We start from the raw sequence: 125,247 nt of genomic DNA on the forward strand, positions 1-125,247 counted from the left end.
CATGCCATCGTATCACAATTGTGAAGATGGATGCTCTTGACGCCAATCACTGAATTGTCTGGTCCAGACTCGATTAGTTAACGACCATCATCATATAGCTGGAATATTGTTGAGGGCGGCCTTAAACAACGAACAAACAAATAAACAAAGAAACAAAAACGTTTCACCTTTTATCTAAATGTTACATACATTTACACATATCACATCAAGATTACAGGTTCAGGGGGTTATAGTTGATAGGTGTAGGAGTTCATAAGTTAAACTTCTGGTTTTGTGTTGTGTACACATTATACTGTTTACTGTGTGATATTTGTACACAGGAAGGTGAACACCTTTCACAGAGAAGACATGTTCAAGTCATGTAGGTCGTTCTGAGCAGTAAGTATCTGCTACAAATTCTGTGTGTTCATATCACGATCATTGTCACCATCCCGACAGTGCTTTGACAATCATTGTGATCATCACGACAGTGCCTTGACAATCATTGTCACCATCACGACAGCCCTTGTCAATCATTGTCACCATCACAACGACGACTTAACAATCATTGTCACCATCACGACAACGCCTTGTCAATCATTGTCACCATCACGACGGCGACTTAACAATCATTGTCACCATCACGACAACGCCTTGACAATCATTGTCACTATCACGACAGCGTCTTGACAATCATTGTCACCATCACGACAGCGCCCCAACAATCATTGCTTTCTTCTCCTCTGTCATGTTGATGTCGCTGCCCACTGCAAGTGTCATGCTGACATTACCCAGTGAGGGCATATACACCCCGAACATCGGCCACAGTGGCTGACTAGAGTCTACATTGTCTAACTTCGATATCACTTTGTTCTCCTTCACATCAATGAAGACAATCTTCTTCCTGGCGTCATCATAGACAACACCATAATGTAGTGTGTGTGATGCCCCTGCTGTGTTGGGGAGAGTGTCAGGCAGACACAGCACATACTTCCCCTCCTTCCATGTCCTTCTGCATATCCCGCCGTGTGTAGGACAGCGGACGACCTGCATGCCGCAGGTGCTGGGTTGTCTACCTATATGATGAGACACGTCCCTCTGCTCCTCCCTGCACACACCCACCTCCAGGATGAGGTTGCTCCCTGTGAGTGGTTCCTCCAGACTGACCCTGTTCACCGTCTCCCAGTACTGGGGACAGCCAGCCCGGGGGAGGGGGGCAGTGCTACATGTGCCATGGTACTTCTTCAGTCTCCCCTTCCCTGCAGGTCTGGTGTCCGACTTCCTGTTGACCAGGTCTCCTTCTGTGTTGATGTGGACTTTGTCGAGATTGACTCTGTCTTTGTCATACTTCAGATGTATACCTACAACATATGAATGTAGTTTACAAGTGAATAACACATGAGACAAACTGGGTTATTAAAGTTGTACACAAATATCTAATTGCAAGGAATGCACAGCTAAGTACAATGTGCTGACATACAAATGATGTAACATAATCACAGTGCAGTAGTATGAACATCAGACCTTCTGTGTATTACGTTTTGGTGTATGTATGCTGTAATCATTTAACCCGAATGTAAAATAAGTTAGTAACAGGTCTGGTGTAAAAGGCTCGTCACTGAAATATTTGCAGTGGAGATTCTGAATTACTAAAACAAAAGGATACACATCGCACAATAATCACGCAGAGCGCGAAAACTCGCGATCACAGTTGTTCACCGTCGTTTAACAGAAACACGAGTGAACGCGGTATAATGAGGAAGAAGCTTAAAATGAGGATGTTGAGATCACAGTGTCACGTGACCTGGTGACGTCACCCGGTAGTTGGTGGAGTATGGTGTTGCACGTTGGAGGACGCACAGGGGACTGGGTGCTTGGCGATGGGAGACAGGAGATGGGCAGCATTATCAGAACAGGACACAAACAGTCAGTAACACAATAAACAATAAGCGACATTAAATGTAGTGAACAAGTCATGTTTGAAATATTTCTGGAACATTCTGCTATTATATTATTTGGAGTAGATTATAGTGTTCTTCTGTAAACGAAAAAATGTTGAGACCAGACAGCAATTAAATCAATTGTAAACATACAAATATTTTTTTAAATGTCCTCGCGCTTTGCTGTCAGAATAAACGTCGTGCGACACGTGCGAAATAGACCAGCCGCCCGCCCAGAACGTGCAAATCATGTCGACACCGCTCCAGCCGAGGCGCGTGATATTTATTTGCTCTCAGTTTCAAAAGCAGATGCCAGCAGATGAACAATTGTTGTCAATTTCATTCTTATGATTTCTGAAAATTGGTTTCGAAAACATCACGACAAACATTTGGTTTTGTGAAATTAAGATCAAATACGCTCATGTCATTGCGTGGACAACATATAGGTTGATTTCTGTTATACCACAGAGAAGGAATGACTGAGTGGAAAGAGAACTTTCCCGTTAACTAATTGTGAACACGCCTGTTACTGTGAAAATTGACCAGTGACCAGCTGTCGACGAAAACCAATTATCACTTAGTCCTCGCTACAACGCACACGTGATCTCATCTCGTTTTACCTTTGCTCGGTTTCATTAGAAGAGATAAATATGTATCTACAAATGATAAACAAAAATTACTCCTGTGAATAAATATTAAAAAAACAAACATACTATATAATCACCTTGCTCAAATACAATAGAAGAGACACGCGGGTGGTGTCACGTGACTAACTGACGCGAAAACAAAAATCCAACAACACGATGATGCACTTTCAGTCCTGTCATAGCTTACTTTCTGTCTGTCATTTCTTCCACCAAAACAATTCTAAAACCTATTTTAGCTATTTTTCCAAATGTGAATAACCCTGTATATATCGCGAAATCCATAGTACATAGTGTGTGAAGCACATTGGTCTACGTCAGTTTGCAGACGACAATTGATAAAAGCATTTCTTATTAATTGTAACAAATATAAAAATAGCTTGCGATACCAGAGAAAATGAAAAATGTAATTTGTAAAACTGAAGCGGTGTGCTTTATCACGTGGCACGTGCTGTTTAGATGATGGCGATAACTGGTACAGTTTGTCGACCGAAAATTTCTTTTTCCACTGTTTTGACTCCCTGTTCTCGCATTGTAACAGAAAGTAAATGATTTTTTTTCCACTGACAGAAATACGCACATTTGCCCAGTTTCAAAGTTTATTGCACAGTTAACTTTGAACGTGGGATATTTCAGAAATAACATGAAAAATGGCGGTAACTGGTCGGTGACAAGTAGGGATAATTTTATTGATTATTATGAAATAAGAAATGTTTTTAAATAATTTTTGTCAATGGACGCAAACCCCGATTAGCAAAATATAACCTGTAAATACAAGTCAATAACGCTATTTGCTAGAGCTTCGCGAGTTTAAAGTCCGGGGTTCAATCCCCGGCCGCGTCATACCAAAACACGTTAAAAGATGATACTTGTTGTTACTCTGTCTGAGGCTGGACATTAAGGGGCTAAAACAAGGACTGGTCGGCTTGGAGTCAGTATACTGTGTCTGAGTGGGGTATTCATGTTAAACTGCCACATGGTATCTCAGTGAGCAAGCATATAAATCGGCATCGGTCCGGACTATTACAAGCAGCCACACACAAGTACAATAATCATGGACGCGACGTTAAACCCAATTTCACCTCACCTCACCCAAGACCTATGTCATATTTTACTCATCAGCACTAAGTGCATTTTGTATTTTGAATAATGCCTCATTGATGGTGTGATATTTCAATATTATTTGCTTCAGTTTTCTATGATTGTAACTACACCTATCGCCACGGTCTATGCTCTCCAAAACTGTACATGATGATGAGAAATGTTACGATCGGTCGTCAGAAGAAAACCGCGATTAGCTGTGCAGAGTTGCGTCCATTGGACACGCAAGAGTAATTGACAAGAATCGCGCAAATTGTCATTGGGAGATTGATTCGGACCTTGTCGAGCATAAACGAAAGTTTCACCAGACGTTGGGCATAACTCATTATTGATCAAGTCATCTCAAACGTTTATGTTTTTGACAACACACCAATGTCGCCTTTCTAGATTGTTTGTACCCTTACAATGCACCGCCAACATGTTCTGTTGATTGGTATGTTACACCTAGTCCTTCCTATGTCGCATCCATTCATTTCAATCACTCGATACGTCTTGGTATTGTTTTGTAATAATGCTACATACAATGTTTCAAACTCTATTTCGCCTTTAAAATATATTATCGCCAATAAATTGTCCGTTTCACAAGTGGCCGTCCATCCTGTACAAACAAAGGAAGTAATAATAAAAGTGTTAAGATATCGGCAGGTTTGGAGGCGGATGCAAGAACAATGACACGACATACATGCAGTGTCTTAAATCTTAACTTGTGAACCTTGATATCCACGTATTTCGAAACAAACAGTGTATAAAGAATGTTCAACGTGTTGCAATAGCAGTTTCATTACACTGGAACGATAATCTTCTTAACACATCACAACACACATTTGTATTCACGCAAGAGCAACACACAGGTTATCAAGAACCAAGTCTGTGAGACTATATTGTCAAGTTTCAGTAACACGGTGTCTTTACCGACACGAGAATATTGATGTACTTGAAGTTATTCACACACACACACACCACCATACACAACAGGGTTGATGGTAACAATATGACCCATTAAGCGGGTAAACAGTCCACTGTGCCTGCCTGTACATGGTACTCACAATTAACACTGACAACTTCATACTGGCTCGTTTGTTTATTTTCTTGAGGCTTATGTTTAAATGTTTCTGATATTAAATCTTAAAAGTAGAACGAACTTCGCAGATATTGCATGATATACAGAACATCCCGAGAGTGCATCAAACGTGTAAAAATGTCTGCCTGGCGTTACAGTGATTGCATCGTCCTTCTTCTCTCCAAGGTCCCCATTACATCGTCTGAGATGGCGGTCGGGTGGCCAAGGTGCTCGCAGTTTTTGTCTCCCATGTCCGTGGTCTGTGATTATTCTTTCAGTCTTTATTTTTCTGCTCATTTCCTCGATAAGTTACAGCTGCAGTGAGAAACACTGTTGGAAACCACTGTCACCACCCAACCCTCCCCCACCCCCCTCACTTCTTTCCTCACTCATTTCTTCACAGCGGGTGCTCAGACTCGCTGACATAGTTGATGCATGTCATCGTATCCCAATTTCGTGGTGGATCGATGCTCATATTATCAATAACTGGATTGTCTGATCCAGACTCGATCTCGAATATTTACAGACCGCTGTCATGTTGCTGGAATATTTCATTCGGTATTTTCCTGCTCATTTCCTCGATAGATTATAGCTGCAGTAGGAAACACTGTTGGAAACCACTGAAACCACTGTCACCCCCCATCTCGTAAATTGTAAGCAGTTAATTCCACCGAATGGCTTTCATGTCGGGGCTTTGGTGGCCAAGTCGCCTCTGGCTTCCCAATTTGCTGGCGAATTTCAGAAACCTATGCTCGTGGATTCCAATCCAAGATTCCCCCTGATCATGTTTGTCAGCACCTCATACATGACAACTGCCTAATGCCTGTATCACTTTGTCCGTTCCTCCCACACAAGCTGACATGTCGGTATATCACGGAAATACTTTTTAAAGAGGGGTTCAACCCAATTCGCGCATTCACTGGACTTTAGAATATACTATGTTTGTTTTACTTCTAACTTATTCGTTATAAAGAGGCGTGCCAGAATCGTGTGATCTTTGGTTTGATTTCAAAATTAGCCCAGAATATCATTTGTCAGCTCATGGGTTCTTCATCAGAAGGTTGAAGGTCTACGACCTGCATTACTTCGGGGTTTCACCTATGTTAAGCTGCTACCAAATCGTATAACAGAATTGATTTATAAAGTGGCGTTAATCACAATACACTCACTCACCCCTCTGGCTAATATTTTTCGTGATACCATAGGCGGGGGGAATGTCTACTTATGGCAACTGTCATTGGTTCACTTTAAGGTAAACATTTCCAAGACGATGATATGGTGGGTAAGATTTGTTATAGCGACCTTTGTCTGCATGAACAAAGGCGAATTACCCTGTAGCCAAAAAATATATATGTCTATTATCTTAATTGCAATTACTTAAAATATGCAAATCTCAATTGTATTGTACGTCGACTGTCAGCCATCCTGAACGAGGTGTGCAACTTTGTCACTCATTATTTACTGTTGTTTATATTTTTGACTTAATCCGTGTCTGTTGACCATGGATATGAAATCTTTGGACTTGTGAAAAAGAAATATAGCCGCACCCGCAGCCTAGCTAGGGGTAGGTTAGGCGGTCCGTGGCACCAACAGATTGTGCTGCCCTGGCACCTTGTGCTTCTTGTATATACATATATCTACCTGTCTAAAGCAATGTGTATATACTGCAAGCCTTCGACTCCATGTTGTCACTTCCTACAGAGAACCGTACACCGACCCCGTGCATATACGAGTATACAAATAATCATTAATAAAACAACGTCACACCTACGCGTTGTGAATGAATCATGTAGCAACATTAAGCTGTAATGACTGATGTTGTACATAGTTACCAACGTGTCCTGTAAGTAATTAACATGGGCCAGGTAAACAAGCCAATGACACACAAAGACTGCCATCGCCTGACCTTCATTCACCCAAGCATGAGCCAATTAGCTACTCTATGCCCCTAAATCGTAGTGGGTGACTAAATGTTCCATACGTGTTGACGTTTAATATTACTTGAACACGGTCTACATCAAAACCTATATCGAAGGAGATACATGATGAAATAATGTACTCACACTTCAGCACCATAGATCTGTCTACAACTCCTGACTTCAGCCGATGAACACCGCATTCTCTGGCCACACCTGTAACATCAACATATACATCACCATATATATTTCTGATGAGACATAGGGACTTCGTGTGTGGGTTTTGCTCTGGAGATGCATGTTTAGTTGTCAAACGTATCTGAGATTATGTGATTAAGGGAGGTTTAAAGACGAAGTTTGATACAAATTTACCAAGTAAGACATCCATGGTTTTTGAGGCTCTCTTCTCTGTGGTTTCCTTCTCCTCAATGCACTGAAAATATATCATAAGTATTATATAACAAAGCACGTGCCTGTGATGGCATCTCATTGGTCTAGGATTTCCAAGACATGTAATTAACGGTTGCAATCAATATCAAGAATTCATGACACTCTCACACAACATATTTGAATAAAATGATAGACGCTGACACGTCTAAAGGTGTGTACATGTTAGGTAATAAAAACAAACCGATTGCAAGCTTCTGATTTCGACATTGAGCTTGTCTGTAAGTGTTTTGAGGCTTTCAATTTGTTTCTCATCTGAAGCAATTTTCGTCTTCAGCTGTGTCAGGTCCTGCGAAAATACAAGCGTTAAATGGTCTGATGACAAAACATAGTTATGACGATTGAGGCAAATTTGCTTTGGATCAACCTGTAGTTGATCATTTTGTTGGTCAGTGTGCACGCAAGATTTCATGATATTCCACCACTGACTATACTCACCATTTTGTGTTTCATTTCCAAGTCTGCCATTAAGTCATCGTCAGTCTGAGTATCCTTGTCTGAAACAACAGACAAATAACTCCTGACGATTAACACCGGGAACATGTTATGTGCAGTCTACGAACATTAAATCTTCAGAAAAAGCATGAGTCTTAGATAGAGAAACACATGAAGAAAAAAGAGGGTCTGTAAACGAAATAGAATGTCACAAGAACTTTGTACCCATACAAAGAATGAATAAAACAACAATGATGTTCAATGTGAATACATTTTACAGATTCCTCATCCACTTCCCTAGGCAAAATGGCGCCAAACACTGATAGGGTTGATTTCAGTGTTGACAAGCTGTTGGTGTTGAAGACAGATGTAGGTACGACATGTGTTTGAGGTGCAGCAGTTTCTACGTAGGTCCGAGTTAGGTCTCCTACATAACTCTCCAGTTCCACGAGGTCTGACTTAGAGGCATAGAGGAGGACTTTGGCGATGTAGTCTAAAGCCCCAGTGCATGTCTTCCATTCTTCTTCACAGGTGTTTAGACGAGCATGTAGAGTTGCCTTGGTCTCCTTCGTCTGACTTTCAAGATCGATCAGAAGTTCCTTCTCTCTTTGGTCGAGTTGTGATCTCAGAGATTGGAATGTGTGACCAATAGTTCCTATCAAAGAGTTGTGTGTTCTGTCGGTGGATTCGGTTCCCTGTCTGATGCTCTGCATGTGTGATTGCTGGCGAGCCTGTAACGCTGATAGCTCATCCGTATGATGGTTCAACTGTTTTGTTACAGTATCAGCAACCATATCCACATACACAACTTCATGGTCTGCGTGGTCACCAAACCTACATTTCACACAGATTAACTTTTTGCAGCTTTTATCAAACAGATAAAGGAGATGGTGTTTATGGATACTGCAGAAGGCTGGAATATTCGAAGCAGTCGGTTCCATGTCACTGAAGTTTTGAAATACATGTTTCCTGGTAAGTTTGACGCTGCTGTGCATGTTCTGGCAATATTCACAGAGGAAGTCTTCACACTCCTGACACCAACACACAGCCTGGTTGCCGTCATCGTCATGTGTACAGAGGAGCTCTGTGGGGCGATGTTTGATTGTCAGGTGGAATATTTCCTTCTGTCTGACTGCATCCTTCTGGAGGCCTGTGTCTGTGAGGTTGACCTCCCTGTGACATGTAGAGCATGATATCACACCACCAGCTGCAGATGTCACGCACGTCTCACACACAGCGTGTAGACAGGGCAGTAAGTAGGGGGCTGGACCTTTCAGGGTAAACTGCTGCTGACAGACACAACACTTCGGGAAGGTGTCCATTCTGAAAGACAGAAAACTTAAATGAGCGTGGACGAAATATTTTCAAGAAACGAAGCGACACATATCAAACTACTGTGCACGTATCCAAGGCGGCACATTAAAATATGATATACAACAACATGTACACATGCACATATTCACCAAATGCATTGCAATATCAACGTTGCTCACTGTCAACCTGTGTCACATTTGGCACAATGACATTATAACACCCATCCATAAGTCAATCAGTCTGCTTCACTCGCACTACAAAACAGACACGTTGTTCATATCTGTACGTACGATGTAATGTATGTACTAAACAACAATATTACAAAAGTATGTATGATTGTTTACATGAATACAATTTAAACGTTTTCAATTTCCTACATGTTCACACTTTAAACTTAATTTTGTCAATCTGAACAGTCTTATCAAACACATATATGGGAGGTAGGACAGCAACAACTAACCTAATACCAACAACAATACAACAACAAAATGTAGTCAGCTGTTTAGTACTTTCTAGTTGCAGCACACAACGATGATACACAGACTCACTATGCACATACATTCGGATACTCTATTCACTATATACTGTTTTACACATTCCTGTTGTGTAAGTGAGTGAGTTGGGTTTCACGTAGCTTTCAGCAAACTTCCAGCTGTATTATGTGTCTCTCATATACTTACAGCCATGCTTAAGTACACAAACAGGTAAGTATCATTCGACGGTTCATTCATTGTTTCAGTCAACCATGAAAAGCAATGCGACTAGCGCTCAATAAGCAGGTAACTAAATTAAGTTTGAAAAGGTTGAATGCACCAAATTTAACGACGTTGCATACAATGTACACATGTGCACATATGTAGACAAAGATGCTCAATAAATATAACACATTTACATGCATACATATGCATAGCATTCCTGTGTTTTACTAATCATAGGTATGCCAAAATAAACAAGCGATCTAACCTACAGATTCTGATCTTGCTGCGACTTGGTATGTTTGGACTGAAGGTGCAACAATGTGCAGGTAGTCTGATGTATCAACATGAGGGACAACACAAGACAAAGAAATAAGAAAGACCATTACACAACACTACAATACAACCTGTCAGCCTTATGCCCCTGATGGACATGACACATGGCTACATATACATAAAGGGTAATGTTGATGTGTGATACTATTTGAGGTAAAACAACAAACAAGCATATATGCTTCTGTTATGGGATTATGTTGATGATGGTTTCGCCATTTTCTCCTGAATCACACAAACAACAGTAAAAGATCCCACAACAGCTTTATCTTAAAAAAGAAGCCATCAGCCGAGTATTTACAATAGCTTTGTGACGCCACAGCCATCGTCATAGTGCGATAAAGCGCGATAAGCATGGCTGCCCGAAAACTAATGATGTCCGGAAACTTATAACCCAACGATAGATCAGTAACCCTTACCCTTTCATATATATAATGTCCTTCCAACACATGCGGCCCTCATCGTGGTTTTATTTATTGTATATCAACAACAGCTGTTCATAGAAAGCACATATGGAAATTGGTATTCCAGTGTTGCATCCTACTTTTCTGCTGATGTCATTCCTACTCAACCCGAATATGTTTCTAGGTTTGTCAGCAGGGGGTGGGGTGGGTAATAATGATTGCCTGCACTTTGAGGCGTCTTCAACATACATATTTCAAATGATTGAGTCGTGATAGTAATTTGATAGCATTACAATTTTTACAACATTTGAACTATTTTGATAGATAGGGAAATAGATAACACGTAATGAATTATGTGCTTTACGTTCAAACATGAAATGGAGTTCAACCTCGATACATCTGCTATCACACAGTTTACCGATTCCACTTAATCGTACAAAGTCTTGCATTTGATATTACACCACAAAGGTAAAGCATATACTTGAAGAATACTAGTTGAACATAACAATGCTATAACACAAGGTGGCCAGGTCTGTCTTCCTGCCACGTCTAACTTTTTCATCAGTTAATAACACTGCGTCGGATAACGATCCTCAGGTCTTCTACATAATTTACAACAAAAAGCTACACCTTTCAATAATAATATATGTCTGTTCTCCCGCGTTCTGCTAAATAGCATTTCTTGAACATTACTTGAGTTGTTTACCAACTCCCAAAACATATTTGCAGAAGTTTGTGTGCAATCTATCTCCAACTTTTCTTTCTTGAAATCCCCTTACTTCAGCCCCAAATAATAACTTTAGCTTTGTCTGCATTTTTGAATTTAAATAATACATTTATAAACAAATTTGGAAAATTACTCCATATCTTTTAAATAACCAGAAGAGGCTTACTAGCTTTGTAAACAAGAGTAACTCTACACTTTGTCCAAGATAATCTTGTTGAAAATAGCTGCCGTAGGTAATTATTATATGGAGACGTCTTTAATGGTTTACCGACGATTATGACCAACTTTTCATATGATCGAAGAATGCCATTAATTTCATGTTTATATCCATGAGGCAATGCAACTGTATATATACAACATTATAACATGCAGTGTCTTTCCTGTTGAGAATAGGGAATAACACATTTAGAACAGTGCCTGCAACCATTTGTAGTGAAAGTGATGTCTTTAAACCTACTGGGATGTCGTTCATGAGAGAGGGGTACTGTACATCCGCATGATTCAACATAAGGTGGCGTCGCGGTAGATTTGAAGTGACCTGTGCTTATACGGTTAGTGATTGTAGTTCTCTAAATATATTCACTTTATGACTTATAATTATCTGAAGTATATACCTGACTGTTTTACTGACTATATTGCTTGATCTCGTCACTTTATGACATTAAAATATAACTCACTCACTATATAGACCCGTGAAGATCCGGGGTAGAATATGTCTTCAGCAACCCATGCTTGCTGTAAAAGGCGACTATGCTTGTCGTAAGAGGCAAAAAACAGGATAGGGTGGTCAGGCTTGCCGACTTGGTTGATGCATATTACCGATCCCAAATGCGTAGATCGATGCTCAAGATATTAATCACTGGATAGTCTGGTCCAGACTAAATTATTTACAGACCGCCGTCATAAAGCTGGAAAGGTGCTCAGTGCGGCGTTAAACAACAAACAAACCAACAACCAACACTCACTAGATATGACACATGGTTCCATCATTGGCACAACTACTCGGATAAAACTGTCCTATCTTTTGAAATAGAATACACAGGCACGACAAGGTAGCCAAATCTGATCTTCCTCTTTGTAGTGAGTGGGTTCTTTTAAACATTTAAATTGTATCAAGGTGCATCAGATCCATCACTTTGATCAACTCCAGGAACATGGGTTTGGTGCTAAAAGCCCAGTGATACTAATCATAATAATTCATGATAAGGCAGGACAAAAGGCAAGACATGAGTCACTTTATCAGCTGGGACAATATGTAAGGGAAACGTTGCATTACTAGCTAAGACAATATATTGGTATAAGGGAAAAGTTACTTCACCAGCTAAGGCAATGTTCGCACTAAGACAAGTTATAAAGGAAGAGTAGATTTTTGTAACACTGATATGGGCAGAGCCTCAGTCATATGTTGATCAAATGAACATTGCTAACAAGTCATTTGTCAAAATCTGGATCAAAAAGCATTACACGGGTATCATGTAATGGCTTTGGTATTTACATCTGCACTGTTAATTGTGGTGCCTTTGACAGTTGAGCCATTAATTTGGTTGGATCAAATAAAAGTATAACAGCCACAAGCATCAAATGGTATATACAATTCCACCATGATACTGAAAAATACTTGACTTTTATATTTGTCCATTCGACACATGAAAATCGAAATACCTTTCCGCACAAAGACCTGGCGTATGAAAACAGTGTTACATCAACAGCCTACAGCCTTTGTTGGCAGGTATCGCTATCAGGCTGCAATATTGCTGCTTTTATGTTAACATGATGCCAACAGTGACATTATGTGTCTCCTTTATTATCGGACGTCACCAAACATTATGTCAGGAATGTTGTTCGTACGGTAATCAAAAGTTATCTTTGCATTACTCCAGCATGTGCTTCGTATGGAATAATATCAACCCGCATATTTGGAACAAAGTATAATCGGGTATCCGATCGGAACAACCGTGCACACCAAAATAACAAACAAATAGCGTTCCAATATCTACAAGATCATGTTTGTTGTTTTGCATCGATGCTCAAGTAACAACATTATGACTTTAAATCGTAGCAGCGCAAAGTTTCTTAATTGAATAGTAAACTTTGGAACTGTAATTCATTCACGAAACATGTAAGGGGTTTTCCCACTCACCTTCAGTGCCTTAGAACTCTGATGATCATCACCGATAGATGTGCGTTGCTGCACACTCTGGAGTGTGGGACATATCTCACAACCATGAACAGAAACAAGGCTTTAAACAAGAGCAACCTTTGACTCGCCAATGGATAACCTGTAAGGTTATCAGCTCTGACTACACCAAAGTGCATGTCATGTATGAGCCAGATCGAAGCAACCAATATCAGTTAGTGAATATTAGAAATAATTAACCCCTCCCAATCCAATTTTAGTCAGCAGAGTATTATAACACACAGTTAGTTAGGATTACAGATTATTATTTTTGATCCATGAAATAAGATATATCTTGCAAACTGTGATTAAAATGGAATGGCAGGTTACTCCTCTGAACCCTGCACCTCAGTTTGAAACAGTAATTAAACACCACCAGGATCATTCAGTTTCGTTCTTTTAGACCTTGCCTCTCCGTTCAAATACTTGGTATTATATATTATGGAGAGGTAAATTGTCAGCGGAAGTATTATAACCATGTAAATGGTTATGCAACAGCGTGATTCATGTGAATAATACATGTTTATAAACAGTAGGTAATGATGTACATGTATATGATAGCAACAACACAACTTTCGTGATACAGTCATTTTAGTTCTTCAGGTATTGCCCGTGCTGAGGACCCGTGAAGATCCGGGATAGAACAGGTCTTCAGCAATCCATACTTGCCGTAACGTTAAACAACAAACAAGCAAGCAGGCAAGCGGGTGCTGGGATCACACAGAATACACGTACATGCATAGCTATTAGAAAACGCTAACTGTGGCGAGTCAGCACGTGAGTGAAGATGAGAACAGTTTAGGTCAAACTGACATTACTTTGGAGACAGATAATATGGCGAAAGGCAGATATAGTCACCACAATCACAGTATGACACATGCCCTCATTTGCTTTCCGTGTACAATATCACATGTTCAAATTTGTGTCATTTGAATATCAGGGAGCGGGGATTGTATGAAGATTTCTTTTCTGTTGAAAACATCATTCCATTGATTTAAGAAAAAAACAATACGGGTTGATGCAAGAATCAGATGTATGGAACATGCTGTGCCCATACCTATCACATATCCATGTGACGCCTGGGAACAATCTTCCAGATGGTGCAACCAGAATTGACATTTGGCGACAGAGAAACGTAGGAAACCTGATGTCTCAGTATGCATTGTATGCATAACTGTCCATGTTGGCAGGCATGCTTGGAGCAAAGAATCACAGCAATATGATCTGAGCACCTCGTCTGATCAATGTATGCTGAACGATGTGCTGTCTGTACGCATTTTGAATATCAAACAGTAGGTTGGTATAAGCAATACTCAGAGCTCAATCAAGGGTCAACTCGCGACACGTATTTAAAGTTTGATCTATTTGATAAAACGGTTCTTGTCATGCTGTTCTGTGCGTTATCAGGACCGACGGAGTTGAATGAAGACTAGCGATTCTCTGCAACAAACATATTGACACCTATTGTCAGTTAATGTTATGGCTCAGGAATGTCTTATTTCGAAGTATTAATCAATCATTGATTTCATATAATAATTATACTAGTTGTTGGTTACTGATCTAATGTATACCAACTGCAAGTACATGTGGTATAAAAGGGAAAATGTTTCAGACAAACGTGTTTTCGAGTCAAGTTTATCCATCTAGTTCAAGAGCTTGAGGCGTAATCACCAATATAGTTCAATGATAACAGCTATCGCCACGTGGACAAGAGATCACGCGCCTGGTGTACCAGTTTTGTCCAATCATAGGAGGTGTCTTTATGTCACCTTACATTAACGCATGCACTATCTGATAACACGACACGCGAACTATAAGTGATAGCAGTCAATTATCAGCTAAAGTATCATAACCATCTGAAGCATTTACTACATTATAATTTATGTGTTGATGAAAAGTAAGTAATGATACACATGTATATAATTTCATACTTTGAAGTTTACACTTTCACGCTGATTGGCTGAAGGGGTAGTCACGTGATCTGATATTTGGAGTTCACACACCTGTGAACGGACCAAAAAAGTTCACACGATGTGAATAATTGTTTGTGAAATTGATCGTGTGAACTTTTGACGGAACCATTTTCCAGGGTTTCCCCGAATTGTTTACGATCAACTCGTTTTTCTATTTTCTTTTTAACACCCGCATTTATCAGCAATATAAGTAATTTAGTATTTTTTACTGGTCTTGTGACATTTCATCTGACTTATAAATAAATAAATGCTTTGGTTCTGGTGATTGAAGACCTAGTGGTAGAGCGTCCGCCGGGAGAGAGGCAGGTCCGGGGTTCGATCCCCGGCCGCGTCATACCAAAAGATGTTAAAAGATGGTTGTTAACCAGTCTGGCGCTCGGCATTATGGGGCTAAAACAAGGACTGGTCGGCTCGGAGTCAGTATACTGTGTCTGAGTGGGATATTCATGTTAAACTGCAGCATGGTATCTCAGTGGGCTAGCACTATAAATCGGCATCAGTCTGGACTAGTACAAGCAGCCACACAAACACACACACGTACATGCACGTCGCTATATAAATGCAATAATCTTGGATGCAAAGTTAAACCCCAATTCACCTCACCTGACCTCTGGTGATTGATGTCGTCTAGCTGCTACATGAAACAAAATGGATTGTCCTTGCGGTGATTTGGATATGGATCATTCAATACTAATTACGCAAGTGAAGAAAATTAATTCTGTAAAATTACTGAGGTGAACGAAATTGATAAGCTATATTGGCTTTGATGCCTTGTTTTCGGAAAAGACATGAATCTAGCACCTATGAAAACAATTTCGTACCCTACTCAGATCATGGTTACAACACACAGTTAAACCTTCAAAACTTTTAGTGGAAGACATGTGGTGGACATTTACAAATGTGACGCACCCGTGACTTGCTGATCTATTTCCACCCGAATCTTCACGGATCAAAAGCTGAAGAGTAGATGCTTAGGCTGAAACATAACCTAGCGGTATATCTGTTTTATGCTGACTTTGATAATGCATTGAGTGATGAAATAGTGTATGCATCCCCAAATATACTCTTAAAAAAAGAAACGCGATACAATTCATTTTGGCAATAAAAGCAAAACTAGCGGACCAAGAGGTGCAAAACGAAGTGGTTTAATGTGTTATAGTGACAGTGACATATTTCCGGGATCAAAATGATCACATGAAAACAATTAGTCGGGAAACACGTACGATTCGGAAAAAACTGCACCCAGTACATTAACAAAAGTACCATGGAGTTGCACGTACTGCACTTGCAGCAACACTATAAGCGGTAGTAAAGTGCAAGATTTTGATTGCCTGGCATCTGCGTCAGTCGAACAGTGTCAGTTCAACAACACGCCAAGATTAACAGAAGTACAACGAAACAGCGTCAAAGGATGCTTGCAGGCAAGGAAATCCCGATGAGCTGTAGCCAGGGTTCTCAATGTAGCACCCAGCACCATCACAAGGCTATTGGATCAGTTTCAACAGCACAGGTCAACACGTGATCGGCCATGGTCGGGAGGACCAAGAGTAACTACCCCCAGCTCAAGATCGCTACATCCGAGTGCGCCATCTACGTGAAAGCACGACCACAGACACCTCAACCGCATCCCAAATACCCGGACTGCGCAGAATCTCCGACCAGACCGTACGACACCGTTTAAGAGCAGCAGGTCTACGAGCAAAATGTCCTGTTCCATGCGTCGAACATCGAAATCAATATTTCTCCACCACTGAGGGAGTGAAAGAGCATAGGTCTACAGACGTCGTGGAGAACGTTACGCGTACAGGAAGTGGACAGGTTTTGGTGGAGGTAGCGTTATGATGTGGGCGGCTATCTCTCATAATGGCAGGACAGGGTTGGTTGATATCTAGGGCAATCTTAAGGCTCAACGATACATTAACGAAATTCTCCTACCACACGTCCTCCCAATTGCAGCCAACGGCAACGGTGTATTCCAGCAGGACAACACTCAACTGCATACAGCACGGATCACAAGAGCCTGTATATACAACAACAAGGTTAATGTTCTCCCCTGGCCCTCCAGATCCCCGGATTTGAACCCGATAGAGCGAGCACCTATGGGATGAATTGGATAGACGGCTACGCAGACGTCAACCACAACCCCAGACTTTGCAGCTGTTGACTTTTGTGTTGCAGGCCGAGTTGACTATCATACCCCAGGATGTGATTCGCATAATCGTCTCTTCCATTGGCAGATGTCAGGCCGCTATCGATTCGAACGGACCTTCACCTTGGACTTTTCCTATGTACCGATAACTGAGATGACTACAATCACCAAGTGTTCTCCCCAAAACATTTTGGCTCCATACCTTGTACGGTTCCTCGTATAAATATATTTTCCTACCTAACACAAAACTGACTTAGCGTTTCTTTTTTTAAGAGTATATATAATCGATATTTCACTCGAGTAAAATAACATGTAGAAATAGCGCTTAATGCCCGAACAACTTTCATAATAAGCGGAACATTTTTAATTTTCTAGTCAACCACACAATGTTCATCTTATCTGCAAAGTTAAGTGTTAACTTGTGGCTGTTCCACTCGTGCAAATACCAGTCACATGATAAGATTAACACTTTCTAGATCTGACAAGACAAGACAACTGTCCTCTATTGATTTCCCTGTTATAACATTGAGCAGATGATGATGATGATGATGATGATATGTATGTGTGTTTGTGTGTATTTACACGCCACACTCAGCCATGTGCCAGCTATATCACTGCGGTCTGTAAATGTTTGAGTCAACCCAGTGTCTGGCTTCATCAGTAACATCCCGTCTCGTCGGGTGCAATGGCAAGCATTCAGGCAAGGCACTGATCATGAGCCTGTGACCACCCGATTCAATGTAGTTGCTTTCTACGACTAGCCGACGATGAGATTTATACCGACGACATAAAGACGATTTGATATCTCTCCAAGGTATGTAAGATTGATGGACAACGCTCAGAGGCGCCAATACCGAGATGACACGCTTCGACCAATGTCCGAAAACCACGTGTTGAGCCGATAACCGATTGAAAACGAGGTTCCGCGTCATACGATTGTTTTAGCGCCTGATCTGATTTTTTCGATAATTTTTCCTATATCTCAGCACACACACATTAGGAGAGCAATAGATATCCAATATCCCATATCAACACAGCATTCTCGGTTAAATTGTAGTCGTGCTATTTTACGAACGCTTCTCTCCGATGTCGAGGTACTGTCAACTCCATAACATTCTGTGATTACCCGAGATTGGAATCCAATGTGCTTTATAAGAAATAAGACGGACGTAGCTTGTCGTTCCACATAGTTGTTTACCGCCGAGGAGGACATTTGCCTGTTTTTGCAGGTGCCTATCAAACTATCAACACACACAGGACTAAGTTTCGTCCTTTTTGGTGTGAGAGGGAACATCAGAAGCAGATCTGTCCTTGCCGGACGTAGCAAGCAGTGGTAGTTCTGTCTCGGCTGTTGGTCCGGTTTCTATTCCAATCACGGTTTTGTAGGTACTGTCCTGCGTTACAGCCTTCTGAAAAATATATGTGGGTAATTTATTTAGGAAGCATGAAACAGCCTTTACATTTATCAAATTACCAGCCTTTACGAAATACATTTAGCAGCACAAACTGTAGGAATCAAGTAGCATTCACGCACGGAGACGTGTCTGAACGACATATGGGAAATTCATGTGAATACCTCATCTATCTTGGTCTTTTTCCAGCAGTTCAGCATATTTCTGAGGACGTCAGATAGAAATATGACATAGCGAGGATCGAGGCTCCCATCTCTGTTAAACCCTGTCATAAACAAAATAAATGCCAAAATTGAATGACATAAACATCCAATGTTCATAACATTTGGAGAGGGTGGACGTTATATCAAATTATTTACATACCCATTAGATCTGGTGGTGAAATAGGGTTTAACGTCGCGTCCAAGATTATTGCACTTATATAGCGACGTGCATGCACACACACATGTTTGTGTGTGTGTGTGTGTGTGTGTGTGTGTGTGTGTGTGTGTGGCTGCTTGTACTAGTCCGGACTGGTGCCGATTTATAGTGCTAGCTCACTGAGATACCATGCCGCAGTTTAACATGAATACCCCACTCAGACACAGTATACTGACTCCGAGCCGACCAGCCCCTTAATGCCGAGCGCCAGACAGGGTAACAACAAGTACCATCTTTTAACGTCTTTTGGTATGACACGGCCGGGGATCGAACCCCGGACCTTCCGCTCTCCGGGCGGACGCTCTATCACTAGACCACAGAGACGGTTCATTAGATATGAAGATTTATCAAGACCTTACAATAAGAATATAAAATCCATCCGAAGGCATGTTGCTTTCAGCTGTGTTGAATAAAACATATTAAACCTTAAATCTGTCGACTTTCTGTTCCGAATGGAAACATGATAACAATAACTTAATTTCCAAATTGACGCATCAGTGACAAAATTGATGTCCGATGCAGTCCCTATTTTGACTTGCTCCATATGTTCTCGTGTTATTTCAGGTGAACAATTATGTATATACATAATTTGGTCTGAGGTATTCCAAAAGATAAAATTGTTCACTGGAGATGGTAGTATCCTGAAATTGTGATTAAAATATTTTATTTGGTGCCTCCTTTCAGAGAAAGAGATTGTATGTTTTGAAGCAGTGACGGAAATAATATGTTGTCTCCAACAAAAATACCAGAATCCCTCACACGCGATTTTTAGGTGGTCTCTCCCCTAAGTACTCCCTACCTGTCGCCCAGCTGACGAAGAACCCCACGATCAGCACGAAAGCGATGCCAAGAACGCTCAGCCACAGATACGAGCGTAGTTGACTTGCCTTTGCATGTGTTTGTGACAGGTGCCACCGGATGGGCAGGATACGCTCATCTTTTGTCAGACACCTGGCATCAACCCTATTTCATAGTGATTCATAAACACATGTCTCTGATAGACTCGTAATCGTACAATGATTTCTTATGATAATGGTTACGGAAATCGTTATGTCGCCGTTATATCAATTACACGATTTACACTTACAATGACACTAAATGTAGATTTTAGTTTTTTGTTTTCAGGAAGCATTTTAGAAACGTTTGACCATGAGCAAATCTTTGACCCAAGCTGTTTCTTATCCCTTGAACTTGGAAAAAATGTATTTTTGTACATATCGATATCCTATCCCGTCCTTTCATATTAAAACGATGAAGAAACATTCGTTTTATGTTTTCGGGAAGCATTTGATAGAAAAAAATATTACCATGAGCAAGTCTTTGGCCCAAACTGTTTTTTTCTCTTGAAGTTGTAAATAATGTAATTTTTGTGTCAATATTCTGCCCCGTCGTTGTATGTATATAAAACGGTTTGTAAACATTCTTTTGTTCAACGTTACTGTCATTTACAGACACATGGCCAAAGTTAAATAACTTCCATCATAACAAGTGACTGGCAATGATGAATTCATTAAGAATAAATGTCAATAAAGGAATAATACATTTTCAGCACAAGTGAAACATCCTTTTGTTTTTCCTCTTTGCACAAGCCTATTATCTAAACGGTCGCCAAAATGATGCGAATCAGATATTTCAGCAATGAAAACATTACACACTTCCTGCGTGAGTTCCTCCAATGAGGAATATAAGAATAAAAACATTATACACCATCTGCGTGAGTATTCCTCCAATGAGGAATTGGAATGAAAACATTATACACCACCTGCGTGAGTATTCCTCCAATGAGGAATTGGAATGAAAACATTATACACCACCTGCGTGAGAGCACCTCCAATAAGGAATATAAGAATGAAAACATTATACACCACCTGCGTGAGTGTTCCTCCAATAAGGAATATAAGAATGAAAACATTATACACCACCTGCGTGAGAGCACCTCCAATGAGCAATATAAGAATAAAAACATTATACACCACCTGCGTGAGTATTCCTCCAATAAGGAATATCGGAATGAAAACATTATACACCACCTGCGTGAGAGCACCTCCAATGAGCAATATAAGAATAAAAACATTATACACCACCTGCGTGAGTGTTCCTCCAATTAGGAATATAAGAATGAAAACATTATACACCACCTGCGTGAGTGTTCCTCCAATAAGGAATATAAGAATGAAAACATTATACACCACCTGCGTGAGAGTTCCTCCAATAAGGAATATAAGAATGAAAACATTATACACCACCTGCGTGAGTGTTCCTCCAATGAGGAATAAAAGAATGAAAACATTATACACCACATGCGTGAGAGCTCCTCCAATTAGGAATATCGGAATGGAAACATTATACACCACCTGCGTGAATATTCCTCCAATGAGGAATATAAGAATAAAAACATTATACACCACCTGCGTGAGTGTTCCTCCAATGAGGGAAATGAGTATGGCCACTCCACAGGCTAAGAGACCGAACACAACCACTGAAAATAAAATGATCAGTGTAATACAATTTGCTTCTCTGAAAAGAGGGGGCACGGGTGGCCCAGTTGTCTAAGGCGCCGCAATTCGCTGTGCAGAGTTGCGTCCCTTGGGCACGCCCGAAATCTATGATTGTGGGTTCGAATCCCGGTTAGCCCCGATTATGTTTCTAGGTTTGTCATCACCATACCCGTGCTCGTGGGTTTCACCGAAGTGGTAAACGTCTGAGACCTGCATCACTTGGGGCTTTCCTCCCACATTAAGCTGACACGCCGTGATATAACTGGAATACTTTTAAAAGCGGCGTTAACCCCAACTCACTCACTCACTCTCTGAAAAGAGTAGCTTATGGTATGGCACATGTCACCCCGACACCACACACACGCCAACACGTCCACATGGTTGAGTTATATGAAGTCAAAACGTCGCCTAAACAATTATTGCACTTAAAAAGCGACGTACATGCACGTGTGTGTATGGCTGCTTTCACTAACCCGGAGCTACGCTTGCTTTATGTTGTACCAGCCCAATGAGATACCGCCCCTCTGCTCACAGTTTATCTTGAATACCCTGCTCAGTCACATTACACAGTGCCGACCAGTCCTTGTTTTTTGCTCTTTAAGTGCCAGGCATAATATAAACGAATATTATTTCAACACTGCCTCAAAACATACATTGTTTTACACAAAATACATTATTTTCAGAACATTTAGCGTGTCTCGTGGAAAATAATTATATTTCTTTGGGCTGATCTGAGGCCAAATCATTTTCCACATCATTTTCGGGATGCAATTATATTCAAAAATCGCTCAGCCCCTCGTCAGGTGCATGTGTCACCTATGCAAATGCTGTCCCACTAAATGATGCATTGTGAAAGTAGGACAGCCTCAATATGCATGAACTACGTGAAGCATAACATGTCACTAAACGTGAGGTAACATTCACCTGATACTTTAGCTATCACCGTTGCTGTCACGTCGGAAACGTTTGGTAGTCGAGGCTTGAGAATGTCCTCCCAGGTCATCGCTGACAGGCTGGAGAGTCCAGACGAAATTGTGCTGTTGAAAGAATACATGTGGTTCTCCCTTAAATGTTTTAGTTACATATATCGCGAATCAGTCCAGTATATGTTCTGTTCGTATTATGTAGATGGTAGGTTTTTGCATGAATAGGAGTGTTTGAGTGAGTATGGTTTTACGCTTTTAGCAATATTCCGCTATCAGGTTCATGGAAGGGGACGCCTGAAACATCATGATTAAGAAAGTAGACGATCTTCATATGGGGGGTAAATTTGATATTTCTTTTTTATTGAAAATTTGAAAATGATTTTTTTATTTCTATTTATTATTTCACTGTAGCATAGGATTTGAATGTTGCAAAATGATAAGACTTATTTATATTACATTAACAGTGGTTATGCATTCTGCTTAATGACGACGGTGAATCATACCTGAATCATAATAACTGTGAATTGGCCTTGTTTAAAGTAACGCATTGTCTTCTGGACATGTATTGTATAGGGTGAATGTACAGCGTCGCTCCACATGTCGGAAACAATGACATACAGAACCAAGCTCCCAACATACAGTGCAATTAAGTACGGGATTTAATGCTTCTCACCAAGTACTGAGTCAAGAGTCGTGTTTTATTCCAGAAATTTATTAAAAAGTTATAACAGTCGCCACACGTCCTAAAAAGCAAATAAGTTTATAATGGAAACATAAACACATCTTGCCTCGGGAAGATGATAAACGCTGCTCATGTGAAGATTTCCGAGACAATAAATACCCCACAGACACACTGAATAAGTCGGGCCGGGAGGGTCCAGTACACAACCTGCCTTAAAGATGCACTGAATATAGCGACCAGGAAGAGTCTAGGTATAAGCTACCGCAAAACGCCACTGAGAACATGGAGAGTCCAGTAGACTACCTACCTTAAAGGTGCATTGAATAACGCGACCAAGAAGATTCCAGGCAGAACTTACTATAAAAAACAACCTTGCATTACTTACATTAAATACGTGCCAGGAAGAATTCAGGCACAGCCTACCTTAAAGACACACTGGGACAAGGGAGAGTCCTGGAATGACCTACCTTAAAGACGCACTGAATAAAGCGGCCAGGAAGAGTCCAGGCATTCCGGGAAAGCCCCGGAAAATATCCATTACCATATATGGTATAATCTAAAAGAAACAAAAAAATTATGAAAAACAGGCAAGATGGAGTTGTCATGTGACAGAGTGTCTCCGTGAGAGAGTGTCTGGCTGGAGATGATTCATCCCTCGAAGGTATGACAGTGTATGGAGAGAGAGCGTCTGACAAGAGATCCTTGAGCCTCCGAAAGTATGACAGTGTATGGGTAAGAGAGTGTCTGACAAGAGATCCTTGAGCCCTCGAAGGTATGACAGTGTATGGTGAGAGTGTCTGACAAGAGATCCTTGAGCCCTCGAAGGTATGACAGTGTATGGGCGAGAGAGTGTCTGACAAGAGATCCTTGAACCCTCGAAGGAATGACAGTGTATGGGTGAAAGAGAGTGTCTGACAAGAGATCCTTGAGCCCTCGAAGGAATGACAGTGTATGGGTGAAAGAGAGTCTGACAAGAGTTCTTTGAGCCCTCGAAGGTATGACAGTGTATAGATAAGAGATCTATAGTGTCTGAGAAGAGATCCTTGAGCCCTCGAAGGAATGACAGTGTATGGGCGAGAGAGGGTCTAACAAGTGATCCTGCACCCCTCGAAGGAGTGACAGTTTATGAATGAGACAGTATAAGTATATAAGTGTATAAGTTCGAGAGCAGGAGGATCCTTGAGCCCTCGAAATAATGAGTGTTTGGGCGAGAGAGTGTCCGACAGGAGATCATTAAGCCCTCGAAGGAATGACAGTGTATGGGTTCGAGAGCAGGAGATCCTTGAGCCCTCGAAGTAATGAGTGTTTTGGTGAGAGAGCGTCTGACAGGAGATCATTCAGCCCTCGAAGGAATGACCGTGTATGGGTTCGAGAGCAGGAGATCCTTGAGTGCTCGAAGTAATGAGTGTTTGGGTGAGAGAGTGTCTGACAAGAGATCATTCAGCTCTCGAAGGTATTACAGAGTGTCCGTAAAGTATTTCTAACTGTGATGTTCCTCATAAGAGGCTTCCATTTTAGTGAAGAAAGTTGTTATGCCAAAAGAGTCTTGCAGTTGTTGTGTAATTGACTCCACTCAAAACAGTTTCATGCTTTGAGTTGTTTGCAATAAGTTAAAAGCAACCCTGTGGTTGCAGTGTTGGGTCGGCACAGTATAGGCTCGGTTTCGTGTCGAGCCCTCAGATCACTCCTTTCTCATATCCCCACTGTGGCATCCTTACTTACTCACTATGACAGCCTGGCATTCAGGATGAACACTCAACAGCTGTTTACACACAGAGGACTAAATACATGACAATTTTGTCAAAATAATAATTTTTATTCCTGTTGAACTCTTGCCACTATCTCAAGCTGGCCAACTTGATTGTACCAAGTAACATGCATATGATAAGCAGTGTCTGTTAAGGATATCAATATCTATCCAATATATCTTGTAATCAACCTAACTTTTGCTTTTTAAAATTGAGTTTTAAAAGTTAGTGTATGTGCTTGTGTGTGTTTCTGCTTGTACTAGTCCAGACTAATGCCGTTTTTAGAGTGCTAGCCAACTGAGATACCATGCCACAGTTTAACATGGATACCCCACTCAGTATTCTACCTCCAAGCCGACCAGTCCTTGTTGTAGCCCTTAATGCCGAGTGCTGGCATGGTTACAACAAGTACCATCTTTTAACGTGTTTTGGTATGACGCAGCAGGGGGTCGAACCCCGACCTTCCGCTCTCCGGGCCAACGCCCTACCACTAAGCCACGGAGGCAGTTTTACTTTATTCAAGTTCAGCGATTTTTTATAGGTTGTCATAATGTGTTTGGTTAATTAACATCAAAACACAATAACGACTCTGAAACATTCGTGGATCCAAAGGGCAAGGTTCCGCAATCATATCTTTTTCAGTCTCCTTACCATCATGTAAAATGCCATTTACCTCAATCAATTCGTAACATGTTTTCAACAAACACCAATTAATTGACAAAATCTGGCTAAATCAAACCCAAATTGTTGCCAGATCTATGTCAATGGATGGTTCTCTCACTTCTACTGTATCCACACTTGCGATGCTGCACTTGCTTAATGATCAAATAAACCAACAGACCTGGTTCGGATTGTGTATTTGTCCGGACTCCAAAGGGTCACATCTGACGTTCACGTAGTAGGCGTATGCGACGATGCCCTCGATCATGGCCACTGTCAGTGTTATCCAGAACGCAGGACTCACAATCAGCATCACTCTGAAGCACAGAGATATCATAGCAACGTTATACAGGTGTTCCAGTCGATGCCTGAATTCAGTTACCATTGAAAATGACAAACAATATCACTTGACAAAAATTGTCTTATTCACGCATTCACTTTACAAATTGCTTGTACATTTAAAACCTTTTTTTGCAAATTAACTGAGGAGCGTATTATTTTTATTGATTTGCTGAATCCAATTCTCCTTTGCTTGCAAAGAACAAAACAATTTGATGTCAATCCCTGGCATAAAATAACTGAAATAGGTAAAAACCATTTATTTGACAATGGCGTAGAGGCCCACTGAAGATTGTGGGCTTACAGTTTGTTCCCAGCAAGTCGAAAGAGGCGACTAAATGTTTGTTTATTTGTTGGTTTGTTGCTTAACGCCGCGACCCGTGAAGATTCCGGTGTAGAATAGGTCTTCAGCAACCCATGCTTGCCGTAAAAGGCGACTATGCTTGTCGTAAGAGGCGACTAATGGGATCGTGTGGTCAGGCTCGCTGACCTGGTTGATGCATGCCATCGATCCCAATTGCGTGGATCGATGCTCATGATATTAATCACTGGATTGTCTGGTCCAGAATCTATTATTTACAAAGAGCCGTCATATAGCTGGAATATTGCTGAGTGCTCACTCAATGAACGTTCATACTCCAGTGAACTCGCACAAAGTGAAGGTAGATTCTTATATGCTTATGATACAGTCAGAATCGTTCAGTTGACTCAATTGCTGTTGTCATCACTGATTTTTAGTGGTCCATTCACATCTTTTCCACAGCTGTTTGCCCTTTACGCCAAGTGGGGTCTGTTTGGGCAGAAAATTAAGGCTTGTTGTTCTTTTGTATTGACAGATTATATGTTATGAATATGGACTAGGTTATGGCGCTTTCATTAACTAATTGGTTATTGCCGATGGTGATTTACTAACCTACAAAAAGATTGCGACTATAAACACATGTGATAGTATTTATGTAACATTAAAACAATGATATCTATTTAATATTGTCTTTTTTAAGATAATTACAGGAAGTGCGAATAAAATACAGTAAACTACATTTATAAAGAACTCAACGGGACCACTAATGTTATTTCCGAACTTCGTTATAAACATATATACAGCAAATACCCGGTACCCAAAAACAGTTCGTTATATCCGGCAGTTGGTTAGTAGCATGTTCGTTATAAACGTAGTTTTCAGTTACTGCTGAGACTCACTTCTTGGCTGCTGCGAGGGTAGGCGTGGAACAGACCCTCTGTATAGTGGACTGGTTAAAGATCAGGCCGGAAGACCGAGCGAATGTCCCCAGAAACAGTCCCCAGAACGTGTGACGGACAGTCGGGTCCATGTCAAAACTGGGTGACAACATCATGGATTGTTAGACAACGTCCCGTGGAAAAAAGTAGTGTGTTGTTGATCAGTAATTTTAGGCTGAGTGAGTATTTCTCCTTCTACATTTCATGCTAACAAACGGACATGTACATTTTAACAGAAGTAGGGTCTTGAATTTGACTTGCAACTGAGTTGCAGCAACTTCATTGAGACAAGGAGCAGCGCTGTTGCCTCGTGGTAAAGTATTCGCTCATCACGCCAGCTTAGGCTCTGTACACTGCAGTGTGAGTCCCATTTCTGGTACCCCTCGCCGTGAAATTGCTGGAATATTTCACTTACTCACTCAACATAAATGATCACAATCACAATTTGTCTGATAGTTTTGCAAGGTTTTATTTCATAGGTCCACGTAATTGTGCATATCACCCTCAAAAGAGGCGGTTATGTTTGTCGAAAGAGACGACTAACGGGATCGGGTGGTCAAGCTCGCTCACTTGGTTGGTGCATGTCATCATATCCCATTTGCGTGCATAGATGCTCATAATATCGGTCACTGGATTATCTGGTTATTACATACTGCCGCTACATAGCTGGAATATTGATGAGTGTGGCATTAAACCCTAAACAAAACAGTTCAATCACAAATTGTGCATGTATCATATCTGAATATGTTGAAAATTTATTAAAAGAATAAGTATCATTTGAAGAAACTGTCAAATCTTACTTAAAGAAATTCAGGCGTCCTCCCTTAGCCGCAGTGGTCCACACAGCCTTGATTCCACATGCGTCTATTGTGCCCTGAAATACGATACACAGATTCTTTTAAAAAAGGCCAATATTTTTATCCCTACTGGAGACATTTTTATGCCGATTGGTCAAAATCGACTCCTTCGATGATAGTGTAAGTGACATATTATATTACAGGAATACAGGAAATAACACTTAAGCATTAACGTATATCTCGTGACTACCTTTCGTATCCCTATTTGAGGCGGTTGGGTAGCCTAGTGGTTAAAGCGTTCTCTCGTCACGCCGATGACCCGGGTTCGATTCCCGACATTGGTACAATGGGTGAAGCCCATTTCTGGTGTGCCCGCCTTGATATTGCAAGAATATTGCTAAAGGCGGCGTAAAACCATACTCACCCACTCAGTCACTCACCTATGTCCATCGCAGGTCTTTTTTTTCACATGAAGCCTTGTGTTCTGTGAGAAATACGAGGTGTGCCCCCCCCGCCCCCCACCCCACCCCATGCAGAACATGTACACATTATTAGGCAAACATGTATTTGCTGATACAATTGACATCCGACCTTAAGCCGAAGATCCGGGTTCGATTTCCAACGTAGTGTAAATTCTTATTTACCAACTCTCTTACTCATATGTTTGCACCGATAATCACGTTGAGCATTCATCGACACAGTTTGCTAACACAGGTACAAAAAAACCGTAAGGACAGCAACCTGTGCTTGTCGCAAGAGGTGACTAAATGGATCAAGGGTGGGACGAGGTGCATTGGTTAATTACTTGACATCATATCCACATTATGTGGATCCATCCAGGGTAGAATAGGTCTTGAGCAACCCATGCTTGCCGTAATAGGCGAGTAACGGGATCGGGTGGTCAGGCTCGCCGACTTGGTTGATGCATGTCATCGTATTCTAATTGCGTGGATCGATGCTCATGATGTCAATCACTGGATTGTCTGGTCCAGACTCGATTATTTACAGACTGACGTCATTCAGTTTGAATATTGCTGAGTGCGGCGTTAAACAACATTCAAACAAACAAACAGACAAATAAACAAACAAACAAACGTGGATCTTTGCTCATCACTGGATTGTTTGGTCCACAAAACAAAGGGACAATCCACTGTCGTTATTGAAGATGTGAAAAGAACCACGTTCGTTTTGCACCAGTTTTGAGAAGGCGCTGCAAACAGGACTTATAGTAACAGAATGCCCTTCAAAATGTTGGTAAACTTACAAGCCAGGCAATATCAACAATGCCCAGGGCGTTCCGGTGGAACGGTTAATAATTTTGATTAATCACGCCTCCTCGGTTTTGGCTGAAAAATGTAAAACATTTAGCTCGGGCTTTTCTCTCACTCCCGGTTTTACCTTTCAACCCAAACCGAGGAGGCGTGTTTTATCCTGTACTTACATCGCAGTTTCATGACATTCCCAGGAGGCCTACCTTGATGATGACGGAGAGCATGCCCGCAAACATCACGACAGCCTGAAAGACATCAGTCCAGATGACCGCTTTCAGTCCGCCCTGCAAACAATACACCCGTTCCAGTAACATTACTCGTAAGGATTGGGCCAATCCTGGTTCATACAATTTAAGATTAATGCTACTTCTCAGATATATTCAACTATTGTCAAATAACAATTATTTCTAAAGGTTGTTCCATGTTCTGGCGTTTATAACATTTCAATTTGACCCTTTTTTGGATAAAATACTTTAATGGACAGGTAAACCTTGATTTGCAAAGTATTGCTCTTGGTTCGTCAAAATAAACCGGTTGGGTTGAAAATTTTACCCACAAAATATAACATGTATGAATAAAATAGGATTGACGTATTGATAATTATTTTTGAGAATTAGTGGTCATTTCTCACCATGGCTGTGTATACAATAGCAGCAGCTGCAACCAGGAAGATGGACCCTGTCTGGGGAAATCCCGTCACTATAAATAGAGCAAGATTTTATTCCTTCAAGATTTTACAACTGTCCGATCAAGGTGCCGGCACGTTATTTTGGCGCGGACAACGTATGCTTGCTACCTTATCTTAGAGATGACAGGGGCGAAATATGCATTGTAGCAGAAAAGAAATTGTTTTACACATAAAAAGCACAATTTGTTTATAAGTACTAGTAAACCTCATATTTTCTATCTTTGCAGTGAATTATTCATTCATGATATTTATTGTCTAACATGAAAATCGGAATCTTTACGCACTTTCGGATTTTAGTGGTAGATGTTTTGTGACGTAAGCAAACCCTGCTCTCAAAATTATTCTAATTATAACGATAGATCGGCTCGCGTTAAAATATGAAAATATACATGACCATCACATACTGTAATAACACACATAAGTAATATTATCGATATATGTATGTGTGTATTACTCATAATTTTTTTTAACACATAAATAACTAATATTTGTTGCAGATAAAATCTCACATAAACGGACCCAAAGTGCAGGAAATAGCACTAAATATATATTTTTTAAATTCCGGGTGGCATGCCCCCAGACCTGGCCGCTTTGCGTCTTCATAACATTGGTTTTGCTTTCACTTAAAAATACCCTTGTTGCGCCCTTGGATGGAATGTGTTCTTGTATGAGGTCACTGATATATTTGGGTGCAATGAGTGCGTTATATTTCAGCAACATGACGTCATGTCGGCGCAATGTTGGAGGAAAGTCTGAACTGTCTGAATGCAGGTCTGAGATGTTTACAACTTTGCTGGAACCCATGAACACGGGTATGGCGTGGCGAGCACAATATAATCAGGACGAATCTTTATTCGGGGCCGCGATTCGCTGTGCAGAGTTACGTCACTTAGGCACGCCAGAAACCTATGATTGTGGGTTCGAATCCCGGTTCGCCCCGATTATGTTTCTAGGTTTGTGATCAGCACCATATCCGCGCTCGTGGGTTTCGCCGAAGTGGTAAACGTCTTAGACCTGACTCACTTCGGGCTTTCCTCCCACATTAAGTTGACACGCCGTGATATGACTGGAATACTGTTACAAGCGGCGTTAACCCCCCCCCCCCCCTCTCTCGCTCTCTCTCTCTCTCTCTCTCTCTCTCTCTCTCTCTCTCACACACACACTCATCTTTATTCGTCGCTAGCAGGGCGAGAATGATGGCTGGACAATTCGTTTCTTCCCTGTCATAGATTAATTAATAAACAACATTATAACCATAGCACTTTTGTTCAGATAATTTAATGTTTTCAAACATACACGTACCTGCCTCCAGTGCTATAGCTGGGCCAAACATCACCACGCCCATGTAGAAAACCTGGAATGGTATAATAGTTTGAACTTGGGTGAGATGTTTGATTTGATGTTTCTTGTTTAAGGACGGATTCAGAAATATTCGATCTATATAACGGCGGGGTGAGAACAATTGAGTCAGGACCTGACAAGCCAGTAATTGATAACATAAGCGACGACAAGCATCAACAAAGTCACCGAGCTTGACCACCCGATCCTGTTAGTCCCCTCTTACAATAGGTAAAATTACCTCTTACGGCAAGCATGGGCTGCTGATGATTGCACTTATTTTGCGACGTGCATGCACGTGCGTGTGTGGCTGCGTGCACTAGTCCGGATCAATGCATATTTGATAGTGCTAGCCCGCTGAGATACGATGGCGCAGTTTCACAAAAAATCTGCCTAGTCACAGTCTTGCGACTGCACCACTCCCCTCTAGTCACAGTCTAGTGACTGGACCGCTCCACTCTAGTCACAGTCTAGTGATGGCACCGCTCCACTCTAATCACAGTCTAGTGACTGCACTGCTCCCCTCTATTCACAGTCTAGTGACGGCACCGCTCCCCTCTAGTCACAGTCTAGTGACGGCACCGCTCCAAATCTAATCACAGTCTAGTGACGGCACCGCTTCCCTCTAGTCACTGTCTTGTGACTGTACGGCTCCCCTCTAGTCACTGTCTAGTGCCTGCACCGCTCCCCTCTAGTCACAATCTAGTGACGGCACAGCTCCACTCTAGTCACAGTCTAGTGACAGCACCTCTCCCCCCCCCCCCCCCCCCCCAATGACAAAATATAAACATAATTATTATGAGATTTAATTTTGAAATTGCATTATTGTAGTTTGTATATGTTGATAAGCTGCTACTATAACCCAGAAATTAGCGTATGGATCGTTCCTATACGTATCTGTCCGTGCTTACGTATGATAGAACGCCAAGGGTAGTTCCCAGTTGACGGATCGTACGTGATTTAAACCGCTCATCCAAATACTGAAAACATAAAATAAATATATTAGTGATTCAGCTGAAGTAAACCTTAATAAAATTTTAAGTACTCATTAAATACTCTTATATTCATATTGCTTTTCACTCTTTACGTACGTAATTGAGATGAGTGATTGAGTGATTACTGCACTGTCAAATCTGATTAAACATCACAAGTTTTACAGACCGCCTCCTTAGTGTAGTGGTAGAGCGTCCGCCTGGAGAGCGGAAGATCCGGGGTTCAATCCCAAAAGACGTTAAAAGATGGTACTTGTTGTTACCCTGTCTGGCGCTCGGCATTCAGTGGCTAAATAAGAACTGGTCGGCTCGGAATCAGTATACTGTGTCTGAGTTGGGTATTCATGTTAAACTGTGGCATGGTATCTCAGTGAGCTAGCACTATAAATCGGCATCAGTCCGGACTAGTACAAGCAGCCACACACACACACGTGTATGCACGTCGCTATATAAGTGCAATAATCTTGGACGCGACGTTAACCCCATTTCACCTCAACTCACATGTTTGATTCCAGTACGATAACTAATTACGTGATGATCTGACAACCCCTCCAAAGACGGTAGCTATAATGTGATCGCCCAGTCTAAATAAATGATACATGGGTTCTTGAGCAACAATGTAATGGTGCGGCTGTTATTATTTACATTCGGAACTGATGGTTTTACTTTCTTTGCGAGATACACAACGCAGGTCTCATACCGAGATTCGATGCTGATTGGCTGATTGGAAAGATTTCCTGACGCGTCTAAACTAGTTCCGCTGTATTAATCTGAACTTACCTCGTAAGCGCTTGTAAGTTTCAGGGGATGAATCAGTGGTATCATCAACACCCTGCATATCAGAAATGCCGCCATGAAACCAAAAAGAGCTATAAAAAGCTGAGCTCCATATACGTATACTTCTGCCGGATAGCCCAACATCATGATCGACGACTCAAACGACACCATGAGCGACACAGCGACGGGGAGAAACTTCATGGCACGTCCTCCGACCAGAAACTCGGATGTTGTTCGCTGACGTCCGCCAGACATGGCAAAGTAAAGTCCTATGCCGAGCGAGATGAGGATGGTGGCGCCGAACACCACGTAGTCAACGATGTGGAAGCTGTGTCTGCTGGCCATTTTAATTCGTTTCTCTTCCTATCGATCCAAGTGAGTCTTTGCAAGGGATGAGTCTTTTGATGCTTGGATGCGTTTGTGATGCGTTGGAAACTTTTGTGATGCTCAGAGAAATCTGGGGATGCCTGATAATCTCTTGGGACGGGTATGCCTGTCTTGGAATCCGTTGGGATGTATTGGGATGCGCTTAAAGGCCTTGAGAAAACAAGGTCTTGCGGTGTCTAGGAATGTCTTGGGGTTTTCGAAAATTCTTGAAGTATATGGAAAGGTCTTTGGATGCTAAGGTAAGAAGGCAATCTGAAGATTTGATACCATCGGCGTGGACTTCAATGTGTTGAGAACACTCTTGCCATCTCTGGACGATGTCGTTCCTCTCAAGATGGACTGGGCATTGGGAAACATTCTGTTGGGATTAAAACAAAAATATATAAGCATACGTGTACACAATGTACCTTTACCTACATCATACATCGTTTTCTATAAACTATGGAGAATTTAGGTGAGTATGGTTGAGTATGGATAAGTATTCGCAAATAAGATGACATCCAAAGTGGCAGTATATTCGTCTTTTAAATAATTAGACATGCATTGTCGGGCCTTAAAGCGGAGTACAGGAAGCTAAACACGCCAACCTCAGTTCTGCACCAAATGGCAATTGAAAATATTTATGGTAACGTTCAGGATTAGTAATGGTGCTAAATAAACAAGATTAATATTTCAAAAAAATATGGTCAGTTTTAATTATTGGGTGGATGTCGATTTTAAAAGAATCCATCAAAATCTCACACAGTATTATCAAATCATGGCGGCAATGTGTGCACTGCACCCTCCATGTTTAAAGCAGTTGCCGTCACAACTAATTGTAATGGACCATGTAGAAGCACGGTTGTCGGCGTGTAATCGCAACTTAGTCACACGGGTCTCGGAGCTTGGAGTAAAGCAGTACGTCGTACAAATAGCAAACTAAATGTTATAGATTGTAACAGTAAAATAAGTAGCCGTTACACATTCGTCAACCCGTGACGGCCCGGTGTAGAAAAGTTCTTCAGCAACCTTTGCTTGCCGTAAGAGGCGGGGCTGAATTATTTATCAACATATGCAGCAACAGAAGCTAAAAGGATTATTGTCTGGTGTACCCGTGAGTATGTAACAAATAAATCATTTAAAACATGCATTTCTTAAAGAAATAATAATGTTGTCTTCAATGAGAATAATAAAATAGCTTCAAATGCGATCTAGTTGATTTTATATAAAATAGTTTTCAATGTCAAAGTAAAAAAAAGAAATCCATTTAATATTTTTAGGTATTGAACCCCAAAATATCATATCCCTCCTGACAGAAGTAGAAATGCATATTCAGGAATAACCCCAAAATCACGGTCCTAAAAGTTGAAAATACAAATCATTATCTGATTATGTTATGCAAGACACAAACTAGATATAAAAACACATAAAAAGTATGCATTATAGAACCAAAGAAATATTAAACCACTTCGGACAGTAGGGACAAATGCATATTTTGAAATAGCCATCGGATGTGTCCGAAGGAAAAATGCATATTTTGGAATTACCAAATAAACCCCACTCTTGGAAGATTTAAATGAAATGTGTATCTTAATGAGCGTGAACATCTTTCAATATCAGAAGAAACATTTACAATATGTTAATTATAAGAAACCACAACTGTAAAGATTTAGTTGAATCATACAACAGAAACAGACGCATACTACCTCTGTCCAAATGAATGTTTCTTATGACCGGTGCCACACATCTGTGCCTCGGGAAATAACGCTTCTGTCTCGTCATAGTGATTTGAATGAAATATTTGCATATTTGAATGCATTAACTTGCTATAGCGGTCGCTGACGTGCCGATCAGATGACATAGGATATTGTTGTGGGAATTGCAAAGAATCACTAACGAGGAATTACCGATATTATATACATCTAAAAACAGTATAACACAGTTCATACTCAACTAGTAATATTCTGTTGTTTTACATCTCAACACCCGTCATTATTGCATGTTAAATCACACTCGCTGATTCCATGCTCATGAATTACCTGATACTCGTGACTGAATATATCACCCGAACTTTCTAAAGCATTTTAATTCCCGACATGGGTACAATGTGTGAAGCCCATTTCTGGTGCCCCCCGCCGTGATATTGATAAAAGTGGCGTAAAACCATACTCACTCACTAAAGCATTTTAATTTCTATAATTGTACATATGTACGTCATGATTATGATATTGAGATAACCGTTATTATTATCGATAATTTGCAGTTGAATATGTTAACAATTATAATAATTTTGAATATTTTAAAATTTCATTGTGTATGTTGTCTTATTTGAGGTGACCATCCCAATATATATAGTTGTGGCCCGAGTTGTCTACATGTCTATTTGTTTAACAGTGCAATCATATTGTAGACAAAAAGGTTATTTTCACACAGAGGGTAATCATGTTAAAACAAGGACTGGACAAATACAGATTAGTATTAATGCAAGTTTGTACTGAATGAAACACTACTTCCTGGAATGTACATAGTCGTTCTGGGTGTGATATGTATAAAATGTATCATTTAACTCCGTTATATATGAGCCTGTGGCCTTTAATACAACACTGAAAAGAATTGAATTGAACGTTGATGACAATGCAGTTAACAAGTGGTTCATTGTTAGATGATGATATTAGCCACTAGCAATATCAGAAGTGCCACTGTGCACGACCAACCAGCACAATTGCACAAGCCCTGGGTTAATATACTGGAGTGTATTAGTCAGGCACAGAATCAACTACAATTTATAGTCGATTACATAATAATTACAATCTCTTTAGAATAAGATCTTAGCTCTCGCTGCCGCTAAATAAAAGTGTAAGGACATTCCGTTGCATGTCTCGTCAGAACGACTTTTTGCGAACTATGACCGACCAATGAATGACAAGAAGTCAACATTAGCCAATCAGAAACAAATTTTCTGTTGTTATAAAGGCTCTTGATTCGAACTGGCCACTTCCATTCAAGACTACGCTTTGAAAAAAGAACTTTGACAAAGTTCTCGATTCAAGATTTGAAAACAGATTTAAAGAAGGTTCTGGAACGTTCAAGATTTGAAAACAGATTTAAAGAACGTTCTGGAACGTTCAAGATTTTAAAACAGATCTAAAGAACGTTGACTTCTGAAACGTTAAATATTTTAAAACAGATATAAAGAACGTTCTGAAACGTTAAATATTTTAAAACAGATCTAAAGAACGTTCTGGAACGTTAGATATTTTAAAACAGATATAAAGAACGTTCTGAAACGTTCAATATTTTAAAACAGATCTACAGAATGTTCTGGAACGTTCAATATTTTAAAACAGATCTACAGAATGTTCTGGAACGTTCAAGATTTTAAAACAGATCTAAAGAACGTTCTGGAACGTTCAATATCCTAAAACAGATCTAAAGGACGTTCTGGAATGTATAACAGATATCGGAATTGTATGGCTGTACTTCCCAATGGCTGTGCAAAGTCTCTTCCGTTCAAATGTTTATCCAATTGTAGCGAGAGCTAGACGATGAGTTTGACGGAATCAGTCGTACAGCACGAAACTGTCGTGCGGAATACCCCGTGTTAAACTTTTCGGGGTTCCTGATCTGGTAAGTGACTCTCTGATTGGTCGGATGAAAGGTCGTTCTGACCTAATTTGGATGTTTTTAAATGATTGCTTAGCGGTAGCGAAAACTAAAATCTGATGTTAATGAGATTGAGAATGATTACAATCAATTATATATAAACAGATGTACGAAGAATTAACAAATATAAAAGGATTCACAATGACTGATGCAGATTGATTTGTACACAGCAGAATCACAATGTGCATGCAGCTTACGAAGGATTTAATAGTACTCATACAATTCTGGGGCGGTCGGGTAGCCTAGTTGTTAAAGCGTTCGCTCGTCACGCCGAAGACCTGGGTTCGATTCCCGACATGAAGGAAAATGTGTGAAACCCATTTCTGGTGTCCCCCGCCGTGATATTGCTGGAATATTTCTAAAAGCGGAATAAAACCAAACTCACTCACTCACTCATACAATTCATCCTACAGTCTCTATCTGAATGCGACACATTCACAAGGTAGACATTCACACAAGTGTAGTATATGTGAAGCATGACATTTAAAAAGTTAAAAATGCATCAAGATCTTACCGTATAGTATCTGGTTGTAGCCACATTGCCGAAATGGTCAGTGTACCTTCAGGACTTTCTACATAAAGATAGTGCACGCTGCTTACTTGTGTGAATAATAGTTGATTTGTCAGCCACAGAGTTATGTGTGACTGAGCTATCGCAGATGGTCTAATTTTCTGATTATATTGTCAATGATGTTGTTATAACTTTGGTTACACTTACATAACTGAACTTGACCGAGGCACTCTTGATAAAGGTGTTTACGGGTTCGGTTCAGGTTGAAGAAGGAATGCTGACCAGTATACGCGTGTAGGCGTGGTACATGGGATTATTAGTTTAGACTGATAAGGGGTTAAGTCTTAAATTTGTTTGCATAACCCTGACCAGTATTACAAGCCACACTGGCCGTGAACTATCCGAATCGCGTTATCAGTTTGACCCTCGGCATTTTTAAGGTATTGGGGCGTTTTCCGTTGGTTTGTTATATTTCACAGTTTATATAATTTGTGAAGACACCCAATTCCATTCGTATCTCATGTATCACTATCAAACTGTTATGATACCAGGTGCTCGCAAAAAGTTGAGCGTTTCATGCTCCGTTGGCATCCGCCACAAACACATGCAAAGGTAGCCACAGCCTGTTCGCTCTGATATATTTCAGTAAAAAGAAATAGGTCTTCAGCAACCCATACTTGCCGTAAAAGGTCACTATGCTTGTCGTAAGAGGCTACGAACGGGATCGAGTGGTCAGGTTCGTTGACTTGGTTTATGCACGTCTTCGTATCTCAATTGTGTGGATCGATGCTCATGATATCAGTCACTGGATTGTCTGGTCCAGATGCGATTATTTACAGACCGCCGTCATACAACTGGAATATCACTGAGTGCAGCGTTAAACAACGAACAAACAGTCAATAGCAAAGACAATCGAAATGGAAAACGATAATCATACCAAAGCCCCCGCCCTACCCATTTAAGGAAAATGTCATTTGGAAAATATATATTCGATAAAACAGTACTGCGTTTCCCATCTAAAGGTCGATTCTCATTCATGTCACAAACTGTTGTCCTATCTCCTGCACATGCACTAATATTTGCAGAGAGCATGTGCTTGGAATACATCACGGCATGGACTTGTATTAATGTGTAATCACACCAATCAAATCATGAACCGAGTGGAGGTAGCTTGTCTGATTGTGTGGTCCAGACTTGATATTTTACAGACCGCCGTCATGTAACTGGAATTTTGCTGAGTGAGGCGTTAGACAACAAACAAACAATACCATGTGTATTTTCGAAACCTCAAAGGATTTGCTTCAATTCTGTTAAAGTAATTTCTTCACCTCTATCCCACATAACAAACTTAAGGAAAAACCTGATTCCGTGACCCATGGGGCTTTTGTTGCAAAACGCAGTGACCAGAGATACAGTCACATATCTATCTTCAGAGATTCAGGGCAATTTGTCAAATTGAAAGTAAATAACATCTGAATATTACTGAGAAAAACATTTGTGAAATGCTGGACTTCCTCTTTGATAATTTCTCTGTAAAATGTGGGGGTGAGACATTTAGGCAAGAAGTAGGCATCCCCATGGTGACCTATTGTGTTCCGCTTCTTGCTGATTTGTTTCTTTATGAATACGAACTGGAATATCTGCTCGGTTTGGCAAAGTCAAAACAAGCTAATCTGACTAAGACGTTTAACTTAAACCTGCAGTGAAAGCATGTTCGGATTGCGTGGCTGATACGATTACTACTGTCTGTTGTCATCCATGTTTTCTGGTATAACCCTACACTTGTGTATTTGTCGTCATTCACTTGATGCTCAGTTAATGAATTTATTACAGGTATAATTAGTGGTAGCACCACTCAGATTACCTGGTAAAGGTTCCTGTTTTGAATTTCTTGTGTCTGGGGTAATTATTCAAACTAAATCCAGGTTTGAAGTGAGGTAAAATGTGTGTTTTGTAATATGCCCGTGGCAGCAGCCCAGCAGGAGATGAATGATCAGTTGATATACTTTTTTTGTAAATCAACGGATCATTCCTAGCCATCAAAGAATCAACAGAAAATACGTTGATTGATTAATGACTGTTTTCTTGCAAAGTGGGCATGTCAAAAGTAAGTGTAGGTTTACTAAAGCAGATGGAATACACTCATATCATGGCGTGATGTACCGATGTAAAAACAAAATACTATATTCAAAGGTTAACCGATAATACGTTGATTGATTGCTCATTGTTATCTAACTCAAAGGATTTTTTAAAAACCGTGGATATTATGAAAATAGTTGTCACGTGGGCTTTCTCAGCTGACCTTTGGGACTTGACACCTATGTGAATCAACTGAAAAAAACCAAGTGGTCAGTTGAGAAACGAACACGGGTTATACTATCCCGAAACGCTACATATACATTTTAAAATATTTGATTGTTACAGAGACACGTGACATCGAAAAAAGTTTCGTTGTACAACTGCAGATGTACGGGATATTGTTCCTTTATGTGGATATTCACAGATACATTCCTCGAACAAGGGAGCTGCCTAAAATTGTCCATAACTTTGGTAGTTTGTAATTATGATATTTGCATTTCGTTTTCATTCATTTGCTGTAGCATTGAACAGAATCATTCTTGTTCCTCTACGTCTTGGTTGGGAAGTTCTTCGATGCGCGATAGACGTTGTTTTCACAAGTCTTTCCTAAGCTTGTATATATTACAGTCAATATGTAAAATGCGATTCACTCAGGCAATTTATAAAATGTCTAAATATTTGAAAAATAGACTGAAAAATATGCCCATTTATTTAATAGATTAACTAAAAATGATTGAGACGTTCAAAAGGGCCCCAGAGAGCACAATAGATTATTTATGCTAGGATTAGAAGCCAAACAATCTTTTAATCCTTACATTTTCAGTCACTTGGTGATGATATTAATCATAAAAAATGTTTGGAATTCGTTATCATAATAATACAGATAGACATATTTCTCAGTTAATTTGTAAAACTAAATATTCAGGCGTTAAATACATTTTCTAAGTGTAAATGTTACACATTTTGACTGTAAAAATATATACACTATAAAGGGAGCAATGCTCAGGTGAAATAGTTACTTTGTGTAGCAAGTCAAAATAGTGTAAACGAAAATCGCAAAATTACCAAGCAAGTGACATATCAAAACTTCGTCATCATTACCGATGCTACCCACAAAGATACCTACATTTCCTTTTTATTTTCCCAAATTGTATTTCCTTTTGTTGATCAATGTGACCATACGTCCTTATACTATCAATAAAAGTGACAAATGCGCTTACAAGGCAGCAGAGGTCGCGAGCTAGTCTAGATTTCTGCTATATCATCCGGGTACCCTAGGGGAAACAACAAAAACAAAGGTAACAACCAGTCCCGGGGAGTTGCTTTAGATCAGTGCCTCTTTAAGCTTCAGGTATATCGATGATCTGATATAGTTCATTAACCATCAAATGAACAATTCCTTCCACTGATTTACCCACCTGGACTAGAATCTCTGATTATTACTCTCGGTTTGTCTGCACCTTATACATGTTTGTGTTTATATCCAAAGTGACATACTGCAAGGACCACTTTATTTTACCTTGTGCTGATATAACCGAAATAAACCCGTCTGTAAAAAGTCGAGTCATAAGCATCGATCCAGGCAATCGGAATACGATGACATGCATCAACCAAGTCAGCCAACCTGATCACCCGATCCCGTTAGCTGCCTCTTACGACAAGCATAGTCAACTTTTGTGGCAAACATGGGTTGCTGATGACCTATTTCAACAAAGCATTTTCACGGATCAAAAGCTGGTGAGTAGATGCTTTGACTTAAACATAACCTAGCGGTATATCTGTTATATGCTGACTTTGTTTAATCATTAAGTGAGGAAATACTGTATGCATCCCCAAATATACTCTTCAAAAAAAGAAACGCGATACAGATTTTTTTGGCAATAAGATCAAAATTAGCGGAGCAAGAGGTGCAAACCTAAGTGGTTTAATGTGTTATAGTGTCAGTGACACATTTCCCGGATCAACATGATCACAACAAGGACATGAAAACCATTAGTCGGGAAACACGATTCAGAAAATCGCACCCAGAGTATTTAGAAAAGGGCCATGAAGCTGCACGTACTGCACGTGCAGCAACACTATGAACGGTATTAAAGAGCAGGGTTTTTTAATGCCTGGCATTTGCGTCAATCGAACAGTGACAGTTCAACAACATGCCAAGATTAACAGAAGTGCAAACATCGTAATAGACCGTTTGCAGACAGGGGAATCCCTATCAGCTGTAGTCAGGGTTTTCAATGTGGCACCCAGCACCATCACAAGGCTATGGGATCAGTCAGAATCTCCGACCAGACCTTACGAAACCGTTTAAGAGCAGCATGTCTACGAGCAAGACGTCCTGTTCAAGCGTTATTTTGAGGATCAAGATTTCTCCTTCGTCGAGGGAATGACAGAGCACGGGTCTACAGACGTCGTTGAGAACGTTACGCCGGAAACTGCGTACAGGAAGTGGGAAAGGTTTGGTGGGGGTAGCGTTATGATGTGGGCGGCTATCTCTCATAATGGCAGGACAGGGTTGGTTGATATCTAGGGCAATCTTACGGCTCAATGATATATTAACGAAATTCTCCTACCACACGTCCCCCCAATTGCAGCCAACGGCAACGGTGTATTCCAACAGGACAACGCTCGACTGCATACAGCACGGATCACAAGAGCCTGTCTACACAACAACAACGTTGATGTTCTCCCTAGCCCTCCAGATCCCCGGATTTGAACCCGATTGAGCACCTGTGGGATGAATTGGATAGACGGCTACGCCGACGTCAACCAGGTTGCAGCTGTTGACTTTTGCGTTGCAGGCCGAGTGGGCTACCATTTTCCAGGATGTGATTCGCATACTCGTCTCTTCCATGGGCAGGAGATGTCAGGCCGCTAGCGATTCCAACGGACCTTGACCTATGACTTTTCCTATGTACCGATAACTAAGATGACTACAATCACCAAGTGTTCTCCCCAAAACATTTTGGCTCCATACCTTGTACGGTTGCTCGTGTAAATGTATTTTCCTACCTCACACAAAACTGGCTTAGCGTTTCTTTTTTAGAAGAGTATATATAATCGATGTTCCACTCGAGTAAAATAACATATAGAAATAGCGCTTCATTCCCGAACGACTTTCAGTCCACAAAAACATGATAAGCGGAACATTTTTAATTTTCTCGTCAAACAAAATGTTTATCTTATCTGCCAAGTTATGAGAATAACTTGTGGCTGCCTCACTCGTGAAAATACCAGTCACTTGATAAGAGTAACACATTCCAGATCTGACAAGACAAGACAACTGTCCTCTATTGATTTCCCTCTTATAACATTGAGCAGATGATGATGATGATGATGATGATGATGATGATGATATGTATGTGTGTTTGTTTGTATTTACGCGCCGCACTTAGCCATGTGCCAGCTATATCACTGCGGTCTGTAAATATTTGAGTCAACCCACCGACGACATACAGGACGATTTGCGCTCTCCCTCTCCCCCTCTCTCTCTCTCCCCCGTGTCTCTCTCTCTCTCTCTCTCTCCCTCCCTCTCCCTACCCCCCCCCCCCCCCCCCCCCCCCTCTCTCTCTCTATCTCTCTCTCTCTCTACATCGCACGTCACTGAAACGTCCAAGAACTATCCAAGTGACTCCAAACCAAGGTATGTAAGATCGATGGTCATGTCCCGGACAACAGTCAGAGGCGCCAATACCGAGATGACACACTTCGACCAATGTCCGAAAACCACGTGTTGAGCCGATAACCGATTGAAAACGAGGTTCCGCGTCATACGGTTGTATTAGCGCCTGATCTGATTTTTTCGATAATTTTTATTATATCTCAGCACACACGCCATTAGGAGAGCAAAACTAATCCAAGATCTCATATCAACACAGCATTCTCGGTTAAATTGTAGACGTGCTATTTTACGAACGCTTCTCTCCGATGTCGAGATACTGTGAACTCCATAACATTCTGTGATAACCTGAGATTGGAATCCAATGTGCTTTATAAGAAATAAGACGGTCGCACGCACGCACGCACGCACGCACGCACGCACGCACGCACGTACGTCGCTATATAAGTGTAATAATCTTAGACGCGACGTTAAACCCTATTTCTCCTCACCACCTCTGGGAAACGTAAGTATTTCATCCACAGTGCGACCACAAAAAGTAAATATTAAATTGACGTACAAATTTGTAAGCAAATAACAATATAATGATCGGTAACATAATTTTATTTAGCAGATTGCATTTAACTAAGATGAAAAAACAGCATTTCCATAATCATAAGAAATCTCTACCAAAATGTAGTGTGTTCAGAATCAGAATCAGAATCAGTTTATTCTAAAAAAACACTAAAGGTGGTCAAAGAGCACATTACAATAAATAATTATGTATATGTACAAATTGCAGACAAGATGGCAGTTAATAACAACATGTGATTACCTAGCATTTTTATATACGAATGGACATTTTTACAATAAATCTCGATACATTCTTTAGATCCTGTGTGTTTGTTGTTGATAAGAGTTTTACAAATTTTATAATATTTGGCCATTCAGTACAATATGATGATAAAAAGGGTTTTTTTTAAAAAAAGAAGAAAGTTCTAAAGAATGGGGTACCAAAGCTGCCACGTCAGACAGAGACAGGGACGCTTCAACATGTGCGTCTAGTTCGGAAGGGGAACTCGACGACGTTACGTCAGACAGCTTAAACGACGCAACTACATGTACGTCTAGTTCGGAAGGGGAATCCGACGACGTTACGTCAGACAGCTTAAACGACGCAACTACATGTACGTCTAGTTCGATAGGGGAATCAAAGGACGTTACGTCAGACGGCGATATCCAGACCATATCCATGACAACCCAAGCCAAAGCATCCAGTGGGATAAAGTCAAAAGCCCTCACCACCAACCTCAAAGACTTCAAAATCACAAAAATACAAGAAGCCATCAACATCAAAAGACTCAAACCGTCGATCAACCGTGACCAAGGTTATTTCATACCCCCGGCATACCATCAACTCATCAAAGAATCAAGGCAGTCATAATCCTGCTGTTTATATTAACACAGTTTCTCTTCCATAAGTCGTGGTTGTCTTCTGTTGTTAACTCGTGGTCTTCTTAGTCGCAGCAGATGCACTTGGGGTGATGTATTCTCCACCTGCTTCCACACGGAGGAACGGGTGGTGTCGTTGTTGGTGTTGTGTTGGTGTTGTTGGTGGTCGTGTCGGTGGTGTTTGTTGCTGGGGTTGGTGTTGATGTTAATGTTGTTTGTGGTGTTGGTGTTGATGTTGCTGTTGTTATGTATTGGTGTAGTTGGTGGTGTTAGTGGTCGTGCGTGTTGTTGGTGGTCGTGTCGGTGATGTTGTTGCTGGGGTTGTTATGTATTGGTGTAGTTGGTGGTGTTAGTGGTCGTGCGTGTTGTTGGTGGTCGTGTCGGTGGTGTTGTTGCTGGGGTTGTTGATGTTGTTGTTGATGTTGTTGTTTGTGTTGTTGGTGTTGATCTTGCTCTTGTTGGTATTGCTGTTGTTGGTGGAGTAGGTGGTTGTGCGTTTTGTTGGTGGTCGTGTTGGTGGTCGTGTTGTTGGTGGTGATGGTGTTTGTGGCAGCATATGCATAAGGTATATACTATGTTTCACATTATGTTACTAAATATGAAACAGCTTATGAGTTATTTCAACCTTCATCTCCACATGAAACTAGCTTGTTGCCTTGAAATCGTATTCGGAAACTGTACACATATTCAACAAATGTTATTGAGGAACATTCCGAAATAATATTACAAAATCAGGTTATAATGGTTAAAGTTTTCACATCGATTGTCCACTTGCATGGGGACAATGTGTAAAGTCCATTTCTGGTGTTCCCCGGCATATTGCTACAAACTGTGTCATCACACGCCCATGCATTTTTTTGTTTGTTTGTTGTTTAACGACACATTCGAGTTATATGACAGCGATCTATAAATATTCAAATCTTGACCAAGCGATTCAGTGATTGACATCATGAGCATCGATCTACGCAATTGGGATACGATGACAAGCATAATAGCTAGAATGGGGAGAATAATCGTTAAACTACCCGCGTTTTATCAAAAATGAGTGGACCATTGTAACTTGATAATGCCCTCATATTGCTTGACTCCCGTTGTTAGGGAGTCAGCTTTGACGTCATCTGATTTGTTCTTCAGTGGCATTCGTTGTTTGTTGATTGCAGTAAATATTTCAAAACCGATATTGATGTTTATATTTATATGAAAACAAATTCTATCTATTTTAGCTATAATAACGTTAACGCTATTTTTGCTGGTAATAATCATTCGCAGAAGCCCTCCATCTTTTAAACTGCCCTCCGTCCGGCAAATCAGCAAGTTTTAAGTAAAATATTATTTTCAAAACAATAGCTTATCGCAATGTTACTTACTTTATTTTGTTTGATAAACATCTAAAGAAATCCCACTGCTATCCCCTGTCAGCATGCAAAACGAGGCGACAGCATCCATCGATTGGTCAGGTTCAGCGACTTGCCTGATTGTGTGTCGTACCATGTACAATGATAGATTTACGTCACCCATGAAGATCAAAGTCAGAATAGGTCTTCAGCAACACATGCAAGTTGTGAGAGGCGACTATGCTTGTAAGAGGGGACAAATAGAATTGGATGGTGAGGCTCGCTGACTTGGTTGATGCATGCCATCGTATCACAATTGTGAAGATGGATGCTCTTGACGCCAATCACTGAATTGTCTGGTCCAGACTCGATTAGTTAACGACCATCATCATATAGCTGGAATATTGTTGAGTGCGGCCTTAAACAACGAACAAACAAATAAACAAACAAACAAAAACGTTTTACCTTTTATCTAAATGTTACATACATTTACACATATCACATCAAGATTACAGGTTCAGGGGGTTATAGTTGATAGGTGTAGGAGTTCATAAGTTAAACTTCTGGTTTTGTGTTGTGTACACATTATACTGTTTACTGTGTGATATTTGTACACAGGAAGGTGAACACCTTTCACAGAGAAGACATGTTCAAGTCATGTAGGTCGTTCTGAGCAGTAAGTATCTGCTACAAATTCTGTGTGTTCATATCACGATCATTGTCACCATCCCGACAGTGCTTTGACAATCATTGTGATCATCACGACAGTGCCTTGACAATCATTGTCACCATCACGACAGCCCTTGTCAATCATTGTCACCATCACAACGACGACTTAACAATCATTGTCACCATCACGACAACGCCTTGTCAATCATTGTCACCATCACGACGGCGACTTAACAATCATTGTCACCATCACGACAACGCCTTGACAATCATTGTCACTATCACGACAGCGTCTTGACAATCATTGTCACCATCACGACAGCGCCCCAACAATCATTGCTTTCTTCTCCTCTGTCATGTTGATGTCGCTGCCCACTGCAAGTGTCATGCTGACATTACCCAGTGAGGGCATATACACCCCGAACATCGGCCACAGTGGCTGACTAGAGTCTACATTGTCTAACTTCGATATCACTTTGTTCTCCTTCACATCAATGAAGACAATCTTCTTCCTGGCGTCATCATAGACAACACCATAATGTAGTGTGTGTGATGCCCCTGCTGTGTTGGGGAGAGTGTCAGGCAGACACAGCACATACTTCCCCTCCTTCCATGTCCTTCTGCATATCCCGCCGTGTGTAGGACAGCGGACGACCTGCATGCAGCAGGAGCTGGGTTGTCTACCTATATGATGAGACACGTCCCTCTGCTCCTCCCTGCACACACCCACCTCCAGGATGAGGTTGCTCCCTGTGAGTGGTTCCTCCAGACTGACCCTGTTCACCGTCTCCCAGTACTGGGGACAGCCAGCCCGGGGGAGGGGGGCAGTGCTACATGTGCCATGGTACTTCTTCAGTCTCCCCTTCCCTGCAGGTCTGGTGTCCGACTTCCTGTTGACCAGGTCTCCTTCTGTGTTGATGTGGACGTAGTCGAGATTGACTCTGTCTTTGTCATACTTCAGATGTATACCTACAACATATGAATGTAGTTTACAAGTGAATAACACATGAGACAAACTGGGTTATTAAAGTTGTACACAAATATCTAATTGCAAGGAATGCACAGCTAAGTACAATGTACTGACATACAAATGATGTAATATAATCACAGTGCAGTAGTATGTGCATCAGACCTACTGTGTACTACGTTTTGGTGGATGTATACTGTAATCTATTAACCCGAATGTAAAATCAGTTAGTAACAGGTCTGGTGTAAGAGGTTCGTCACTGAAATATTTGCAGTGGAGATTCTGAAATACTAAAACAAAAGGATACACATCGCGCAATAATCACGCAGAGCGCGTATACTCGCGATCACAGTTGTTCACTGTCGTTTAACAGAAACACGAGTGAACGCGGTATAATGAGGAAGAAGCTTAAAATGAGGATGTTTAGATCACAGTGTCACGTGACCTGGTGACGTCATCCGGTAGTTGGTGGAGTATGGTGCAGCGCGTTGGAGGACGCACAGGGGGCTAGGGGGCTAGGGGGCTGGGGGGCTTGGCGATGGGACACGTGAGATGGGCAGGATTATCAGAACAGGACACAAACAGTCAATAACACAATAAACAATAAGCGACATTAAATGTAGTGAACAAGTCATGTTTGAAATATTTCTGGAACATTCTGCTGTTTTATTATTTGGAGTATGTTATAGTGTTCTTCTGTAAACGAAAAAATGTTGAGACTAAACAGCAATTAAATTAATTGTAGATATACAAATATATCTTGAAATGTCCTCGCCCTTTGCTGTCAGAATAAACTTCGTGCGGCACGTGCGAAATAGACCAGCCGCCCGCCCAGAACGTGCAAATCATGTCGACACCGCTCCAGCCGAGGCGCGTGCTGTTTGATTGATCTCAGTTTCAAAAGCAGATGCCAGCTGATGAACAATTGTTGCCAAACTCTTTCGAGTCATTTCTGAAAATTGGCATCGAAAACATAACGACAAACATTTGGTTTTGTGAAATTAAGATCAAATGCGCTCATGTCATTGCGTGGACAAAACATAGGTTGATTTCTATTATACCACAGAGTAGGAATTACGAGTGGATAGAGAACTTTCTCATCAACTAACTGTGAACACGCATGTTACCCTGAAAATTGAAGAGTGACCAGCTGTCGACGAAGACCAATTATTGCTTAGTCCTCGCTAGTCCTCGTGATCGCATCTCGTTTTACCTTTGCTCGGTTTCATTAGAAAAGGGAAATATTTATCTACAAATGATAAACAAAAAAATACTCTTGTGAATAAATATTAAAAAACAAATCATATGATGACCTTGCACAAATACAACTTTAGAAGAGACACGCGGGTGGTGTCACGTGACTAAGTGACGCGGAAACAAAATCCAACAAAATGATGATGCACTTTCAGTTCGGTCATAGCTTACTTTCTGTCTGTCATTTCTTCCCCCAATAACAATTCTAAAGCTATTTGAGCTATTTTCAAAATGTGAATAACCCTGTATATATCGCGAAATCCGTAGTACATATATAGTGTGTAAATCCCATTGGTCTACGTCAGTTTGCAGACGACAAATTGATAAAAGCATTTCTTATTAATTGTAACAAATATAAAAACAGCTTGCGATACCAGAGAAAATAAAAAATGTAATTTGTAAAAGTGAAGTGGTGTGCTTTATCACGCGGCACGTGCTATTTAGATGATGGCGATAACTGGTACAGTTTGTCGACGGAAAATTTCTTTTTCCACTGTTTTGATTCCCTGTTGTCGCGTTATAACAGGAAGCTAATGATTTTTTTCTACGCACAGAAATACGTGCATTTGTCCATTTGCAAAGTTTTTTGCACAGTAAACTTTTAACGTGGGATATTTCAGAAATAACATGAACAATGGCGATACCTGTTCGTTAACAAGTAGGGATAAGTTTATTATTATTAAATAGTTAATGTTTTCAAAACCCCAATTAGCAAAATATAACCTGTAAATACAAATCAATAACGCTGTTTACTAGAGTTTCACGATGCAGGTTATGAAAAATGAAAAAGTTATATTTAAAGCAGTGAGATAGTATTTTCAGTGAGAAATGACAGAAAGGTTTAAATAAAAGCGACCTAACTCTTTCCATGACATAACAAATAACATTTGTATGATTGTACGCAATGTTGAAACTGAATGACTGTCAGGATTAGAAAATCAACAGATGTATGTCCCTCAAATAATTGACTGGTGGCAGCGATGGAATAGAGAGTTCCGCGAACGGGCTATCGCTGCGAGGAGCTTGCAGCCGTGAGTTCTGATCTCTCCCCTATAACGCATAATGCAGGGACGTGTACGCCGACGTCAACGGCTACCGTCTACGTAAGCAGAATTGGATTTTTCCACTGACAGAAATACACACATTTGCCCATTTTCAAAGTTTATTGCACAGTTAACTTTGAACGTGGGATATTTCAGAAATAACATGAAACATGGCGATAACTGTTTGGTGACAAGTAGGGATAATTTTATTGATTATTATGAAATAGGAAATGTTTTTAAATAATTTTTGTCAATGGAAGCAAACCCTAATTAGCAAAATATAACCTGTAAATACAAGTCAATAACGCTATTTACTAGAGCTTCGCGTGCTTAAGGTCCGGGGTTCAATCCCCGGCCGCGTCATACGAAAAGACGTTAAAAGATGATACTTGTTGTTACCCTGTCTGAGGCTGGACATTAAGGGGCTAAAACAAGGACCGGTCGGCTCGGAGTCAGTATACTGTGTCTGAGTGGGGTATTCATGTTAAACTACCACATGGTATCTCAGTGAGCAAGCATATAAATCGGCATCAGTCCGGACTATTACAAGCAGCCACACACAAGTGCAATAATCATGGACGCGACGTTAAACCCAATTTCACCTCACCTCACCCAAGACCTATGTCATATTTTACTCATCAGCACTAAGTGCATTTTGTATTTTGAATAATGCATCATTGATGGTGTGATATTTCAATATCATTTGCTTCAGTTTTCTATGATTGTAACTATACCTATAGCCACGGTCTATGCTCTCGAAAACTACATGATGATGAGAAATGTTACGATCGGTCGTCAGAAGAAAACCGCGATTAGCTGTGCAGAGTTGCGTCCATTGGACACGCCAGAAATATGGATGCCAGAGATGGAACAGTTTTTTGAACCAAAACCTAACGCCCCAACACACCCGAATCATCTCACGTGGGTCACCTCCGTGCACTGGCTAGGGGGTCATTCTTGATTTTGTCAAAATCGCTGCGAGCTCTGTACTGATATGGGGCAGGATCACTATGACTGCCAGAACGCCACTGCATATTGTCCATACATGTAAGACGGTCACTGGACAGTACTACCGAGATAGCATGCTAGCGGCGATAGTAGTTCCGTTTTCGCTGCATGCTAGTCCACGTTTTGCCTTTCAAGACGAAAAAGTATCGTTCATGACTACCTCCAACAGCAAAACATCACAATATTGCAATGAGCAGCCATGAGTTCTGATCTCTCCCCTATAACGCATAATCCGGGGACGTGTACGCCGACGCCAACGGCTGCCGTTAGCCGAATTGGGCCAGCCGCTGCAACATTAATTGACAACAATCCCGCAAATTGTCATTGGGAGATTGATTCGGACCTTGTCGAGCAAACGACAGCTTGACCAGTTGTTGGGAATAACTCATTATTGATCAAGTCATCTCAAACGTTTATGTTTTTCACCACACACGCATGTCGCCTTCCACGATTGTTTGTACCCTTGCAATGTACCGCCAACATGTTCTGTTGATAAGTATGTTACACCTAGTCCTTCCTATGTCGCATCCATTCATTCAAATCACTCGATACTTCTTGGTATTGTTTTGTAGTAATGCTATATGCAATATTTCAAACTCTATTTCGCCATAAAAATAAATTAACTCCTGTAAATGGTCCGTTTCGCAAGTCGCCGTCTATAATGTTCAAACGAAAGAAGTAATGATAAAAGAGTTGAGATGTCGGCAGGTTAGGAGGCGGATGCAAGAACAATGACAAGACATACATGCAGAAGTTCCAGTGTCTTAAATCTTAATGTGTGAACCTTGATATCCACGTATTGGGGGACTAGGGTCACAAACAGTGTATAAATAATGTTCAACGTGTTGCAATAGCAGTTTCATTACACTGGAACGATAATCTGCTTAACACATCACAACACACATTTGTTTTCACACGTGAGCGACACACAGGTTATTTAGAACCAAGTCTGTGAGACTATATTGTCACGTCTCAGTAACACGGTGACTTTATCGGCACGAGAATATTGATGTACTTGAAATTATTCACACACGCACATCACCATACACAACGGTGTCAATGGTAACAACATGACCAATTTAGCGGTTAAACAGTCCACTGTACCTGCCTGTACATGATACTCACGATTAACACTGACAACTTCATACTGGCTCGGTTTTTATTATTGTGAGGTTTATGTTAAAATGTTTCAGATATTACATCTTAGAAGTAGAACGAACTTCGCAGATATTGAACGATATACAGAACATCCCGAAGGTGCATCAAACGTGTAAAAATGTCAACCTGGCAGTGATTGCATCGTCTTTCTTCCCTTCAAGGTCCCCATTACGTCGTCTGAGATGGCGGTCGGGTGGCCAGGGTGCTCGCAGTTTGTGTGTCCCCAATCTCCGTGCTCGTGATTATGCTTTCAGTCTTTATTTTTCTGCTCATTTCCTCGATAAGTTACAGCTGCAGTGAGAAACACTGTTGGAACTGTCACCACCCATCCCTCCCCCACCCCCCCTCACTTCTTTCCTCACTCATTTCTTCACAGCGGGTGCTCAGGCTCGCTGACATAGATGATGCATGCCATCTTATCCCGATTGCGTGGTGGATCGATGCTCATAATGTCTATAACTGGATTGTCTGATCCAGACTCGATCTCGAATATTTACAGACCGCTGTCATGTTGCTTGAATATTTCAGTCGGTATTTTCCTGCTCATTTCCTCGATAAATTATAGCTGCAGTTGGAAACACTGTTGGAAACCACTGAAACCAGTGTCACCCGCCCCTCCACTGGGGGCGTGCCAGAATTGGGTGATATTTGGTTTGATTTCAAAATTAACCCAGAATATCATTTGTCAGCTCATGGGTTCTTCATCAGTAGGTTGAAGGTCTAAGACCTGCATTACTTCAGGGTTTTCACCTATGTTAAGCTGCTACCAAATCGTGTAACAGAATTGATTTTTAAAGTGGCGTTAATCACAATACACTCACTCAACCCTCTGGCTAATATTTTTCGTGATACCATAGGCGGGGGGAATGTCTACTTATGGCAACTGTCATTGGTTCACTTTAAGGTAAACATTTTCAAGACGATGATATGGTGGGTAAGATTTGTTATGGCGACCTTTGTCTGCATGAACAAAGGCGAATTACCCTGTAGCCATAAAATATATATGTCTATTATCTTAATTGCAATTACTTAAAATATGCAAATCTCAATTGTATTGTACGTTGACTGTCAGACATCCTGAACGAGCTGTGCAACTTTGTCACTCATTATTTACTGTTGTTTATATTGTTGACTTAATCCGTGTCTGTTGACCATGGATATGAAATATTTGGACTTGTGACAAAGAAATATAGCAATGCACCCCCAGCCTAGCTAGGGGTAGGTTAGGCGATCCGTGGCACCAACAGAATTTGCTGCCCTGGCACCTAGTGCTTCTTGTATATACATAAATCTACCTGTCTAAAGCAATGTGTATATACTGCAAGCCTTCGACTCCATGTTGTCACTTCCTACAGAGAACCGTACACCGACCCCGTGCATATACGAGTATACAAATAATCATTTATAAAACAACGTCACACCAAAGCGTTGTGAATTAATCATGTAGCAACATTAAGCTGTAATGACTGATGTTGTACATACATGTAGTTACCAACGTGTCCTGTAAGTAATTAAAATGGGCCAGATAAACAAGCCAATGACACACAAAGACTGCCAGCGCCTGACCTTCATTAGCCTCAGCATCATCCAATTAGCTACTCTATGCCCCTCAATCGTAGTTGGTGACTAAATGTTCCATACGTGTTGGCTTTTTATAATACTTGAACACGATGGACATCAAAACTTATATCGATGGAGATACATGATAAATGTACTCACACTTCAGCACCATTGATCTGTCTACAACTTCTGACTTCAACAGATGAACACCACATTCTCTTGCCACACCTGTAACATCAATATATACATCACCATAATGTGTGATGAGACAGGGCGATTTCGTGTGTGGGTTTTACTCTGTTTACCACTCACGGACATGGAGATGCATGTTTAGTTATCAAATGTATCTGAGATAATGTGATTAAGGGAGGTTTAAAGACGAAGTTTGATACAAATTTACCAAATAAGACATCCATGGTGTTTGAGGCGCTCTTCTCTGTGGTTTCCTTCTCCTCAATGCGCTGAAAATATAGCATATGTATTATCTAACAAAGCACGTGTCTGTCATGGGATCTCATGGGTCAAGGATTTCCAAGACATGTAATCATTAACGGTTGCAATCAATATCAAGATTTCAAGACACTCTCACACAACATATTTGAATAAAATGATAGACGCTGACACGTCTAAAGGTGTGTACATGTTAGGTAATAAAAACAAACCGATTTCAAGCTTCTGATTTCGACATTGAGCTTGTCTGTAAGTGTTTTGAGGGTTTCAATATGTTTCTCATCTGAAGCAATTTTCGTCTTCAGCTCTGTCAGGTCCTGCGAAAATACAAGCGTTAAATGGTCTGATGCACTTTCTCTCAATATGACAAAACATAGTTATGACGATTGAGGCAAATTTGCTTTGGATCTACCTGTAGTTGGTCAGTTTGTTGGTCAGTGTGTACGCAAGATTTCCTGATTTTCCTAATTGTACTCACCATTTTGTGTTTCATTTCCAAGTCTGCCATAAAGTCATCCTCAGTTTGAGTATCCTTGTCTGAAACAACAGACGAATTACTCCTTACGATTAACACCGGGAACATGCTATGTGCAGTCTACGAACATTAAATCTTCAGAAACAAAGCATGAGTCTTAGATAGAGAAACACATGAAGAAAACAGAGGGGCTGCAAACGAAATAGATCGTCACAAGAACTTGCAAAAAACTGTACGCATACAAAGAATGAATAAATCTACAATGATGTTCAATGTGTATACCTTTTACTGATTCCTCATCCACTTCCCTTGGCAAAATGGCACCAAACACTGATATGGTTGATTTCAGTGTTGACAAGCTGTTGGTGTTGAAGACAGCTGTAGGTACGACATGTGTTTGAGGGGCAGCAGTTTCTAGGTAGGTCCGAGTTAGGTCTCCTACATAACTCTCCAGTTCCACGATGTCTGACTTAGAGGCATAGAGGAAGACTTTGGCGATGTAGTCTAAAGCCCCAGTGCATGTCTTCCATTCTTCTTCACAGGTGGTGAGTTGAGCATGTAGAGTTGCCTTGGTCTCCTTCGTCTGACTTTCAAGATCGATCAGAAGTTCCTTCTCTCTTTGGTCAAGTTGTGATCTCAGAGATTGGAATGTGTGGCCAATACTTTTTTTCAAAATAGTGTGTGTTTTGTCTGTGAATTTGCTTCCAAGGCTTTGCATATGTGATTGCTGGCGAGCCTGTAACTTTGAGAGCTCATTCTTATGATGGTCCAGCTGTTTTGTTACAATATCAGCAACCACATCCAGGTCCACAACTTCATGGTCTGCGTGGTCTTCAATCCTACATCTCGCACAGATTAACTTCTTGCAGCTTTTATCAAACAGATAAAGGGGGTGGTGTTTATGGATACTGCAATATGATGGAATATTTGAGACAGTCGGTCCCATGTCACCAAAGTTTTGAAGTACATGGTTCTTGGTAAGTTTGAAGCTGCTGTGCATGTTCTGGCAGTATTCACAGAGGAACTCTTCACAATCCTGACACCAGCACACAGCCTGGTTCCCGTCATCTTCATTTGTACAGAGAAGCTCTGTGGGGCGATGTTTGACTGTCAGGTGGAATATCTCCTCCTGTCTTACTGCATCCTTCTGGAGACGAGTGTCTGTGAGGTTGACCCCCCTCTGACATGTAGAGCATGATATCACTCCACCAGCTGCAGATGTCACACACGTCTCACACACAGCGTGTAGACAGGGCAGTAAGTAGGGGGCTGGACCTTTCAGGGTAAACTGCTGCTGACAGAGAGAACACTTCGGGAAGGTGTCCATTCTGAAAGACAGAAAACTTAAATGAGCGCGAAATGTTTTCAGGAAACGAAGCGACACGTATCAAACTATTGTGCACGTATCTTAGGCGGCACATTACAATATGATATACAACAACATGTACGCATGCACATATTCACCAAATGCGTTACAATACCAACGTTACTCACTGTCAACCTGTGAAAAGCAATGCGACTAGCGCTCAATAAGCAGGTAACTAAATTAAGTTTGAAAAGGTTGAATGCCTCAAATTTAACGACGTTGCATACAATGTACACATGTGCACATATGTAGACAAGGATTGCTCAATATATATAACACATGTACATGCATATATATGCATAGCATTCCTGTGTTTTACTAATCATAAGTATGCCAAAATAAACAAGCGATCTAACCTTCAGATTCTGGTCTTGCTGCAACTTGGTATGTTTGGACTGAAGGTGCAACAATGTGCAGGTAGTCTGTTGTATCAACATGAGAGACAACACAAGACAAAGAAATAAGAAAGACCATTACACAACACTACAATACAACCTGTCAGCCGTATGCCCCTGATGGACATGACACATGGCTACATATACATACAGGGTAATGCTAATGTGTGATACTATCTGAGGTAAAACAACAAACAAAACTACACAGCATATATCCTTGTGTTATGGGATTATGTTAATGACGCTAGGTAATAATGATTGCCTGCACTTTGAGGCGTCTTCAACATACATATTTCAAATTATTGAATCATGATAGTAATTTGATAGCATTGCAATTTTTACAACATTTGAACTATTTGGATAGATAAGGAAATAGATAACACGTAATGAATTATGTGATTTACGTTCAAACATGAAATGGAGTTCAACCTCAATGTATCTGCTGTCACACAGTTTACCGATTCCACTTAATCGAACAAAGTCTTGCTTTTGTTATTACACCGCAAAGGTAAAGCATATAGTTGAAGAATACTAGTTGAACATGACAATGCTATTACACATGGTGGCCAGGTCTGTCTTCCTGCCACGTCTATTTTTTTCATCAGTTAATAACATTGCTTCGGATAACGATCCTCAGGTCTAGATTATTTACAGACCGCCGTCATATAGCTGGAAAAGTGCTCAGTGCGGCGTTAAACAACAAACAAACCAACCACCAACTCTCACTTTATATGACACATGGTTCCATCATTGACACAACTACTCGGATAAAACTGTCCTATCTTTTGAAATAGAATACAAAGGCATGACAAGGTAGCCAAATCTGATCTTCCTCTTTGTCGTGAGTGGGTTCTTTTAAACATTTAAGTTGTATCAAGGTGCATCAGATCCATCACTTTGATCAACTCAAGGAACATGGGTTTGGTGCTAAAAGCCCAGTGATAATAATCATAATAATTCATGATAAGGCAGGACAAAAGGCAAGACATAAGTCACTTTATAAGCTAGGACAAGATGTAAGGGAAACGTTGCATTACTAGCTAAGAAAATATACTGGTATAAGGGAAAAGTAACTTCACCAGCTAAGGCAATGTACGCACTGAGACAAGTTATAAAGGAAGAGTAGGTTTTTGTAACATTGATATGGGCTGAGCCTCAGTCACATGTTGATCACATGAACATGAATATCATGTTAACAAATCATTTGTCAAAATCTGGATTAGAAAACATAATAGGGGTATCATGTTATGGCTATGGTATTTACCTCTGCACTGTTAATTGTGGTGCCTTTGACAGCCGAGCCATTAATTTGTTTGGATCAAATAAAAGTATAACAGCCACAAGCATCAAATGGTATATACAATTCCACCATGATACTGAAAAATACTTGACTTTTTTATTTGTCCATTTGACACCTCAAAATCAAAATACCTTTCCGCACAAAGACCTGGCGTATGAAAAGAGTGTTACATCAACAGCCTACAGCCCTTGTTGGCAGGTATCGCTATCAGGCTGCAATATTGCTGCTTTTATGTTAACATGATGCCAACAGTGATATGATGTGTCTCCTTTATTATCGGACGTCACCAAACATTATGTCAGGAATGTTGTTCGTACGGTAATCAAAAGTTATCGTTGCATTACTCCAGCATGTGCTTCGTATTGAATAATATCAACTCGCATATTTTGAAAAATTATAATCGGGTATCCAATCGGAACAACCATGCACACCAAAATAGCGTTCCAATATCTACAGGATCATGTGGGTTGTTTTGCGTCGATGCTCGAGTAACAACATTATGACTTTAAATCGTTTTTTAATGTAGCAGCGCAAAGTTTCTTAATTTGAACAGTAAACTTTAGAACTGTTATTCATTCACGAAACATGTAAGGGATTTTCCCACTCACCTTCAGTGGCGTAGTACCCTGATGATCATCAGTAATAGATGTGCGTTGCTGCACACTCTGGAGTGTGGGACATATCTCACAACCGTGAACAGTAACAAGGCTTTAAACAAGAGCAACCTTTGACTCGCCAATGGATAACCTGTAAGGTTATCAGCTCTGACTACACCAAAGTGGATGTCATGTATGAGCCAGATCGAAGCAACCAATATCAGTTAGTGAACATTAGAAATAATTACCCCTTCCCAATCCAATTTTAGTCAGCGGAGTATTATAACACACAGTTATATTATATCCTATTAATCCTATATCAATAGTTACGATTACAGATTATTATTTTTTGCTCCATGAAATAAGGTATATCTTGCAAACAGTGATTCAAATGGAATGGAAAGTTACTCCTGTGAACCCTGCACCTCAGTTTGAAACGGTAATTAAACACCACCCGGATCATTCAGTTTCGTTCTTTTAGACCTTGCCTCTCCGTTCTAATACTTGGTATTATATATTATTGAGAGGTAAATTGTCCGCGGAAGTGTTATAACCACGTAAATGGTTATGCAACAGCACGATTCATGTGCAGTAGGTGATGGTGTACATGTATATGATAGCAACAACACATCTTTCATGATACAGTCATTTTAGTTCTTCAGGTATTGCCTGTGCTGAGGACCCGTCAAGATCCGGGATAGAATAGGTCTTCAGCAATCCTTACTTGCCGTAACTTTAAACAACAAACAAGCAAGCAGGCAAGCGGGTGCTGGGATCACACATAATACACGTACATGCATATCTATTAGAAAACGCTAACTGTGGCGAGTCAGCACGTGAGTGAAGATGATAACAGTTTAGGTCAAACTGACATTACTTTGGAGACAGATAATATGGCGAAAGGCAGATATAGTCATCCCAATCACACTATGACACATGTCCTCATTTGCTTTCCGTGTACAATATCACATGTTCAAATTTGTGTCATTTGAATATCAGGGAGCTGGTATTGTATGAAGATTTGTTTTCTATTGAAAACATCATTCCATAGATTAAATAAAATACGGGTTGATGCAAGAATCAGATGTATGGACCATGCTGTGCCCATGCCTATCACAGATCAGTGTGAAGCTGGTGAACAATCTACCAGATGGTGCAACCAGAATTGATATTTGGCGACAGAGACACGTAGGAAACCTGATGTCTCAGTATGCATTGTATGCATAACTGTCCATGTTGGCAGGCATGCTTGGAGCAAAGAATCACAACAATATGATCTGAGCACCTCGTCTGATCAATGTATGTGGAACGATGTGCTGTCTGTACGCATGTTGAATATCAAACAGTAGGTTGGTATAAGCAATACTCAGAGCTCAATCAAGGGTCAACTCGCGACACGTGGTCAAAGTTTGATCTATTTGATAAAACGGTTCTTGTCATGCTGTTCTGTGCGTTATCAAGATCGACGGAGTTGAATGAAGACTAGCGATTCTCTGCAACAAACATATTGACACCTATTGTCAGTTAATGTTATGGCTCAAGAATGTCTTATTTCGAAGTATTAATAGATAATTGAATTTTATATCATAATTATACTGGTTGTGGGTTACTGATCTAATGTATATCAACTGCAAGTACATGTAGTATAAAAGGGAAAATGTTACACACAAGTGTGTTTTCGAGTCAAGTTTATCTAGTCCAAGGGCTTCAGGCGTAATCACCAATATAGTTCAATGGTAACAGCTATCATCACGTGGACAAGAGATCACGCGCCTGATGTACAGTTTTGTCCAATCATAGGAGGTGTATATGTCACCTTACATTTACGCATGTAATCATGTTAATCTGATAACATGACACGCGAACTATAAGTGATAGCAGTAAATTATCAGCTAAAGTATCATAACCACCTGAAGAATTTACAACACTACAACTTATGTGTTGATGAAAAATAAGTAATGATACACATGTATATAATTTCATACTTTGAAGTTTACACTGTTTCTTGCATGCTGATTGGCTGAAGGGGTAGTCACGTGCTCTTATATTTGGAATTCATACACCTGTGAACGGACAAAAACAATTCACACGATGTGAACAATTTTTTGTGAAATTGATTGTGTGAACTTTTGACGGAACTACTTCCGTCAATATTTATTAAGCTATATTTACTTTGATGCCTTGTTTTAGGAAATGACATGAATCTAGCACCAATGAAAACATTTCGTACCCTACTCAGATGTGGCTGCTGACACAGAGCAAAGGCGATTCCTCCTGATCAATCCCAAACTAAAATCCGATTTACTATCGTATCGGGAAAAAAAATTAAGATTTTGAGAAACCATAAAACATAAAAAGGTAAGGAAAGAAACTTAAAACCCCCAAAACTTGCCTTCCTGTTTTATCGATTGGTCATCGGAGACGAGAAAATATCCATAGACGTAATTAGAAATCTACTATTCCGGTTTCTGAGTTGGCCGACTTTCTCCGTGCATTCTAGGCCGAGAAGCGGCGGCATATGACGAGAAACGGGGCACAGAAATAAAGTTGGCATCAGGTCATACAGTAGGTCCATCTCAGGTGACAAGAAACACCATCTAAGCAAAGTATTACAGTACACGCGATAAATCCCAAACTCCAAATATAACCCACCCTGACGTTGACAATTAAAACAAAACTCGGTTCAATTCCCACCAGTCCAATCCGCATCGTCCGAATTGGTTTGCAAGCTCGGAGGTTCACACAGTTTAACCAGCGCTATTTAATCGCTGACCCATCAATGCAGTAAAAACGATTTCATAGCGTACATTATCGATTCCCTTATGTTATATACTTTTGATATATAATAAATAAATGCATAGTTAGGAAAATAAAGCTTGTATGAAAATAGTGACATCTGAAGATAAAACAGTTAGATTTAATGATGCGTGTTTTACACACAAACGAAGTTTGACAATTTCTCTATTTTTGTTCAGTGAGTTCAGTACCCTTGTTAAAATGAATTGAAACAAATTTATCTCTGGTTTGCCGGCTCAGTTAGAATTTCCCAGGTGGTGATATACAGGAACTAATATATACTACAGCTTTGGAAATATAATGTACTTTTAACCTGTTGAAATACATGTATGTACAAAAAAGGTGATCGGGTACCTAGTGATTACAGTATTCATAGGACATGGGAAGACCCCCATTCCATCCCTCACAAGGACACAGCATATGAAGTTCATTCTCGGATTTCTTTCCGTGATGTTGGTTGAATATTAAAAAGAACTGTATGGTACCACACCCACCCTTTACAAGGTTCGTAACATGGTTATTTTCAAGAAACACTTCTAAAGATCGGTTGCATCTAACATGAATATACATGTATAGTTTTACAAATTGTAATTCTACTATGTTATTTAGTCTATATATTATGTAGAATTGCCAGTGTCACCTAAGTTCGTCATGTAGAAATGTTGGATCTAATAGTTAAGGAAGCAGTAGAAGTTATATCAAGGATCATACTCGTTGTTTCATTAATTAAACTTCCTGTCACCAAATGAGGCAAATGTGTTCCAGATTGAAAACGTCCATTCCATTTCAGACAAATTTGGTTTATATCTATATAATATCTAACTATATAAAGAATTTCTAGATTATGGAATGAATGAACAAGAGACTTGGTAAAAGCATTGACATTAATCAAAGACGCTATATCATCCGGGTATTTACGGGGTAAAAACAATAACAGAGGCAACAACCAGTCCCGGGGAGTTGCTTCAGATCAATGCCCCTTTAAGCTTCAGGTATATCGATGATCTGATATCCTTCAAATGAATGATTTCTTCCACTGATTTACCCACCTGGACTAGAAATTAAGGAGACCAGTGAGGCCACTTCATCTGTTTCATATTCAGATCAATGCATAAAGCTTCAGAGTGACAAAACACTCTCCGCAAGACACAGGATGTCAACGATAGATAGCATTTACATTTCATAACTTTTGAAGTACAATCGAGCATGTTCTTGCTGCCACGACTTCAAAGAGCGTCATACGACTCTTGCTCAGAAGATGTTTGATCAAGGTCATGGGGGGCGGGCGGGTAGCCTAGTGGTTAAAGCGTTTGCTCGTCACGCCGAAGACCCAAGTTCGATTCCCGACATGGGTACAATATGTGAAGCCCGCCGTGTTATTGGTGTCCCCCGCCGTGATATTGCTAGAATATTGCTAAAGGCGGCGTAAATCTCACTCACTCACTCACTCACTCACTCACTCACTCACTCACTCACTCACTCGCTCACTCGCTCACTCACTCACTCACTCTCATGGTTACAATACACAGTAAAACCTTCAAAACCTTTTGTGGAAGACATTTCCAAATTTGACGCATCCGTGACAAAAATGATGCAATTCCATAGTTTGACTTGTTCCGTATGTTCCCGTGTTTTTTTCTTGTGAACAGTTGACTTACCTTTGAATGTGTTTGTGACGGGAGCTATCGGTCGGACAGGATGCGCTCACCTAGTATCATAACTATTTGATAGTGATTCATAAACTCATGCTCATGAATTGGTTGTAAGCGTGCAACCGAGATTTCCTCTGGATATGGAATTATGTTTTTGTCGCTTATATTTATTGGTGTGTATGTCGATTGATAAAGCTACTCATGTACCAGTATATATAGTCGCTATATAAGTGCAATAATCTTGGACGCGACGTTAAACTCCATTTCACCTCACCTCACCAATATATATAAATGGAGACAGAGTTGACTTCAGTTGTTTTTTTCTCAATGTGTCGTTTTGGTAAAGAGGCAACTAACATGCTCAAATGTCGCTGTGAGTGTGTGAGTGAGTATTCAAGTTATTCTCAAATGCTTTCAAAGTGTTGCATTCGTCAGTGTCGCCAGGGTGTCTGTATCGTGAGTTCGAATCTCTGATTATTAGTCTCGGTTTGTCTGCACCTTATACGTGTTTGTGTTTATATCTAACGTGACATACGGCAAGGACCACTGTATTTCAACCTGTGCTGATATAACCGAAATAAACCCGTCTGTAAAATATCGAGTCCGGACCAGACAATCCAGTGATTGACATCATAAGCATCGATCCACGCAATTGGGATACGATGACATGCATCAACCAAGTCAGCCAACCTGATCACCCGATCCCGTTAGCCGCCTCTTACGACAAGCAAAGTCAACTTTTGCGGCAAACATGGGTTGCTGATCTATTTCAACCCAGATCTTCATGGATCAAAACTTGCTGAGTAGATGGTCAGACTGAAACATAACCTAAGCGGTATATTCGTTATATGCTGACGTTGATATTGCATTTAGTGATGAAATACTGTAGGCATCCCAAAATATTATCTTCAAAAGAAGAAACGCGATAAAAAAATTGTTTTGGCAATAAAAGCAAAATTAACGGACCAAGAGGTGCAAAACGAAGTGGTTTAATGTGTTATAGTGTCAGTGACAAATTTCCCGGATCAAAATGATCACAACAAGGACATGCAAACCACTAGTCGGGAAACACGTACGATTCGGAAAAAAACGCACCCAGTACATTAACAAAAAGGGCCATGGAGTTGCACGTACTGCACGTGCAGCAACACTATTAACGGTAGTAAAGTGCAGGGTTTTTGATTGCCAGGCATCTGCGTCAATCGAACAGTGACAGTTAAACAACACGCCAAGATTAACAGAAGTGCAAAGAAACAGCGTCTCTCTCCGAAATCTCGCCTGATCTGATTTTTTCGATAATTTTTCCTATATCTCAGCATACACGCCATTAGTAGAACAAAAATAATCCAAGAGCTCATATCAACACAGCATTCTCGGTTAAATTGTAGTCGTGCCATTTTACGAACGCTTCTCTACGATGCCGAGATACTGTCAACTCCTTAACATTCTGTGATAACCCGAGATTGGATTCCAATGTACTTAATAAGAAATAAGACGAACGTAGCTTGTAGTTCCACATAGTTGTTTACCGCCGAACCTTGATACAACCTGCCGCCATAACTGGCAACGTTATGAACGTTACCTACCATGCACTGCTGAGGTGAGATTGCATTGGGACCATTAATTTACAACGCTGTTTTACATCAGAGGTTATAGCACATTCGGCGTCTTTGGTAAAAGATGGTACTTGTTGTTCCCCTGCCTGGCGCTCGGCAACAAGGCCTGGTCGGCTCAGCGTTTTGTATACTGTGTCTGAGCTGGGTATTCATGTTGAACTGAGGCATGGTATCTCAGTAGGTCAGCAATATAACATCGGCATTAGTCCGGACTAGTACAAGCGCACTTACGCACGCACATGCACGTCGCTATATAAGTGTAAGAATATTAGACGCGAAGTTAAACCCCATTTCACCTCACCACCTCTCGGAAACCTAAGTATTTCATCCACAGTGCGACTTCAAAAAGTAAAATATTTAATTTACGTACAAATTTGTAAACAAATAACAGTATAATGATCAGTAACATAATTCTATTATTACATTTAACTAAAAATGAAAAAAACCAACCCATTTCATAAGAAATCTCTACCAAAATGTAGTATGTTCAGAATCAGAATCAGTTTCTTCTAAAAAACACAAAAGGTGGTACGAGAGCACATTAATATAAATAATTAGAATATGTATAAATAGCAGAGAAGATGGCAGTTAACAACAACATGTGATTACCTAGCATTTTTGATACTAATGGACATTTTTACAATAAATCTCGATACATTCTTTAGATCCTGTGTGTTTGTTTTTGATAAGAGTTTTACAAATTTGGAAGGGGAATCCGACAACGTTACGTCCGACAGCGATAACGACGCAACTACATGTACGTCTAGTTCGGTAGGGGAATCCAAGGACGTTACGTCAGACAGCTTTAACGACGCAACTACGTGTACATCTAGTTCATAGCCCGAGGGGGGTGAAGTTGAATCATCTAGCCACAAGCTAGAACCACCAGGAGCAGTATACCACAGTCCGTGCAGTTGTGGGCAAGCTTACATTGTAGAAACATCTGGGCCCCTCAAAACCCGAACTAAAGAACATCAAAGCTCAGTTTCCAAAGATGAATGAGTGATTTTTTTGATTTTTTTTGTTGTTTAACGACACATTCACCAAAAGTCGAGCTATATGACAGCGGTCTATAAATATTCATATTTGGACCAGACAATTCAGTGATTGACATCATGAGCATCGATCTACGCAATTGGGATACGATGACAAGCATTATAGCTAAAGTGGGGAGAATTATCTTTAAACTACCCGCGTGTTATCAAATATGAGTGGACCAATGTAACTTGATAATGCCCTCATATTGCTTGACTCCCGTTGTTAGGGAGTCAGCTTTGACGTCATCTGATTTGTTCTTCAGTGGTATTCGTTGTTTGTTGATTGCAGTAAATATTTCAAAACCGATACTGATGTTTATATTTATCTGAAAACAAATTCTATCTATTTTAGCTATAATAACGGTAACGCTATTTTTCTGGTAATAATCATTCGCAGACGCCCTCCATCTTTAAAACTGCCCTCCTTCGTCCGGCAAATCAGCAAGTTTTAAGTAATTATTTTCATGGATACGATTGGTCAGGTGCGGCGACTTGCCTGATTGTGTGTCGTACCATGATAGTTTTACCCAACCCATGAAGATCAAATTAGGAATAGGTCTTCAGCAACACATGCTTGCTGTGGGAGGCGACTATGCTTGTAAGAGGAGACTAATTAAACTGGGTGGTCAGGCTCGCTGACTTGGTTGATGCATGCCATCGTATCCCAATTGCGTAGATGGATGCTTTTGACGCCAATCACTGAATTGTCTGGTCCAGACTCGGTTAGTTTACGACCGCCATCATATAGCTGGAATATTGTTGTGTGTGGCGTTAAACAACGAACATACAAATAAATGAACAAACAAAAACGTTTTACCTTTTATCTAAATGTTATATACATTTACACATATCACATCAAGATTACAGGTTCAGGGGGTTATAGTTGATAGGTGTAGGAGATCATAAGTTAAACTTCTGGTTTTGTGTTGTGTACACACTACACTGTTTACAGAGTGATATTTGTACATACGAAGATGAATGCCTTCTTTCACAGAGAAGACATGTTCGAGTCATGTAGTTGTTCCTGATCAGTAAGGATCTGCAACAAATCTGTGTGTTCATATCACGATCATTGTCACCATCCCGATAGTGCCTTGACAATCATTGTCACCATCACGACAGCGCCTTGACAATCATTGTCACAATCACGACAGCGCCTTGACATTCATTGTTACCAACACGACAGCGTATTGACAATCATTGTCACCATCACGACATCCCTTGACAATCATTGTCACCATCACGACAACGCCTTGACAATCACTGTTACCATCACGACAACTCCCTGACAATCATTGTCACCATCACGACAACGCCTTGACAATCATTGTCACCATCACGGCGGCGCCTTAACAACTATTGTCACCATCATGACAACGCCTTTACAATCATTGTCACCATCACACAACGCCTCGACAACCATTGTCACCATCATGTCAACGCCTTGACAATCAGTGTCACCATCACGACAACGCCTTGACAGTCATTGTCACCATCACGACAACGCCTTAACAATCATTGTCACCATCACTACAACGCCTTGACAACCATTGTCACCATCACTACAACACCTTGACAATCATTGACACCATCACGGCGGCGCCTTGACAATCATTGTCACCATCACACAACGCCTCGACAACCATTATCACCATCAAGACAGCGCCTTTACAATCATTGTCACCATCATGACAAAGCCTTGACAATCATTGTCACCATCACGACAGCACCTTTACAATCATAGTCACCATCTTGACAACGCCTTGACAATCATCGTCACAATCACGACAACGCCTTGACAACCATTGTCACCATCACGACAACTCCCTGACAATCATTGTCACCATCACGACAACGCCTTGACAATCATTGTTTCCTTCACGACAACGCCTTAACAATCACTGTTACCATCACGACAACTCCCTGACAAGCATTGTCACCATCACGACAACGGCTTGACAATCATTGTCACCATCACGGCGGCGCCTTAACAACTATTGTCACCATCATGACAACGCCTTTACAATCATTGTCACCATCACACAACGCCTCGACAACCATTGTCACCATCAAGACAGCGCCTTTACTATCATTGTCACCATCATGACAAAGCCTTGACAATCATTGTCACCATCACGACAGCACCTTTACAATCATAGTCACCATCTTGACAACGCCTTGACAATCATTGTCACAATCACGACAACGCCTTGACAACCATTGTCACCATCACGACAACTCCCTGACAATCATTGTCACCATCACGACAACGTCTCGACAATCATTGTTTCCTTCACGACAACGCCTTAACAATCACTGTTACCATCACGACAACTCCCTGACAATCATTGTCACCATCACGACAAAGCCTTGACAATCATTGTCACCATCACGGCGGCGCCTTGACAACTATTGTCACCATCATGACAACGCCTTTACAATCATTGTCACCATCACACAACGCCTCGACAACCATTGTCACCATCATGTCAACGCCTTGACAATCAGTGTCACCATCACGACAACGCCTTGACAGTCATTGTCACCATCACGACAACGCCTTAACAATCATTGTCACCATCACTACAACGGCTTGACAATCATTGTCACCATCACTACAACACCTTGACAATCATTGTCACCATCACGGCGGCGCCTTGACAATCATTGTCACCATCACACAACGCCTCGACAACCATTATCACCATCAAGACAGCGCCTTTACAATCATTGTCACCATCATGACAAAGCCTTGACAATCATTGTCACCATCACGACAGCACCTTTACAATCATAGTCACCATCACGACAACGCCTTGACAATCATCGTCACAATCACGACAACGCCTTGACAACCATTGTCACCATCACGACAACTCCCTGACAATCATTGTCACCATCACGACAACGCCTCGACAATCATTGTTTCCTTCACGACAACGCCTGAACAATCACTGTTACCATCACGACAACTCCCTGACAAGCATTGTCACCATCAAGACAACGCCTTGACAATCATTGTCACCATCACGGCGGCGCCTTGACAACTATTGTCACCATCATAACAACGCCTTTACAATCATTGTCACCATCTCACAACGCCTCGACAACCATTGTCACCATCATGTCAACGCCTTGACAATCATTGTCACCATCACGACAACGCCTTGACAGTCATTGTCACCATCACGACAACGCCTTAACAATCATTGTCACCATCACTACAACGCCTTGACAACCATTGTCACCATCACTACAACACCTTGACAATCATTGTCACCATCACGGCGGCGCCTTGACAATCATTGTCACCATCATGACAACGCCTTGACAATCATTGTCACCATTCACGCAACGCCTTGACAATCATTGTCACCATCACGTCAACGCCTTGACAATCATTGTCACCATCACGACAACGCCTTGACAGTCATTGTCACCATCACGACAACGCCTTGACAATCATTGTCACCATCACGACAGCGCCTTGGCTATCATTGTCACCATCACGACAACGCCTTGACAATCATTGTCACCATCACGACAGCGCCTTGACAATAATTGTCACCATCACCACAGCGCCTTGACAATCATTGTCACTATCACGACAACGCCTTGACAATCATTGTCACCATCACGACAGCGCCTTGACAATCATTGCTTTCTTCTCCTCTGTCATGTTGATGTCGCTGCCCACTACAAGTGTCATGCTGACAGTGAGGAGATGTGAGTTATACACCCCGAACATCGGCCACAGTGGCTGACTGGAGTCTACAATGTCTAACGTCGACATCACTTTGTTCTCCTTCACATCAATGAAGACAATCTTCTTCCTGGTGTCATCATAGACAACACCGTAATGTAGTGTGTGTGATGACCCTGCTGTGTTGGGGAGAGGGTCAGGCATACACAGCACACGCTTCACCTCCTTCCATGTCTTCCTGCATATCCCGCCGTGTGTAGTACACTGGACGACATCCAGGCTGTAGGAGCTGGGTTCTCCACCTATACAATGAGACACGTCCCTCTGCTTCTCCCTACATACACCCACCTCAAGGATGAGGCTGGCCCCTGTGAGTGGTTTGTCCAGACTGACCCTGTTCAACACCTCCCAGTACTGGGGACAGCCAGCCCGGGGGAGGGGGGCAGTGCTACATGTGCCATGGTAACTCATCAGTCTCCCCTCCCCTGCAGGTCCGGTGTCCGACTCCCTGTTGACCAGGTCTCCTTCTGTGTTGATGTGGACGTCGTCGAGATTGACTCTGTCTTTGTCATACTTCAGATGTATACCTACAACATATGAATGTAGTTTACAAGTGAATAACACATGAGACAAACTGGGTTATTAAAGTTGTACACAAATATCCAATTGCAAGGAATGCACAGCTAAGTACAATGTACTGACATACAAATAGTGTAATATAATCACAGTGCAGTAGGATGAACATCAGACCTACTGTGTATTACGTTTTGGTGGATGTATACTGTAATCATTTAACCCGAATGTAAAATAAGTTAGTAACAGGTCTGGTGTAACAGGTTCGTCACTGAAATTTTTGCATTGTCGATTCTGAATTACTTAAACAAAAGGATACACGTAGCCCGATAATCACGCAGAACGCGAATACTCGCGTTCACCGTATTATAACAGAAATACGACTGAACGCGATATAACGAGGAAGATCTTTAAAATGAGGATTGCATGTCAAACAACCTTAGGATCAAAGTATCACGTGACCTGGTGGCGTCATTCGGTATGGTGAAGCACGTTGCAGGACGGACATGGGGCTGGGGGGCTTGGGGATGGGAGACAGGAGTTGGGCAGCATTATCAGCACAGGCCACAAGTATAGTCAATAACAGAATAAACAATAAGCCACATTAAATGTAGTAAACAAGTCATTTTTTAAATATATATTTCTGGAATATTCTGCTATTTCATTATTTGGAGTTTGTTATATTGTAAACGAAAACTTGTTGAGACTAATCAGCAATTTCATTATTTGTAAATATATACAAATGTATTTTGAAATGTCTTCGCGCTTTGTTGTCAGAAGAAACGTCGTGCAGCGCGTGCGAAATAGACCAGACGCCCGCGCAGAACGTGCAAATCAAGTCGACACCGCTCCAGCCGAGGCGCGTGCAGTTTGATTGCTCTCAGTTTCAAAAGCAGATGCGAGCACATGAACAATTGTTGTCAATTTCATTCTACTTATTTCTGAAAATTAGCATCGAAAACATCACGACAAACATTTGTTGTTTTTAAATTAAGATCAAATGCGCTCATGCCATTGCGTGGACAAAATGTAGGTTGATTTCTATAATACCACAGAGAAGGAATTTAGAGTAGATAGAAAACTTTTCCGTTAACTAATTGTGAAAACGCATGTAACCTTGTATACTGGCTAGTGACCAGCTGTCGCCGAGGACAAATTGTAGCATAGTCCTCGCTACAGCGGTCATGTGATCGCATCTCGTTTTATCTTTGCACGGTTTCATTAGCAGAGAGAAATATTTATCTACAAATGATAAACAAAGATTACTCTTGTGAATAAATATTAAAAAACAAACCATGTGATGACCTTGCTCAAATACAACTTTCACTGCAAACACGAAAACGTCGTTTTTTCCCGTATATGGTCATTGGACGGAAAAACGACGTTATTTGGACGTTTTCAAACCATCGTTTTTCCGTCCAAATAACGTCGTTATTTGACATCGGAATTTACTGGGAGAGAACGATACCGTTAAGCTCCTCCCTTTCTTGATTGACATTGTCAATCAAGCAACAGCGTCTACCGGTATTTCTACTTCTCAGATTTCATTGGTCAGTCATCGCGTGTTAGATTACAGGCCCGCGTTTGACGCTGCACTCGAAGCGCTTAGCGGAGGTACTGAAATCAGTCGTTCTGCGCATGCGGATTACTTAATGCCTTGTCCAAATTTTCCGTTCTGTGCATGCGCGATTTCGCGTATTGTTTCATAGATTGAATGTCACCACTATTTGACAATGATTCATAAACACAGTCTCGTGAAGGTTCGGAATCGTAACAAGTAACTCCATTTAAATTGAAGAGGAGCCCCAGTGATATGGGAGATTCCGAGATGAAACTATTCTATGGGTATCTAGGCTGCCACCGAAACCGATCTGAACGGGACCCGAAAGCTTATTGTATGCTATATAGTCATATGGAAGTGGACAAGAATTATACATTGTATTCCGGCCGATTGTGTTCTTGCATTTACTTATAAGTCAGGAAAAATGACTTAAAAGGGGAGCTGTTGAATCTAATTATTTTAATTATTAAATGTTGCCTATACACTAATCTGGACGTACTACTCATTGTTCTATTTATGTCATCCCGTTCTAAAGTCATCCTCTCATATAACATTATATTGTTCAACACAAACAACGGACCTAAATAACCTGGACAGGAAATACTGCTGATAGCCTCTGGTCAACTCAGCCGCGCTACCACAGAATGTTCGTCCAACTCTGCAGGGGACATTCTCAGTGGCTTCAAACGCGCTGAAATGTTTTCGCCTTGCATCCAAGATGGTGGACAAGTGAAATCGTATGAAATGTGGCTATTTTAGGTCGCTGTCTCTTTTTTGATTACCCAATAAAGTCAATTCATAGTTACACGGTTGTGAAGAAGCTTACGACTTTATAACACTTATTCCTCTCATTCCAATAGAGCTACTCGTGTTCACATAAAGTTGTAGTTATTATGTCACTGTTTATATCTTTAAATATATATTACGTGTTCATCAATAACAATTAATATGAACATTCAATTACCGATATAAGTAAATGAATAAGTGTGTTTTACGCCCCATGTACCTAGGAATCTCATTAATACATTCATGCGCGGCATTCTCTACCTCAATAAGGTCATATAGTTAACATGCTAATCCAACTCGAACTACCATCCCGCTCAAGATGAATGTTTAATGTAAAATCCAACAGGCCCACATTTACGCACGCACGCACGCACGCACGCGCACACACACACACACATTTTGATTTACCAATCCCTGAATTGAGAAGACGTGCGTTACGAAACTCCTCCAAGTCATCATCAATATCTGTAAATGTCTGTGATATTATTACCCATCCAAAGCCGAATATACATTTATTGTGCTTTCTTGACAACAAATGTTATAATTGGGATAACACTTTCTGAGTAAAGTACAGATTCTCGTACTTTTGGGGGTTGAGTCCCGTCCGGGATTTGAACCCACACTGTGAGTGAGGCACCCAATCGCCAGCACACAAAATCAGCGATCTAACCCAGCCACCGAACCAAAAATGTTAGTCCAGATGACAAACTTTGTGTACTCCTCTGACAAGTGAAAAATGGCACGGCTTCTATGGCCGAAAGCTTTAAAAGCCACAATGCCATTAAGAACGTGGCCAACAGTAACATATTATATTTGGATAACACTTTCTCAGTAAACTACATATTCTCGTAATTTAAGGGTTGAGATAATAGACGTTGATGGTTGATTATCGATGGACAAATTAAAGCCAAAACTTAACTTATGAATGATTGGTAATGGGAAATCGACAATGGGCAAACGGGAGGCGGGGTTATCAGCGCCAGTTATCTGTTGGCTTCCCTTGTTGCGTTCCCTTCTTTGCTATCTTTTTACTTTTGTTGTTCTTACAGGTACATATATATGTTCTCTGCCTCATAGCATTTAATAATATTCACCTGATGAAGGAGTAAGTATATATTCCGAAACGCTGTGTTCCTCCGTTGACATCCATAAATATTTTTCCTTATGTGTATCAGTTCTTAATGCCCTTCAAAACCTCAAATCTAGCTTTGTTTTTAAATGTGGTGATATTTGCGTAGAAAATAATATGGTAATGCCTATATACATTTGGGTCTTTGTCTACATGAGCATTTAGACATGAAATTTTGAGCTAAGGACATTGATAATTCTGCAGGAATTCAGTACACGCCATAGCAAGCTGTGATCTTTATTCATACTTTAGATATTCGTAATGGAGATCTGTAAGTGAAGTTTCTCGTAATCTTCCGCAACTCTCACCTCCTGACCAGTTGACCTTCTTAGTGCATTCTGATGCCATTGTAAAATTCCAGGCTGCCCCTCTTTTTGTGATGTTTTGACGGATGAAATCTTTTGCGTTATTATAATCTCTGTTTGCTGATATTTAATATGTACATGTTGTAAAATATTTACGATATTTTAAACGTGTAATTCGATGCATATGCAATGCAATGTGAACATAAGTGCGGATGCACGAAGGCGGTTATAGTCATAGTTATAGTGCGATGGACGTAGGGGAATGGTAGGAGGGTGTATGTGTGTAAGCACGAATACCGATACATGAGGGCGGATATAGTTACAGTTCGATGGATGTTGGGGAATGGTGGGAGGATGGATTATGTATGAAAGCATGCGCATGGATCCATGATGGCTGACGTAGACATAATGGTGGGGAAAGAAGAATGTGATGTGTGTGTGTGTGTGTGCGTTCGTGCATGCGTGCATGCGTGCATGCGTGCATGCGTGCATGCGTTTTGATACGAGGGTTGGCGAACATGTTGTGAGATGAATATGTGAGTAAGTTAAGTGGTTGAGGATGTGGCAGGTATGAGTATTGATACATCAGACTTTGGGTTGGGGGACTGGGTGTGCCTGTACTGAGGTCTCACTCACTTATAGTGTTTTCTTTCACTCAAATACTGTTTTACGCATTTTAATGACTGAAACTGTAGTGACTCAAAGGTCGGGCATTCTACACACACACACACACACACACACACACACACACACACACACACACACACACACACACACACACACACACACACACACACACACACATTAATTGTTTTATTAAATGTATCCTCGAGAGTCAGTATGAAATTAGAACTAACCGCCTTTGTTCTGTAAACCTCACCAAGTTTCAACTTTCTCCTCTTCCTTTGTGGAATGAGGTTTCATATTTGTAAAACGATCTCTCTTATCTGTCTGTACCATCAACTTAACTGCCCTCACCCCCTGCAGTGTTCCCATCCCATATTGCCAAGCAGGTGACCCACAAGGAGGAATACCGCCCTCCCTCAGTCCAGTTATACTGTGCCTAGCACAATATGTTGGGAATACGTAGCCTTGCTGTGGGCAAACATTTTGTAACAATTTTGAAAACTTTGATATGTAAACAGCAAATATAATTCAGTTTTATTTCAACAAAAACGGAAAAAATCGGATCCTACTTATTTTGTGGATACCATAACAATAAATCAAACCAATAGATCGTTTGAGCCAGCATGAATATAAAAAAATAATAAGCAAGTCGATAGTCATAATTCCCTCTGTTGGTCCCACGTGAAATGTTCTTCATGAATCGAATAGATGGCTGATAGACGTTCGACCGAATAATATCATTTGTTAACTTCAACTGTTCATCTAATTTCCATTAATGTATGTTACACAGTTAATATGTTCATGGGCGTCTTCACTGAATGTATAGTGTGGAGGACTACTTCACTTGAGGATAAGTAACATAAATAATGATGATAATTATGATAGTATTGCCATTATTATTCCTTCAGATTATTAAAAAAAAGTTATTATGTTTTCATAATAAACAGAGAGAAAGGGGTATGGAGATTGTGAGATTATTCTTAGCATCGGAATTGTTAACATAATTCTTAAAGATATTATGTTTTGTTTGCTTGTTGTTTAATGCCGCAGTCAGCAGCGTAAGGATATTACAACATACATACATTTAGGTTCAGTTGTATTTTTAAATTTGTATCACTTTGTAAATGCTACAGAGACCTGATAAGGGATATAATAATGTATAGTCGCTATTCTTAAAAGTAAGAATATGTTAGATTTATCAACCAGAAATATTGCACACCAAAGGATAATCATATTTCATGACACTATTCTACGTCGAAGTCATTGATATTTGTGTATGTTATTGCTACATGATTGGTTATGACACGGATACGTCATGATAAAGCAATGAGAAATTGACATTTGATGATATAAGATAGCTACGCGATAAATCGCAAAGAACAAAGAAGGAAGCGATATTTATTTCACGATAAAACATTGTTCTATCATGACGTCATTTATGGAGATTCTAACATGCACTCGCAACTTGAAAACGTCGTAAAACGTGCCCGAACAATCGAATCCAAATGTGAGAGTGATATGACAATCGACGAGAAAATTGTGAGAATATGCGGGAAAGACCAAACTCAAATCCTAAAATTGATTTGTCTAGCATGGCCGCTGTCGGATTCTATTCAAGGAGTCATCATTATTTAAGTACGGGTAAATATTTTTAAGCGTGTATTTTTTCCTAATTTAACACCCTCAAATAGGCTGTAAGTAATGTTGATATCTCATATAGAAATAAACGAGTCGTGGTCGTTGTTTATCGTACAATAAACAACTCTCACTCGTCGTTTGTTTCTTAATTACCTGACCATATACACTAACATTATATCTTTTCATGTTTATCAGTCAACAAAAGCGACATTAGCATTTCCATTATCATGAGAAACCCTTGCCAAAAGTAGCGCCAACTGCACGATTACGACAACATCAGGAGCATGTTTCATGATTCATCATAATAAATGGTGACACTTGGTGCTCGCAAAAACGCGAGCTCATTCCGATCCACTAGTGGCACCTGCCACAAACACATTCAAAGGCAAGCCAATTGTTCACCCGAAAAGGCAGAGAATTGCATCAGACATCATTTTGGTCATTGATACGTCAAACCTGGAAATGCCGTCTACACGTCCAACGCAAAGCCCAAGCCAGGACCCAAATCCTTTAAACCCGGCCAAAGTTCTGTTAATTACATACATTTCCCCCTAACCTTAAGTAATCTATACTAGTTCTGAAGTAAATCGTATTTACCCGTTTTATGTTATTTATTGCCGATAAACAGAATATGCACACTTTCTGAAAGTACTGTGTGATAAGTCACGCACCAAACATATACTCTCGGTATACATGTTGCTCTTACTTAAAAAAGACTATTGGGTTAACAAGATACGTATATTAAAGTGCCATGCTTTCCTGATGTGCTATCATTCTAATTTGAAATAATGACATAAATAGTTACGACTCATCTTTCAATATTTTTCAAGGTTGGGTTAATTACAAAAATATTTGAATATATACAACAGCTATACTTACTTATCTTTATACTTAAAGGCATCAGGTTTGTCTGTCATACAGACCCCAAAACAAATATGTCCAACACAGCCCAATATTTGGCAAAATGAAGAAAGTCTCTTGACTCCTTGTTATTATATTTTATAACTATTGTTTAACAACTGTTTTTTTTCTGTAAAATATGTTCATTTCAGAAATTAGATGTTATTCTAGCATCAGGTCTGTAGTACGTTCACTGCATCAGCATTACATTAAAACGATATTTACATATATAAATACATACAGAGGAAATGCTTATCATTTATACATATATATGTGGACATATATGTATGGACATTTGGATGATATAGATATACCTCCTTAAAGATAGTGTTCGTAGATGACTGTAGAAAATGGAATAATTATGTGAGTAATCGGGTTAATACTACGTTTAGCAATATTCAGCCATATTGCGATATTGGTTTCCAACATACAAGACGGACCATGAAATTATGACTTGAATTTGGACCTTGCTTTCTGGTGTGATGTAACACCCCAGAATCTCCGGTAGAAAAAGGGCTCAAAGCACGAATAAAAATCACGAGATGATACTGATGTATACATCTGGACATATATTTGCGTAGTATTACTACGTTAATTCATCAGTATATATGTATTTTGCATAAAAGGATATTGTAGGAACGACGCTGACATGCGCATATAACCTATTCACCAGTGCTGTAATATTTAATTCATTTCTTTTGACACATATCGACACGAGAAACTATATCTAAATTTAAAAGGAGCCCAAGTGGGATGGAAATTTCAGCCTGAACCTGTTGAACATCTAGGCTTGTTTCATTTTGGGCTATAGCATTGCCGTGTAAGGCCTGGGCGGAAGGGAACACCTGTTTGCACCCATCAGATACCAATCACAACTTCTCTCTCCAAACGAAAACAAAATACGAAAAATGTCGGAAGTGTATCCTTCTAATTTTCTATTTAGATACATGTTTTAACTTTAAAGGAATTATATGGATTTCATGTATTATTGGTATCTGTGATGCTGGTACCGTTTTGTCGCCATTGTGTAGCTTTTGTGGAGTTATTATGAATACCAAATACATGTCTTGAAATATGGACTTGTGAAAGAACTCATCATTGAACCATATGCAGTCTAACCCATTTAATTGGCGTGTCTGGACATATTATCCATCTACTTATACACACTTATTATGGACATATACAGAATTTCATTGTACCTTATTATTAAAAAAAATACCCGTGAAGATCCAGGTTAGAATAGGCCTTCAACAACCCATGCTTGTACGAAGGCGACTAACATGATCGGGTGGTCAGACTCGCTGACTTGGTTGATGCATGCCATCGTATCCCAATTGCGTAGATCGGTGCTCTTGGTGATAATAACTGGATTGTCTGGTCCAGACTGGATTATTTACGAACCACCGTCATATAGCTGGTATATTGCTGAGTGCGGCGTTAAACAACAAAAAATGAAACAAAATCTATTATTAAACACCTTCCAACAATGAGAAATTAAACTTATATTTTCTATATATTCTGTTATATCTATAACATAATTTGATTCATAATTTAATTATTGCGTTGCTTTCTTCCCTGTCATTCAATGTACATGTTCAAACCCCTAAACCTTTAATATTTCATTTTTCACAAATGGCTACGTTAGTGAGTTGACTAGATCTCTCGTTACCTACTCACACGAACAGATTAAAATAATTTGTTTTACTATCATATTTCTGTTTGTCTAATTCATAATACGAAATTGATAATTCATTTATCACAGTATAGATCATATTCGTTTATATCACTATCTGATGCTAAGGTTTTATTGTAGAAATTATAATTAATTCAAAATGTAGAAAGATACACAATTTGCTATTATTTGACTTTTAAAACTGTACAAAGTATAATATAATGATCAGAATGCCTGTAACGGGTATTATTTAAGAAAGAAATATTTGTCGATAAGTCCCATTTTTCAGATATGCCCTTCAGTAGTATTATTGTATATCTCCAGAGAGAGGTTTACATTGTAGTTCTCATTATTTGTGGATAATTCAAAAAGCAACATAGAAAATATATATGCTACCATGACGAAAGAATACAGAGTATACATAACTCGCAATTCTCCAAAAGAGATTTCAAATCACAATAACATATCTGATATAAAGAGAGGTGGTAATGATTTAATCTTTACATTGTGCCCTTGTGCGTGAGCCCTTGTCTATTCAGCAAACAGCCCAAAACCGAAACTCCACAAGATATCCGATTACACTGATTCAGGCTGTCCCAGTTCTCCATGCGATACTGACGCCCGTTCGTCTCCCAGACCATAGAGAATATATTTAAAAGGAATCCAGCTCAAGTCTAGAACGATTTGGCAAGCCTAGATTGCCTCAATTCTATCCATGAAAGTAAGCATTAATAAAAAAAATATTGTTCTTGTCTGCTCCAGATTATATTTTGTAGATACATATTTTTAACTAGGAAAATTGTACTGACACCGGCGCTGTCCCTATTGAGCTATTTATAAGAATTTCGAATTGTCGTCCATTGTTCGATGTCAATACATCGATGACAAGTGAGGATATCATAAAGTAATCGTTGATGCCGCGCTACATTATAATAAAAATTATAATCAAGTTGACTGGTGTGTACATTACTACAGTGAACATGTACATGATCCTGCTCTATTAATCAAATGCCGTAATGTCAAATAGTAATATATTATTGTGTGATGAATTTAACTGGATCAGTGGTAACATGTGATATTAATATTCCATCAATTTCTTTCCTGGTTGGTCCATCTATGTCTACAAAATGAAAATAATATATATAAAATGGAGCATAGAACAATTCTTAATTTCAGGCTAGAGCTGTGGAAATCTAGACTTTCCCAATCATTATAGACTTGAGTTAGTCTCATTTTTTACATTATTCTCTTGGGTCAACGTCACAGCTCATACCATACACTAACAAGATCAGTTTGCCCCCCGCCGGAGCTCCTGGATTTTGGTTATATCATCTAACATGGCCAACTCTGCTCTTAAGTAAACAAGAACCTAATCAGTGAGGGGTCCTTTATCATCCCTGTGACTGCTTATAAAAATCTGATATCTCTTCCCAAAGACCTGGTTAATAATATATTTTCTGCTGAATATTCGAAACAGAGTGAGTTAGTTGGTACTACATATGTATACGGTTCTATTTTAAATGACTGCAGCGCTCCACTATGAAAACAAATTGTTTTAACGCCGCTCTCAGCAGTATTCCAGTGATTTATGACGGCGGTCTGTTGTATATGAAATAAATGCAAATTGAATCTTGAATCTTGAAAGTTGTAACATTTCCGCAAATAAGTATCACATGCAGTATACAGTATATCAACTGCAATATACTGTATACGACACATTCAGTATACAGTGTGTCGCGAGCTCTGCGCTGGGCTGGAGCACACATTTCCTACCCCTCTCCCTTCGGCAAACACCTCATGAGGGTTGCAACGAGGTCACAGGTCAGGCGTGCACTCGTCAGTTATCTAATACGGTCAAGAGTAAGATCTTCCGGAAGACCGCTGCACTAGAGGTATGTGGATTGTTGATGAGGTACTACGTGTTTGGAACTGGGAGTTGAACACTAAGCACTTAAAGGGAAGAGCTCACAATAAAACGTTATGGACTCGCGGACGGACTTGTGTTTTCATTTCGAGACGTACATGCATCAGGTTGAACTTCTACGACAGATGTAACTTGGTAACCGCTTCCTAACTGTAACATTAACTGAACTTTACGCCTTTTATACACATTTGTGGGGCGACAATGCGACATATTTTGACCTTGAAAATGTGGCGTCACGGCATCGTCGCCCTTTTGTAAAATAAAGAAAAGGATTATTCAAAGAGCGACAATGTGATCACGCGACAATGCGACAAATGGCCAATTGTCGCGCTTTTGTTAATTTTGACACGTTTTGCTTGTTTTTGTAAGGGCGTCAATGCGTCAATGCGAGAAAGCATATTCAATTATCCAATTGATTTGAATAGAATATACTTGCGTCAGTGTATTTTCTAACGCCCCAAACCGTAATTTAAACACATATATTAACAGATCATATACATGTACACGCATGGTGCCTTGACTTACTACTAGCTTTAATAGGTCATCCCGGAATAAAATAGTTCCCCCAAAGCGAGGAACATATGTTTTAGTATGTTTACAAGAAATATATTCCAAACAATATCCTCATTAGATGAGAACATCTTTTACAGAATTACCTCAGTAAGTCAATTACAATAACAGAGCGTCGTAATACATTTACATCAAGTACAATACGTCAAAATGGCCGACACGATAAACGTGTTAATTAACTGTGACTATTTCAAGCCTTTGTCATCACTGATCAATTGGCCGATCGTTGAAAGGTGATTGTAAAGATGTGTCAAATAGATTCTCAGGTAAATTCATAGATTGCTGCTGTAGATTGTCACTACGATAGTTTGGATATTTTTTTTTTTTTTCTGGGATGGGTTGTAGCGAGGGTATCCTTAAACGGGCATTGCAACCACGCTTCTGTATGAATTCGTACCAGGGAATTCCAAGGGTTTTCCCCAGGAATGTGGAAGTAGTCAGTGTTTACCCCATTTCAAGAATACAGTCACGTGAAGAACGTCATGTGACCAACCTCTCGTCCCAGCCGTATATCTTGTAAACTTCACATTAAAACATTAGTTATTGTTATAACCAAATGAAACACAACCCATTATCCGATAGGGGTAACTGTTCATAGCCGAGGGATATGTTACCACAATGAACTTGGTAACATTGTTTGGTTTGACTTCTTGGCGCGTGTCTGAATTCCATTAACATGTTACATATCCTAAAACTGGCTTATCAGCAAATCTCGCTGCACTGCGCGCGACAGATACTAGAGCAAGGCATGCCAGAAATACGAAACCTAAAGCTTCCGAAAGGAAGCCTTAGGAATCACGTGCGTCGGGGGACCAGCGCCATCTGATTGGCCGTTAACAGTTGTACAAGGCGGAGCAAAAAGCATCGTTTTTCCGTCCATTTTACGCTTGAAAAACTCGACCCTTTTCTGGACACTTTCTAGACGCTGACCAATTAATCAATTTTAATGAATTTTTAGTCGTTTTTCCGTCCAATGACCATATACGGAAAAAAACGACGTTTTCGTGTTTGCAGTGTTTAGTAAAGACACACAGGCGGTGTTACGTGACTAATTGACGCAGAAACAAAAATCCAACAACACGATGATGCACTTTCAGTTCTGTCATGGCTTACTTTCTGTCTGTCATTTCTTCCCCAAAACAATTCTAAAACCTATTTTAGCTATTTTTTCCAAATGTGAATAACCGAAATCCACAGCACATAGTGTGTAAATCACATTGGTCTACGTCAGTTTGCAGACGACAAATTGATAAAAGCATTTCTTATTATTGGTACCAAATATAAAAAGAGCTTGCGATACCAGAGAAAATAAAAAAATGTAATTTGTAAAACTGAAGCAGTGTGCTTTATCAGGTGCCTTTGCTGTTCAGATGATGGCGATAACTGGTACAGTTTGTCGACGGGAAATTTCTTTTTCCACTGTTTTGATTCCCTGTTGTACAGAAAGCTAATGATATTTTTTCCACTGACAGAATAACAAATCACAATTGTATGATTGTACGCAATGTCTAAACTGAATGACTGTCAGAATTAGAAAATCAACAGATGTTTGTCCCTCACATAATTGAAGCACGAAAATAATGATGTACATTTTGCCTATAACCTGAGGACCGCCTCCGTGGTCTAGTGGTAGAGCGTCTTCCCTGAGAGTGGAACGTCCGGGGTTCAATCCCCGGCCGCGTCATACCAAAACACGTTAAAAGATGATACTTGTTGTTTCCCTTTCTGGCGCTTGACATTAAGGAGCTAAAACAAGGACTCGTCGGCTCGGAGTCAGTATACTGTGTCTAAGTGGGGTATTCATGTTAAACTGCGGCATGGTATCTCAGTGAGCTAGCACTATAAATTCGGCATCAGTCCGGACTAGTACAAGCAACCACACACAAGTGCAATAATCCCAATTTCACCTCACCTCACCCATGACCTAGGTCATATTTTACTCATTAGCACAAAGTGCATTTTTTTTTTGAATAATGCCTCATTCATGGTGTGATATTTCTAATCAATACCTATTTGCTTCAGTTTTCTATGATTGTAACTATATCTATCGCCACGGCCTATGCTCTCCAAATATGTACATGATGATGAGAAATGTTACAATCGGTCGTCAGATGAAAACCGCGATTCGCTGAGCAGAGTTGCGTCCCTAAACCTAAACCACTCCAGAAACCTATAATTGCAGGTTCGAACCCCGGTTCGCCCGATTATGTTTTTTAGTTTTGTCAGCACCATACCCGTACTCGTGGGTTTCACCAAAGTATTAAACGTCTGAGACCTGCATCACCTCGGGCGTTCCTCCCACATTAAGCTGACACCCAATGATATAACTGGAATAATGTTAAAAGCAGCGTTAAACCCAACTCACATTTTGTCAAAATCGCTCCGAGCTCTTTCTATTGTTGATTTGTATTACCAACAGTAACACGTAAGCCCCTACTCTTGCTTTAACGCAGTATTTGTGATAAGATTGGGAATGAGTCATCTATAACGTGATGAACCTCTATGGGTTATTGACATGCTTAAATTTTTTTTAACTCACGGAGAAGTAGTTGTAGCCAATATGTTCAATATGTCTTCGTCTGTGTTTTGCAGACACTGGAACAGGTTTCTGCAGACACAAAATGTTAATGATGGACCCCAAAACCAATGACGTTTAGAGGGCGAAAAATCGGGGAATCCCGAATCACTCTGCAAAGACGTGGACGAACGTCAACGCAAGGTAACATTAGATTTGACGGTGGGTCTGTACTGATAGGGGGCAGTATCACTATGATTGCCAGAACGCCACTGCATATTGTCCATACATGTAAGACGGTCACTGGACAGTACTACCGAGATAGCATGCTAGCGACGATAGTCGTTCCGTTATCACTCAATAGTAGTCCACGTTTTGTCTTTCAAGACGATAACGCTCGTGCCCACGGTGTACGTATCGTAACTGACGACCTCCAACAGCAAAACATCACACGATTGCAATGAGCAGCCATGAGTTCTGATCTATCCCCTATAACGCATAATCCAGGGACGTGTACGCCAACGTCAACGGCTACCGTTAGCCGAATTTGGCCGGTCGCTGCAAGATTAATTGACAAGAATCCCGCAAATTGTCATTGGGAGATTGATTCGGACCTTGTCGAGCATGAACGACAGTTTCACCAGTTGTTGGGAACAACTCATTATTGATCAAGTCATCTCAAACGTTTATGTTTTTTTACCACACACGCATGTCGCCTTCCTTGATTGTTTGTACCCTTACAATGCACCGCCAACATGTTCTGTTGATTGGTATGTTACACCTAGTCCTTCCTATGTCGCATCCATTCATTTCAATCACTCGATACTTCTTGGTTTTAAGCAAGACGAGTTCTATGGATGAACAACTTCTTTATTACAATTAGTGCGACGTCTCGGTGTAGATCCTAACACCTTTAACATTTGCTTGTCACATCCATTCATTCAAATCACTCAATACTACTTGGTATTGTTTTGTAGTAATGCTATATGCAATGTTTCAAACTCTATTTCGCCTTTAAAATAAATTAACTCTTGTAAATTGTCCGTTTCGCAAGTCGCCTTCTATATTGTTCAAATGAAGGAAGTAATAATAAAAGTGTTAAATGTGTTCATTCCAATCACTCAATACATCTCGATCGTGTTTTGTTTTAATGCTATATGCGACATTCCACAGTATTTGGAGACGAGGGTCACAAACAGTGTATAAAGAATGTTCAACGTGTGGCAATCGCAGTTTCATAACACTTGAACGATAATTTGCTTAACACATTAGAACACACGTGTGTATTTACACGTGATTTACAAGTCTGTGAGACTATTATCAAGCGTCAGTAACACGGTGAGAATATTGATCTACTTGAAATTATTCCCACACGCACAACACCATACGCAACAGGGTTAATGGTAACAACAAGACCTATTTAGCGGGTAAACAGTCTACTGTGCCCGCCTGTACACGATACACAAGATTAACACTGACAACTTCATACTGGCTCCGTTTTTATTATCGTGAGGCTTATGTTTAAATGTTTCTGATATTACATCTTAAAAGTAGAACGAACTTTGCAGATATTGCACGATATACAGAACATCCCGAGGGTGCATCAAACGTGTAAAAATGTCAACCTGGCGTTGCAGGGATTTCATCGTCTTTCTCCTCTCCAAGGTCCCCATTACGTCGACTGAGATGGCGATCGGGTGGCCAGGGTGCTCGCAGTGTGTGTGTCCCCAATGTCCATGATCTGTGGTTATTCTTTAAGTCTTTATTTTTCTGCTCATTTCCTCGATAAGTTACAGCTGCAGTGAGAAACACTGTTGGAAACCACTGTCACCACCCATCCCTCCCCACCCCCCCTCACTTCTTTCCTCACTCATTTCTTCACAGCGGGTGCTCAGGCTCGCTGACATTGTTGATGCATGTCATCGTATCCCAATTACGTGGTGGATCGATGCTCATAATGTCTATAACTGGATTGTCCGATCCAGACTCGATCTCGAATATTTACAGACCGCTGTCATGTTGCTTGAATATTTCAGTCGGTATTTTCCCGCTCATCTCCTCGATAAATTATAGCCGCAGTAGGAAACACTGTTGGAAACCACTGAAACCACTGTCACCCCCCATCCACTGGGGGCGTGCCAGAATTGGGTGATATTTGGTTTAATTTCAAAATTAACCCAGAATATCATTTGTCAGCTCATGGGTTCTTCATCAGAAGGTTGAAGGTCTAAGACCTGCATTACTTCGGGGTTTCCACCTATGTTAAGTTGCTACCAAATCGTATAACAGAATTAATTTTTAAAGTGGCGTTAATCACAATACACTCAATCACCCCTCTTGCTTATATTTTTCGTGATACCATAGGCGGGGGGAATGTCTACTTATGGCAACTGTCATTGGTTCACTTTAAGGTAAACATTTCCAAGACGATGATATGTCGGGTAAGATTTAATAAAGCGACCTTTGTCTGCATGAACAAAGGCGAATTACCCTGTAGCCAAAAAATATATATGTCTATTATCTTAATTGCAATTACTTAAAATATGCAAATCTCAATTGTATTGTACGTCGACTGTCAGCCATCCTGAACGAGCTGTGCAACTTTGTCACTCATTATTTACTGTTGTTTATATTGTTGATTTAATCCGTGTCTGTTGACCATGGATATGAAATATTTGGACTTGTGAAAAAGAAATATAGCCGCACCCTCAGCCTAGCTAGGGGTAGGTTAGGCGATCCGTGGCACCAACAGAATGTGCGAACCTAGTGCTTCTTGTATATACATATATCTACCTGTCTAAAGCAATGTGTATATACTGCAAGCCTTCTATCGACTCCATGTTGCCACTTCCTACAGAGAACCGTACACGGACCCTATGCATATATGAGTATACAAATAATCATTAATAAATCAACGTCACACCAACGCGTTGTGAATTAATCATATAGCAACATTAAGCTATAATAACTGATGTTGTACACAGTTACCAACGTGTCCTGTAGGTATTTAACATGGGTCAGGTAAACAAGCCAATGACACACAAAGACTGCCAGCGCCTGACCTTCATTAGCCCAGGCATGAGCCACTTAGTTACTCTGTGCCCCTCAATCGTAGTGTGTGACTTAATGTTCCATACATGTTGACGTTTCATATTACTTGAACACGATGTACATCAAAACTTATATCGAAGGAGATACATGATAAATGTACTCACACTTCAGCACCATGGATCTGTCTACAACTCCTGACTTCAGCAGATGAACACCGCAATCTGTGGCCACACCTGTAACATCAATATATATACATGACCATATATATGTATGATGAGGCAAAGGGACTTCGTGTGTGGGTTTTACTCTGTTTACCACTCTCGGACATTGAGATTCATGTTCAGTTGTCAAATGTATCTGAAATTATGTGATTAAGGGAGGTCAAAGAAGAAGTGTGATACAAATTTACCAAGTAAGACATCCATGGTTTTAGAGGCTCTCTTCTCTGAGGTTTCCTTCTCGTCAATGCACTGAAAATATAGCATATGTGTTATATAACAAGGCACGTGCCTGTCATGGCATTTCACGGGTCTAGAAGATTAATGGGATGGCCATTTATTCAGAGAACAAACACACACACCCACACACACACACACACGCTTACCATCATCTCAAATGATCAATCCTAACTGGGATGTTTAAAATGAAGGAAAGGGAATCATTGTGTTAACAAGCGCACAACAGCTTTAAACTGTTTAAAATATTGTGATTTCAGAATGTGATGTTTCCTTTGTAACAAACATATTTGAATATAAGGGTAGACGCTGACATGTCTAAAGATGTGAATACATGTAAGATAATAAAAACAAACCGATTTCAAGCTTTTGATTTCAGCATTGAGCTTGTCTGTAAGTGTTTTGAGGCCCTGCATATGTTTCTCGTCTGAATCAATTTTCGTCTTCAGCTCTGTTAGGTCCTGCAAAAAATACAATCGTTGAATGGTCTCATGCACTTTGTCTCAATATGATAAAACAATGTGATGGCGATTGAGGCAAATTTGCTTTGGATCAACCTGTAGTTGGTCAGTTTGTTGGTCAGTGTGCATGCAAGAATTCATGATGTACCAACACTGATTGTACTCACCATTTTGTGTTTCATTTCCAAGTCTGCCATAACGTCAGCGTCAGTCTGAGTATCCTTGTCTGAAACAACAGACGAATAACTACTGATGATTAACATCGGGAACGTGTTAAGTGCAGTCTACAAACTTTAAATCTTTAAAACAAAACAAAGCATGAGTCTTAAATAGAGAAACACGTGAAGAAAAAGGGGGGTTTAAACGATAGAACGTCACAAGAACATGCAAACATTGTACACATACAAAGAATAACCAAAACTAGAATGATGTTCAATGTGAATACCTTTCACAGATTCCTCATCCACTCCCCTTGGCAAAATGGCACCAAACACTGATATGTTTGATTTCAGTGTTGACAAGTAGTTGGTGTTGAAGACAGCTGTAGGTACGACATGTGTTTGAGGCGCGGCAGTTTCTAGATAGATCCGAGTTATGTCCCCTACATAACTCTCCAGATCCACGAGGTCTGACTTCGAGGCATAGAGGAGGACTTTGGCGATGTAGTCTAAAATCCCAGTGCATGTCTTCCATTCTTCTTCACAGGTGGTGAGTTGAGCATGTAGAGATGCCTTGGTCTCCTTCGTCTGACTTTCAAGATCGATCAGCAGTTCCTTCTCTCTTTGGTCAAGTTGTAATCTCAGAGATTGGAATGTGTGGCTAATAGTTTCTATCAAAGAGTTGTGTGTTCTGTTGGTGGATTCGGTTCCCTGTCTGAAGCTCTGCATGTGTGATTGCTGGCGAGCCTGTAACGCTGATAGCTCATCCGTATGATGGTTCAGCTGTTTTGTTACAGTATCAGCAACCATATCCAGCTCCACAACTTCATGGTCTGCGTGGTCATCAAGTCTACATTTCGCACAGATTAACTTCTTGCAGTTTTTATCAAACAGATAAAGGAGATGGTGTTTGTGGATACTGCAGAAGGCTGGAATGTTCGAGACAGTCGGTTCCATGTCACTGAAGTTTTGAAGTACATGTTTCCTGGTAAGTTTGATGCTGCTGTGCATGTTCTGGCAGTATTCACAGAGGAACTCTTCACACTCCTGACACCAACACACAGCCTGGTTGCCGTCATAGTCATTTGTACAGAGGAGCTCTATGGGGCGATGTTTGACTGTGAGGTGGAATATTTCCTTCTGTCTGACTGCATCCCTCTTGAGGCTTGTGTCTGTGAGGTTGACCTTCCTCGGACATGTAGAGCATGATATCACACCGCCAGCTACAGATGTCACACACGTCTCACACACAGCGTGTAGACAGGGCAGTAAGTAGGGGACTGGACCTTTCAGGGTAAACTGCTGCTGACAGACAGAACACTTCGTGAAGGTGTCCATTCTGAAAGACAAAATACTTAAATGAGGGACTAAGAGCTGTTTCCAATCAACGTAGTCACACGCATCAATCCACTGTGTTCTTATCTATCGGGAAACATCTCAGTATGATATAAAACATGCACACAAATAATCATAGTCAGCCTGTGTCATATTTGGCACCATGCCATCATAACATGGTCTGTTACATTTACACAAGAAAAAATACCCATATATACAAAATATACAATTTTGTATATTTGATATTTCCAAAATATACAATTTTGTATACTTGGTATTTCCAAAACTATACAATTTTGTATATATGGATAGATTTTACCACTGCTTCATTGAATTTTTTGAATTTGTAAGATTGTTTCTTGTGGTTTGAAACTAATGTTACCGAACAGTATTTTTGCACGTGACAATAATACGTTAATACTATTTTATTATGGCAACTATATTTGGAGTGTTATGAAATCATTTTTATTTCTTTATGTTGACAGCATTTTACATAAGAAATAGAACATTTGTGCAGATTTTAATAACAGATAATGTAAATAATACCGCTGTCTTAATTAGATCGCGGTTTGAAAAAGCACTGTTTGTATAACGAAAGGCTGTTGCTGTTTTAATTAGGTCGGAGTAAGAAAAGCACTGTTTGTTTAACGAAAGGCTGCCGCTGTATAAACTTAATTGGGGTTAGAAAAGCACTGTTTGTATGGGGAAAGGCTGCCGCTGTCTTAACTAGGTCGGGGTTAGAAAAGCACTGTTTGTATGGGGAAAGGCTGCCGCTGTCTTAACTAAATCGGGGTTAGAAAAAACACTATTTGTATAGCGAATGACAGACGCTGTCTTAAATAAATCGGGGTTAGAAAAGCACTGGTTGTATAACGAGAGGCTGTCGCTGTCTAAACTAGAAAAATCACTAAACGGAATAGCAAGAGAGTAGCCTTTTAGCGATTGTCACGATCATTGCAAAATAATAGATAAAAAATCCATGAATTGAAAATTGTACAAGGAAACATATATAGGAAACACCTAAATAAATTCCTATTATATTACGTTCACGACATTAGTTCTGGAGTTTTCAAAGTGAAAATTTAATATATATGTTTCTGTGATTTCATGTAATGGTGATTCTAAATATGAAATATTGGTTGATATTGTTTGTCAAACAGTTGTACACACCGTCCATTGTGATACTTCTACTTAAGGATGTTTGTTTAGTCAATTGGCATGCGTTCATTGTAAACAAGGATCATTAGTGTGAAAGGATTACTAAGTTTGTAATCCAGTATAATGCACTTCCACGATTAGCATAATTAGAACAGAGTTTGTAATTAGGTACATCCGGACTCCAGTTAATCAAGGCAGCTACATCAGTTGAGAGTGTGAGCAACTAGAGAAGAGGCGAGCAACTCAATGGGATTAAAGAATTAGTGGAATTTTAATAAATAAACGAAACGCCTGTCGCCAAAATGCATTCGAACATTGAACACGCACAATCGCAGATTTCTATGGTACATTTGAGGGTGAACGAAGCCGTGCAGGATGCCTAACAGCGATTTGTCTTCAGAACACACAGTGAGCTCAGGTGAGTTTATTAATGATGATATTTCTATTCATTCATAGATATGGCGATCATGAGCTCTGACACTATATGTGTTCGCAATAGAACATTTGGAAGACTAGACACATATTGATTCACTATATGACTACATCAAATCCAGTATTTGTTTAATGCAACAGGTTTAAAGCATTCAAAATTGTGCATTATTATAAAATACAATGTGTGTCGCTGTTTCTGTTTACTGTGTTTGCGGTGGGGTCCAGACAATTCCCCAAAGGGACAATTCCAAATACTACTGCGTAAAATATTAATGCTGATTTGGAGAAAATTACCAAATGGATGAAAGTAAGTAAAATTGAATCCAGAGAAAACAGAAGCTTTTTATTTCACGTTAAATCAAAGTCTTCCCAAGTGCAAAACCTAATCTTAAAATGAAAGGAATTAATATTTATGACTTTGGGAATAATATTTCAGTCAGATTCTGATATTGACCAGTTAAAAAGGAAATCCCTATGATTAATTGCCTTAGAAGTCTTAGATACCTTCCACTGCCGTAAACCATACTCACTCACTCAGTTAAATAACTCCTTTCACATAAATCGTTAGAAGTTATGAACAAGCATATTATGCCCATATTTGGGATAATTGTACCAAGAACAAGAATTAATCCTAGAATGTTTACACTAAGATTCATTCCGGACGCTGAAATATTGCCGATGAGACGTTATATTTTAACTCACTCACTCAATACGGACTATTTGTGGGGCGATAAGGGGTACAGGCCACGAGAAAATATATAGAGAAACTAACATAGCCATTACACCTTTTTACAAGATGGAAAACATCTTTGCTGTTAGTAATTACATTTATAGAAATCAAACCAATATACAGGCTATATGTTGTAGAACAGAATGCTTTGCCAAGTTGTTCCTACCTGATACCATTAATAATTGGAATAGTTATCTGATATAGAGGATTATTAAACTTGGACAGTGTGACTTATATACAGTTAAGCCATGATACCAGATTTTGTCACATAATCCTTTATCGCCTCGGACTCGGTTGTAGTAATTTAAACTTCAATCGGCTTAAAAGACAATATATTAAGAAACGATTCGCCTTTCTATTCTAAAGGCTAAGTGAGTTTATATTCAGTGGTTTATGGAAAACAATTTGTCAATTTAGCTATTTTGAAATCGGTCCATGTACATCCTACGTTCGGGTGAATTTGCACTAATGTTATAACTTAAGAATTAGTTCATATTTTAAGACACGTATTGAGTATTAAACAGTTAAATAGCTTTTCTTAGTAATTGAACACCTTTCCATCGACCGCACCAAACTGTTGACCAATCGTTTTTCATGTATTCTACGACAAATAAGATCAGAACACGTATATAATCACAACATCCCCAGGATACCAATAACAACGAAATGTACAAATTAACAAACATGACGAACATTATTATTTCATGATAATGTAGGTGTCATGCATGTAATTATAGCTATATAAACACATGTTTAATTATTCAGTTTGTGTGAAGTCGGTCACAAATACAAGAAACAGTTGATTCTGAAATTCTTTAATCATGTACTTTTAAGTATATTTTCCCAATATCATGTTATCCCCAAAAGGGCAATTATATTCATGTTATATTTATCAGTCATTTTTTTAATACGAATTACGTAACATTTATGCTACTTTGATTTTATAAGACCAATGTTGTTGTTACAGATTCAGGGACCGACTAGGTTCCTTACATGTCATAAAAGTGTCGGGACATAATGTGGTGGCAATACATTCTCTAATTAACACTTGTCACAAAGGGACGGGCCATTTGGGTTTGTCCTCAGGGAATGTGTTATGCAATTTGTGTATTCACGAAATAACATTCAATAAGTCGGGTGATTTAGGATTGATGCATTTGTACTTCATATAAATAAATGAATTACATTATTTTCTTAATCATGTGCGAAATACGCATAATGTCGGAAAGCGCAAGTTAATTCCCCAAATACTGACTTCGTTCCTAAATAAATCACAACCCTCACTTATAATTGTATCACTGTATCACTTTAAATTTTAATGATGTAAATCACGTATCTGTCACTTTTTAATGTAGAATACGTTAGTCACTCAACCAGTTCCACTATTATTTTCCCAAAAGATCAAAGATGAAAATCAGTTATCAAGATTTAATTTCCATATCGTTAGATATATTTAATCTTAACATTGAAACATCTTCATGTATTATTCTGTATTGAATGACATTAGATATATGCTCCTATACCGCCGCTGGTGTCTTAATTTGCGAGAATTAAACATTTAGTTTGCATCCAACCATGCGCGTCCCAAATTATACAGCGTCAAGCTTTCAGAGCTCAAAATAAGTTTTCCAAAGTAGAAATTAAGCAAAATGAATATTTATCAAGTTTCCTTTTGCTAGAACATATGCATGCTGTTATGGTTTTACAAAAAGAAAATTCTTCGTTCTCTCTGTTGTTAACAATATTAAAACAACAAGTACTATAAAATATAATACGGAAACATATTACATATCATTTACGCATCTGGCTGCTCACAAAATAATGCTATTAAACAATTAAACAATATTTGTGTCCCAGGGACTGAATACCAATTAGACCAAGCCAGCTCTACAGATACTGACTCTCTCAAAGACAGCAAGCTACATTATACAGTTAATTGAAAACTGTAATCTCAAACATATCTAATGCTACTTCAACACTTTATCATATACTTAGCAGTTGAATATTCTGTAAAATTTAAATTAATCTTCTATTAGTTTACAGTGACGATTCTTGCAGGCTATAAAATGCAGGCACGGCCCGTTATGTATCATTCAATCTTTATCTTTCTCACTTTCTTATAAAGGCATAATGATCGATAATCTCTTCTGAGCAGTATGAAATGTTAATTTATTGTGAGTAAGGCTAATCCCTTTCTCCAGACATAAATTGATCACTCACCAACAACTGATAAGGGATTACTCCTCGTTAAGGCATTACTAAGTGATACAATATACTGCAGGTTAATTAACTAATTAAGGGTTATATGAGATTGTTTACTCAGAGTGTGATGTAATCCGTTTGATGTCGAATTACAAAGAGTGAATCTTCCAAAAGGGTAAGCATACCCAACACTACCAGTAGCACCTGGCATTCCCAAATAGTGTTGTTCTAATACATCAAGCTATAATACTGACACGTTGCTTAAGGGTTATCGGAATAAATTTGAATTTGATTTTCACATATTCTCCTCCATTGCTCATGAGCATATACATGGATATACATACATATGCATTATAAATTTGAAATGCAATTGTAAATAGAGTTGTTGTTTTTCTTCAGAAGAGTCGTAACCGAGTCCTCGGGATACGCCATCGCAACCTTCCCGTCCAGAAGAAACAGAGGTACGAGGACGCATTAAAGATAGCTCAGTTGATGCCCTCCGAGGAAAGTAACTATGACGAAGACGGCATAAAGATTGTTTACAGTACGACCGAAGAACTGCAAGTCGACGGAACTGCAGATGGCGAAGAGGCTCGCAGATGAGACATACATTAAATAGCTGGACAGTACAGCAGCTTTCCCTAAGGCAAGACGTGTCCGTTGACCACCATCCAAAAACCCATTCCCTGACATAAAGAAGGATATGTCATGGGTCAATACCGAGTATGGAATCCCGTGGTGTGGTGTGGTGTGGTGTGACGTGGCGTGGCGTGGCGTGGCGTGGCGTGGTGTGGTGTGTGTAACGTAATATATGTGGGTGGGTTAGTGACTGAATTTGCGGATGTGTGTGTTCGTTGTACTTCTATGGGGGGGGGGGGGATGTGATGCGTATTTTGTCTCAAAAAGCCAAAATGGTTGGTTGTTTAAATAGTGACACTTTAATAAACTATTCTTCTTCTTCTTCTTCTTTTTGTTCATTGTCAAGATGCTGTGTATTACTTCCCAGACTGCTGACATGTGTTATCATTTTTTATCTTCAAATATCACGATGTGCCCACTCATACCGTCATTATGTTGATTGCCTGATTGTTTAGAACTATCAGTTGCGATATGTTATATGATTGCTTTGTATAACATCGGCATGCTGTTCACTTTCATTGGGACTGGATGCTTTGCACAATAGTGATAGTATCTCACTGTTAATTATTTTTTTATCATTTGCATTTACATAAGTAAAGAACATATCAATTTAATCTGAATACGTCAATGTGTCAATTTCTTGTTCTAAAAAGTACAGGTATAAGCATTCATATTCGACTTCTTATCGTTTGTATTTGTAAGATTTTTTTAAAATTTTCTTGCGCCTGTTGTACATTACATTTATGGTCGTAGTTTGTTGACTTTGCTAACAATATTAGACTGAGCCCCAAGAAATGTTTTGAACATTTGATTGCATTTTAAGCAATTTTGTGCCGTTTGGACAATATTCATACCAACAAATGTAACAGTGGCAAAAGTAAAAAAAGCAAAGATGGCGGATGTAAATGTTAAATCAGTACTTTTAAAAAATCGGGAATAGTTTCTGCGCACCCGGCCACCTGGGTTCCAACCACTAATGCCTAAGTCCACTTTTGCCTACAGTTACTGTTGCCTACAAATAAATAAAACAGTGTGGAATAATGCCTACACAATGAAAACAACATACCCATGCTAGGAATGAACTCTTTGAAATTTCTTTGAAATCATCATCTGCTGGTGTATATACTATAAGAACTAATGCAATGATGCAGAAATGATGCACTGATAGTAGGTGTCGCTGAAAATCACTGGTGCATGACTTTGTTTATTGTAGGCGGTATGCATTAGTGGATGTAGGCATTAGTGGACGAGGACGCCACCTGGGAGCAATACTGCCACAAACATGCAATGTCCCTTTTCCCATGTTGAAGCATATTGAGAAAAGCATACCTTTGTACTTATTATCTTTTGTAAAACATAAAACATTAATACAACATATATCCCCGTGTTATGGGTTTTCGGACGCTGAATAAACATTCATAGTTTTTTCACATGAACAACTGTAAAACATCTCATTCACTTATAAAAGACAACTTTATCATAAAAAAGTCATTATTGGATTATTAACAATTTCTGTGTGACATCTCCCCCCCCCCCCCCCTCCACACCCCCCCCCCCCCCCCCCCCCCCGACACCTCAGAACAAACCAAATTCAACACTTTAAATTAATAATAAAATAGTTTTCATCCTCTGTGCAATCCACACTGTTGGCTAATCTGCCATGTGCACGAGAGCATGTTACAAATCACATCGCGGCCTCCCCGTACAAACGAATCCAAGCTCAGCACAAATTGATTTCAACACTTTCAAAACAAGTCACCGCCAATGCAATCACCCCCGACAGCCTATCCTCTCTGTGCATTTGACCATAAAGTCTACTCACATACCAAGCACCGCGCCAGGAAAAGTACCAGACGCCTCAATCGTTTACCCGTCAATATCATTGCAAGGAGAGTATGTACTCCCGCTAACAGCGTGGAGTACTAATTAATCATTCCAGTAATGTTACACGCCACTATACCAGTTTTTTGTAACTTGCTGATACTATTTTGCACATACAAAACAATTATCCTCCTTTACAAACATATACAAAGAAACACAGTGCTCAACTTCAAACACTTCAATTTGCACATATATATAATAATTATACACAAATACATAACAATTATCTCCCTTTACCAATATATACAAAGAAAACAAATTTGGATATACCATATACCGGTATACAAATTTGTATATTTTTGTATATGTCATATATACAAACTTGTATATTTTTGTATATATCATCATTCCAATCTTGTATATCCTATGGAAATATCATCTTTCCAAAGGATATACAAGCTTGTATATATGGATTTTTTTTGCAGTGTTACAGCACAAAACAGACACGCGTTTCATAGAAGTACGTAAAAAGTTCAAGTGTACACAAAGCTATCCAAGATTGTTTACATGTATAAAATTTAAATATTTGCAACATTTGAAATATTAAGGACCCGTATTTAGGTCTTAAGCAACCCATGCTTGCCGTAAAAGGCGACTGTCCTTGTCGTCAGAGGTGGCTTGCGTTGATTGATACTCATAATGTCAATCACAGGATTGTCTGGTCTGATGTTTGACAGACAACCGTCATATAGCTAGAATATTGGAATCCGGCGTTAAACAACAAACAAACAAAATATATTGCCCCTTGAGATCCCCTCCCTGTCGCCATCTTCACTCACTTAATATCAACAAAGTAATTTAGGATTGATATCACTGGCTAGATAACCGTTTGACACTAACTAATTGCAGCACACGACAATGACGCATATCCTCACTATACATGTGCATGTAGATACGCCATATACACTACTTGCCAAACTTCCTTCAATCTGCATTCAGGATCACAGAGCGACCACAAATACCATCACAGTAACAACGTGTGCTTCCATTCAGGATATGTCATGTAAGTACAATAAATAGCAGTCTAGTGTTAAGAGGTACATGTTTGCACACAGCGCGCGTCAACGGTTATCCGACACGACCGGGGTTTATCTATACACAATATAACAATAGTTAAAGTAGGCCATGACTTGTATGAATAACGACTGCACTCATTGTAAACCGAACGTAGGAATGTGTGGCAGTCAGTCAACACTAATATCCCGTCTATACACTGTATGAATATATATATATATATATATATATATATATATATATATATATATAGATACCACCTTCAGCAGCCCTATAGTGTCTTGACATATACATGGAAGATGTGACCCTGATTATCGAACAGGTATCTGTGTGTAGGGGGACAAAGTGAGAGACGAGACACAACACACCTACCTGGACAAGTAACTTCCTTCACTGTTGACACGCAGGTCACTTCCGGGATGTGACGTGATTTTACAAGTGTGTTATATGAGACGTTGTAACACAATGGCATGGCCATGAGTGAAAATATTTCCTTGTCACCCGTCACGAGATGAGAGAAACGTAATATTTCACGAGTCACATTAAATATCCTATTTATTGTATACCTTTTGCGTAGTTTTCTCCCGGAAAAATAAATTATTTCATTAGAAACGTAAAATTGGAAACGTAAATTCTCCCTACCTACACACCCTTCCTTTGTTAAACACGGCGATACGGTCGAGGATTTTCTATCATACACTTTAACAGTAAAAGTGGGTCATTACTTGTGTACATGAAGCCCGGCCACGCTGTAAACCGAAAGTAGGAATATGTGGTAGTCAGCTAACACTAACATTCAGGATATATGCAGAACGATTCAAGGTATAAGCACCACCTTCAGCAGCCTGATATACACATGATATATTGACATATACATGGACGTTGTGACCCTGATTATCGAACAGTTGTCTGTGTGTAGGGGAAGAAAGTGAGAGACGTGACACAACACACCTACCTGGACAGGTAACTTCCTTCTCTGTGACACAAACGTCACTTCCGGGGGATAACGCGGGAACGCTGTCTTATTACAAATATGTCTGAACTGAATTTAATAACAATGTCTATTTCTTTTACGTACCATGCATACCTCTGTAGTTTCGGTATAAAATACATGGAGAATGATGTATATATGTCTCTTGTAATCTTACAAAAGCCTAAATATATCAGCCATTTTACGGATTAAAAATTAAAAGAAGAAAACGCGTAATTTTCTACTGCTGGTGGATATCTTACACATCGTATCTTTTGAAATAAATAAATCTACATTTCAAACATTGTAAGGTCATGTGGTTGCAAATTCATTTCCTCAGTCTTCGTTAAACCAATTTATTATTGCACAAATTACCCAGACACAGATAAACTTTTGCATACTGTTGCAAGAATGAGTGATGGTTAAATAGACATACATGTAATCTCATTTAACAACAGTTCTTTCAACTTTCAGTTTTCAATAAAAATAAAACAAGCTGGGTGTACCTTATTTGCCCATCAGAAGTCAAACAGATATTCATTTTACATTGTCAAACAGCAGTACACAGGAAGATACTACATGTTTTCATAGAAAGTAGGCAATGGCATCTTTGATTAATGGTTTTTTTCAGATTTTGGTAAAACTATCTGAGTGAGTACATGTTCACTGCATACAACCCAGTAACTTTTGTAATTCGCTTTGGATGGTAGATGCAATTCCCTATTTTGACTCGTACAATATGTTCCCGTGTTGTTTTTTCAGGTAACAATAGACTTGCCTTTGCATGTGTTTGTGACGGGTGCCTTCGATTGAGTAGGATACCCCACCTTTTCATAAACAGCTGGTATGATCTCTATTTCATAGTAATTCATAAACACTTCTTATGATATAGTCGGAATCGTACTTTAGTCGATTAAGATTTCGTTGTTTACACTAAAACCGGCAAGGCCCGCGGAGGCCTGTTTATAGATATCAGGATCAGGGCTAGTTTATGTTCGTTGTTCATGGGATTACAGTTTGCTCTAAATTTGTATTGTTATCCTTCCCGGCGCTCGGCATAAATGGGTTTAGACAATGACTGGTTGACTCGGAGTATACTGTGTCTGAGTGGTGTATTTATGTTCACTGCATGGCATCCCTGTGAGCACACGCTATTAGTAAAACTAGTACAGGCAGCGATTTACACACGTGCTTGAACGGGATATCTACAACGTTTAAACGTTGCTTTAAACCGATTTCACCTCATATCTAAATATGTATGACTAAGTGTGTTGGGTTTTGGAACTGTCATGGAGCTGTACCACAATGAACAGGGGTGTCAAAAAAGAATAATATAATGATGAAAACATGGTAATAGGTTAACACGTTTATTAATAACAGTTAATTATATCAATAGGTGATAATAAAAGATCAGATAAACCCCATCTGCATGGGCAAAGATCACTGATTAATTATATCAGAGCAAATACACAAGCGGCTTAGGTAAGCAACTGTATTACAGTTATAAACTGAGAATAGCTAAAACAACACTTTGACAGGGTACCAGATGCGTGGAGAGGCAGTCTAACTCAATTGGTCACATACCTTCAAATCACATATGTCACAGTTGACTTCTCCCAATGTCCAATGCATGTCACCCAAGTCGAAACATGGATTAGTCCCGATCATATTCCATTTGATTTGTCAGACACCTCACGAAAATATACGACATAATAAACAAATACGTTTTAATAATAGTCATAGACTTTAACAGTCACACAAATAATTTATCAAGGGCCAACCCAAATTCACCACAAATAATTCAAATAATTTAACAAGCATCAACCCAATTTTACCAGTCTGCTCACAACATTCAAGTACTGCATTGAGTCAACTGGTCTTTGGGTCTACCAAGGCGGAAACTCATCTCCGAGGTGGAGGAGCAGTCAAACTGAACATTTTTCTTTTTGTCTGCTTTTTCGATTCACTTCATGATCTCGATAAGACGGAAAATGTTTGGGTATTGAAAGGACAGACTGGCATTCAGAGGACTGTTGAAGCCTTCAAGGCTTCTTGTTGGTTCTTGGACCGTATGTCTCATGGTGTTTCCACATTGGGGGAGCGCCACCTGGTGAGAGGGTGACAACACGTACATGAACGAGCTCCGTCGAATTTACTGATTTGAGCTGTTAAAACTACCAACAAAACCTGGTAAGTCACCGTGGTAATTAAGAAGAAAATGGGCTGCGATTTGGAGACCTATAGAGGACGTGTTGGATGTTTCCTGACAGAGCAAGACGACGGTCAGCCATGCGTGTCACAATGTTGCACATGCCGTGAGGCTCAAGCCTGGCACTGAGAACAGGACTCTTAGTGTGCGTCTCTATGCATATCATACTGGGCAATGATGTTGAGAGCAACCCAGGCCCCGGTTCAGGGCAAACTACAAGACAAGCTACATTGGACAGCCCACTGGAACCGAGCTTGAAGAAGTAATGGCTGAAATACAAGGTATGAGGAGAGGCATGTCAACTAATTTCGAGAAAATGAGCACTATAGATAACTCAAGTAGAGAAAGAGTCTAACCGATGAAAATAGTGACTTACGGGACCAGGGGGCACGGGTGGCCCAGTCGTCTAAGGCGCTGCAATTCGCTGTACAGAGTTGCATCCCTTGGGCACGCCAGAAACCTATGATCGTGGGTTCGAATCCTGGTTCGCCCCGACTATGTTTCTAGTGTCAGCACCATACCCGTGCTCGTGGGTTTCACTGAAGTGGTAAACGTCTGAGACCTGCATAACTTCGGGCTTTCCTCCCACATTAAGCTGAAACGCCGTGATATAACTGGAATAATGTTAAAAGCGGCGTTAAACCCAACTCACTCACTCACTCACTTACGGGACCAACTTACTGACTTAACTCGTGATAAAACAGAGATAAAACAGTGTCATTGTTTATAACGCCGATGAGACATTTAGAGATTTAACAGAAGAGACAGAAAATAAACTGCTTAGTGTGATTGTTGAAAAAATGGAAATACAAGAAGAAATAATATTTGATAGAGTGAGTCGGCTACTAATGAAATCAAGTGAACCATTGCCAATTCTAGCTAAGTTCGGGACTCCAAAATAGAAAGCCACTATCATAAACCAAGAAAAGAAACGAAAAAGTCATAACATAAGGATCTCCCATGATTATACAGATGCAGTGCGACGTACTCGACAAACCCTCAAGCCCTTCTTGGAGGAAGTGAGGGAAGAAGGCAAGTTTTCTATTTTGAAACATTACAAACTACAGATAGACAATAAACTATACAAGGTAGATCCGACTGGCGTTGCCAACTTACGTGTGTGAGAACTTTCAAACCTGTAAATCCAGAGTGGATGGAAGCTCAGTGAAAAAAAACAAGTTGGTTAACGCCCTAGCAATACTAATGACACAACTGTTATTAACTGTACAGTGTGGAAAATTGGAGGTTTAAAGGAGAAACTGGATATACCCTCATTTATTGACTTTGTCTTCTGTTATGATGTCATAGGACTTTGGCAGGTCAGAATGATATATTTAGTCTTCCTGGATACGCACAATACAGCAAAACCAGACAAAAACCCGTTGGTGATTTCAGAAACTCTGGAGAACTCTTGCTGTTGATAAAAGACAATCTTGCATCATCTTGTGATCTACATACAAACTGTAGCACAACAGATACAAACGACATCCCTTTGCTTTTGGCACAAGTATATTATACACCTCAACTCAAGTGTACATTCAGCAGAATCTGTATTGAACATGTTGGACAGTGACATCACACAAATCAAATCAGATGATCCTGGTTGTCTTATCATTGTGGTGGGAGATCTGGACGCAAGGAATGGTGCTTGCAATGATTTTATCGATAATGATGACATTTCATATTTACCTATAGATGATGACATTCACTATATCAAAGATTGTATTTCATTCATAGTGTCTCACAAGATTGCGCAGTAAAAAATCAAGGTCTTAGATTATTGGATTTGTGCAAAACAACTGGTTTGAGAATCTGCAATGGTAGGTTTGGTGAAGACGCAGGATGTGGAAAGATAACATGAATAGCTAACGACTGTAAGAGTGTAGTCGACTACGTTATAGCTACAGAACATTCCTTTCCATAAGGAAGAGAATATATGGATGTCTAGGTCTTTATTATGAGGAACACAACGTTCCGGGGTATATGCTTACTACTTCATCAGGTGAATGAATGCCTAACTTACTTACTTACTTACTTTGGAGATTTAACGTGCGCTTTCCGACTGATGCGTATTTCGCACACGGGCCCGGCCAGGCCATTTAATGTGTTTCCGAAAGGGGCGAAGGTGGTCTGTGCAACCCAAGAGGGGGCTTTAGGGGTTGCTTATATATAATTTGGGAATTTTGAGATTTGGAATAGATGCCGATGGGGTTGGGGAGGAGAACTAAGGGAGCTGGGTATGGTGGATGTTTGTTTGTTTATGTGATTTTGATTTGGTAGGTTATTATGTTTTAGATGCGTTTTATTAGTTCCGTTTTGATTAAGAATACGCCTAAGGCCTTGAAGTGTTCTAGTTTATTTTGTGGGTTTAGTATTGCTTCTAGAGTGAGAGCCTTGTTTAGATTGAGGGTGGTTTGTAATGCGGTTCGATGTGTGAGGTAGTGTGTGCAGTGGATGAGTGCGTGTTCTGGAGTTTCTAGTTGTTTGCAATGTGGGCAGTTACCTGTAGTGTGTTTTTTTAGGTGGTTATTTAGGTTGATGTGTCCTGTTTGGAGTTTAGTGATTACTCTGTCGATTTTTTTTGATGGATGGAGAATTTTTGGTTTGGTTAGTGGTTTGCTGAGCACTCTTTTGATTTGGCTATTTGAGTTTAGATAAAGGTTATGCCATTTTTTTGTGATTTTTTGTTTGTTTACACTTTTAATTTCTGATTTTGAGATGGGTAAGTTTAAGCTTATTTCTGGGATTTTGAGGGATAGTTTAGCTGCTTTATCGGCGTTTTCATTACCTTATATCCCTACGTGGGCGGGTATCCACAAGAAGGTTATTTGTTTGCCTGCCTTAGTTAGGTTGTTGGAGCTTTTAAGTATTTGATTTATTAATTTAGGTCGGTTTTTGGTATTTTTGTTTTGGAGGGCTTGCAGTCCACTTAGGGAGTCGGTAAGTATTAGGATTTTTTTGAGGTTTTTGGATTCTTGATTGTGGAGGGCTGAGGCCATGCCCATTAGTTCTGCCGTGAATATTGATTGGTTAATTGGGAGTCGGAAGGATTGTGTGGTTTTAGTTGGTTGTGTGGTTTGGACTCCGAAACCCGTGTGTTTGGAGGTCGGATCTGAGGATCCGTCCGTGTAAATGTGACACCAATTTGGGCAATTTTTGTGTATGTATGCTAGTGTGGTAGTTTTAGCTATGTTTGGGTCGGTTTGTTTATTTATTTGGCTAGCTAGTGTTGTGTCTATTTTGGGTATTTTAAGTTTAGGGGTGAAGATATTTGATTGTTTGCAGTTTTGTTTAAGATTTATAATTTGGTGTTCATTTAGGTAGTTTGTTATTCTTTGGGATATTGGGGTAAGTAAGGGGTGTTTACGAGCTAGAGCTTGGTTTTTAGGGCTGATGTTTTGGTTTATTAAGTTTTGGATGAGAGGGTTTGATTGGGACGCGGCCCAGAAAGTTAAGCTTAGCTGTTCCCTGCGTAGACTTAGTGGCATTTCTCCTGTTAAGACCTGAAGTGAGGTGTAGGAGGTGCCATGTCGGGTGCGTGTAATGAATTTGAGAGCCTGATATTGTATTAAGTCAAGTTTTTTAGATAGGGAGTTGTTTAGGGTGTTGTATATGGTGCAGTCGTAGTCTAGTTTTGATCTAATTAGGGATATGTAGAGAGAGAGGAGAGTATCTTTGGAGGCTCCCCAGTTAGAGCCAGTTAGGCATCTTAGGGTGTTTAGGTCTTTACTGCATTTAGTTGTTAGGTTTTGGATGTGAGCATCCCAGGTGGGATGTTCATCGAAAATAAGTCCTAAGAATTTGGTTTGTTTTTGAAATTTGATTGTTTGATTGTTTAGCTGGAGGATTTGGGAGGCGGGTTTCATGTTTTAATTTTATGAAGAGATTTTTGGAGTAGATTTTTGGCCAATTTCATGCTTTAAGTGCGGATCCAGATGGCTCCATCATCCGCGAATTTTGATGTGTTTACTTTAGGGGATAGACCCTCGAATAGAACGTTTATCATTATATTGAAGAGGATGGGGCTGAGGATACTGCCCTGTGGAGTGCCATTTTCTAGGGGACATTGGTCCGATAGAGTTTGGTCTATACCCACGGTTATTTTACGATTGTTTAGGAAGTCCTGGATGTAGTTTATTACCTGACCTTTGAGTCCTATTTTTTTAAGTTTTTGTATTAGCCCATCGTGCCATACCATGTCGAAAGCTTTAGAGAAGTCTAAAAAGATGCCTGTGGTATATTGTTTATTTAGTTGTCCTGTCTTAATATCTTGCTCTAGGGTTGAGCGGCCAGGAGTGAAACCGCTTTGATCTGGGTTTATGACGTTATTTTGGGTTAAGTAATGTTGTAATCTATTTTTAGCCATTGAATCCATTACTTTACATAAGTTTGAAGTTAGGGATATTGGTTTATATGAGTTAGCTTGATTAGCTGGTTTATTAGGTTTAGGGATTGGTATGACTAGGGCCTGTTTCCAGGGAGTAGGAACCTGTCCGTTTAGGTAGATGAGGTTGTATAGTTTGAGTAGTGCCTGGAGTAGTTTTAGGGGGAGTTTTTTAATTATTTGGTAAGAGGTTAGGTCTAATCCTGGGGCTGTGCCCTTTTTCCTGTTTTGGATTACGTAGAGGAGCTCCTCCATTGTGTAGGGTTGATTTATTTCTAGATTGTTATTGTTTGGTTCTTTTGTGGGTTTGTTTTCTGTTTTAAGTTTATCTTGGAATTTTTGGCTGAAGTTGCTGTTACTGCTAACGGCCGAAAAGTGGTTGGCGAGATTATTTGCTTTTTGGGCGGGGTTGGTTGAGTTGTTAATGTTAGGTTTTTTTTTTGTGTCATTTTAAGCCTCCAATGGCGTGGATTTTGCGCCAGACTGTTCTGGCATCTGTACAGTTATTTATACCTTCGCAAAAAAAATTCCAGTCTCTACTTTTGGCTATTTGAACTAGTTTTTGAACCTGGTGGTTTAGTTCGTGGGCTATGTTTAAATATTTGTAGTCGCGTTTTGCTTTATTGAAGGCTGAATTACGTTTTCGTCTAGTCTGTTCTATTTCCTCATTCCACCATGGTACCGTCGGTTTGCCTGTCTTAGATGTTTTGAAGGGGATGGAGGTTTTGGCTGCGTTTATTATATAGTCTGTTAGGTTTTTACAATAGGTTCCTGGATCATTATTTTCTATTTCGTTTAAGTTAGCTTCGTTGCAGATATCTTGGAATTGGTCCCAGTTAGCTTTATTGTAATGGAATTTTGGTTCTTGGTTTTCTTGGCGCTGATAGGTGTTTAGCAATAGACAATAGACAATGGAAGCAAACACTTACATTATCATAGCTAAGTAATTTGTAATGGACACTGGCCAAATGGGGGGAGGGGTGTGTTAATAAGCACTGATAGGTGTAAGAATGGACATATCAAGGGGCAAATTGAAGCCAGCTAGGCAATTAGCCCCGACAAGATCAAAGCAATGTCCCAAGCACAAGGTGGATAGGTTCCCTGGTCACGGTTCATGGCTTGCTGGTGTCTCCTGATGTCAATGGCTTCTTGTAGTTGCCCTTATCGCCAGCTGTTGTTGTTGGTAGACAGGACTTTGGTGGCTTCCCATGGCCACATAATGTTATGGTTTTCGTTTTTCGTGATGTGTTCGGAAATAGCGGATTTCTGGTCGAGTTTGTTATCAGAGATCCGATGTTCTTTGAGTTCCTTTCCATGCTTTACATCGTTTACAGTCTGTGATTAAGTAGAATCGTCACATTCGCCAGTTGCTTTCTGTCTCCAAAGAAATGGTACATATACTAATACATATGAACATTTGTCACTAAAACAACGATTCACATGGAAAGAAAACTTCAAAGATTATTACACTCCTAAATGGACTAATGTAACTGCTTCAATTCAACATGATTTTTCTATTTCCAGCTGACTTAACAAAACATTTATAATGTGGCTTCAATGTTTACAAACATGATGACAACTTGTGCAAGCACCTGCGGCAGGATTCTCAAAACTCGTGCGAACAACAATAGATCAAGGGGAGGCAACTGGTATGACCTGGAAGGTCGGGAAGCACGTCCAACCACTCGCTGATGGCTTCGTGCATTTCATTCCAGTAACAGTAAATTTGTCAGACAGCAATACATATCAGCTCGAAAATATTATAATGATTTGTGCATGGAGAAAATAGATGATGCATTTAATATGTGTGTCTGTGAACACGACAGTAAACAGTTCTGGTCCATGCTTTCGTGTACACCAGACCATAAGACAAACTCAAACACACCCAAGGACTGGATATGTCACTTCGAGACTCTATTTGGAGGCATGGGGGATATTGATGACTATATGGATTCCTATACAACTATCAACGACTTTGTAAATTCATTATCCGATGAACTTATTAATAATTCGGTTGATGAATATTCATTTATGGATTCTGATATAACTGAATCTGAACTCTTGGAAGCCATCCATGATATGAAATCTGGAAAATTACCTAGATATTGTGGTTTGCCAATCGGATTTAAAAAAAATATATACCCCAACCCTCTATCGAAATGTTATTGAAATTATATAATGTTGTCTTGCAGACGGGAATTTATCCCGACCAGTGGACACATGGTGCTATCTTGCCTATTTATAAGAAAGGAAGCTCCAATGATCCAGGAAACTATAGACCTCTCACATTACTGGAAGTTGCAGGGAAAATATTAGAAACCTTATCTGCTCTAGATTAACATTAAGGGCTGATATTGAGGATAAAATAATAAAGGGGGGTTTTCGGAAAGGATTTCAGAACTCAGATAATATATTTATTTTGAACACTATAATCCAAAAGTATTTAACTCAGGAACGTGGTCGTTTCTATTGTGCATTTATAGATTTAAAGGCTGCATTTGACTGCAGAAATGGTTTATTGTATAAAGGTATACTGTAATATGTACGAACACGTTAAATCTTGTATTTCAATGGATACCGGCTTTACATATTTTTTTATATGTTAATATGGATTGGGGCAGGGATGTCAAATGTCACCTTTTTTGTTTTCTTTTTTTTATCAATGATATTGTAGACTTTTGTAGTTCTGATGGACAAAGAGTCCCTTTACAAATTTCCTTTACATTTAAAACCTTTATGCAAATTGACTGAGAAAATGTATTAAATTAATTGATTTGCTGAATGCAATTCTCCTTTGCTTGCAAAGAACAAAACAATCTGATGTCAAACCCTGGCATAAAATAACTGAAATAGCTAAAACCATTTGTTTGACAAGGGCGTAGAGGCCCACTGAATCTTCTGGGCTTACAGTTGGTTCCCAGCAAGAAAGTCGAAAGGGGCGACTAAACGTTTGTTTATTTGTTTGTTTGTTGTTTAACGCCGCACTCAGTAATATTCCAGCTATATGACGGCGGTCTGTCAATAATCGAGTGTGGACCAGACAATCCAGTGATTGACATCATGAACATCGATCCACGCAATTGCGATACGATGGTATGCATCAACCAAGTCAGCGAGTTTGAACACCCGATCCCGTTAGTCGCCTCTTACGCCATGGGTTGCTGAATACATATTATAACCCGGATCTTAACGGGTCGTAGCCAAATGGATCGGGTTGTCACGTTGGGTAACCTGGCTGATTGCATGTCATAGTGTCTTCACGGCGTCGATTGTGGAAGCGTGTTGTGCACATCCGCACTTGGTTTAAACATATTTTTAATTCAAAAGAAATCTAGATCGGTAAACAAGCAAAACTTGCTTATGTAAATACCTCTCCAGGTAATAACTTTACAACAGCTGGTTATATATCAGATTATATGTAAGATAGTGCTAAACATAAACATACTAAATGCACAAATGAAGCAAGTGGTGTCTGTGAAATAAGATATAGCAGTTTTCCATTACTACATGCATAAAATTATCGCGAATCTTTTGCTTTTGAAATGAAATCGTGAACTCATTTAAGAATAGTCATGTTTGTAGAACTGCTAACTGAACTACTGCCATGTAATATCGTTTTTAAGTCATACCCATGTGTGTAGAAATACATAGTGTTTCTGATATTATGGTATTTTTGACAGGTATAGAAAAAGTTAATTGTGTCATTCAAAGTGATACCCACAAGTGCAGTCTGATATGTCTGATACATGTCGTCTAAACTTATCAGCGTTAAGGTCACTGCAGCCGAGCCGAAGGCGACAGTGGACAATTTGGCATGATCTATGACCGTATTTTAGGTCAACATTATTAATAATTGTATCAGAACGATTAATTAAGGATTTGAATTCTTTTAATGAGCAAGAATTAGTAACTTCATTGGGTAGAGCATTCCACAGGCTAATCGTATCCGGAAGAAATGATTTAGCATAGGTCTGGGTTCTACATTTGATTGTTTGTATGTTAGATCTATTTCTAAGGTTATAATTGCTATTATCAGAGACTGGACTTGGAATGAGATCGTTGAGATATACAGGTGAAGTACTGTTTTTCATTTTGTAAAATGTAATCAATTTGAAGCGATGTCGTCGTTCTTTTAAGGACTGAAAGTTTGTTTCGTTATAAATTTTAACATGACTGGTACCCCGAACCGCCCCACAAATAGTTCTCAATGCGTCCAAATATAAATTCTCGAGTAACAATGATTGTTCGTTTGCACAGTTGTACATCCGCATTTAACAATATTCCCAGTATATAACTGTGATCTGTAAATAATAAAGCATTGAACAGATAGCCAAAATGACTGACATCATGAGCATCGATTGGATTTTCTTACAACGGGTCCCTAATTTATGAGGTTTAGACAAATGAGATGTGGACCAATCAGGTCCTAAAGTGATACAGAATGACAAAAATCTCCCCATAAGAGTTTATGACAAGAGGGGAGACTTCTACCTTCTACCTTCCAGTCAACACTAATAAATGGACGATGAACAGCGATCAGAGGTTGATTACGGTTCATTAGATGTGCACTGGATCGATAGTGACGGTCTTGATGCAATATTATTGTCACTGGGTCAAGCAAATGAGACAACAACATCTGCAGTTCCCTTTAAGTTAAAGAATAACCCGTGGATGACACGCCCACTGAGAGTGATGGGAGATTCCCCAAACTTAGTGAAGAAACACTGGATGATATTGAGGCACAAATGCATTCAGCATCAACAATGAAAAACACGAAATGGGCTCTGAAGGGGTTCAGTGGTGAGCATCTTTTATGGCACTTAAATTATTCCCAGTGCTGTAAATATTGTTATGGATTCGCTCAAAATGCCATTATAATCGTCAATAAAACCTTCTACTCCATGTTAGTACACCCGATATACAGTGATAGAGATCGAACCTACAAAAGTACAATTCTATAACATTATAATTATATAGATGAAAACAGCAGATTAAAAAGATGTAATGGCCACATACCTCCATCAACCAAATATTTTTACCGTTCATTCAGATTGGTCCTTCCAAACACGTAAAATTCGGTTAACATATCTTCAGAAGAGTTTGTCACACGTCTGCGATCCTTCACTGACTAGACCAAGAAAAAAGTCTCAGTCTGATTACGTTTATAACAAAAAAACAATGCGGAACATTCGGTCTACACTCAATAGGCATCTGAGGGTTATCAGTAAAGATATTGACATTGTGAAAGATAATGCATTCCACAAAGCTAATGATTTGTAACATGGTCAACTACAACAAAATGTCAGAGCTGGCCTGTCCAAACCAACGAAGCATAAGCCGGTCATTGACAAGAGAGATATCGTTAAAATCAGAGAATATCTTTATCACGATACCCCAACATGTGTTTTGCAGAAAGTTTGGTTTCACTTAGCCGCAAGAAGCCTTGAGTCTCACTCTCAGTTGTCCAAAAGTTTGTTCACGTTAAAATTGACGATGAAGGCAGAGAATCTCCAACTCTTACCCATGACACAGCAGGAAAAACTAACCAGGGTGGTATTGATGATTGTGAAAGCCATGCGACCGACATACGCATGTACGGGACAGCCACACATAATTGTGATGCAGTCAGTCTGTTCTGTATTCGAGAATCAAATGCAATTATTGGTGATAATGTGTGGTTCTCTCCTAAATCCCTCTCCCAGCGCCAATACGGGAACATAATCCTTACAATTACCAAAGAAGCTGGCTTGATTCGCATCTATACACCCCCCACAGTGTCAGGGGTCACGATATGGCTGAAATATTGCCGATGTGACGTTAAACTTTAACTCACTCACAGTGTCAGGGCTACTGCTATTCAAGCGCTGAGTGACGCCTCCGTTGAATTACGCCACACCATGTTTATGTCAGGGCACAGGAACGAGGCAAGTGTCAGAAGCTATAACAGAAATTGTACTTCTGACTAACAGTACAAGGTTAGTTCTGTACTTCGGATCATTGGATTTGAGGAAACCGCAAGTCGGCAGCTATCTGCGACGGTTTCAAGTCCGCAGTCAGAAGGCGATGATGCACAGCATTCAACCCCGCATTTGCCAATGTTTCAAAACCTGTCACGGGTGACCTATTCATCCGGCAACTTCATGTCCAGAAGTAGTTTTCACAACTGCCAATTCCACTTTAACTTCGCTGTTAAAAAATAAACTGGGGACACAAATTCCGTCTCGACCGCTCTCCGGAGTTGCAAAGTACTTGATACAATGTATAAGTGCGCGTTTTCTCAAATGTTTGTTAAATAATATTTGTGAACGACAGGTTATGATATGTTTCTGAGTATTAAATTTTATTGAAGGCAAAAATAGTGTTCTGTTTATTTAATGAATCTATTTAAATGGATCTACTTATGTAAGGTGAGTGGATGTGTAAACAGGAAGTCGCTAGAGGTCGGCTCTGTACTCGTATGAACATGACACAATGTTGATAGATTGATGCAATAAGAGGTATGTGTACCGTAACACTTATATAAGAATTGACCCTCACTTTGTGTGAGTTCATTTAAGTATGAACCTTAAGCTTGCTTGCAGTTTGGAGCTTGCATTTTGGCACTCACTCACATGAAGGTTCATACTCCAATGGAGTCACGCAAAGTAAAGGTCAATTCTTAAATGTTTATGATATACAGTCGAAATCGTTCAATCGACTATGCTGGTGTCATCACTGAGTTTTTCTTGTCCATTCACATAATTTCCACAGCTATTTGTTCTTTACGCCAAGTGGAGTCTGTTTTGGCAGAATATTAAGGCTTTTATGAACTAATTGGTTTTGGCCGATGGTGAGCTGACTAACTTACACAAAGATTGTCGCTATAAACACATGTGATAGTATTTATGTAACATTACCAAAATGATATCTATTAATATTGACGTCTTTGTAAGATAATTACAGGAAGTGCGAGTAAAATACAGTAAACTACGTTTATATAGAATTCAACGGGACCACTAATTTTAGTTCCGAACTTCGTTATAAGCATATATACAGCAAATACCCGGTACCCAAAAAACAGTTCGTTTTATCCGTCAGTTGGTTAGTAGCGTGTTCGTTATAAACGTAGTTTACAGTTACTGCTGAGAGGCTTCAAGGCTCCTGCGAGCGTTGGCGTGGAACAGACCCTCTGTATAGTGGACTGGTTGAAGATCAGGCCGGACGACCGAGAGAATGTCCCCAGAAACAGTCCCCAGAACGTGTGACGGACACTCGGGTCCATGTCAAAACTAGGTGACAACATCATGGATTGTTAGACAACGTCCCGTGGAAAACAGTAGTGTGTTGTTGATCAGTAAGTTTAGGCTGAGTGATTATTTCTCCTTCTACATTTAATGCTAACAAACGGACATGTACATTTTAACAGAAGTAGGGTCTTGAATTTGACTTGCAACTGAGTTGCAGCAATTTCATTGAGACAAGGAGCAGCACTGTTGCCTCGTGGTAAAGTATTCGCACATCACGCCAGCTCAGGTTCTGTACACAGCAGTGTGAGTCCCATTTCTTGTGTCCCCCGCCGTGATATTGCGGGAATATATCACTTACTCAACATATGATCACAATGACAATATGTTTAATATTTTCGCAAGGTTTTATTTCATAGGTCTACGTAATTGTGCATATCACCCTCAAAAGAGGCGGTTATGTTTGTCGAAAGAGACGACTAACGGGATCGGGTGGTCAAGCTCGCTCATTTGGTTGGTGCATGTCATCATATCCCATTTGCGTGCATAGATGCTCATAATATCGGTCACTGGATTATCTGGTTATTACATACCGCCGCTATATAGGTGGAATATTGATGAGTGCGGCGTTAAACACAAACAAAACAGTTCAATCACAAATTGTGCATGTATCATATCTGAATATGTTGAAAATTTATTAAATGAATAAATATCATTTGAAGAAACTGTCAAATCTTACTTAAAGAAATTCAGGCGTCCTCTCTTAGCCGCAGTGGTCCACACAGCCTTGATTCCACCTGCGTCAATTGTGCCCTGAAATACGATACACAGATTCTTTTAAAAAAGGCCAATATTTTTATCCCCACAGGGAACATTTTCATGCTGATTGGTCGAAATCGGCTTCTTCGATGATAATGTAAGTGACATATTATATTACAGGAATACAGGAAATAACATATATCTCGTGACTACCTTTCGTATCCCTATTTGAGGCGGTCGGGTAGCCTAGTGGTTAAAGCGTTCTCTCGTCACACCGAAGACCCGGGTTCGATTCCCGACATTGGTACAATGGGTGAAGCCCATTTCTGGTGTCCCCGCCTTGATATTGCAAGAATATTGCTAAAAGCGGCGTAAAACCATACTCACTCACTCAATCACTCACTAATGTCCATCGCAGGTCTTTTTTTCACATGAAGCCTTGTGTTCTGTGAGAAATACGAGGTACGTGTGCCCCCCCCTCCCCCCCCCCCCCCTCCCCCCCCCCCTCCCCCCCCCCCCCCCCATGCAGAACATGCACACATTATTAGGCAAACATGTATTTGCTGATACAACCGACCTCCGACCTCCGACCTCCGATCTCCGACCTTAAGCCGAATTTTGATAAATCACGCCTCCTCGGCTTTGGATGAAAATGTCAAACATTTAGCTCGGGCTTTTCCCTCGCTCGCGGTTTTACCTTTCAACCCAAATCGAGGAGGCGTGTTTTATCCTGTACTTACAACGCAGTTTCATGACATTCCCAGGAGGCCTACCTTGATGATGACGGAGAGCATGCCCGCAAACATCACGACAGCCTGAAAGACATCAGTCCAGATGACCGCTTTCAGTCCGCCCTGCAAACCATACACCCGTTCCAGTAACATTACTCATAAGGTTTGGGTCGATCCTGGTTCATACAATTTAAGATTAATGCTACTTCTCAGATATATTCAACTATTGTCAAATAACAATTATTTCTAAAGGTTGTTCCATGTTCTGGCGTTTATAACATTTCAATTTGACCCTTTTTTGGATAAAATACTTTAATGGACAGGTAAACCTTGATTTGCAAAGTATTGCTCTTGGTTCGTCAAAATAAACCGGTTGGGTTGAAAATTTTACCCACAAAATATAACATGTATGAATAAAATAGGATTGACGTATTGATAATTATTTTTGAGAATTAGTGGTCATTTCTCACCATGGCTGTGTATACAATAGCGGCAGCTGCAACCAGGAAGATGGACCCTGTTTGGGGAAATCCCGTCACTATAAATAGAACAAGATTTTATTCCTTCAAGATTTTACAACTGTCCGGTCAAGGTGCCGGCACGTTATTTTGGCGCGGAAAACGTATGCTTGCTACCTTATCTTAGAGATGACAGGGGCGAAATATGCATTGTAGCAGAAAAGAAATTGTTTACACCTTTGAAAAAGCAAATTCTTTTACACATAAAAAAGCACAATTTGTTTATAAGTACTAGTAAACCTCATATTTTCTATCTTCGCAGTGAATTATTCATTCATGATATTTATTGTCTAACATGAAAATCGGAATCTTTACGCACTTTCGGATTTTAGTGGTAGATGTTTTGTGACGTAAGCAAACCCTGCTCTCAAAATTATTCTAATTATAACGATAGGTCGGCTCGCGTTAAAATATTAAAATATACATGACCATCACATACTGTAATAACACACATAAGTAATATTATCGATATATGTATATGTATATTACTCATAATTTTTTTTAACACATAAATAACTAATATTTGTTACAGATAAAATCTCACATAAACGGTCCCAAAGTGCAGGAAATAGCCTTAATATATTTTTTTTTAAATTCCGGGTGGCATGCCCCCAGACCCGGCCGTTTTGCGTCTTCGTAACATTGGTTTTGCTTTCACTTAAAACTGCCCTTGTTGCGCCCTTGGATGGAATGTGTTCTTGTATGAGGTCACTGATATATTTGGGTGCAATGAGTGCGTTATATTTCAGCAACATGACGTCATGTCGGCGCAATGTTGGAGGAAAGTCTGAACTGTCTGAATGCAGGTTTGAGAAGTTTACAACTTTGCTGGAACCCATGAACACGGGTATGGTGTGGCGAGCACAATATAATCAGGACGAATCTATATTCGGGGCCGCGATTCGCTCTGCAGAGTTACGTCACTTAGGCACGCCAGAAACCTATGATTGTGGGTTCGAATCCAGGTTCGCCCCGATTATGTTTCTAGGTTTGTGATCAGCACCATATCCGCGCTCGTGGGTTTCACCGAAGTGGTAAACGTCTTAGACCTGACTCACTTCGGGCTTTCCTCCCACATGAAGTTGACACGCCGTGATATGACTGGAATACTGTTACAAGCGGCGTTAAACCCCTCTCTCTCACACACACACTCATCTTTATTCGTCGCTAGCAGGGCGAGAATGATGGCTGGACAATTCGTTTCTTCCCTGTCATAGATTAATTAATAAACAACATTATAACCATAGCACTTTTGTTCAGATAATTTAATGTTTTCAAACATACACGTACCTGCCTCCAGTGCTATAGCTGGGCCAAACATCACCACGCCCATGTAGAAAACCTGGAATGGCATAATAGTTTGAACTTGGGTGAGATGTTTGATTTGATGTTTCTTGTTTAAGGACGGATTCAGAAATATTCGATCTATATAACGGCGGGGTGAGAACAATTGAGTCTGGACCTGACAAGCCAGTAATTGATAACATAAGCGACGACAAGCATCAACAAAGTCACCGAGCTTGACCACCCGATCCTGTTAGTCCCCTCTTACAATAGGTAAAGTTACCTCTTACGGCAAGCATGGGCTGCTGGTGATTGCACTTATTTTGCGACGTGCATGCACGTGCGTGTGTGGCTGCGTGCACTAGTCCGGATCAATGCATATTTGATAGTGCTAGCCCGCTGAGATACGATGGCGCAGTTTCACAAAAAATCTGCCTAGTCACAGTCTATTGACTGCACCGCTCCACTCTAGTCACAGTCTAGTGACTGCACCGCTCCCCTCTAGTCACAGTCTAGTGACTGGACCGCTCCCCTCTAGTCACAGTCTAGTGACGGCACCATTCCACTCTAGTCACAGTCTAGTGACGGCACCGCTCCCCTCTAGTCACAGTCTAGTGACGGCACCGCTCCCCTCTAGTCACAGTCTAGTGACTGCACCGCTCCCCTCTAGTCACAGTCTAGTGACGGCACCGTTCCACTCTAGTCACAGTCTAGTGACGGCACCACTCCCCTCTAGTCACAATCTAGTGACTGCACCGCTTCACTCTAGTCACAGTCTAGTGACTGAACCGCTCCCCTCTAGTAACAGTCTAGTAACGGCACCGCCCCCCCCCCCCCCCCCCCCGAATGACAAAATATAAACATAATTATTATGAGATTTAATTTTGAAATTGCATTATTGTAGTTTGTATATGTTGATAAGCTGCTACTATAACCCAGAAATTAGCGTATGGATCGTTCCTATACGTATCTGTCCGTACTTACGTATGATAGAACGCCAAGGGTAGTTCCCAGTTGACGGATCGTACGTGATTTAAACCGCCCATCCAAATACTGAAAACATAAAATAAATATATAAGTGATTCAGGTGAAGTAAACCTTAATACAATTTTAAGTACTCATTAAATACTCTTATATTCATATTGCTTTTCACTCTTTACGTACGTAATGGAGATGAGTGATTGAGTGATTACTGCACTGTCAAATCTGATTAAACATCACAAGTTTTACAGACCGCCTCCTTAGTGTAGTGGTAGAGCGTCCGCCTGGAGAGCGGAAGATCCGGGGTTCAATCCCAAAAGACGTTAAAAGATGGTACTTGTTGTTACCCTGTCTGGCGCTCGGCATTCAGTGGCTAAATAAGAACTGGTCGGCTCGGAATCAGTGTACTGTGTCTGAGTTCGGTATTCATGTTAAACTGTGGCATGGTATCTCAGTGAACTAGCACTATAAATCGGCATCAGTCCGGACTAGTACAAGCAGCCACACACACACACGTGTATGCACGTCGCTATATAAGTGCAATAATCTTGGACGCGACGTTAACCCCATTTCACCTCAACTCACATGTTTGATTCCAGTACGATAACTAATTACGTGATGATCTGACAACCCCTCCAAGGACGGAAGCCATAATGTGATCGCCCAGTCTAAATAAATGATACATGGGTTCTTGAGCAACAATGTAATGGTGCGGCTGTTATTATTTACATTCGGAACTGATGGTTTTACTTTCTTTGCGAGATACACAATGCAGGTCTCATACCGAGATTCGATGCTGATTGGCTGATTGGAAAGAATTCCTGACGCGTCTAAACTAGTTCCGCTGTATTAATCTGAACTTACCTCGTAAGCGCTTGTAAGTCTCAGGGGATGAATCAGTGGTATCATCAACACCCTGCATATCAGAAATGCCGCCATGAAACCAAAAAGAGCTATAAAAAGCTGAGCTCCATATACGTATACTTCTGCCGGATAGCCCAGCATCATGATCGACGACTCAAACGACACCATGAGCGACACAGCGACGGGGAGAAACTTCATGGCACGTCCTCCGACCAGAAACTCGGATGTTGTTCGCTGACGTCCGCCAGACATGGCAAAGTAAAGTCCTATGCCGAGCGAGATGAGGATGGTGGCGCCGAACACCACGTAGTCAACGATGTGGAAGCTGAGTCTGCTGGCCATTTTAATTCGTTTCTCTTCCTATCGATCCAAGTGAGTCTTTGCAAGGGATGAGTCTTGTGATGCTTGGATGCGTTTATGATGCGTTGGAAACTTTTGTGATGCTCAGAGAAATCTGGGGATGCCTGACAATCTCTTGGGACGGGTATGCCTGTCTTGGAATGCGTTGGGATGTATTGGGATGCGCTTAAAGGCCTTGAGAAAACAAGGTCTTGCGGTGTCTAGGAATGTCTTGGGGTTTTCGAAAATTCTTGAAGTATATGGAAAGGTCTTTGGATGCTAAGGTAAGAAGGCAATCTGAAGATTTGATACCATCGGTGTGGACTTCAATGTGTTGAGAACACTCTTGCCATCTCTGGACGATGTCGTTCCTCTGTGCTACGTTGCATAAGATGTCCTTGTCACTCTCAAGATAGACTGGGCATTGGGAAACATTCTGTTGGGATTAAAACACAAATATATAAGCATACGTGTACACAATGTACCTTTACCTACATCATACATCGTTTTCTATAAACTATGGAGAATTTAGGTGAGTATGGTTGAGTATGAATAAGTATTCGCAAATTAGATGACATCCAAAGTAACAGTATATTCGTCTTTTAAATAATTAGACATGCATTATCGGGCCTTAAAGCGGAGTACAGGAAGCTAAACACGCCAACCTCAGTTCTGCACCAAATGGCAATTGAAAATATTTATGGTAACGTTCAGGATTAGTAATGGTGCTAAATAAACAAGATTAATATTTCCAAAAATATGGTCAGTTTTAATTATTGGGTGGATGTCGATTCTAAAACAATCCATCAAAGTCTCACACAGTATTATCAAATCATGGCGGCAATGTCTGCACTGCACGCTCCATGTTTAAAGCAGTTGCCGTCACAACTAATTGTAATGGACCATGTAGAAGCACGGTTGTCGGCCTTATCATCCGGCGTGTAATCGCAACTTTGTCACACTTTGGAGTAAAGCAGTACGTCGTACAAATATCAAACTAAATGTTATAGATTGTAACAGAAAAATGAGTATCCGTTACACATTCGTCAACCCGTAACGGCCCGGTGTAGAAAAGTTCTTCAGCAACCTTAGCTTGCCGTAAAAGGCGGGGCTGAATTATTTATCAACATATGCTGCAACAGAAGCTAAAAGGATTATTGTCTGATGTACCCGTGAATATGTATCAAATAAATCATTTAAAACATGCATTTCCTAAAGAAATAATAATGTTGTCTTCAATGAAAATAATAAAATAGCTTCAAATGCGATCTAGTTGATTTATATAAAATAGTTTTCAATGTCAAAGTAAAAAAAAGAAATCCATTTAATATTTTAAGTTATTGAACCCCAAAATATCATATCCCTCCTGACAGAAGTAGAAATGTATATTCAGGAATAACCCCAAAATCACGGTCTTAAAAGTTGAAAATACAAATCATTATCTGATTATGTTATGCAAGACACAAACTAGATATAAAAACACATAAAAAGTATGCATTATAGAACCAAAGAAATATTAAACCCCTTTGGACAGAAGGGACAAATGCATATTTTGAAATAGCCATCGGATGTGTCCGAAGGAAAAATGCATATTTTGGAATTACCAAAAAAAACCCACTCTTGGAATATTTAAATGAAATTTAAATGAAATGTGTAGCTTAATGAGCGTGAACATCTTTCAATATCAGAAGAAACATTTACAATATGTAAATTATAAGAAATCACAACGGTAAAGATTTAGTTGAATCATACAACAGAAACAGACGCATACTACCTCTGTCCAAATGAGTGTTTCTTATGACCGGTGCCACACATCTCTCCTCGGGAATTAACGCTCCTGTCTCGTCATAGTGACTTGAATGAAATATTTGCATATTTGAATGCATTAACCTGCTATAGTGGTCGCTAACGTGCCGATCAGATGACATAGGATATTGTTGTGGGAATTGCAAAGAATCACTAACGAGGAATTACCGATATTATATACATCTAAAAACAGCATAACACAGTTCATACTCAACTAGTAATATTCTGTTGTTTTACATCTCAACACCCGCCATTATTGCATGTTAAATCACACTCGCTGATTCCATGCTCATGAATTACCTGATACTCGTGACTGAATATATCACCCGAACTTTCTAAAGCATTTTAATTCCCGACATGGGTACAATGTGTGAAGCCCATTTCTGGTGCCCCCCGCCGTGATATTGATAAAAGTGGCGTAAAACCATACTCACTCACTAAAGCATTTTAATTTCTATAATTGTACATATGTACGTCATGATTATGATATTGAGATAACCGTTATTATTATCGATAATTTGCAGTTGAATATGTTAACAATTATAATAATTTTGAATATTTTCATTGTGTATGTTGTCTTATTTGAGGTGAACATCCCAATATATATAGTTGTGGCCCGAGTTGTCTACATGTCTATTTGTTTAACAGTGCAATCATATGGTAGACAAAAAAGTTATTTTCACACAGAGGGTAATCATGTTAAAACAAGGACTGGACAAATACAGATTAGTATTAATGCAAGTTTGTACTGAATGAAACACTACTTCCTGGAATGTACATAGTCGTTCTGGGTGTGATATGTATAAAATGTATCATTTAACTCCGTTGTATATGAGCCTGTGGCCTTTAATACAACACTGAAAAGAATTGAATTGAACGTTGATGACAATGCAGTTAACAAGTGGTTCATTGTTGGATGATGATATTAGCCACTAGCAATATCAGAAGTGCCACTGTGCACGACCAACCAGCACACTTGCACAAGCCCTGGGTTAATATACTGGAGTGTATTAGTCAGGCACAGAATCAACTACAATTTATAGTCGATTACATAATAATTACAATCTCTTTAGAATAAGATCTTAGCTCTCGCTGCCGCTAAACAAAAGTGTAAGGACATTCCGATGCAGGTCTCATCAGAACGACTTTTTGCGAACTATGACCGACCAATGAATGACAAGAAGTCAACATTAGCCAATCAGAAACCAATTTTCTGTTGTTATAAAGGCTCTTGATTCGAACTGGCCACTTCCATTCAAGACTACGCTTTGAAAAAAGAGTTTTGACAAAGTTCTCGATTCAAGATTTGAAAACAGATCTTAAGAACGTTCTGGAACGTTCAAGATTTGAAAACAGATTTAAATAACGTTCTGGAACGTTCAAGATTTTAAAACAGATCTACAGAAGGTTCTGGAACGTTCAAGATTTTAAAACAGATCTACAGAACGTTCTGGAACGTTCAATATTTTAAAACAGATCTAAAGAACGTTCTGAAACGTTAAATATTTTAAAACAGATATAAAGAACGTTCTGAAACGTTAAATATTTTAAAACAGATCTAAAGAACGTTCTGGAACGTTCAATATTTTAAAACAGATCTAAAGAACGTTCTGAAACGTTTAATATTTTAAAACAGATCTAAAGAACATTCTGAAACGTTCAATATTTTAAAGCAGATCTACAGAATGTTCTGGAACGTTCAAGATTTTAAAACAGATCTAAAGAACGTTCTGGAACGTTCAATATCTTAAAACAGATCTAAAGGACGTTCTGGAATGTATAACAGATAGCGGAATTGTATGGCTGTACTTCCCAATGGCTGTGCAAAGTCTCTTCCGTTCAAATGTTTATCCCATTGTAGCGAGAGCTAGACGATGAGTTTGATTGAATCAGTCGTACAGCACGAAACTGTCGTGCGGAATACCCCGTGTTAAACTTTTCGGGGTTCCTGATCTGGTAAGTGACTCTCTGATTGGTCGGATGAAAGGTCGTTCTGACGTAATTCGGATGTTTTTAAATGATTGCTTAGCGGTAGCGAAAACTAAAATCTGATGTTAATGAGATTGAGAATGATTACAATCAATTATATATAAACAGATGTACGAAGAATTAACAAATATAAAAGGATTCAAAATGACTGATGCAGATTGATTTGTACACAGCAGAATCACAATGCGCATGCAGCTTACGAAGGATTTAATAGTACTCATAAAATTCTGGGGCGGTCGGGTAGCCTAGTTGTTAAAGCGTTCGCTCGTCACGCCGAAGACCTGGGTTCGATTCCCGACATGAAATACAATGTGTGAAACCCATTTCTGGTGATATTGCTGGAATATTTCTAAAAGCGGCATAAATCTAAACTCACTCACTCACTCATACAATTCATCCTACAGTCTCTATCTGAATGCGGCACATTCACAAGGTAGACATTCACACAAGTGTAGTATATGTGAAGCATGAAATTTAAAAAGTAAAAAATGCATCAAGATCTTACCGTATAGTATCTGGTTGTAGCCACATTGCCAAAATGGTCTGTGTACCTTCAGGACTTTCTACATAAAGATAGTGTACGCTGCTTACTTGTGTGAATAATAGTTGATTTGTCAGCCACAGAGTTATGTGTGACTGAGCTATCGCGGATGGTCTAATTTTCTGATTATATTGTCAATGATGTTGTTATAACTTTGGTTACACTTGCATAACTGAACTTGACCGAGTCACTCTTGATAAAGGTGTTTACGGGTTCGGTTCAGGTTGAAGAAGGAATGCTGACCAGTATACGCGTGTAGGCGTGGTACATGGGATTATTAGTTTAGACTGATAAGGGGTTAAGTCTTAAATTTGTTTGCATAACCATGACCAGTATTACAAGCCACACTGGCCGTGAACTATGTCCAAATCGCGTTATCAGTTTGACCCCCAGCATTTGTAAGGTATTGGAGCGTTTTCCATTGGTTTGTTATATTTTAGAGTTTATATAATTTCTGAAGACACCCAATTTCTATCATATCTCATTATAACATTTTGCCCAATTTTCTTGGTCACAATACGTTTGAAGAAAAGCCAGAAAACCCTTCTCATGATCAGAGAAACATCTGTTAACGGAGATTCCGTTGTTCGATTCCGAATAATTGATTAGTACATATGTATTAATCACTATCAAACTGTTATAATACCAGGTGCTCGCGAAATGATGAGCGTATCACGCTCCGTTGGCATCCGTCACAAACACATGCAAAGGTAGCTACAGCCAAAATGTTGAATCTGATATATTTCAGTAAAAAGAATTAGGTCTTCAGCAACCCATACTTGCCGTAAAAGGCCACTATGCTTGTCGTAAGAGGCGACGAAAGGGATCGAGTGGTCAGGTTCGTTGACTTGGTTGATGCACGTCTTCGTATCCCAATTGCTTGGATCAATGCTCGTGATATCAGTCATTGAATTGTCTGGTCCAGACTCGATTATTTACAGACAGCCGTCATACAACCGTCATCGCTGAGTGCAGCGTTAAAAACAATCAAACGAACAAACAAACAGTCAATAGCAAGAACAATCGAAATGGAAAATAATAATCATACCAAAGCCCCCGCCCTACCCACTTAAGGAAAATGCCATTTGCAAAATATATATTCGATAAAACAGTACTGCGTTTCCCAGCTAAAGGTCGATTCTCATTCATGTCACAAAACGCTGTCCCATCTCCTGCGCATGCACTAATATTTGCAGAGAGCATGTGCTTGGAATACATCACGGCATGGACTTGTATTAATGTGTAATCACACCAATCATATCATGAGTCGAGTGGAGGTAACTTGTCTGATTTTGTGGTCCAGACGCGATTATTTACAGACCGCCGTCATATAGCTGGAATGTTGCTGAGTGAGGCGTTAGACAACGAACTAAAAATACCATGTGTATTTTCGAAACCCCAAAGGATTTGCTTCATTTCTGTTAAAGTAATTTCTTCACCTCTATCCCACATAACAAACTTAAGGAAAAACCTGATTCCGTGACCCATGGGGCTTTTGTTGCAAAACGCAGTGACCAGAGATACAGTCACATATCTATCTTCAGAGGTTCAGGGCAATTTGTCAAATTGAAAGTAAATAACATCTGAATATTACTGAGAAAAACATTTGTGAAATTCTGGACTTCCTCTTTGATAATTTCTCTGTAAGATATGTGTGTGTGTATGTGTGTGTGTGTGTGTGTGTGTGTGTGTGTGTGTGTGTGTGTGTGTGTGTTGGTGGGGGAGACATTTAGGCAAGAAGTAGGCATCCCCATGGGCACCAATTGTGCTCCGCTTCTTGCTGATCTGTTTCTTTATTAATACGAATCGGAATATCTGCTCGGTTTGGCAAAGGCAAAACAAGGTAATTTGTCTAATGCGTTTAACTTACACCTGCAGTGAAAGCATGTTCGGATTGCGTAGATAATACGATTACTACTCCCTTGTTGTCATCCCTGTTTTCTGGTATAACCCTACACTTGTGTATTTGTCGTCATTCACTTGATGCTCAGTTAATGAATTTATTACAGGTATAACTAGTGGTAGTCACCGCTCAGATTACCTGACAAAGGTTCCTATTTTGCATTTCTTGTGTCTGGGGTAATTATTCAAACTAAATCCAGTTTTGAAGTGAGGTAAAATGTGTGTTTTGTAATATGCATGTGACAGCCCAGCAAGAGATGAATGATCAGTTGATATACTTTTTTGTAAATCAATGGATCATTCCTAGCCATCATAGAATCAACAGAAAAAACGTTGATTGATTAATGACTGTTGCAAAGTGGACATGTCAAAAGTAAGTGTAGGTTCACTAAAGCAGATGGAATACACTCATATCATGGCGTGATGTACCGATGTAAAAACAAATACTATATTCAAAGGTTAACCGATAATACGTTGATTGATTGCTCATTGTTATCTAATTCAAATGATTTTTTAAGAACCGGGGATATTATGAAAATAGTTGTCACGTGGGCTTTCTCAGCTGACCTTTGGGACTTGACACCTATGTGAATCAACTGAAAAAAACCAAGTGGTCAGTTGAGAAACGAACACGGGTTATAATATCCCGAAACGCTATATATATATATATATATATATATATATATATATATATATATATATATATATATATATATATATATATATATTCAAATATTTGATTGTAAGAGAGACACGTGACATCGAAAACGTTTCTTTGTACGGCTGCGGATGTACGGGATATTGTTCCTTTGTGTGGATATTCACGGATACATTCCTCGAAAAAGGGAGCTGCCTACAATTATCCATAACTTTGGTAGGTTGTAATTATGATATTTGCATTTTGTTTTCACTCATTTGCTGTAGCATTGAACAGAATCATTCCTGTTCCTCTACGTCTTTGTTGGGAAGTTCTTCGATGCGCGATAGACGTTGTTTTCACAAGTCTTTTCCTAAGCGTGTATATATTACAGTCAATGTGTAAAATGTGATTCACTCAGGCAACTTATAAAATGTCTAAATATTTCAGTCATTTTGAAAAATAGACTGAAAAATCGGCCCATTTATTTAACACATTGACTAAAAATGATTACGACGTTCAAAAGGGCCTAAGAGAGCACAATAGATTATTTATGCTAGGATTAGAAGCTAAACAATATACATGTAGAAAAGTACTTTTAATCCTTACATTTTCAGTCACTTGGTTATGATATTAATCATAAAAAATGTTTGGAATTTGCTATCATAATAATACAGATAGACATATTTCTCAGTGAATTTCTAAAAAATAAATATTCAGTCGTTAAATAAATTTTCTAAGTGAAAATATATTCACTATACAAATATACACACGATAAAGTGAGCAATGCTCATGGTGAAATATTTACTTTGTGTTGCAAGTCAAAATAGTGTAAACGAAAATGGCAAAATTACCAAGCAACTTCGTCATCATTACCGATGCTACCCACAAAGATACCTACATTTCCTTTTTATTTACCCAAATTGCATTTCCTTTTGTTGATCAATGTGACCCCTACGTCCTTATACTATCAATAAAAGTGACAAATGCGCAAATGACCTATTCAACCTGCATCTTCACGGATCAAAAGCTGGTGAGTAGATGCTTAGACTGAAACATGACCTACCGGTATCATCATTTAGTGAAGAAATACTATATGCATCCCCAAATATACTCAAAAAAAGAAACGCGATACATATTTCTTTGGCAATAAAAGCAAAATTAGCAGACCAAGAGGTGCAAACCTAAGTGGTTTAATGTGTTTTAGTGTCAGTGACAAATTTCCCGGATCAAAATGATCACAACAAGGACATGCAAACCATTAGT

The 125,247-nt window shown here is 39.9% G+C and overlaps 4 protein-coding genes across 4 annotated transcripts; all 4 read right to left on the reverse strand.

Annotated features, from left to right (window-relative positions):
- Nucleotides 1-200: 200 nt before the first annotated feature.
- On the reverse strand, nucleotides 201-33,141 carry LOC139447780 (uncharacterized). Its single transcript, XM_071229275.1, has 11 exons — nucleotides 33,084-33,141; nucleotides 29,917-29,984; nucleotides 29,489-29,569; nucleotides 28,018-28,091; nucleotides 27,179-27,316; nucleotides 7,794-8,845; nucleotides 7,526-7,584; nucleotides 7,272-7,376; nucleotides 7,013-7,073; nucleotides 6,788-6,856; nucleotides 201-1,340 (listed from the first exon to the last, which is right to left on the reverse strand). Exons 1-11 carry the CDS (start codon nucleotides 33,139-33,141, stop codon nucleotides 685-687), a joined length of 2,421 nt encoding a protein of 806 aa, XP_071085376.1. The 3' UTR covers nucleotides 201-684.
- On the reverse strand, nucleotides 18,553-25,976 carry LOC139447820 (uncharacterized). The gene is made up of 5 exons (XM_071229304.1): nucleotides 25,821-25,976; nucleotides 23,699-23,787; nucleotides 19,925-20,076; nucleotides 18,870-18,970; nucleotides 18,553-18,702 (listed from the first exon to the last, which is right to left on the reverse strand). The coding sequence occupies exons 1-5, from the start codon at nucleotides 25,974-25,976 to the stop codon at nucleotides 18,553-18,555; spliced, it is 648 nt and encodes a 215-aa protein (XP_071085405.1).
- A 13,440-nt stretch (nucleotides 33,142-46,581) lies between the features above and the next one.
- On the reverse strand, nucleotides 46,582-58,388 carry LOC139447217 (uncharacterized). Its single transcript, XM_071228442.1, has 7 exons — nucleotides 58,337-58,388; nucleotides 54,950-55,995; nucleotides 54,671-54,729; nucleotides 54,405-54,509; nucleotides 54,157-54,203; nucleotides 53,902-53,996; nucleotides 46,582-47,721 (listed from the first exon to the last, which is right to left on the reverse strand). The coding sequence occupies exons 2-7, from the start codon at nucleotides 55,992-55,994 to the stop codon at nucleotides 47,066-47,068; spliced, it is 2,007 nt and encodes a 668-aa protein (XP_071084543.1). The 5' UTR covers nucleotide 55,995; nucleotides 58,337-58,388; the 3' UTR covers nucleotides 46,582-47,065.
- A 7,844-nt stretch (nucleotides 58,389-66,232) lies between these two features.
- LOC139447522 (uncharacterized) lies at nucleotides 66,233-116,825 on the reverse strand. Its single transcript, XM_071228929.1, has 11 exons — nucleotides 116,768-116,825; nucleotides 113,591-113,658; nucleotides 113,163-113,243; nucleotides 112,370-112,443; nucleotides 111,538-111,675; nucleotides 87,741-88,792; nucleotides 87,463-87,521; nucleotides 87,191-87,295; nucleotides 86,789-86,849; nucleotides 86,544-86,612; nucleotides 66,233-69,715 (listed from the first exon to the last, which is right to left on the reverse strand). The coding sequence occupies exons 1-11, from the start codon at nucleotides 116,823-116,825 to the stop codon at nucleotides 69,060-69,062; spliced, it is 2,421 nt and encodes an 806-aa protein (XP_071085030.1). The 3' UTR covers nucleotides 66,233-69,059.
- Nucleotides 116,826-125,247: the final 8,422 nt, after the last annotated feature.

The sequence above is a fragment of the Haliotis cracherodii genome, unplaced genomic scaffold, assembly GCF_022045235.1.
Source record: "Haliotis cracherodii isolate W230 unplaced genomic scaffold, xgHalCrac1.p SCAF_7, whole genome shotgun sequence".
NCBI classification, from domain to species: Eukaryota; Metazoa; Mollusca; class Gastropoda; order Lepetellida; family Haliotidae; genus Haliotis; species Haliotis cracherodii.

Excerpts from the sequence above, each read along its gene's own strand:
- LOC139447780 (XM_071229275.1), bottom strand. The coding sequence starts at position 33,141 with ATGCAGGGTGTTGATGATACCACTGATTCATCCCCTGAAACTTACAAG. Across the intron at positions 29,570-29,916 it reads CTATTGTATACACAGCCATG|GGCGGACTGAAAGCGGTCAT; the intron begins GTGAGAAATGAC and ends TATTGTTTGCAG. Across the intron at positions 28,092-29,488 it reads TGCTCTCCGTCATCATCAAG|GGCACAATAGACGCATGTGG; the intron begins GTAGGCCTCCTG and ends ATCGTATTTCAG.
- LOC139447217 (XM_071228442.1), bottom strand. The coding sequence starts at position 55,994 with ATGGACACCTTCCCGAAGTGTTCTCTCTGTCAGCAGCAGTTTACCCTG. Across the intron at positions 54,510-54,670 it reads TGGAAATGAAACACAAAATG|GACCTGACAGAGCTGAAGAC; the intron begins GTGAGTACAATT and ends GTATTTTCGCAG. Across the intron at positions 53,997-54,156 it reads AAGAGCGCCTCAAACACCAT|TGGTGATGTATATATTGATG; the intron begins GGATGTCTTATT and ends CATCACACATTA.
- LOC139447820 (XM_071229304.1), bottom strand. The coding sequence starts at position 25,976 with ATGATATCTCTGTGCTTCAGAGTGATGCTGATTGTGAGTCCTGCGTTC. Across the intron at positions 23,788-25,820 it reads AAATACACAATCCGAACCAG|ATTATACCATATATGGTAAT; the intron begins GTCTGTTGGTTT and ends TGTTTCTTTTAG. Across the intron at positions 20,077-23,698 it reads TTATTCAGTGCGTCTTTAAG|GTGTCTGACAAAAGATGAGC; the intron begins GTAGGTCATTCC and ends GGTTGATGCCAG.
- LOC139447522 (XM_071228929.1), bottom strand. The coding sequence starts at position 116,825 with ATGCAGGGTGTTGATGATACCACTGATTCATCCCCTGAGACTTACAAG. Across the intron at positions 113,659-116,767 it reads GACTTACAAGCGCTTACGAG|TGACGGGATTTCCCCAAACA; the intron begins GTAAGTTCAGAT and ends TTCTATTTATAG. Across the intron at positions 113,244-113,590 it reads CTATTGTATACACAGCCATG|GGCGGACTGAAAGCGGTCAT; the intron begins GTGAGAAATGAC and ends TATGGTTTGCAG.